We start from the raw sequence: 125,876 nt of genomic DNA on the forward strand, positions 1-125,876 counted from the left end.
TTTGAACTGTCTTATTTTCCCCCATTCTAATACTCCTCCTACGCCCTGTAAATACACAGCAAAGATCCAGAAGTATTTATTATAACTGTGCTGTCCCGCATATAAAACCTGAATATGGCTTCATACATCGTTCATTTCATACTACAGGAGTAGTAGAGTACTACTGAAGTGGCAGTTACTGTTGCAGATGCATTTTTAGGTTGTCTGTGTCTGTGGTCAATGGTCACAGTCACTTAACCTCAGAAAATGCTCTTTTTGGGGGGGCTTTGCTCAAGAATTGAAACAACAGCTATGACATTTGCGTTTGTGACATTTGCATTGGGGAAAACTGCCCCCCTTCTCAAAGCTGATAAATTTCAGATGTATTTTTCTAATTTAGCTTTAAAAGTTTCACTCCTGGTTTCACAGTAGATGTCGAGGCCATCCACGTGAGTTTGTGACTAAATTTAAATCAGCAGATCTGCGCGCTGAGTTGTCACGGAGCTGCGTGGAGTTTACTGCTAACTCGAGGATTTGCAAACTGAGGGCATTTGAAGCGAGTGGTTTGGCCTTTGTGGTTAACTTCAGACTTAGCGAGCATAGCTTTAATCTTGATTACAAATATTTGTGTGCTGTGAGTTTAGATTTTCTTTTTTGTTTTTTTTTAAAAATAGCAATAACAGTGCCTCTGCTCCTACAAGAGGCACAAATTGAAATGCGGGGGTAGCGTTGAGCAAGAACACTAAAGCTGCACAAACCGACTTTTGTCTCGGTCTTTGCTGTTGTTTGTCTCAAGGTGGTGGACTGTACAGGTGATAGAAAGTTTTAATCAATGTCATATTAAAGTGTACTTAAAATAAACTCTACGAACGAAGACGACAAAAACAGCGCTAGAAAATGATTTCTGTGTGAATACACCAAATAGTGAAATAACTGTTATCATAAGTAGTTGTGTTGATGAAGAATATAAAAAGAGTGATGCACTTTTAAAGTTTTGTTTTGGGGTTTTTTGTGTTTCATTATCATTGTTTACTCCATATGAACATAGTTTCATTTTCTGAATCGAGGGCACCGTGTTACAACATGTAGCTCTTTAGCAACCAAGTTAGCTTTCAGTTTCAGTCTTTATTTGTTTTCTGCCACCGTCATCTTCATCGAGGCTCTGCGAGCCATTTAAAAACACTTCTTTATAGAATAGGTTTACAGATTTGTGTCCTCTGTTGTTTTTATTACATGTAACATTTCTGTTTCTGTGTTCGTTTGAATTGTGTGGTTCTGTCATTTCATCTTTATGTTTCTAGATTTTTTTTTCTGTCAGTTTCCACCAGTTTCATCACTTTGTTCCAGCTAGTGTGTTTTTCCTCCCTTTTTTCTGACTGTCCCCATCTACAACTGTCCAAAGCTCCAGAAATCTGTGCTCTGACTGAATTCAGACTGAATTTTATTACTAAATGGTCAGATTTTGATGTTGGCTATTGAGATATTTGTGTGAGCTTGTTCTGGAAACTTTTCCTAAACCATGTTCAATAAAATATGAAATGAATTACAATTCTAAGGAAACTTTTCACCTTTTTCTGTCCTTTTGATGGAGTTTTTAAAAGGATTGTTTTAGAGATTTTGGCTGGATTAAAGTCTGAATTGAGATGAACTGCTTATCTTTGGTATTAATTTTATCAACTCTCAAAAAAGCGGTTTTACTAGTATAATGTATATGTGTAATTTCAAAGCAGATGACTACTTTTTATTTCAACCTGTTTGAACTGCTGTACCCCTTGAAAACAACATACCAACATTTAATAATGTAGTGTCTGTGTAAATAAGCTCCACGTCTAGTTAAAGGTGGAACTTGTGTCTTTTATAAACAAGTTATATACTCCTGGATGTGCGAAGGTTTAATTCATTTTAGAGATGAAACTATACTTTCAAATGTTCACACACTGGACACTATATTAGGGACACCTTACTGATACAGGGTTGGACCCCCTTTTGCCTTTAGAGGTGCATTAATTACTTGTGGCATAGATTCAGCAAGGTGCTGGAAACATTCCTTTAGAGGTGACATTGTGGACCATATTGACATGATAACATCACACAGTTGCTGCAGATGAGTTGGCTGCACATCCAGTGATTCAAATCTCCTGTTCCACTAAATTCCAAAGGTTCTTTCTTGGATTGGGCTCTCTGTAAGCCCTAAAGATGACTGCTTGGAAAAATCCCAGTAAGTCAGCAGTTTCTGAAATGTATTTGCAATATTTTCATTTAAAATGGGTCCACAAGAAAAAAAAACATTTTATATGAATTAACATAAAAAGATTTATTTCATAAATACGGGACAGCAAGCTACCAAAATGTTTCTGTAACTTTACACATTTATAATGTAAACCCCGAGAACTGTGCTGATAGATTTCTTTCTTTTCAGTTAGTAAAGATGAAAAACTTTGGCATAGAAAAACTAATTTGCACCGTAAATGTGTAGTTAAACGTTTTTACACTGATGGTGTGATTCAGTTTAGATCATAGTGGGCTGGATGTGGCCCACGATATAAAATGAGATTGACATCTCTGGTGTCTACGCTCGAATGCATCTGCCATGTGATTGGCTGATATTTATGTAAAATTGTAGTTGAATGGGTGTACTCAAGTAGCCAGTGAGTGTATTACACGAGTTAAAATAAAAATAAAATGTAAGAACCCGAATTAAATTATATTTCTGTTATTGTGAAACGCTTTGGGTCGATTGTTAGTTAAATTCAGTGATCAAACGTATGTTGCTTGCGTCTGGAGAACTCGTTTCGTGGATGTTTGTAGCTGTTCTCGTCTCGGCACGCCCCTGTACCTAAAACGAGCGCATCTCTGAGTGACATCAGCATCTTTTGTTTACCAGTCAGCAGAGAGTCCCTCAGGACCACACAGCAGCAGTAAAGGGACAACATCCGCTGCCAGAGCACGACTGGGCATTTTTGAGGCCTCCTCTTTGTCACATAGAGAGCGTGAATTTGTTTGGTTAGCGTTTAATTACTTGCCTGTGAAAAATGTCGGAAAACGGATCCGGACCTGGAGTGGACGATACAGACGCAAAGCCAGGCAATGGAAAACAGTGAGTCACTGCATTAAGCTAGTTAGCGATCTTTATGTGTTGCGATCTATTGTGTTCATATCCTGTTGAAGGTGCACGGTAAGAGTAAAACCGTTTGTCGTCCTTGACCTCAAAGATCACAGCCGCTCGTTTTGTCTTCTCCTTCTTCTTTTTTACTGCTGCATTAACGCCCTGCTGTGTTTTAACTTTCTTAACATTGCGCTATTTAATCGTTTGATATAACGGAGCTGCAACTGTAGTCCAATCTTTGCATGCTTCTTTCTTTATTTACATTAGCATTTCTCTGACGTACATTATTTGCTGAGTTTCTAATCACACATTAAACTTCTAAACTAAATGTTGGCTTATCTGTCAGATCAGCGGGCTCTTCGTCTGCTTCTGTCCCCATGGACGTGGATGCCAAGCCCCAGTCACACAGCTTCAGATACCGCCTCGATTTCCCCAGCATTGGCCAGTGTATCATCATCAACAACAAGAACTTTGACAGGAGTACAGGTGAGCATTTGGGCGGTTAGTTAGTTTCTGAAATTTAAACTCGAAACGAAACGGCTGTAAGTAACATCTAAAATTAATCTTCCTGATTCAGTTTCAGGCGCAAAGTGAAAGAGGTGATAAAATGTCACATATGTGAGAAGCTGTAGAGCTACACTTGGTATATACAGCAGGTCTGTGACATTTAACGTATGTAACATTAGACAAACTGGTGATCCATTTCTCTTTAGGTGAAATGATTTGACCAGCACTGCATAATATAGATGAGTTGGGTGAAGAAATTAAGGCTTTAATTTTGGAACTATACATGCAAAAGAGCTCATCAGGGTTCTGCTGCATGCATACAGTTCATAATTTAACTTTGATCTACTGAACTCCATTATGCACTTTAGACATAAAAATTGACCTAGAGCTCCCTTGTCACAAAGGGTGACTTTAGCAGGGAGCATGTCTGATTTGGCAGTTTTTACACTTGACGCAACCCCGAAGGGATTTGTGTCTTCGACTGGAATCAAACCAGTGACCTTTCCCTTCCTAAGAGAATGCATAAACCACTCCAGTATGGATGTACATTTGACATGAAGGTCTTAAAACGTGTTAAAGTGTTGGGATGTGTGTGCGGGATTTGTGCTGCTGGAGTTCAGGGCTTTAGCAATTTATATTATAACCAGTTCAGTGCAAGATATTTTATGGATCTGGACAAAAAAGCAACCACCATGTGGGTTACAGGTTATTTATTAGCTCAGTTTTGCTCTTGTTGCACTTTGTTGTTCAGCCAAGTTAGGGCCCTTACGTGAAGTAATAAACTAGTGATACAGAGACCAAAGCTGATAAAGAGGACAATGTTTGCACAACTGTTGAAACCAGTTGCTGTATTAACACATTAGAAAATGTATTTGCTTTGTTTTCTTCATGCTTAGTAAATAAAAACAGGTATGGGTGGTGCACCGAGTTAACTATTTACATAGGGAAATGAATCCAGACTAATGGTAAAGGTTAACTTTGGGTAATGGATCCATTGTCTCAAATTTTCTTTGTTAAAACTTTAATTAGGTGTCAAATGTGCCCATGTCATTCCCATACTAGTGTTTCTAATGACAATACATCCACCCCCCCATTTTTACTTGACGCCTTTGACACGGGGTGTGCATGGTAGAAAGCTGGAGGAGGGGACTTCTTTGAGTGTTAAATGTGAGGTGATGCCACCTTGTTGTATGAGTGTGTGTTGAGGCTAAAGGCTTATGTTTCATCTGCCTGTTGACAAGTGTTTGTTAGGGCTTATTTGCAATGCTAATCTCTCCCATGGTAACGTGTCACATCACTGCATTGAGGCTTGAACTGAACAGTAATGGCCCACGCTGTGGAGGCAGTGCTAAAGTGTGGCTTCTCTTCTCCTCTATTCTCTATGTAGGACAGAAACCAGGTGATTCATCTCACTTCTACACCTTTGAGAGTTTATAGGTGTGGAAGGTTTAACCTTAATGCTGTGGATTCCTATTTCCTCCATTCACTGCAGGTTTATTAGATGTTCTGGTTGGATCTGTTGCAGTTCACGTGTTAAGTATCCTTGCATTTGATGACAGTAGGTTTCGGGAGCTGCCAGCACATTTTACTGTCAGCGTACTGTCAGCTGGCTCATCAGCAAGTTCAGACACATGACTCAAAGTATGATCAGGCACGCAAGGCATGGGTGTGATCTATAAGATGACTGGCACCGCAAGAGAGTATGCTTCCTGTTCAGCATTTGCTGTGGAGTATTTTGTTTGAGAATATTCAAAATGTAGATTTTATTGGGAATGAAGTTGTTTTAAATAGTGTTGCTTTTGGGTCTTAAAGCTCAGATCATTATACTGGTTGCGTGATACTGGCTTTTTTTCCATTTACTTTCAGAGATTAACCTTTCCCTCTGGTTTGTGTTCTCTAACTTTTTCTTTTTTGTCTCTCCAAAAACCTGTTTGCTGTTTTACTGTTTGAGGTAATCAGAGGGCCTCCAGGCTTGGTGGTTGAGGGCTGTGTTGTCCTGTTTTCATGTTCTTGTTTTAAAAAAGAAAAAAGGTTTAACCTCATTTCAATGGGGTTGAAATGTAAATGACAGAGAAAGGAACAATACACTTTATTGCACTTTTAGCAAATATATCATTAATATACACAAATCGGCACATATTAAATAGTTTAAGAAATCAAACTTTTAGCTGATTATGTTCTCTGAAATTGTTCAGAGCCCTAAAACTGTAACGGATGGTTGGTGCCATCATTGCGCTCGAGTTCAGGCTCCTCAAAAGCTGGTGTGTCCTTCTCTGACCTTTCATCTTGTTCTAATATCTCATCCCTCACACTGCGATAAGTCTGAATCTCCTACAATTTTGAGCAAAAGTGAAGTACTCAGGAATTAGTAACTCCTACTGCCAACCATAGAGGACACTGAATCACTGAAGTTTTGCCCATCATTTTGAAAAGAAAGCCAGAAAGCCCAGGATGTACACCTGGCTATACAGATGGATATACAGGTCTCGGGTCCATGTCCCTTACATGATAGCAATGAATAAACATCAAATGGCAGCTTTTCATTTATCTTTGTCAGTATAGCCATGCGTTATTTGTATCTACTGAAATGGGAATATCTCAAATTTTTTTTGCCCTCTAAAAATCAGAAGTGCCCCCAAACCCCCAGTCTCAGTCAGCCTCTACATCTGTCTTTACAAACGTCCTGTAATGGTCTTAATATTCCATCAGATTTGTGTTTTTGAAAACTTGTCTGGCAGGACTAAAAGGTACACATGACTGTGTATTCAACATGCATCTCGATGTTCTCAGAGCAAACACGTCAAGTCAAGTAAACATCAGTAGTGGTTGATCCTGTACTTCCTCGTTTAGTTAGCGGAAAGGAGCAGGTGTTACCTGAACAATAACAAAGGTTCTTTTTCTGTTCATGTGCCTCATGACGAATAAGCCCTGACAGTGTGACTGTGAAGCAGTCTTTTTTTGTTTCTTTACACCTGTGTAGGTTTTGTTATTTTCTGGCTCATTGCTGCTCAGGATGGGTGGAGATCATGTGTTAGTAAGAATAGGTGCGCCTGTAAACACCAAAGTCATTGGGTAGATCCATGCAGACTCGCTCCTGCTTCGCTTGAGTCTAGCACACCGAACAGCACATGCTGCTAGTGCTGACCTGCCAGTTGTACCAACAGAATCCAATATAAAACAGACCAATAATGTGGTTTTGTACAACACTTAGAAGTGTGTTAAAAGAAGAAATTGAAGTTTACCACAACATCTCTACCATCTGCTGCTGTTTAGCTGCAGTACACCTCCCTCCTGCTACGTCCAGTCAGGTCTCTCATGCCCGGCTGTCGTGTGGAAAAGCTAAATTAAAATGCGCTCCATTTATATTGTTTGTTTGTTTGTACACTTAGAAGGAGGAAATGTTGATTTGTCTTGCACGTGGTTTTCATGTTGAAGTAACCAGAATTGTGGTTTTGTGTGTTCCAGGCATGAATCAGCGAAACGGTACTGACGTGGATGCAGGCAACGCCATGAGAGTATTTAAAAATTTAGGTTATAATGTGAAGCTGTACAATGACCAGACAGTTGATCAGATAATGAACGTTTTAACTGCTGGTGAGAATGATTTAAACCTCCCACTGCTACTCGTAAAATTAAAAATAAGCCTCATGCTATTGACTCTTTTCACATGTTTTTGTTATGTATCAGCTGAACGTGTATTCATTTATCCATCTCTTTGTTTTTTTAAGCATCCAAGGAAGATCACAGCAACTCAGCCTCTTTTGTCTGCATTCTTTTGAGTCACGGGGATGAAGACTTGTTCTTCGGCACGGACGGCTCAGTAGCACTCAAACACCTAACTTCACTTTTTCGAGGCGATCGCTGTAAATCACTGGCGGGAAAACCCAAGCTCTTCTTCATCCAGGTACCGTGGTGGTTTCTCTTCTAGTCCACTTCCTCTAACCTGCAAACCTGTAAACGAACACTGCTTCTTTTTTCGTGCATGTGTTGACATTGAATAGGCTTGCAGAGGTACAAATCTGGATCCAGGCATTGAAACAGACAGCGCAACTGATGGTGTTAAGATCCCTGTGGAAGCAGACTTCCTCTACGCCTTCTCCACTGCCCCAGGTTAAAATAAGGGCCTTTCCTTTTTCTTGTGTTTGTTTTTGCATGCTTGCATATTGTTTCCTTTAAGAAATATTGTATTTATACAAAGCGTATTCCATGACTCATCTACACACAGGTTACTACTCATGGAGGAATACTCTGACTGGGTCCTGGTTCATCCAGTCGGTGTGCGACATGATCAGCAAGTACGGAAAAGAACTAGAGATCCTGCACATCATGACCCGAGTGAACCACAAGGTGGCAGTAGAGTTTGAGTCTGCCTCCAATTCTCCAGGGTTTCATGCAAAGAAACAAATCCCCTGTATTGTGTCGATGCTGACCAAAGAGATGTATTTTTCTCGTTAATGTCAGAAAACTAGAAGAAAGGCTTTGGGAGTGCTAGAATTTTTTTTTATTTAAATGTACACTTTGTAACTCAATATCTCTTCTAACTTTCATATTGCTTGGAGGGCAGAAACGATGCAAATGTCAGTCATGCTTCACCACCTTGGCATTATTAAGTTTAGTCAGTGTTGAGTAGTTATTTAAGTATGGCATTCACTTTTATCCCAGCAGCAGGCCCTTTAACCAAAAGGAAGGTTATTTTTCACATACCAACACACATACATCCTACAGATGTCTACAAGTAATAACAGCTTGAATTTCCGGGCTGAGTGTGTTACACGTAGACGCCTTTTTGCTGTTTACACTGCACATTTCAGGGAACACTGTTGGGAGCCAGTTTGATAGGAACTTTGACCTTCTGCGTTTGTGTAATCATGAAACCATAGATGGGCTGATTGTCCACCAGCAACAATATCTCATACATGAGGAGTCTATTGTAACTTAAGTGTCTAAGCACGATGACGGTCTGTCTTTTTTGTTTTCGTTACATTTGTATTTGTCTCCATTGTTGTGTGAGTGATGTCGTTCACTGGATCGGTACCTGATGCGTTGTGCAAAGCCTGAATGAAAGCACCACCTGAACCTGGTGGGTAAATTATTATTTAGCAAATTCAAGAGCATCCTGTAAGTTAAATGTATGTGGGTTAGAAAGCTCAGAATTACATTTTTAATTTTCTGGCTTTTTTTTTTTTTCTTTTCTAAAGGTCGATTTCTTTCTCTTGCTTGTGAAAATCTTTGATGAGGAAACAGGTTTAATAGCCTGCATGGGAAGTGCTCAGCAATCCGCACAATGCTGTTTTTTGAGCCATATTTTAACACGTTAGACATACTTGAACTTTTTTTTATTTCACTAGTCTTTTCAAGGCTTCTTGACTGGGCCGATTAACCTCATAGGCAGTCCACGGTGCAAAGTGTTAGACATTTCAGGATGTGGTTAGTTTAATTTGCAAGACAACCGGAACTACAAAGATGGATTTGTTCAGACAGGTGATACTTTCACTTTGTTTTTTATCTTGTGTGACACAAAGCGTAGTACCATCCTTTCCCCGTAAACTTGAGAGGTTTGGTCAGACCAAACATGATCTATGAATATGTTCACTTTGGCTTCAGGGATCAGTGATGTGCCTTTTTCCACAAACAATGAGCCACTAAAAGAAATATTGAATATTGATGGGAAAAAGCTTTTGGTTGCAGCCTTAAAGAAACATTCATGGTGGCTTTTTTAAAAATAATAATTAACAAATGAAATGCAAATTTACTAAAGACATTTTGTACTTCAGTGATGCAATTTTCCTAATAACCACAAGCAAACTGAGTAAAAGTTCTTCTGCAAAACTCATGTCACCATGAATATCAACTAATTCATAAGAGATGAAGCACAGTTTGATTGCACATTGATCATGGGTTTACATGTGACAAATCATGAGAATGCAATTGTTTATGTACAGCAAGCCAGCTGTATGTGTCACTTACGTTGTTAAAATAATTCATCGTTGCATGTTTGACACGCACTTCTCAATTTGGCTTTGTTGTGAAATCATGATTTTGTAAGCAGCTGTGATGTAAGGTTGATGTACTGTCTTTCACGTAAAATAAAGACCACTTTGTATTCTGTGCGGTGGAATTGGTTTCATTGTTTAGTTTTGGCTCATCTGTTGCAAGAATATTAATAGCACCAAAGATTACCAAACCCATTTTGTGACACATTCTTGGCAAACTCGTTCCAGTTTTTTCAGAATATCATAACAAGAGCTAACCTGAAACAACAGGAAAAAATCCGCTTCTACGATGCCTTGAGTTTAAATATGCAGGATTTCTCCGGATTTGCCTGTAGGTGAGAAAAACTGAACCACCGGAACTTGAGACCCGGGGCCAGACAAAACTGTCTTGAGCACAAATGCACTTTACTGAAACTGCTCCCACAAACAAGTGAATTATACATTTACAATCGACAGTGATTAAAATGCTTTATCTTAACCTTGACACCTGAAACCAATAGTATAAATAAATATGGCATAACTGAACCTAAAAATGTAATCATTTCTAGCTGCAGTGATTAGATTCACTGTGTTGTATGATATAAAAAGTAATTTCCCTCCCCCAACATAGCCATTTAAGACTTTCAGCTTCCACTAAACCACGGTGAGATCATTTTCCACAAATGGAGAAAACTTGGAACAGTGGCGAGCCTTCCCAGGACCAAAATCACTCCAAGAGCGCATCAACAACTCTTCAGGTCACAAAAGAACCAGAACATCTAAAGAACTGCCGGCCTCACCTCAGTTCAGGTCAGAGTTCCTGATTCAACAATAAGAAAGAGAATAAACAAAAATGGCATCCATGTGATAGATCACCATTTACCAGAAAAACACCTTGATGATTCCCAAGACATTTGGGGAAATATTCTATGGACTACTTTTTTCTGTACTTTTTTGGGAGGCTTGAGTCCCGCTACATCTAATGTGAAACTAACACAGCATTTCATAAAAATAACACCACCCACAGTCAAACATGGTGATAGTGTGATGGTCTGGAGCTGCTTTGCTACTTAAGGACAAAGGGCTCCAGAAAACAAACAAACAAAAACCAAAACTCCTCAAAGTGTTCCCACTCCAAAACCTGTACTGGCATCTGTTTGAAATTCTTTTGCGCAACTTTATAAAAGGCCAGTACTGCTCATAACCCCCCCAATTTGGATGAATTAGAACAATTCTGCAAAGAAGATTCGGCCAAAATTCCTCCACAGTGGTGTGAAAGACTCGCTGTCAGTTATTGCAAATAGCTGATTGCAGTTCTTGCTACCAAAGGTAGCACAAACAGTTATTAAGGTTACAGGGCAATCACGTTTTTAGAAAGGGTCAGGTAGGTTTGGATAGCTTTTCTCCTTTAATAAATGAAATCATCATTTAAAAACTACATTTTCTTGTTTTGCATGTTATTTTCCTATAATATTAAAATTTGTTTGCTCTGAAAAATGTGACAGGTGCCAAAAAAAAAGTCAGGAATTGGGAAAACACTACTCAAAGAAAATTAAAGGAACACATTAAAAACTTCAGATCTCAATGGGGAAAAATCGTGCTGGATACCTATACTGATATGGACAGTGTAATGTGTTAGGAATAGGCTGAATTCTCAGGCAAACCAAAAATAAAAATGAAAAAGATTTGAGGCAGCCTCATCATTTTTGATGTAAATCCTTGCAGTAATTCAAGATAGTACTCAGTAGTTTCGCCCCCACCTGGTTCTATCCATGCCTGACAACATCAGGGCATTATGTCCTGGAGGATCCCGTCTATCAGCAGTCAGGTCATTAATAAACACGAGTGTTCCTTTATTTCTCCATACTTTTCTCTTCCAGTCATTCTGTTAAACGTTCATCTTGGTTTCATCTGGCCATAGATTTATTTCCACCCAGAACTGCAAAGCCTCTTTTAGATATTTTCAGACATCTGGCCTTCCTGGTGATAATTGTCACCAGTGGTTGTTGTAAACCCTCTTAATTTGTTGAGTTTTACAATCATATGCCTCAACTCCTTACAAGTGTTGTCTTGTGGTGAATTTTTTTTTAACTAAGGAAAGAATTCAGCACTCCTCCACTTTAATTGTCTTCTGTGGTCTTTCAGGCCTTTCGGTGTTGCTGAGCAGGCCGGTGCATTCCTTCTTTTTAAGAATGTACCCGATTGTTTATTTGGCCACTCCTGGAGCTTTTGCAGTCTCTCTGATTGTTTTATTTTGTTTTTCAGCCTAATGATGTCCTCCTCCAGTTGCATCAGCATCTCTTTGGATTTCATATTGAGCTACCAAACACAAATTCAACACTTCGAATCATATCCACATTTTTTATCTGCTTGGTTTGTAAAGAAATCACAAGGAAACATGAAACAAATATAAATCTACTTGACAGTCAACTGTCCAATTTGTGTCTATAAAAATTCCCAAGCAGTTACTTCAGATTTTTTTGTTAAACATCTTCATTTAAATCTGCCCTTCAGTCACACCTTAATTGTTTGGTTTAAAATTCACACAGGCAAACCTGTGCAAGACTTGCTTTGTCCAAAAACTTATAGACCTGGCTACCTAATAGCTTAATGTTCAGCAAGTGCATGACATATGGTACATTTTGATAGTTTATTTTATGGTACTGTTGTATTGCATAATAATAAGGCATTTGTAACACTATATAGAGAAAACTCGTCTCTGCAGTGGTCCACTTTGTTAACATAAAGACAGATATATATCTGGAGTCTAACTGTAATCATTATTGTTTCAGTCCGGTGCACACTACGTTTTCTGTGGCAGTGATAAACGGCACTGATGACCATTTATGTTTTACATATTGTGTTGTGTGTTTTATCTGTTTTTTAATGTTTTATGTGAAAGTCTATGTGTGTTCTGTATAGTTATAAAAAATTAAACCATGTGTAAATTGTAAATATCAACAGAAAGTAATGAGTTGCAAATCTGTTAAACACATATTTATTTTCACAATAGAACATAGAAAAGAAATCAAACGTTTACACTGAGAAAATATAACTTTAGACAAATATTGTCTCATTTATAATTTTTTAATTTGGCAGTAGCCAAGTAACATGACTGGGTGGAAAAAGAGCATCTTAGAGAGGCAGAGTTTCTCAGAAGTAGCGATGAGCTGAAAATTGAGCATCTACAGATTGTGAAACAATTTCAGAGTGACGTTTAACAACATAAAATTGCAACGATTTTTCTACCATACATAATTTCATTACAGAATTCCAGGTATGTGGACAAATGTCTGTGTGCAAGGGACAATATACAAAAACTCAGTGTGATCTTGTGGTGATCTTCAGGCCCCCAGGTGGCACTACATTAAAAACAGGTGTGATTCTGTCATCGAAAACACTGCATGGGCTCAGGAACACATCCAGAGACTACTGTCTGTGAACACAGTTCATTGTGCCATCTGCAGGTTAAAGCTCTATGATGCAAACAAGAAGACAATCCAGAAACACTACCATCATCTCTGCTCATTTGAAATGCAGTGATGCAATCAGGAAACTGTTCTGTGGACAGATGAATCAAATTCTGAAATTATTTTTGGAAAACATGGATGCCGAATCCTTCAGAGTAAAGAGGAGAGAGACCATAGTTCAACTTGTTATTAATTCAAAGGCCTGCATGTCTTATACTATAGGGTTGTGTTAGTACCTATTAAATTGGCTGCTTACTCCAAGATACCATCAGTGCTAAAAGGTATATGCAGTTTTTGGAGAATCACGTGGTCTCATCCAGATATAATCTTTTTCATCAGGACAACATTTCAGCAATGCTAAACCTCACATTGCAGCTATTACAACACATAACGTTATCAGTACAAGAGTCCAGGTGTGGAACTGGCCTGACTGTAGTTCAGGTCTTACACCAACTCAAAACACAGCATGAAAGGGAAAATACAACAACTAAGACCCAGGACTGTTCAGTAACCAGAATCCTATTTTATAAGAGAACACGATGATATTGAGCAGCTTCCCCTGTTCAGTTTCCAAACGTTTACTTGACTGTTTTTAGAAGAAGAGGTGATGATACACAGTGGTAAACATGGCTGTGTCCTACTTTTTTGGGGTGAAATCTTGCTGCCATCAAATTCAAAATGACCTTTGCAATATCCTTTTTTATTTTTGAATGTAATTAGATTTTTTTTAATTAAATTAACTTTCATTTAGGCTCCTGTGTGTGTGTGTGTGTGTGTGTGTGTGTGTGTGTGTGTGTGTGTGTTTAAAAACTTTATTACTAGTTTTAGTTTTTACTAGTTATATCTGGGTATTTAAAATAGAAATGAAAGAAACTGAACTTGATTCTTGTGTTTACAAATGTGGCGAATACCGAAATCATTACTTTTTGTTATTATTACTTTAAGTATTGGCTAGTTTTCATTTTTCATTGTAGCTGTCTACGATCACTTTGGTTGTGTAAAGCAGGCTGTTACACATTTGCTTTCCATTCAAGCATCGCGAAAGCTTGAATTTTTCTCACATTAGAGTGCTCCTTTGGTGTTTTAAGACACTGATGACATTAAATTGTCTTAGACGGTTAAGTAAGGATTAGACCAGATACGGATTTCTATCAAAAACGTGGATTTTGACCGTCTAAAGTGAAATGTGGTAGTTTACAGGGAGTGCTTGAACGCATCACAAGTGCTCGCCTTTTTTGTCGCTGAAAGTAGGACCTAAACGTCTTTGACAGTTTGGGAGAGGTGGCTGCAGGGGACGGGTATCAGGTTGCTGATTTCCCTGGTTTTACATGGAGCACCTGTGTTTGAAACATTTAAAACTCTTTTTTCTGGGAAGTCTGGAGCTTTCAGAGGGATCTGTTTCTTGAAAATGCCCAAACAAACAAAAACTCTCAGTTTGGAGATAGAACCGCGATGGAGACCTGCACTGTCCGAACCATGCCGTGCAGGGAACAGATTGTAGTTTCCGTTTGAGTCCCAAATTTTGACCGGAGCGACTATGGACAAGTTCCTCCAGATCGCTCCGCACTCCCTGGCGCTGGTGCTGTCGCGCCTTTGCAGAGTAGATGGAGAGGACTCACCGTCGCCACCGGCCTTGCTCTCAGTAAACTTAAAGCATCACTCTGGCTATGAGGTCTTCGCTAATTTCAAAGCCGTCAACATGCAGCATTTCTGGAACAAGGCGCTGACACACGCGCTGACAGAGATCTTCTTCCTGGGCTGGATAGATGAGCATGTGCTGCTGATCCAAGGGAAAGAGGTGCACCTTCAGGTCCTCAGGAACGGATGGACGAGACGGACCTTGCAACCTCCCGAGGGCTTTGACATCAAATACATAGGTGGGTAAATTGTCTAGACATGCGTGATAACAACTACAAAACATCATAGAAAGTTAAATGTAGCCTCAGGGTTTTCTTGTCTTCCCAGATGGATGTGTTCTAATATGGGTTGTTTGGGTTATAGAAACAAAGTACTGAGTCCTTTAGAAGTTTAAATAAAATTCATAGTTGGAGACAGTATTCAGCAGTAAAATAGACAAATCTTATCTCAAAGTTAACAATGTGTGTTATTCATCAGAGTGAAAAGAACTTGCTCAGATGTCTTTATAATAATAGCTGAAGGAAGAAGAAGAAACAAAAATGTTCCCCATGTTCACTTTCTAGTGCTAGACTTCAGACTAGGCCTTTGAACTAACTGAAACATTTCTTCTAAAACATTTGTGATGATTAAATTCTGACCCATGAAGTTCAGGTGCAAACAACAACAACATTAAGCCGTACATATGTTTTTATTATAGTTTCATATGAATTCAAAGCACTCATTAAAAGAATGATCAGCTTCATTAAAAACAAAAAAACATTATAATTACTAATTATCTAGTAATGATTACTATAATTACTAGTTATCTCTGGCTGTCTTCCACAGCCTGTCTTTGTCCTGTCTTCCTCCTCTAACCCCAACTATTTGTGGCAAATCAATGGTCGCCCCTCCCTGAGCCTGGTTCTGTCAGAGCTTTCTTCCTGTTAAAGGGGAGTTTTATCTTCCCACTGTCATCAAAGCGCTTGCTCATATAGGTTCATATGATTGTTGGGGTTTCTCTGTTTTCTTTGTGTGATTGTTGGTCTTTACTTTACAATATAAAACGCCTTGAGGCAACAATTGTTGTGATATGGCGCTATATATATAAATAAATCTGAATTGAATTGAAAGCTTGATCGCTCTTTTAAAATGCTGTCCACTTTATAAACTCCCTTTTTGGTGTGTCGTGTGAATCCGTTCTCATCAGCAGATCTTCTCGTCTTTTCTGACTCTTCAGAGCTCTTCTGTGTTTTTGTTTTTCACGCTGACGTCCACACCTCTTTTTTTACGAGCTGGCAGAAACTACTGATTGGCATTTTTAGAGGTGAGAGCTCAAATATGTTCTCCTGCAGTTGAATAATTGAATAATGTGAGTCTGTGAGTAACGTTTCGACTGGCTAGTCTCAGTGAAAAAAAGGGAGTGTAGGCATCATATCACCTTTTAACCTCAGCTGCTTCATGTCATGAGGCTTACTCATCCAGATAGCACAGACAGGATTGGAGCCCAGTTTGACTCCAGTTCAGCATTCCCACACTCTGATTCCGATTCTTCTGACAAGGCCATAACTCATATATGTGCTGAGACAGGTTGGGACGACTTGAAGTGTTGTCTAACCACTGCACCATCATACTGAGAGTTCATCATACTGGGTTTGCTCTGTGTGTGCATACGTGTGTGTTCAAATGAGACAGAGAGGCGTGCAGCTTGTCAGAGATCATCTTATTTATGTTTATTTCACAATAGAGCCAGGGTTTGAATCATCTTGTTTTATCGGTGAGCAGCATCAACCTGCAGCAGGGCAAATGCAAACAGAAAAGTCAGCAGGGTTGGGTGTGTGAAAGAAGTGAAGACTAAAAGTTTTAGTACTTGTCTTTTACTGCATAGGCTGATATCAAGAGTCTGCAATTTGAAGAATATGAGCAAAAGCATGGTTTCCAGGATTGTTTGCCGTGGACGTGGATCCTAAAAACCTAAATGTGGAGGAAATTATTGTGATTCAAATGATTGCAGCCATGACAGTTAATAACTTTGATAATTCTGACAACATTAGTGGCCATTTGAGAATAAAGTCCTCTAGCTTATCTGGGGGAACACCAAGGCGTTCCCAGGCCAGCCGAGAGATATAATCTCTCCAGCGTGTCCTGGGTCTGCCCCGGGACCTCCTCCCGGTGGGACATGCCTGGAACACCTCACCTAGGAGGCATCCTTGTCAGATGCCCAAACCACCTCAGCTGTCTCCTTTCGATGTGGAGGAGCAGCGGCTCTACTCTGAGCCCCTCCCGGATGGCTGAACCTCTCACCCTATCTCTAAGGGAGAGGCCAGCCACTCTTCGGAGGGAGCTCATTTCCGCCGCTTGTATTCGCGTTATCTCTTGTTATCTCGTTCTTTCGGTCACTACCCACAGCTCGTGGCCATAGGTGAGGGTATGGACGTAGATCAACCGGTAAATTGAGAGCTTCGCTTTTACACTCAGCTCTCTCTTCACCACGACGGCCCAGTGCAGCTTCCGCATCACTGCGGCCGCAGCACCAATCCGTCTGTCGATCTCCGGCTCCCTTCTCCCATCACTCATGAACAAGACCCCGAGATACTTGAACTCCTCCACTTGGGGCAGGAACTCATCCCCGACCTGGAGTGGGCACTCCACCCTTTTCCTTAAAAACTTAAATTGATTTCCTTAAAGTTGAGAGCCGTTTGACTGCACAGTGGTATGTTTGCCATTACAACATTAAATTGACTTCACACACTCACCTACCACACTTTCACTGCTTGTTAATATGAGTACCTACTCAATCAATCACATGGCTGCAGCTCAATTCATTTAGGCATGTAGACATGGTCAAGACGACGACCTGAGGTTCAAACCGAGCATCAGAATGTGGGAGAGAGGTGATTTAACTGACTGGTTTTTGGTTCCAGACGGACTGGTCTGACTGTTTCATTAACTGTTGATATTCTGGGATTTCCCCCCACAACCATGTCTTGAGTTTATAGAGAATGGTCTGGAAAAAAAGAAAATATCCAGTGAGCGGCACATCTCTGGATAGAAATTCCTTGTTGATGTCAAAGGTCAGACGAGAATGGCCAGAGCTGATATGAAGGCAACAGTAACTCATGCTTGTTACAACCAAGCTATGTAGACGAGCATATTCATCAAAGCAGATGAGCTACACACCAGCTGCTGGTCCTGTAAGCTAAGAACAGGAAGCTGAGGCTGGTCTGATGGGGGTCAGAATTTAGTGCAAACAAAAAGAAAGCACAGATTCATCCTTCCTGGTATAAACGGTTCAGGCTGCTGGTGGTGTAACGATGCAGAGAAAATTTTCTTGGCACACTTCTGTTCCTTCAGCACCAACTAAGCATTGTTTAAATGCCACAACGTACCTGTTACCTGAGTACTCACCATGTCCATCCCTTTATTAGCACAGTGTACCTATCTTATAATGGCTGCTTCTAGCAGAATAACACACCATGTTACAAAGCTCTGTTCATCTCAGCTGATTCTTGAACATTGCAGTGAGTATATTGTACACAAATAGCCTCCAGAGTCACCATCTCTCAATCCAAAAGACTACACCTGGGATGCGGTGGAATAGGAGATTAACAGCTGACAAATCTGGAGCGTTATTGCTGAAGCAGCGTTATGTTATCATGTTAAAATGAAATTTTGTAAATTGTTGCTAGACCTTTTTCTTAGGTGAATCTCTGGATTGGGTTCTTCATATCATCAAATAGCTCAGCAGATATTTTCCAGGTAGACTTTCAGGGTTATTCACTTCATCTTGCTGTTTAAACAGTTGTAGTAACACAGACCATCAAACCAAACTCTTCACTGTTAAATTTAATAAATAAATATTTTTTTTCCTCTTGAGTGACTTTACAGTGAGTGTTATCTTAACTCTGTCTTTGAGCTGCTTGAAATCAGCTCTGCTGAGCTGAAAAGCTACCAGTTCTGTTACAAAAGATGTGATAGATTGGGATTGTGTTGTTCTGTGAGAAAAGGTGGCATAGCTTGATTGATACCGGTGAAGCAAACACAGATAAGCTCTGGAATGTTTGTCTTATAGCTAATAACTCACCAGACGTTATAAATCCTGAACCAGCTGGCTTTGTATGCTGTGAATCCAGATGCAAATGACTTTCTCATGTATGTAAGCTGTGTGTAGGATACATATTTTTTAAAACTGAACCCCAAAAAAGACAGACTGACATCATTTAGAAATCATCAGTTAGTTGAAGGCTGTTTTTTGTTGTTCTGTTGTAGTACAGTTTAAGGGGTTGTGTTTTTGCACTTACCACCACATTACTGGGAAACCTATTCAGTCTCTGGTTTTGTGGTGTTGTGTTGAACTTGAACCATTTTGCCTCTTTTTGCCTGATTTCAGTTTATTTTTTCCAGATTGAAACACTCAATATGTGTTTCTTTACTTCTTTGTGAAGTAACAAAATGAACTATAATTGTGATATCTCAATGAAATCATGTGATTTTCAAAAGTGAGCTGTAAGTTTCACTGACTCATTTTCCCAGCTGTGGTGTCAGGATGTTACTTTTTGGTAGACAAGTTCTAACAAAGATCAGACAAATTTCCACCATAGGGTACTCATTAACTAGAGGTAAGTGTTGGGGGGTAATGCATACACACACACACACACTGATATGATATTTCATTAGCATTGCTATGGAAAAAAAATTCTTCAGAAAAAAAGCTTCAGGACTTAAACTATGCAGTGAATTTAAAAAAAGGACTGTACTTGCACATAGTCCAGATTATCAACCAAACAGTCTGAGAATGTTTGATTGGGGCTGTGAGCCAAATAGCAGCCGGATTAATATATTTAGAGAAAAGTTGTGGATTTTCAGCTATGTGGAAACAAAGTGTTTTTTAATAGGCGACTCAGTCTGATTAACAGAGGGACTTTGTATCCTTTAGCACCCTACAAACAATAGACAGGGGACGGGGTGTACCCCTTAGGAAGGAAAAGTCGAGTATTTGTTCCACAAAAAAAAATTCTACTCAGCTGCATTCCCAGCCACAGCACAGATCTCCACTGGAAGGAAAGGGAGGGTTTTAGGAGAGAATTGAGGGAAATGTTTGACGCAGCGGAGAGATGGGATGCTATATATCTTAATGTCAGATCAGGATGTGTTGTGGTGGCTGTTGTGTCAAAAAAACCAAACAAAATATTAGTGTCTTAATTCGAGAGTTTGAGGGAACAAAAACATGCAATGCTATGAATGTGCCGCAGGAGGGCAGACTGCTGGGAAAAATGCTTCTGTTTCTGTTTGTGAGGAAGTTGGATGTGAGTGTGTGTTGAGTGGAATCTCTCCAGGAGCATCACTGTTAGTCAGTCGACCAGTTTAGTCCAGTATGGTGGACTAATACTATGGTGTTTGGTGCAGTGTCCCTTTGGGTTTTTTTTTTTATTATCAGGTGACTATTTTTTTTTGCAATATTTTTGTTAATGACCAACTAGTAGCAAAATTTAAAAGTAGTAGATTTGAATTTATATACAACCAAGTACAAAAAAAATTAAAAAGGCAGCTGATAGTGGTTTAAAATTTAACCAAGACATCCAGTTTTCCTTACTACCTTTCTTTCCCATCTTCACCACATCAGGCTTGAGATGATCTATAAACAAATGCGTTTAAAGTACAAAAATTAGTTGGCAGCATGCGTGATGATAGCGTAGATGCACCATATCGCCAAAAGTATTCGCTTATCTGCCTTCACACACATATAAACTTGTGTGAGATCCCATTCTTAATCTATAGCAGTTAATGATGTATGCCCAACCTTTTGCAGCTGTAACAGCTTCAACTGTTCTGGAACAGTTTTCCAAAAGACATAAGAGTGTGTTTATGGGAATTTTTGATTTTTGATCATTCTTCTAGAAGAGCATTTGTGAGGTCAGACGCTGATGCCGGACAAGAAGGCCTGGTTCATAGTCTCCTCTCTAATTCATCCCAAAGGTATTCTGTCAGGTTGAGGCCAGTCAAGTTCTTCCTCACCAAACTCTCTCATCCATGTCTTTATGGACCATGCTTTGCACACTGGTGCTCAGTCATGTTAGAACAGGAAGGGATCATCCCCAAACTCTTACCACATGAAGCATTAAGAGTTCCTTTCACTGGAACTAAGAAGAACTCCTGAAGAATAACCCCACATCATAATCCACCAGAATTTACACTTGTCACAGTACAGTCAGACAAATACCATTCCCAAACCCAGACTCATCCATTGGATTGCCTCAGTGTGATTTTTCACTGCAGAGAAGATGTCTCCACTGCTCTAGAATCCAGTGGCGATGTGCTTTAAACCAGCGGTCCCCAACCTTTTTTGCGCCACGGACCGGTTTATGCCCGACAATATTTTCATGGACCGGCCTTTAAGGTGTCGTGGATAAATACAACAAAATAAAACTAGTACCGGTACCGAAAAAAAGAATTATTCATAACACACGTGAAAAGACCCAGGAAAACCGAGTTAACGATAAAAACGATAACAAAATAACGCTGAAAACCGCTGAAAACCGATAAAAACCTGGAAAACCATACATTTCACACCTGAGCCTCAACTCTCGTGGCCCGGTACCAAACGACTCACGGACCGGTACCAGTCCGAGGCCCCGGGGTTGGGGACCGCTGCTTTAAACCATTGCCTCCAATGCTTTGCATTACGCTTGGTGAAAATATGTAGTCTATCTTTAAAAAGTAGGTGAACTAGCAGAAGGCAACAAACTGTGATCAGGAATGGGTCACCATCAGTCAGGATGTGTCCCAGAAGTCAAAGAATTATGATAAGTCAACGTTATGATGAGGAATGGTCTTTATAAGTACTGACTCTTAATTAAGATTAAATTGCCACTAAAAGTCTTCAAAGCATATTGTTCTTCACAAAAACTTTCGAAGATCTATTCCTGCCCTCTCAGTGCTCTAAGGTGATCACAACTTGTCAACTTCTGCTCGTCGACCTGCTTCTTAGCGATTGAGCACAGATTTTTAGTCAGATAAAGATCCGATCATTGATCCAAATTGTAATTTGACAGTTTCTTGCCTCATGGTTGGGCCTTTTTCCTTATGACATGCATAGTTCCACTATGGAACATGAAACTAATGTGCTGCGCATAGAGTTTATAGCTCTGGTATTTTTCAACCTTTCCCTTGTTGGGCTTTTACCAATTCATTTTCAGTTGACTGGCCAGTCAAGTGTCTTAGTTTGTGCTAACTTTGTCTTAGTAGTCTCATCTTTACATTTCCTGAGGATATCTTACAAGTATTGAAATAATCAATAAAACAGTAGATTCACAAATTTATGTGAATTTTTACATCATTACTACTTTCTCATGTGTGCTCCAGCCTCAAACCTTTCTAGAATTACCCTCAGGAGATGCAAGCTTAAAGGCAAACAGCTCACTTACGACAAAGTCCATGTCATGTCTGATAAGGACAGCAGCTGATGCACACTACCTACTTTGGTGTTCTGTATTAAAAAAAGGAAAACTTTAATTATTCTCTCGAGTCCAAGTCACCAATTTCAGGAGAAATTTGTGAAAACAGCTCATGATGCACGTTTTTTTCTCAGTATATGTACCTGTGTCTTATAGACAAAGTTGAAGGATCTCCATTTATCAGCATCACTGCAGGAGCATTGTGTGTCCGTAGAACAGGCAGTCCTTGTGCGTGCGTGTGTGTGGAGCCTGTCTGCTTTCTATTTTGAGTCGCTGGCTCTTTAAGAGAACAGCATTCAAAGGTAACAGCTATGAGATCATCGGCTTGCGTCGTCATGGCAACAAAGGCTGTTGCAGCACTACTGAGAAATAAAATGGCTGGCATGGTGGTGTCGCTCTCCCTCCTCCTCCTCCTCCTCACCACCCCTCCTTTGCTCTCCTCTTTCTTTTTGGTATCAGTGAACTGGAGCAGATTGGTTGTGACACCGTCCACCCCTCTGCCTGCACCCCATCCTGCCCTCACACTTTTTTGCTCCTTATTCTATCCCCCCACCTCAACCGTCCATTCACACTCCACGCATGTGAGTCAGCACGAGCCGGCTTCGAGCGGAGGAGCTGTCGCTTTTGGACGTTATTAGGGTGATGCTTTTGGGGGTTTTCGATGCTACACACAGTTAAGTTACTGAATCAACTGGTGGAAAGCGCTGATGAGAAAGACACAAATCAGCAGGTTTAAAATGACTTCCACACTAGGTTGTGGCTTCACAGTCAGCTGAGAGACAAAAAAAAGAAAAAAAGAGGGAGGCTGATTGTTTAAGGGGCCCCTCATCCTTCAAGAGTACAGCCAGTAATACTGAGAGGGTTGGAGAACAAGAGTAGGAAGGGAGGATGTAGAGACAGAGTTTTTGCAGTTCCCCTGGCTATCATCTGGATGCTGACATTTATTTATTTTTTTTCTTGTATCTATTTTTCGAGCTGTTAATATTTGCTCTCCTTTCTGCCTTCTCTACGTCCCCTCTCTCTCTCTCTCTTGCTCTCTCTTGCATCCTCTCCTCTCCCCTCCCCTCAGCCTCAATCACCCAGACACAGACGCATGCATGCTCACGCAGAATCGCGCGCAGCAGGCGGATGCGCGCATACACTCTCTCACACACACATACACACACACACACACACACACACACACACTCACACACTCTCTCACACACACACACACACACACATACTCACACACCCTTCCTGGAGGTGCTGGGAGCAGCTGCAGCATTAGCGTTGAAAGAGATTTGCCGTTGACTGGAGTTTGCATCCCCCCCGTTAATGAATGGATGCTACGGCGATCAGCTCAGGAGCTTCTTCCGTCGGATTGCGGGATATGGTGGATATCTATTCTTGAATTTATTTATTTATTTCTATGCTCTCCATTTTTTTCTCCCCACCCTCTGCTGGTGTGCTGTTGTCGAAAGGACGATGGGGTCTTGTGCTTGATCGGATAAAGATGGAGGTGAACGTGGCGTCTCCGCTGCTTGGCATACTATTGAGGTTTCACTGCCCATTAGGGTGAATGGAGCTTTTATTTCTGTGTTTTTTGAAGCGGGCTCTTTTGTTTTACGGGGATCGGCCGAGCACTCCTGTGGTGAATTGAGCTATTGTCGAAGACTGGGCCTCTCTTAAGCTTTGAATCTTTGACCATCCATCCGTCCCCTGCCTCTCTCCCCCTGCTACCTTCTACTCGAAAGGAACAAGCAGATCCCAAAAACCTCCGCTGAAATCTTCCCTCACCGTCCTCCTTCTTTCCAATGCCCCATTTCCCTCATCTCTACCCCTGCCCCCCCACCTCTCTCCTGCTCCCTCCTCCCACATCAGAGTGGCTACGTAATGTGCCTCCCTACGCATGCAAATGGGGATGCTACGAATGGTGGCTGGGACTGATGTCGATGAAAGGGTGATGCCTCGCGCAGTCACCTGCACCTCTGCTGCCACTGCCATCAATCCAGATCAGCCTGGGAGAGCCCAGCAGCCGATGACAACCACCCACAGTGCGAACACGGTCGTTTGTAGCTTGCTCGTGGATGTAAATGAGACATGTGTATGTGTGTGAAGGAGCACACTGGTTCCTGCCATGTCTGGTGTGTGATCGCTCTAGCGGGACGTTCTTACTAATGCGGGGGAGGCACTGAGCCCGAGGTTTGTCGACCTCCCCCTGCACACACCCCCCTTCCCCCTTTCCCCTTCTCCCTCCTTCCCTCCCCCCCTTCCCTCCCACCCCATTCCACCCCCCTCCCTCCAACCTTATCCCGAGAAGCCCAAGGGGGGTGAAGACCACCTGGTTTAAAAAAAGAAAAAAAAATAAGATTTTAAAAAAAGGGGGTCACGATGAAGAAGAACCGCAGCAGCAATCTGCGGCGGGCCTGGCCCAGCTCGGAGCTCGCCGAACGCCCGCTGGAGCACAACCTCTCTCGTAGTGAGAAAGACATCCGTGTGCAGAAGCAGCATCTTCCTCCGCCTCCTCCCCCTCATTTCTCTCCATCCCCGCCAAGTTATCGTGCGCCAGGTGAGTCAGACCCTCCCACTCTCAGAAGCTCCACCCTCTCTACTCACGACTGCTCAGTCAGTAAAGTTTGGTCGCTCTGAAGTAGGAGGTGTTAACAGCTCCCTTTTTTCTTTTTTTTAGTTTTCCAGGGTGTTATCATAGAATCAAAGACTTTATTTGCACTTTAGCGAGTCCTGCTTTCTTTCTTAAGGTTTAGGGCTTCTTGTTTTTCCATTGAGGGTTAATTTCATATTCTGAATTAATATTGTAGTGTTTTAGTAGATTTATACGGTGTGTCTGAATAGTCTCAGTACAAGAACGAGTTGTGCATTCTGTGGCAGATTTGTATTTTGTGTTAGATAAGATTATGTAAAGGCTTGTGGCTATCCCAGTATCAGGAATGCAATTACCGGGAATTTTTTGATCCTTTCAATACTTCTGTTACAAACATTAGCTTGTTTCTCTGTTCTCTTTCTTTTTTTTCTTTTTTTTCTTCTTTGCTATAAGACATTATAAAAGCAAACTAGGAGGGGATTTACTTTTGTGCCGATCTTGAGCATACGTGGCTTTTCTTATGTTTACTAGAATACGCGTAAAGCCTTGTACAGCCACATAAAGCTTAATAGGGACTGTGATACTGAGTAGAGATAACGTCATTGTGTTGCTTAACTGACCATTCAGCTGAGCAGGCTGAGGAGGCAGAGCTCTGCACACATTTCAGCCTAGGCAGAGGAACCATGGGTAGCACCAGATCTGTTTTCAAGTTGCTTAAGATGAGGAAGCACAATGCTTAATGAAAGATTAAATATAGAAGCTCTGATGATGCAGTTTCTGCACCTTGTCATATGATTGTCAATCACCTGATGCAGGTCAGAGGACAGGGTCACTACAGCAGATGCCGCAGCAGTGGATTCAGTGTGTCGCTTTGCAACCTTTCAGCAGAACCAGTGTTTGCTCTTTAAAGGGCTTGAAGCTCGGGCGCCTGGTTGTAAAGATGATTTCACTACTCACTACAGCTGACGGTAAAGCTAGCTTATGGAGAATTTATCTGGGGTAGGTCTTCTAAAATAGCTTTTCATTTAAATTTCAGATATGCTGATTGTCCAAGCTCTCGTTTCTGTTCGTAAAACGATGTTAATCAGATAGCTGCGCTGTGGAGATTCAGGTGATCTCATACTCCGGTCGCCGCAGCAGCAGCTGCCTCGCTTTGCTAAGCTACGAGAAACGGGAGGAGCAAGAGGCTGAGGAAGCAGAGAGGAGGGGTGGAGCCGTTACAGGCAGGCGGCATACACACTGCTGCTGTTTGACCATTACATCATAGCTTCACACGCTGCGCCTGCTGTTCATTCATGATCTAACAGTTGTGCTTTTGCCTCCTCCTCCTCCTCCTCCTGCAGGTGACGTGTCTCCGATCAGTATGTCACCTATCAGCCAGTCACAGTTCATCCCGCTGGGAGAGATCTTGTGCTTGGCCATCTCTGCTATGAACTCTGCCCACAAGCCTGTCAACCAGGAGGCACTGGTGGAGCACCTCACTGCCAGCTTCCCAGGTATGCCCTCGCACCTGCGTCTTAACATGGTACTGCACTCAAACATGAAGGAAAAATTGTAGAAAAAATGTTAAAAATCAAAGCCTAAAAATCTAGATTTTTTTATTAATTTATCAGATATGCATGTTGTTTATTTACCATTTATTTGTCATATCTTGGTTTTTTGTATTTAGATGTTTTACATTTAACTAAATTCTTCAAGCAGAAGAGTCATGCTCTTTATGTTTCACATTTTATGCACGTCAAATGCAGACGCTTTGTTCAAAGAGCAACTTAAACATGCTGATGTACAGTTCCTGCTATCTCACGAGTGGTTGATATCACTGAATGGCTTCTCATCAAACTCCAGACACTTTGTGTTGATTTGTTTATCATTAGACACTGAACTGGAAAGCATTTAGAAAATTATCTCATTTCAGTTTTTCACAAATTTTGGTTCCTGCCTTTATTTATTTATTTTAAATAAGACAACCTGTTGCTTTTCTGCTTTTCGGTGGGCTTTCTTTTGTTTTCTGACATTTTCTGTGAGCTAGCTGAAAACCTGACGGAAAATATAAAATCCATCTTTGCACTTAAATGATGACCCAAGTCTAAAATATATTAAAATATAGTAAATATAGATATATGTGACACTGAATGATGGTTCTGTATTTGTGGACTGTTTTCCCAGTTTTCAGCTTTACAAATACAATCATATTTAACATTAATAGCTGGACTTCTATCTAGAATCAATATTCTACTATATTTACTACTGACGAATATCACTTGCATGTTTTTACAGTTAATATTTATCTGTATCTCCTGAGACACCAACAGGTTCTAAGACTGATACAACTCTGTAATTGCATCCATACAGTATTAAAATAAAGTGGATCAGTTTTCGTATAAATATGATCAGTTTAACACAAAATCATCCTCCATTTGGATTTATTCAATATAATTAATACACAGTTTGAACAGTATTGGCCAGTCAGTTTGTCCTGTTACATTTAAATCCTCTGAAAATGGGAAACTGTGTATAAAAATGGCTATAAATCTTGAACAGTTAAAAATTTTAAACTCAAAGCCTGCACTTTGATAACATCCTGGTTATTTGATTTGGAATCCACTATAGTGGTGTACAGAAGAAAAAATGACAACAAACGTATGATTTTCCGAAACATTATGGCCCTAGCAGCATCTTACTTTCATATTTAACATTGTAAAACTTGTGCAAGAGAATTCAATTTTATGAAACTAGAGTGTTTATTGAACAAGTACAAATTCAAAACAAAAAAGAAAAGTCATTAAATCAGTAATATCAGTTTGCATATGTGAGTTTTAAATTTAGCTATATCCAGCCGTTTCCTCACAATAGCTCTGCATGTGGTAGAGGTCTCAAACTGTGATCATTGTGTTGCCTGTTGTCATTCACAGATATACTTGCATATGTTTCCTTGCTGTAAAGCAGTTAAAATAAATAGTTGCATCATTTCTGTGTTAAAAACTATAACTGATATAATGTCAATACATTATATGAATGTCTATATAAAGGTTATGAGTGAAGTGAACAGCTTTTGATGATAACTGGGTATTTATTAAAGGGTCAGTCCATGTCAGATCATCACATGCCGCCCAGCTGAATATGTCAGATTTGCCTGAAAATGTCACACAATGCTTATATTTTACAAGGTGATATAAGATGTGAGTGATTATCCCAATCACTTGATGCATGTGGATGTGATATTAACAGAAACTTACTCTTTCTGAAAAAGGTGTTCATATCTGGAGGATATGAGACTAAAGGTTGATGAAAATGAATTTTTCCCATATTTAAGTTGGAACTATTCACCTGTTTTGGACTGTTTTAAAGAATATAATGTGCCTTGCGTTTAATAAGGTTTAAACAAAATATTGCTCCTTTCCTGCAAAATTGTGGATTCTGCAGGTCTCCAAATATGCTGTCAAAGATTACACATCCAAATTATTAGCGACATCAGACATCGATCATGTTCAGAGCCATATTACCAGATATTTAACTTACGTAGACGTAGATCAAGCAGTTTTGTAGTTAATGGAATTTTCAAAAGGTCCCTCAAAAAAAAAAACCCAAAAAAACTGGACAAACATCTAAACTAAAATAAAATAAAATAAATATTGTTTATTTTTTTAGGGAATTAACTACATTAGGGCTCTGAAATTTTAATCCCCATTAAGTGTGTACCTTGCCCATTTAAATTAGGGTAAATCTGTGCTGATCAGGTGGTGTTTTGTTTGTTTGTTTTTTAAATTAGGAATTGAATGGAATAGCCCAAAAAACAAATCTTTTTGGAAACTAAACGTGTATTGAATCCAGACTAGAAATTCTCACAGTTTATCTGGAGTCTGTATGGAGACACTGGCACACATGGCAACAATAATTTGCACATTTGTGAAGGCAACATTAAAACCTGAACAACATTTCCAGGTTTTGGGGGCAGCATGTGCTGCTATCCAGATGGCTTCTAATGGAGGGCTTTGCTTATTTCAGCAAGATAATACCAAAGAACATTCTGTACGTATTACAACAACATGGCTCAGGAGTAATAGAGTCTAAGTGCTAACTTGGCCTGCATGTTGGCTCAGACCTGTCATCCATTAAAACCATGTACTGTATTATGAAAAAAAGCATACTGCAAAACATGCCTCAAGTTTCTGAACAGCAAGAATGGGAAATGCAAGCTAAACACCAATTAGCTGTAAAACACTCTTTTTATTTAAAGTGAAAACCCCTTCATTCTCACCGCATGGTCATGTTTAACCTAGAAAACACAAATTTATTTGTGATTACCAGGGAATTAAATAGATTACATTTAAAATTAAAATACTGGATCTGTTTTTGTGGTAAACTTTCACCTGTGGTGCACCATCAACAAATCAGAATCCAAAAAAATCCTGGACTACATTCACCAAACATAAGAAGCACACTAAAGATGGCATATGAGTAAAAAGTGAGACTACTACCACATTGTCCTTTAAGACAGGGTATTTAATAGCCTGGAGTTGATTACAGTTGCAGCTGGAAAAAAAAAATCCCTTGGTTAAGACTGTTCAATTGGGTAACTTTTTGCATATAAAGAGGGAAATTCACTTTGAGCAGCGTGTCATGAAAAGGTGAGGCAATGCAACACGTGTTAAATAAAAGTTTAAAAAAAAAGTTTAAAAAATTCAAGACATTGCTGATATCATCCCCTTTTCCACTTCTTTCTAAGTCTTAGTCTCTAAGTTTTTTACATTCCACTTTCTTTGCCTGCAACAAATGTTACCTACATGCCTGTATTTGAAGTGAACTTCAGGAATTTGAAGCTTTTGAAATAAAGCTGTGACTCAAATAATTTTTCATCTGTTTTCTGCAGGTGTGCCTACACCCAGCTCAGAGGTTTTGCGACATACCCTAAACATGCTGGTGCGAGAGAGGAAGATCTACCCAACTCCAGAGGGCTACTTCATTGTCACTCCCCAGACCTACTTTATCACTCCTTCTCTCATCAGAACAAACAACAAGTGGTATCACCTGGATGATCGACTGCAAGAGCGTCCACAGCCGCAGCAGCAGCAGCAACAACAGCAGCAGCAACAACAACAACAACAACAACAGCCACAGCAACAACCTCAGCATTGTGCTACACCTCAGTCTGGCAATGCCACACCATCCACGCCTGGCTGTCTGAGGGAGAGGCCTCCTCGCAAGAATAACAATGATTCGTACAATTCCTATCGCGAAGACCCGTCCAAACATCACCCCCCTGCACTCCCGAGCAAGTCACCAAAGGAGCACAGGGGAGATTCCTATCAAAGTAAGCCACCCAAGGATCACAGCGGCGGGGATCCTCCGCCGAGTGCGTCAGCCAAGGAGCACCGAGGTGAGCCGCCATCGTACCCCCATCCCCCGGCTCCCACCTCTCCCCCTGCCCAGCAATCGCCGTCTCAAGATCCAGCTGATAAGGGCAAAAGCATCACTTCTTTCCCCTATAAAACTGACACTCTGACCAAAAAGAAAGAAGGAAGTGGTGGTGGTGGCGGAAGCGGCGAGAAGCAATCCAAAAGGTTCGGACTCAGGCTCTTTAGGCTGAGTTTTAAGAAGGACAAAATGAGGCAGCTGGCAACCTTCTCAGCCCAGTTCCCTCCGGAGGAGTGGCCGCTTCGTGACGAGGATGTGCCAACCACACCCATCCCCCGCGAAGTGGAGATGGAGATCATTCGCAGAATCAACCCCGACCTAACGGTGGAGAATGTTGCGAGGCACACGGCTGTGATGAAGAGGTTAGAGGAAGAGCGCACGCAGAAGAACAAAGCGGGGTCTTCAGCCCAGCACAGCGCACGCAGCAGGAGGGGCAGAGGCCACCGGAGGGCTCCTCATGGTAAGTCCCGTTCTCATAGCAAACCGCGGACCTCCAGGGGAGACCCATCTGAGGGTTCAAACTGGGATCTTGTGTTCATGGAAAGGGATTACCGCTTCTTTAGCCACTCGTTAGTTCGCTCACCCCGAGAGGCTATGTACACCTTGGAGCGCAGGCGAAGTGGCGGAGCGACATACCTGGTCCACAGCAACCCCAACATCACTGAGTCATACTGCCCTGTTACCCCTGAGTGGGATGTGTCTGGGGAGCTAGCTAAGAGACGGACAGAGATGCCCTTCCCCGAGCCTTCACGTGGAACATGCCAGTCCAGAGTGCAAAGGAGTCACAGTCACAATCAGGACAGGAAGTCTCGTCACGAGAGGTCAGATCAGGCGAAAGAACGATCTCGGTCCATGGACAACTCTCTAAAAGGCCCGTCACTGGGTGCACCAGAAGACTTTGAACCAAGTCTGGAGGAGCGTAGTCATTACTACACTGATGATGGCACCCTGCGGGCCACGCAGAAGTCCTCCCATTACTCAAGGATCATGTTCTCTGCTGCTAAGTTCCACTCTGATTTCAATGTGCCTGATTTGGGGAAAGGGAGTTTGGATGAGTCAAGGATCCGGAGTACAATGGAGAGGAACAAAAGCAGAGACAGCCTGCCAACGTACAATGAGCTAATGGGACTTTCTTCTAAGCCCTCAACAGATGAGTACTTCCAGTGCAATACGTCAAATGAAACAATCTTAACTGCCCCTTCGCCTCAGGCAAAATCAGAATATGACACATTAACCTCATCAGGGGGACTCCGAAAGGGCTCTCCGGCTGACCGCCAAACGCCTCACCTCACCTCTCCTCACACGATGGAGTACAAAGAGGACTTGTCGGCAGCAAAAGGACAGAACGGCTCAACGCGACTGACGCCAAGCCAGACGCCGGAGCCGGCGCAAAATGCCCGTTTGACGCCACACCAACACAATGTCGATCCTGGAGGGGGAGGAGGTGGTATGGTGATCAAGAGGAAAGAAATCTTCAGCAAGGACACTTTGTTCAAACCTCCACACAATGCCTTGTCCAGCGGCTACGTGGACAGCAGCTACACCAAGTCTGGCACATTGCGGAAAGCCTCACATGCCAAATCAACAGAGGCCCTAGACAATCCTGAGCCCCAGCAGCCTTCCAATTCAGCGACTTCCTCAGCGTCACCTGCAGTTTTACAGGGCTGCTTAGAGCCAACAGTCCCCTCCGCCTCCTTTGACTATTATAATGTATCCGACGACGAGGAAGAGCCAGAGGAGGACTCGCACAAAGAGTTGGCTTCGGCAGAGGACAACAAAGACCACGGGGAAGGGGGTGGTAATGGTGGAGGCAGTGGTGGTGGTGGGGAGGGAACCATGCAGTGGCTCCTGGAACGGGAGAAGGACCACGATCTGCAGCGAAAACTGGAGACCAATCTGACTTTACTCAGCCCCAAGGAGACAGAGAATAGCAGCAGCCAGAAGTCAGCCCACTCTGCCCGTTTGGACAGCATGGACAGCAGCAGTGTCACGGTGGACAGTGGATTCAACTCCCCCAGGTATGTGCTAAAGTAAACTGTGTATGACATAAAAGTGCAACTTAGAGTGCGGTTAGGATGCTGAGGTAGAGCACATGAGGGCCTGAATATTTCCTCTAAAACAGATGTCGTGGTTATGTGTGGTTTGTTGAAATAAATAAAGCTTCTTGCACCCAGACCTTAGTGAAAGATGTCATGGGTCAATGTGAAGGCTCCAAGACCAAAGAATACTTAATTATAATTGATATTTTATCCCGTCGTCAACCTTCCTGGTTATGAATCTATTCACTGTAGCTGGCTAACAATCAACTCATCTGAGACTACTCATATCAGTGTCGTGTTACACTGTTTGCTTATCACTAGGCTGAAGAAATATGAGCTTTCAGCTTTGGCAATAGTGCTGTAAAGGTTCTGTATGTATGTCAAAGTCCATCCATTGAAGATGCTGGTTTGTGCTCATCCACCGATGTGCTTATTTAGCTGCTGACTGCTTTGTTTAAAGCAACAATGAGGTTTGTGCATGTGTAAATAGGGTGTGAACATCCTCACAGTTATTCTTTTCAATAAATAGATGAAAGTGTGCAAAATGGCACGCATTAACATCAGATTCTTGATGGTGAGCAATAAACCAGTCTCTGCCTATCAAACTTCTATTTTTTGGTCTTACAGGATCTGCACAGTTTTCAGTTTAAACACACGCGTACTCGGTGGATGACACTGAGTTGTAAGAGGGTTGTGTCATCATACACAGTATGAGCTTAGATGGGTGTAACTACTGTGATGTCACTGTCGGCATCTGGCATGGTGGGAAAAGACAAAAACAAATGTGAAGAGGATGAGCGGGTCTGACTGTGAAACTGCACACTCATTGATTTATGCCTTGTGATTGACAGTTTATTTGCTAATGACTGTGTGGTTTCATACCATGGGAAATCTTACCACAGATGATCAGGATTTATAGCAGGAAATATACCTTATTTTTTCTTTTTTTTTAAATTCAGTATAACCCAAAATGAGTGATCAAGCCCATACAATCAGACTTCTACAGCACCAGTCTTTTTGACACCACAGCCCTCTGCTGGCCTTCAGACAGAATGCAGGGTTAAGCTCTGCTTTGGCTTTATTGTTCAAACCTGGAAGCTACAGCCATGTTTGCAGCGGTCATTACTTTTTCGGAGAAGGTAATCTAAAAAGGACTGTATAATATACCATATGGACAAAAGCACTGAGCCGTTTACATAGTGCATTTTGCGAAGCTCCTGGTGTACATTTTTTGCGCTGATGTTAATGCCAGAGGAGGTTTGGAGCTCTGCAGCTATTCAGTCAACTGAGTATTGGCAACATTTAAGCGCTACTGATTTGGTTCTTTATAGCGAAGTTGCTTTAGTTCCTAAACGCTTCCACTTTCCAATATTGCCACTTACATCTGATTGCAGAATGTCTGGGAGGGCGGAAACTCCACAAACTGACTTGATGCAGCATAGCATCCCATTACAGTACCACGCGCAAACTCACTGAGAAACATTTCTGAAAGAACAAGCCTTTCTTTCAGAAATGTTTGTAAAGTCAGACTGCATGGCTAGGTGCTTGATTTTATGCACATGTAGCAATAATAATCATGGATTGCATTTATATAGCGCTTTTCAAGGCACCCAAAGTGCTTTACAATGCCACTATCCATTCACTCTCACATTCACACACTGGTGGAGGCAAGCTACGGTTGTAGCCACAGCTGCCCTGGGGCAGACTGACAGAAGCAAGGCTGCCATATTGCGCCTTTGGGCAACACCAGTAGGGTAAAGTGTCTTGCCCAAGGACACAACGACCAGGACAGAGAGCCCGGGGATCGAATCGGCGACCTTCCGGTTATAGATATGCTTCCCAACCCCCTGAGCCACGGTCGCCCAATGGGACTAAAAACACTTGCATTCAAAGATTAAACAGCGTATCCCAATACTTTTGTCCATCATGTAACCAGAGATGGGCGTTGCTGTAATCTGATTACTTTTTTCAAGTAACGAGTAAAGTAAGAGATTAATTTTGCAAAAAAAGTCGTTTGATTACTGCTACTTTCCCGTGTCTCGTGTCAATGGTGTAAGCGCGTGCGACATCCGTGGCAGCAACAGACGTGTGCAGATCAACATTGGATAACATGGAGGGCGGGAGAGAGTACGACCATGCAGCATTTAAAGCTTGGAAGTACTTACATTACTTTTGAGTTTGATTCCATAAAAAGTGACAAAAACATTAGCATCTGCTGTAAACTGCGTGGAAAAAAAACGTCTTTCTACAGCGAAAACTTAAACTTCAAATCGGAGTAAGTACCTAGCATGCTGCCACGGGAATGTGAAATTCACAGAGAAACCCCCGGATCCTTCCACTGACATGACCGCTGTGGCAACGGGCAAACCTCCGCCTGCACCACTCGTGCTTAACAGGTGAAAATAGACTTATGAGTGACAGGACTTCAGTGCCGCTGAATCTTTGATTTTCTTTATTTTCTGCTGTGTTTTACTTGAATCTATCTGAAAGAGTGAGTGCAAACATAAAAAAATATTTTATTTTATATGCTGGAATATACAGAAAATAGGTTTAAATGTTAAACAAATTTCTTCCAGTCAGAGAATGTTGCTTATAATTTCATTTTTGCTTGGTGCAATGTGCATAAAGTTAAAAGATTAAAAATAATAAAACAAGTTTTAAAAATAGACTTTTTCATTTGATTTAATTTTCTGGGCTGAAAGGTCTATTGCTTTATTACCTATTCAGGTTGTGTAACTAGTTACTTTTGAAAATAAGTAATCAGTAAAATAACTGGATTACTTTTTGGGAGAAATCGTCAGTAATTAGTAACAATTACTATTTTCAAGTAACTTGACCAACACTGGTTTTAACTGTAACAAACTTAACTTTCAAAAATACCCAAAAGTAAACAGCGGTACATAAAGGCATCATACAAAGCTATTCCAACTCCAGATTTTACTGGTTGCAAGCATCTGTTTTACAAGCCATTTCTGTTTCTTTGAGTGAAATATGAAGCCAGTTTAATGTGTGAGAATCATGTGTGAACCAGTTCTGGATAAACTGACAGACAGTACAGGGGTGTATATCTTCCAGAAGCTTCTAGAAGGCATGCATGCTCTGATTTAATATTATCAAAAAGTAAAAATTCAAACCTAATGCAATCGATGCTGGGCAAGCTCCAAAAAATGTTGGATGCTACACTTGGTAAAATAGAACATCTGCCATTAAACCTGCCTTACTATTATAAATCTTTGCTTTTCAAACTCACTTGCGCTTACAGTACTACTTCGCATTTTGTAAATGTCTCTAGTTGGTAAAAGAGAATATAGCCTTGATGGTAGATGTTTTCACACACTGATGATCATGTGTAAAATGGAATAGCCACTGTAATACATATTTTAATTTTGCTGTGTATATAGCGTTGATACAAAAACTAATATTTATTTATAAACTAATAAATATCCTGTATTTTGGAACTTAACATTGGGCTTAAAGATACAAGAAAGTAATTCGCATAATCGACATGTGGCAGATCTAATTGTTAACACTTGATTCACATTACCTTTTTGTTTAATAGCATGATAATTTTGTCAATAACCTATCATCTTTTTTCCCCTCAGCATTCGAAGTCTGCTTTAAAATGGTATCAAAAGTATTTCAGTGGGTTTCCAATATGTTTTTTTTAAATCAACCTCAATTTTCGTAACAAAAAAACTGCATGTCATGTTGTCTTTGTCGTGCAGGACACGTGAAAGCCTTGCATCCAACACATCCAGCATAGTGGAAAGCAATAGACGGCAAAATCCAGCGCTGAGCCCCGGCCACATTGGCACCAGTAGTATCGGACTGCCATTCAGCTTTCGCACCATCCCAGAGCCCCCCACCACACAGCCTGAGAAACTCCAGAAGTCATCGAACTGCCTGGCCTCCATCACCAGCGTCTGACAGGCAGCACAGACTGAGACCATAACGGTGGTGGAGGAGAGAGGAAAGTGGGGTGCTTCACCAGTTTTTTCCACCCACGCTTTCCTCAACCAATACACACACATAAACACTCACATGCGTACATCTTCAGACTCCTGAGAATCCATTTACTGGGACTGTTATAAAAACAGGCATGGCTTCAATAGACTGTTCCCACAGCTTCAAGAACTTAACTGCAAAAAACAGAAGAAAAACTACAGAATATCCAGACAACTGTAGGTGAAGGAACCTACCTGAAGTACTTTGATTTTGGTGACATGGACTCTAGTTTGGCTTATATCAAGATTCTTGACTATTGGTATTGGAAAGTAGTAGACTATAGGATTCAAGTTACATTTGGAAATATCAAGGAAAAAAACAACTTTTTATATTGCTTAACAATACATGTCCAATTAAATGTTCTCCTTCCTGAAATAGTTCTTCAGGACGATTTAATGTATCAGCACAATGTCAAGATAATAAAAGTTGATCCTGAGAACAACAAATGAAAGATATTAACACATAAATCAGCTCAGATTTGTGTACCGCAATGCAAATTATGTATGTATACTCGATACTTTTGATATCCTAATTATTATAATGGTGGTATTAAAGATGCTATGTGACCAAAAATGATGTTTGGGTAAAATTAGCTGCACCTCACCGCCCACACAAGCATTGCAGAAGATCAAACGGCTCTTGCAGCGCAGCGCGGTTTTGTGTCTGATTTTTGGAGCTCTTCTTTATATCTCATGTGATGTTCAGGAAAAAGCAGATGTTTAAATTTCATTTTTGCCTCAGGACCTGAGTGTTGGCCTAAAAGCTGAAGTCATAGGTAACGGCACACTTTCAACGCTCATGCTGAAGTTGTTTTGGAGCGCTCAGTAGTCTAATCATAATATTCCCAAGCAGATGGAGTGTGTTACCTGTGTTTTATCTGCTTAATGAAAGGTAAAAATGTGGTGCATTTTGGGGAAAAATTGGGCAGATTTGCAATAGCTGAATCAGTTGTGGATTTTTGTGAAGATTTTTGTTTTATTCTTTTTTTAAATTTCAGTAAGTAGGCCGTTCTTGTGGCTTACACGTTAGCCTGCCAAGCAAAAGATCCATGGCGTGATTCCACAAGGAGATGCACATCGTTTTGGGGTTGCATCTGGTGTAAATATCAAACGTGCTGTGGCCTGCAAATAGTAGCTGACAGTCACTTAGTACATAAAAGTTCCTGTTAAAAGTCTCAAACTGACCAGAGGTGATTAATCAGTTAACTAAAAATCAACCTTTCTGATGAAAGTTTTGGTTGATTTTTGACCAAAAAATTCTAAAAACTTGTTTCTGCTCTCACCATGTTTTTTCGAGAGGGCTTCTCATAGTCCATTATTAGTCTCACAAAACGACTCACTGTGGGCTTTGAGTGGACTTTGAGGACTTTTGATGATCAGATGGTAAAAAATAGAATATTAATTGGATCAATCAATAATGAAATTCATTATTAGGTTTACACATGGTGCACTAAGGCAGAGTACATAAACTGTATGAGTACAGCTACAGTAACTCAGCAGTTGTTGATGTTTGTTTAGAGAAAAAAAGGCACGGGGATTTTCACTTTTTTTTTTTTGACCACAAAATCAGTCATTTATAACTCTATTACACAAAAGGTGTCTTGCAAAGCTGAAATTGTACGCCCAGCACTACTGCCTTAAAGGGCATAAAGTCTTCCAACCAAGTGGGAGGAGCTGTAGTCTCTATGGTATTCATTTAAAAAGCCTTTCCTTCAATTCAAAACAAAAATGTTTCAGATCTCTATCAGGCTTCAAAGCCTTTTAATAAACAGATCTATCTTTTAAATAATAAATTGTACAATATTTTGGACCAGTGTACAAGAGAACGTGATGTTTGCTCGTTTTTTCGCCCTAAAACGTTGAGAGATGGTTACATCAGTCTGGCTGCAGTTCTCTGGGTGAACTGTAGGTGGAAACAAACACAGGTCTAACACACTGCTGCAGCAATATTGGGAAACAAGCATGAAGGGACGCTTTAAGGTGACTCTGTCCAGACGTTTATGGTTTCATTTCCTCATTTTAATGACTAAAAAGTGTAAAAAGTGTTGTACAGCATGTACATGAAAGTTTTCCCCATGATGAAAGTTTAAATTAACAGCCTTGTATGCCTTTAAAAGATTATTCAAGAGTTTTAAATATTTCTAATCAGTGTTGTGTTCATCTGGGAGAATACCAGAAAAACAGATTTCTAATAAAAAAAATGATTTCTTTTATTTTTGGGGGCTCTGACCTTTAAAAGGCTCATTAAGGGCGCACTCTAGTGGTTGTCTCCTGGTAAAGCAGCGGCATCAAACTGTTGGGAGTTTGTTGCGCCGAATGAGAGACAAGTGAAGCTCATTAAACTGATCTTATAAAGGTAAGATGAGTTAAGATCTTCTCATGCTGGAAAGCTGTGGTTTTTTGATGTTTACAGGAGTCCCACAAAGAAAAAACTCATTCACAAGAGAGAGTGGACTGCTGTTTGCTGTGGCTGTGTGGTTTTATGCGGAGTGTGCGCCACTTGAATACTTATAGATTTTTTTTTACGAGTTTATTTAAAAGTATACAATTATTTAGTAGTATAAAGTCCAAAATCTCATTGGACGACTGTTACTTAGCTCTGTGATGACGTTCCTGTGTGATCAGCAACTGTCCAATCACGTCTCCCGCTCTGGCACGTTGTGTAAGCATCGTTAAATCTACAAATAGCAGTGTTTGAATTAAGAGTTGAAGCCAGAGAATAAAGAATGAAAGACTATAAGATAACACAAATCAGGAATTCATCTCGAAATGCCGAAAGGTAGAAAGTAGGCATTCGAGCTGTACGTGCATACTGCATCCAAAGGTCAAGAACAAGGTGTTAGGGTCTTTATCAATTTAATAATTGATAATTTGTGCAATTCCCTGTTAGAGGACAATGAGGAATTCATATTTTCAGCATGACAAATAGACCTGAAGATCCACAATGTTGTTTTTTCTTTTATATATATAAACAAGTATTGAACAATGAAACTTAAATTTAATACAGTAACAAAGATAGAGTTAATCTGTACTGCCAGTGTGGGTTTGCACCCAGAGTCCAAAGAGATGCTTGTTAGGTAAAATGGTGGTTTTAAATTCTGAGTGTGATTGTTTTTCTGTCTGTGTGTTAGCTCTGTGATGCACTGCCCTATACGCATACCTTAAATAGGTTTCTGCCCTTCTGAAAGATGAAAGTCACAGAGCTTTATGTTTTACTTGGTTCCCAAAAGCATTCTCTGAAGTTTCTCTGAAAACTTTTTAAAAATGATCACTAAAAGTGATCGTGTTGATAAAACACAATGCTGTAACATCATTAAAACATTGTTGGTGGCAGGTTATTTAAATGAATGCAGACTGACCCCTGCTGACAGCACAGAAAGAACCCAGCTTCCCAACCGTCTCAGACCCAGTCAACAAGTCAAGTCTTAAATTGAGGTTTTATAAAATACAATATGTGTCACTGGATAAGTGATGAGGTCACAAAAACTGACTGGGTTCATTGTCTGGTGACTATACATTTGATCACCAAATTCAGTGAAAATCCATACGGAAGCTTGTTTCTGACACTGAATCTTGATGTATTTACTTAAAGAAGTCCAAATTATGGGTTATAATCTCAAAAATGGATTTAGGGTCAGGTTTGGTCTTAGACTTACTCATCTGAAATGTCTCAGAAAATGTTCTGCCATTCCCAAAAAAGTGGGAAAGTAATGCTGTGAGAAGGTTTCAGATATCAGATATCATGCTGTCACATGATAACCATCTCAAGTTAAATGCTAGGATTTTATGAACAGATTAATATTTCCTTTAAAAACAAAAGACAAAGAGAACACGAGTGTGGCTTTAGCCTGTGTGTATTTTAATGACCGATGCAGAAGACGTCATGTCAGACCCAGAGGTGGAACGATAAAGCAAAAACTACAGTTAACAGTGGGATCAGGGTCACCTGGAGCTTGGCACATACAGCAATGAGAGATTCAACTTAAAAACACACAACTTAAAAGACACACACGCACATTTGCTCTAGAATCACCTACAACACACTAAGAGAAACAACGCAGCCCATTTGCAACACATATCCTTCGAATTGTCCTTTTTTTCCCCTAAATGCACAAAAAACACGTGTATGTGTGCATGTAACCACAAAAGTGACACAAACACACATGCACTGCGGATATCGTCTTACACCCAGACTTCACGTTTCATGTTTTTTTTTGTTGTTGCTAGTTTTTTTTACAATTAAACCAATCTCACCAAACAAATCAAAACATGGCGCCGACACGAGACGTAAGAGCGACGTCCGATAGCATACATTTGGTTCTAAGGCAATATTGTAGTTCCATAGGACTAGTGCTGTTGATTGCAGAGTGCTGTTTGCACGCTGTCTCCATTTGAAAGCCTTCATTCAGTCTTTCAGTGTATTCTTTATTTTTAGCACCATGGGAATCTCTCCTTCAGTCACTGACTTTCAAGAGACAGCTGTGTAAAATATTCCCTTCTGCTATCCACTGGGGAAGAAGAAGAAAAAAAGAAAATCACATGTTCACTGTGGAGGAAGGGCAACTGGACACACCCACAACTTACAGTGAGGCTTAACATTAACATCACACATCGTTTTGGAAGTCTTTATTTGCATTTAATATTCTTTATTTTCTTTTTATTCCACAATCTGCATAAGCTGTAAGCAAGAAAAACAACAAAAAGGGCAAAGGGCAGACTCGAGCCTCTTTGTTCCCCCCCCCCCACACACACACACACACGCACACACACAGTAAACACAATGAGTTTTACAATACAAAGACATGGAATAAAATAATCTGCAGCCGTTCTGAGCTGGGCTGAAGAGACCAGTTCCCAGGCCTCAAAGGCAATAAAAATGTTTGTCAGCAGTTTGTCGTGGGTTACTGTGGATGGTAAGCAGCCGTCTGATCACAGTACGTCGCACGGTCCCAGACTCTGGACTCCCTCCTCGGATGCATTTTTAAGGTCTTTAGTTTCTTTGGCATCCGCGGTTTATATCTCCAAATATGAAACTAGTGTTTGTGCTTTTTATTTGCATTTGTTCAGCTCCGGGTATCTCAGTGAATCTATATGGATCTCCTGCAACCCTGTCGTCCTGTACTGATCACATAGCTTTGATGTGCGGTAACAAAACCATCTCCTCCGTGAAAACGGCTCGCGCGGTCATCAGCGCAATCCCCCAAGTGTTTGCTGATAAGTCTCGATGTTTTTCCTCGTCTCATCTCGGAGTGCAGTGACCTGTGTGGAGCCACAGAGGGAGACAGATATCCACAGAAGAGTCATCTTCTTCTCATAGCTGGCCAAGAGGGGACGAGCTGTACTTTTCTCATTGCCGTGGTGAAGGTCAGGGTAACAGTGGCTGGGGCTGCACAGAGGTCAGAGGTTACGGGCTACGACTGTAGTCATTTCCTGGTGTGAAGGTTCTCCTGGAACTTGGTGCTCGTGTAGAGGATGTGGAAGCCCTTCTTGCTTATTGTGTCGTCGCTATGGAAACGGATCAGCATAGCATCTCCAGGTGAGTAAATCCCCTCTCTAGGCTGAGGAAGGGACAACAGACACACAGTGAAGAGGTTGCTTTTATATATTTCAGGATACAGTACTATGCAAAAGTTTTGATTCACGTCTTGACTAATTTCTATATATTTTGCTTCCAAGCAGCCAGACTTTCTTCTACTTTTCTAAAGTGCTTTTAAGCAACACTTCTCCAGCAATGTTCCCTCTGAGCTGTGCGCATGCGCAATTGCGCACTGCTGGCACGGTCTCCGCGTTGCGCACAAAAAAAAAAATCTAACCTGAATTGAAATTAAAGTAAATATGTTAACAATTCTGTTTTGCAGTGTTAGTCAGTAAGTGACTGGCTGCTCCCGTATGGGATTAGAACGATGCCACCTTATCCCATAGTCCTGCGATTCACATTCGTATATACACAGCTAATCGACGTCGTTGACAGGCTATGACAGCGTCCTTATGTGCAGACACCGGTGTTTTAGCTAGCAAAGCGGCGTTGCTGATGTGGAGTGAAGCCGCGTTGATGTGAGCAGGACAGACGGAACAATGGACTATGTGCACGTTAGCATATGCTACTTCCGGTGCGGAAACTCCTGTGGGGACGTTTGTTTCCGGTATCCTATTCGCGCCCTGTTTACGGTCCAAAACAAGTTAAGCAAATAAATAAATAAAGCGGCGATTCACATTTCTATAGATGTCTCGGGCATTTACCCAATATATCTGTAAATGATGTTCATCGACTTGTCGATATTTTCCCCCCACGCCTCAGGGGAAAAGAGAAAATGGATTCAAACGTTATATTTCTCAGCTGTCCGTCGTTTATCGCGGGTGTTATGTTCTAAAAATAACCAGCAATATGTGAAATCAAGTAGCCAATTTTATTTTTTGACGGTGCAAAACGTTTCGTGTACATCGTGGACATACAGCACTGCACTTCAGAGTCACACTGCTAGCGATAGATGCAGCGATTCTGTACTGTACAGGAGAGACGGAGGAGATCGTCTGCAGCGATCAGGACGCAGGACGTAAATAAGCATGCAAACTTGCACTAAAAATCTGCGAAACAGCGAGGTGAAAGGTGAACCGCGTTATAGCGAGGGACCGCTGTAATTTTGAAGGTAAGTCACAACATACCCTTCGTAAATACTAATATATAGAAACCGTTACCAGCAATCATTAATTTTTTGTGTGGCTTTTTTTCACGGTTTGTTAACATGCTGTGTAGGTGTGTACTTGACTAGCTGATATCGACATAACGGGGAAAACACCTGGTTTGACTATTGTTCACCTGTAGTTTGAATGCTGAACATTTGCCTGTTTAAATCATAAGACCAGTCACTATACAGAGATGTGCTTCTGAATGTGGACGATGTGTCTTCTGCTGCAGTTCTGCTTGTGTTTAGTGATGTAAACAACCGATCGATCTAAACTCTTTAAACGTCAAAATTGATCATTAGATTTTTATGACACAACAGTGGTGAGTGTTCCCACCTTCTGCTCTTTGTAACTTAACGTGATCGTTCCGTTTTCGAGTTTTGGACATCAATTTTGGAGTATATCTTCGCAGTAGCGATTGACCGCAAAGTAAAGCTACCGGAAATGTACAACCCCACATCCGGTCTCAAACCAGGAAGTTAGCATTTTCTCGTGCACAGGGTCCATTGACGGAAAAAGTGTGGACTTTATACCAGTTTTTAAATTGTGTTGATAGGCCACGAAAACCAGAGTTATGATAAAAAATATTTGCAATGTTTGGTTTTCTTCCTGAATACTATTGTTGTTTATATTTACTGCAGGAAGAAACGGTAAAAACGGCGTTTTATAAGGAAAACGCTCGAAAACACTCTCCGCCTGTGAGCAAAAACAAAACCAAAAATCCCCACCCTTTCCTATTGGTGGAAAAATGTACCATGTCGACCAATCAAAACATGGCATTTGTTGTTTAGGGAGGGGGGAAGTTTTAGGAGTGACAAAAAAAAAGTTCTCTTTCATAGCATTCGTTTCATGTCTCACTATGGGAACGCCTCCTGCGTGACCTCATCAGAAGCTCAAATACCATTACGCCAGCCCTCACAGGCTGGCTAGGTGACGCCCATGTCAGGAGGGGCCAGTGCCTCCCTATATAATAGGCTGACATAGCGTCAGATGTCATTCAAAACAAGCCCACCTCTTCCTCGCTTCCATAGCAAGGAGGGCGGTCTGGTGAGACACTCACTCATGCTACTCAGAGAACCGGGGTTATATACATAACCTTAAGTTTTAGGAGTGACGGCGGTGTTTTGAGATGTGAGAGATTTGCCACGTTTAGCGCAAATTTTGTGCAGTTAGTGTGTAGTGTAGTCAATAGTTTTGTTGTGTGTGTCAGAACAATGGGGCGACTGCTGAGTACTACAGGTGTTACAGGAGTGATACATCTGCTGTTGTCAGGCCTGCAGGTATCAGGCTGTTGTTCTTCTTTATCTCATAGTGGACAGAAATTATTTTTTGGAGTGACACAAATAATTTGTGCGGCATCAAATTTGATGCAGAACAGCTGATTGTTCTGTAAATAGTTTGAAATGTTTATTTAAAAAAACCCTTGGCTGCATTTTTAGGTAAACAGCTGCAAAAAAACGTTGTTGTTTGCAAAACTCAGTTACTTTTTTGAAGAAGTAACTATATAATTTATTGCCCAACATTGGTCATTATATACTATATTTTGCAGAGAGAGTTACAGGACAGACCACAGACTCATAATACAAGTCAGAGCTTTATATTAAAAAAAAGAAAGTTGTGTTTTCAAAATTGGAGTTCAAGTTATTGTTACTACACAGGTCATGAACAAGATTTTTTTTTAAATTTTCATTGTAAGTGGGCTAAAGCAGTTAATTAAAAGTAGTCTGACATAAACGTAAATGCTGTAATTTGATTCTTTTAATAAACCATGTAACTTGGATGGATTCGATGCTGGCGTGACCACAGTGCACACGTCTGCTGTCGCTCACAGTGGTCCAAGGGACCGCTCAGGGAGTTGGTGTGTTTGCTCAGACACATGAAAAATTAGAGGGAACATTGTTCTCCAGGCTTTCTGAAGGTCTTTTAAAGTTTTGGGGTTTTTTTTTTTTTTTGGACATTGGCTGCTTTTTCACAAATTTTCAGTCCTTGTACCTGAACATTTTCATGATGATGTTGTTTTTGTTTGTTAAGCCACTAACACTGACCTATGAATCATCCAAGCATTAAAAAATACCTTCTCAATAGATGAAAAAGTGTTGTATATACACAAAACAGATAACTTAGCAAAGAAAAATTCTTAAATCGTAAATTTAGGCAATTTATTATGAGCAACCTGTTTGTTGAATTTATAAAATATGGCACAGATAAGACAGTTTGACATATATAAAAGAGTATTTTTGCACCAACAAGGGCTGTTTGCTGAAAACGTGGCATATCTTGGCATTATGTACAGAAAGCCATGCCCTTAAGATCTAGCTGCTATTCACTGAAGCTTCATCAAAAATGGTGTGGGTCTTTCTTAAACAAGGGAAACAGAAGTAAAAGGCTGAGGTATATGAAACATCCAAAGAACTGGACTGAGAATCAGTGAATCCAAATTAAAATGTTTGGTTCAAATTGTTGTTAATACGTGTGGAGGTGATTAAAATAGAGGTACCACACAGTGAATGTCTGCTATAATGGTTTGTGGTAACATGTCAGCCAGTGGTGTTGGGGATGGTGTCAAAATTGATGAAATTATGAATGCAGTAATGTATCATCACACTTGGATCCACCATGCAATATCATCTGGACATTGTCTGATTGGTAGACAGCTTCCTTTTTAGCATGACAATGATCTCAAACACACTGCCAGTAAAAGCATATCTGAAAAACACACAATGTAACACTATCATGGACTGGCTTCCCCACCATTACTGAAGCAGCGTGGGATCATCCAAAGAGGAGCTTTGACTGTCCTTCAAGAAGCCTGGAGAATTATTCCTGAAGACTACTTAAAGAAATGACAAGAAAGCTGCCGTTCAGGCTATGTTGAAGAATAAAAGTGGACTTTCAAGCTCATTAAAACTGCCTTATATACTGCCTTTCCTATGTATGTTTGCACATTTCAATAAATTGCGAATGCTGCAAAAGTTAACATTGCAAAGTAATACAATGCATATTTATAAAACTAGTTAAAGCTTCACTGACTCAAAGTGCCAAAGCAAACTCATGTCTAACCTATAGTGTTTCATTGTCGACCACTAAAACATGTGGCGAGTCCTCCACAAGTCTTTCAAGTTTACAGACGTCCCTGAAAATAACGGTGACTCACCCCTGAACCGCAGAAGCGTCCCAGTCGGTGTGAGTTGGCATCATACCCATTATAGAGCTCGATGTAGTCATAACCACAGTCGGCCTCCTCCTCCACCTCAAATGTAATGAAGCTGAGCTCGATGCCGTAGCCCTGTTCTGCCGTCAGCAGCCACTCGCAGTCAGTGTGACCCGGATAATTGTTGTCTCCGAACTGGGAGTGGGAGTAAAGGTTCTTCTGATGAGCTTCTGCTTTCAGCCGACCTCCACACTCTAAAGAGGCACAAAGAAAGAAAAAAAGTATGAAAAAAATGTTTTTTGGGGCACTTTTTGTTCTTCCCAGCAGTGAAGAACTAAAGTCAGATTTCATGACGGGTTATTTCAGCATGCACGTGCTGTTAAAGACCACTAGAGGGGGACATTGCTCCTAACTTCAATTAATTACGCTGATGACTTTGAGTGATGTTCTCGACAGATATGGTCTTTGCACAGTGTTCCAAGAACAGACTTAAAAAATCTACTTTATTTACTACATAAGGATATTTATATGACCACAGACCTGTTGAGTGTGAAGCTTGGAAACCCTTCCTTTGCACTGAGGCGTCAGAAATGAAGCGTAGGTACATCTTGTTGCCAGTGGACACCAGCGACTCCGGGATCTTACTGCCACACAGACGACCCAAGATGGTGGCTGTGTCACTGTCCCCGTCAAACGCCTCCAGATGGTCATAGGCACATTCCTGATGCTGCTCGATCTCAAACTCATTAAAGGTCTGAAAAGAAGGAAGCGGGGAGAATGGCAGAGACGGAGAATGAATGAATGAGTGGGTGTTAAGACAAGAACCTTTTAGGAGCTACCAGAGATACTCAAAAGGATACTTCCGATATTCACAAAAGTGCTAAGAGTGACCTTTATACAAGTTGGCGTCGACACAGTTCTCTATTGATGAAATCACGAACTTACGTATCTGCATGATTGGCTGGCAGGTGACAAGCAATTCAAGTTTTTAATTCTAAAAAACATGTAAGTTGTCACTCTGAGAATTCAGTCTTAGGGTTTTACAGTTCTGAGTGATGGTAGCATGGTTATGGTGTCATATGCTAGATCACGGATGTCCAACTCGTTTTACATCATGGGCCGTTTTGATCTCATGTGGGCCAGACCAGTGAAAATCCTCTTTTGCCTGGTGTGTAGAAGTTTTTCTATATGATAAAGACAAGCTATTAAGATATCTTTATCTTAATATCTTCCTTCAACCCTACCTAACTTGGCATTTGTGTATGGACAGCAAAGGAAGAATTTCATTGCACAGAGAAATGCTATTTCTTCTTTACACATGACAATAAACACTTTGAATCTTGAAAGAAATGCTGCTGTGATAAAAGAAAGAAATCTGTCAGCACATCTCTTAAACTGTAAGAAATTAATGTGTAAATCTTTAGATAAAGTTCTGGTCATTGCCCAGACTGTTACAGAACATTTTTGTTAATGCACAGATTATGTCCTATTTTTTTCACCGTGGATCTACTTTTCTGTCATTTGATTCTTTATCTACTACTTAATTACTTTGGTAGAGTATGAATGGGGCATTTGGGAGTTCTTTATCAATAGAAAAAGCTGTTAAAGTAAAAAGTCCAAAATGTATGTGCTTCTTCATGTTTTCCAAAGCTGCTCAGTGCACTTGACTGGAGTCTGTGTTAGGCTGATTCTGCCGCTGGGCCTTATGTTTGTCACCCTATTTGGTCAAGAAAACTACATCTAAAGCTGAGTTCTTGATTTAACTACATCTTTGCTGAATTTCATTTTGCTGCTTTCGCTCTCTCTCTTTTCCCTTTGTTTTCAATCTGTTTCTGCTATCCAGTGAAGGCAGCATGCTCCGAAAAATCTATAAATATGCAAGAACCCTTTCGTAAAGATGCTGCACTACTAATCTAATCTCGCTTTTCCTGAATTTGTATCATCCGGGCAACAGGCAGGCATTCTGAGGTCCCTCACCGGTCTCTCTCGAGCGACATTAGTTGGAGAACGGCACGAATAAAATCCCTAAAGTTGTTCAAGTCACTTTTCCATCTCACTTCTTCATCCAGGTGCTGTTGAAGGAAAGGGCTTAACTTTATCTGCTTGCTTGGCTCCGTAAAGCAGATTAAATTTGTCCATGTGAGGCACGAAGAGCAGAACTCGGAGATCAACAAGCTTGTAGGTACGAAAAATATTTCTGTAGTGTTTACAAAGTCTGAAAATGTGAGGGCTTTATTATTTTAAAGAATTATTTATAGAACTCAGGAATGTAGACAACATGTGCGAGCTGAAGGAAAAAATAAACACAAAGAAGAGCAGACTGAAGGAAGAGAATGGATTATTTCCAAATGTATTGTGTGTTTTTATGAAGAAATATCTTCACGGTAAGTCTTTCATTAAGCATCAAATCATTTTTTAAACAAAGAGAGGTAAACATGAGTTAATGTAGCTGCAATGGAAATGCATTACTCCACTGTTATTGGGTTCTAATTAAGCATTAGATACCCAAATTCCATCCCCAATGAGCTAACTGACTGCCTGTCAGGGGCATGCTTAAAGCTTCCCAAACATCCCTGGTCAATAGTACTGTCAGTCTAAGAAATCCCAAAGCAAAGTGAAGTTATTAGAGAGTAATTAAAATTAGCCGAGGCCACAATACAAAAGAAAATACACACTGTCTCCTCAACCCCATATTTATTTCTGATTTCATTTTCTTTCTCCCATTTGTGGCAGATTAAAAATAATTCCTGTCATTGTCCGTGCTGCATGATATATTACACTGGGTTGTTTTTTTTAATGAAAGATGCAGGATGCTGCATATCACGTTTAGGCTGTTAATCTATCGGTCTGTCGGCTATCTTTCCAAACATTCCTTCATCAAACGTCAATCACTGATACGATCTCGTTTTAGAAAACAAACGTTATTTTCTTTCTGAGCATCAGAGAAGAAACCCCCGGCCCATGCAATGCCTCCACGCGGACAAGCATGTACACAGTGTCACGATTTATAATCCAACCATGTCACCGTGAGCTGAGTCATAACACCTTGCAGGCCTCGCTCCCACACAGTCACACACTTGATTGGCTCTGTCACGTCACCATAACCATCACAACACTCAGATTTTTTTCTTTCTTCTTTTTTTCCATAAACCAACTGACTTGAAGCAGAGAGGAGGGTGAAGGTGGGCTGATGCGTGGATTTCATTACACAGATGGGAAGTGTTTGATTCTGAGGTCGTGATGGCTTCCAGATGTTTCTAACCATACCTCAAGCGAGACACTGGTTTGATGGTCTGACTTGAGCTGTGTACTACATCCAAGCAAGTTGTGTGTGTGTGTGTGTGTGTGTGTGCCAGACAGAGTGAGGAATAATTAAATTATCCTAATGCCATGTTCAGATTTCTGGCATTTTATATGTCCTTCTTTGATGTCATTACTGTGGAGAAAGAGAGCACCCCTATTTATTATATGCACACATTTGTACTCTTTGTGCATACTCACTGAAATGCATATATCTTTATTGAAAAGAGAGTTTACTAACATCCAACTACAAAAAAACTCTTTAAAATCTAGCATAAGGGAAATACATCGGTTTGATTTTGGTGTGATCTCTCTCTTTACCCATGCATAACCTTAGCCCTTACCCTGCTTCTAAGCTGACTGTAACACTAAATCAAATGAATTTTAATACCTGACCTAATTCACCCCCCCTCCTAAAAAAAACAAAAACAAAAGTGCCCTCACTCCTCAAGTCTAAAATTTAAAACTGATATACACAGATATATGTAAAGCTAAAGTGCACAAAACAACAAGTAATATTAAAAACTTAAAGACAAAGGAGTGTGTATTTAGTATCGTTTGAATCACACAAAGTTACAAAGTTACATTCAAAACGGGAGCAAAACCTCGTAACTGTGCTATCGCAGATGATGATGTAATGTGTTTTGGTTACATAAGCGGTCATTAGAGATTATCAAAAACTAAATGACGATGGATGACAGTTTTGATAACAAGCCCATATTGTGGCTGCAGAGTGGAAGTAAGGTGAAGAGCCAAACGTATAATGCATCCTTTCAACAGTGTGTGTGTGTGTTGGATAGAGAGAGACACATGCATGGGAACATGACTTTAGGAGGATTATCTAAAGCATCCTGTGTAAATGTGAGCATGTGAGTGATTTCATTCTTCTGTATTTTTTTTATTATTATTTTTTCCTTTGAAACCAACCTCTGGAGCTGAAACATGAAGCCAACACAAGGATTGTTTGAAAAGTTAGTCAATCCACACAGACCTTCCGATAAAAAGCCCAACATCTACATTACATCTGAAATAAACAGTTTTATCCCCCATTTAAATTGCATTAAGACTTCAAATTATCCATGATTAAAAGAGTGGCTGTTTTGGTGAGGGCGGCTGACATAGATGGTTGTACTGTAGCTGGCAGAGGTCTGCTAGTCACAGAACTGGACTATTGCTGTAGCAGGTTCCTGTGTCTGTTTTGTGCACCCATGCAGTGGATGAGCCTTGCTAGACAAGCTTGCTAGCATTAGCTGATAACACAGGTACTCTACCCTGTTGTTTAAATATGCTCACGGCAGTGTTTTTATACAAGAATATCGGTGACGCAGTAGCTCATAATGGCTCATAATCAATCACAATTCACAGGTTATTGCCTCGAAAATAACAAATTTGACCGTGACCTTGAGCACAGACTGCGTGAATACCTGTTAGGACAGGTGTAATAAACTCATTTGCATTACATTTTACATTGTAGGTGTCGTGCTTTGATCTCTGGTGGGCCGGCCAGTGAAACTCCCCTTTCTGTCAGTTCAATGAAATTTTACTACACATTTAATATCTAATATCTCTTATATCATAAGATCTTAAAATATAAGATAAAGAAGTGCAATTTCAACAATGCATCCATTCTCTTCCTCTCATCCTTGGAGCGTTGGAGGGCCCTGGAGATGGGATACACCCTGGACAGGTCTTCGGTCTGATGCAGGGCTAACACAGAGACAGACAACCATTCACATCTATGGGCTAATTTAGAATCACCAATTAATCTAACCCCAATAACCACATGTCTTTGGACATGGAAGGAAGCCAGACTTCCCGCAGGGAACCCATGCAAACATGGGGAGAACATGCAAGCTTCTTGTAAAACAAGAAAGACTCTTCAGATGGGAGAGTCAAACTGAGGAACTTCTTGCTGGAAGGCAACAGTGCTAACCACACCACCATGCTGCCTCACAATGTCAACAATTTATCTCTGTTTTTTTTTCTACATAAGAACACAACGTCAGATTAAACTGTGAAAAATAAAGGTGTAAAATTATAGAGAAAAATTCCTGCAGCTCATAGTACGTATAAAACAAAGTTTTTGTTATTTTACAGAAAATGTCTCTTTTGCACCGTAGACTCATAGTAGTTCTAGAGCAGATGGTGAAAAAAGAAGAACTTTTCTGTAATCTAATTGTTTTATTTGGTGTAGTATGAATGGCCATGGAGGATGACTTTATCAGTAGTAAAAGCTGTAAAACTACAATAAAAAGTCCAACATGTATGCCGGCATTCACATTTTCAGTCATTCAGTTGGCCAGATTGGAGTCTAGTGTCAGTCCGATTCTGGCCACTGAACCTTATCTTTGACACCCCTGTGTTAGGTGGTTATTTTGTATAAATATGATTAAATTCTGACCAGTACTGTAGAAGTACTGATTCAGAACACAACTCCACAAACCAATTAGAGGCCAGGTTGCTCCCCCTGTTATTTAGTCCCTTGTGAGAACAAATGTGAGCTCTGCACTTATGACGTTCATACCTTTAGAAAGTAAAAGTAGTAGTCTAACAGTCAACTAACAGAAAGTTACTTGAAGGCTGCAATAATTCACAGATTAAAGCCATTCTTTAATCTTAAATGCCACTAAAACTCAAACCAATTTTGGCTTCATAATTGAGAAGTCTTACTAATACTCGTAACAAGTGACAATACATATTATAGTTTATCTTTGGTGGACTGTGCAATTTTCTGAACTTTCTGAAATGTATAAACTAAATTATTAATATATTTAAGAGACAGTTACAAGTAATCATCTTTTTGCAACACTTCTTGGACAAACAGTGGAAGCAGTCATGATGTAAAATAAGGTTATGTCTTGTTCACAGCATCATCTCAACATGTTTTAGTTTACCTGTGTTGTGCTTTATTACGTTCTTAAATAAAATGTTTGGTCAAGATGAACATTTTTAGAAGCTGAAGACAAACATCAGCTGTCATTTTATCCTCTGAAGTGAAAAAAAAAAACTACCCCAAAGATTGTATGTCATCACTGGTTTTCTGTTTTGTTGTTCTGACATGTCTCCATCTCTATCCATCCATTCTCTTCCACTTATCCAATTCAGGGGGGTGGAAAGGGGGGGGGGGGGTACACCCTGGATAGGTAGCAGGTCTGTTGCGTGGCTAATGCAGAAAGACAGACAACCAATCACACCTATGGGCAATTAAGAATCATCAGTTGACCCCACAAACTGCATGTCTGTGGACCGTGGGAGAAAGCCAGAGTACCCAGAGGGAAACGCAAACTCCACACAGAAAGACCATTATCATTGCCCCTGTCATCACCTCCATCAAGCAACAGTTCAGAGTTAGATATTCTCCCTTTAAATGACTTCCTAAACTGCCAAGGACCAAATAACCATTCAGATTTGTCTTGGAGCTAAAACTATGCTTAGCTTGCAATTCTCACATCATCTTCTCTAGAGAGGCAACACTGAAATGTCTGAGTTTCTGCAGTAGAAACAAACACTTCACTAAATGGTACTGGAGCTCAATTTTAATGGTGTCTTATAAATACATACATGTGCACCAAATTAGAAAATACGCAAAAGACTTTGTGTGTGTGTGTGTGTGTGTGTGTAGGCAGCACACACGCATACACAGGCGTAGAAAGGCACACTGACACAGATGGCCACTGCCCAAGGCCTTTCTCTAATGCATGAGCACTCACTCACAGTTAGCCCAAATATACAAACACGCACTTTCTCCCTCATTCACATTTGGGTTTCATAAGTGGAACACGAAAGGAGAAGACATGCCAAGGCTTTACCATACAAGATGACGCCACAGACAGAACGGTGCGTCATTACAGTGGGGTGGCATTCCTGTGATTTCCAGGAAAAACACACAGAGAAAGAAAAGCCTGACAATGTTGAACCCGCTTTTACGTGATGCACACTTACAATTTTGACTCTGTGTCCCGGTGTGGCTGTGATGTCCCAGGTGCACTCTTTCCGGCTGGGGTACTTGTCTGGCCAGTTTGGGCTGCTCAGGGTCCCACTGGGACTGTGGATCTTATGCTCACACTCGGCTGGAGACACACACACACACACACAAAAACGCAAGAGCACACACAGAGAGGAAGTTTAAAAATCATGGCTGCACAGGAAAAGGTCAGAGGAAATGGAAAAGGAACAGGAAGGAGAGAAACACGAGAACTAAATGAGAGAAGAAGATTTCAAAGAAGCACATCCTGGTGACAAGTTCACAGTGGGTTTCACTTGAAATTGGCAGCAAGCTTTGCACAAACACTGCAGTGGGACCTTTGCACTTTCTATACTGTATCGGCATACAGAACTGCTTAAAGAACTGAAAAGCTTACACCTAAACAGCAACATGATAGAGCATGTCTCTTTAAAACTGTAGTGGTAACAGAATAGCTGAGTACATATATATATATATATGTACACTATTTATTTGTATACAGTAATTAAAGTAAGAACCATATCATTATTTTAGATTTAGGAGAGGAGGTGGGCCTGAATGCTTTCTATATGCATTCAGTGAGTTTAGACTGACAAATAGTGTACATTTGTGTAACCGTACCTGCACATGTAACATTCAGAGTCTGTTAAAGATTGAATGCTTTTCTAAACACCATTGCATTCATTCATTCAAGTATCAAACTCAGTGGTTTTTGTTTTTATTCCTGACGACTACTCTGTCATTTGACCCACTTTCTTTGATTTTAAGGCTTTGTCAGCTCCACCTACTCATTACATTATAGAAAATCTTACTCAGCATTCAGCTCTTTGTTGCCACAGAATCTCAGAAAGCGCACTGAAAAATATCAGCTGCACTTCATTTGTCACTGATGGACGAGTCTGGAAACACACAGGAGCTGTTTGTTAACACTGACTACTTTCCTCCTGGAGTCTGTCTCAGGTTAAAGCTGTCCAGAGCAGCCCACACACAGTCACACATGGCATTTTCATGCATTCGATTTTAATGAGAAAAATGCTATGGCTTTATGAAGGTGCGGGGAGGCAAAAGGCACGCACACGACAAAGACGATGTGTTTGAAGGTGATGGCTTTTATTTCTCAGGAAGACCAAACTCATGTACAGCATGAAATGGCATCCACAAGAACAACACGTGAGTCTGAAAAAGCTTTTTTTTATAGCATGCAAAGTATTACATACAGATGTCAAAATCTCCACACAGTTTTGTTTTTACAGAAGAGTGTAACATCTCATGTTACAGATAGAGCCATGGGTACAATCTGATCGAGTTGCTGGTAAAAACTAACAGTTTCAAAGTCATTGCAAGAGTTTAAAATGAGATCCCTGAGACTTTAAAGGATGCTGTGTGTCATTTTTTTATATTTCCCACTGGTGTGAAAAGCCATAAAGGTGAGTAACAATTATGCTTAATGATGAATCCAGGGTGTAACAACAATTGCTGAAATCTTCTCAAACAAGCCGAAGCTCATGTATGTATATAAACAGGGGCACAGGCCGTGTGACGGGAATATGAATTAGTGTGACACGGCAAGGCTCGCTTACACTGGTGTTGTGCACATATAAACACACATGTACACACAGGAAGACAACGCTACACGCAAAGCTTTCAAGGTCCCAGATGTTTGAAACACAAGTCTTTTTATGAGCATCACGGGGAGTCTTTAGTGAGGTGTGTATGTCAGTGCTGATGTTGTGAGTGTGTGTGTGTGTACGTGTTCAAAAGTTCAACTTCAAAGAGCTGTGTATAATATGTCCATTCAGCAGGGTGTGTGTGTGTGTGTGAAAGTGCAAATAACTTTTAATAAATAATGTTTTCTGTCAAACTAAAACTTTTTTCCACCCTTTGTCCGTTTCTCACACACATCAGAGTGAACGGAGTTTTAGAGACTGCCAACTGGTTTTTAGGTCATCTGAGAAGAGTTCAAGAGTATCAAGTCGTTTAGAGTGGAGCATCTCCTGAAGTTAATCCCCTACATATAACTTATAATGTCACAGTTTTGTGGGACATTTCTGTGGTAATTAATTTGGACTTGGTGTGTTTCTGTTTCAGGAATGTCCTTTAAGAACAGTCCAAGTTAGGTCTGATGACTTTCAGTGTAAGCCAACTGCCCTTCAGGGCCAGTAAATGTCAATGTGAAAGCTGTTTCTTTTTTAGTCTCACTACACAAAATAAATACTCTTAATATATAATTAAGTTTTTAATTTTTGCTGATGTTGTCCTAAAACTCCCTGGTAGAGGGGTGTGTTTATTGTTCCAGGATCGGACATATCAAGTCAATCAGTTGAACACTTGACACTTTCTGATTTAAAAGCTGAGACTTGTAAACCTAAAGAAAGACTGTGTGCAACTTAAAGAAGCAGTTCACCCCCAAACTGAATGCACAGTCGCATTAAAATAGTTCTACAGTTTTACATATCAGGACATTTTAAAAATTACATTTAAAATAAGAATTTTAAAAAGTTATCTTGACTTTAGCAGCTCTTAGAATGAGGTAAATACAACCTGAGATGAACAACAATGCATGGCATATGAGACCATTTATTTAACAGAAACAGTGTGTAAAAGACAAAGAGCACCCCGTCATTCCTTAGCTAGGAGAACCACCTTAGCTGGTGGTAACTTTATCAGTCTCTCACATCATCTCATATCATGTGATGACTCCTTCTGCATTTTGTCTCAGTTTTTGTTAAAGAAATAGTAACATTGTGTAATATGTCATGTTTTGAAGTTCACCTGAGGTTGTATTTACCTTTATTTAGACCTGTTGAGGACTAATTTATTCTTAATATGTCCTGATATATAAAACCTTAAACTTGTGTTCCATTTTGCCTGTAGTGCTATTTATTTGTCTGCATTGTTTTGGTCTGAGCAGGTTCACCCAGCACCTATTTTCTTTCTGTCTGCCAAGCTTTTCACTACCCAAGAGGAAGAATGCCTCTACCTGTCCCGAGGCTCATGCGAGTGATAGCGTGACAGGATGTAAGTACTGATGGTGTCTGAGCTTTAACGTTAGCTAGCTGCATGCCTTCTTTGGTTGGTGGGTGTAGTTTGACAGAAAGAAAGCAAGGTCATGATTTCAGGAAAAAGACATTCCTGCTGAGTTTTTCAATTTCCTTTTTCACTGGGGTGCACTCCAAGGCAAATGCCATAAGATTTTATTATATTCAGGATATGGCAGACATTTCTACAGTGGACATCCCAGAAATTGGACAACTCTCACTTGAACAATTTAGATGAATAAATAGCGCCAAAGGCCAGATGATTTTGGGGTGAACTGTCCCTTTAATCTATGTGAAAAAATATAAGCCAAAGAAAAAAAACTCCCTCAAATGTCAAGCCTGCTATAGTGTGGATGTGTGTGGACAGCGTGTGATGGATGATGGCTATTCTTATGAATGAGCACATGCTTGTGTTGATGCGCGACAGCATGCACGTGTGCTCCGGTGCTTTTATGCCAGTGTGTGTGTGGGTGTGAATGCACATGAAACCCACCTTCCTTACAGTCATGTTTGTTCTCATGCAACACGAAGCCATGGCGACAATGACACACGTAGGAGCCCACCGTGTTGATGCACTCGTGTTGGCAGCCGCCGTTGTCCTTGCTGCACTCGTCTTTGTCTATGAGGGACACACATGCAACACGTCAGTGATGTGGAAACATCAGAGAGATGAGATGGTGGGAAGGGAGAGAAACAAAAGAGGACAGTAATGAGGTGCGGGTGCAGTTGAAAAGGAGAAAATGAAGACAAGTTAAACATTTTATTGCAAGGCTGAGAGTTAAAGCCCAGCAGGATGATCAAGTGAGCCATCCCGGCTTTGAACGCTCTCTGCAGCTTACTTTTTTTTTTTTAATACAGTAACAGCTGGAGATCAATAAAGGAGAAGTTACTCAAAAAGGCAAAAGTTTGCATTGATTGCCACGGAGAAGAATATCTAACGAAAGAAAACAAAAAAACCTTTCTGAAGTTTGTTAGTTTGTGTAAGTCTGTTGTTGTGTTGCAATCATCTACGTTCAGGTCACAGCAGCTGTCTTATTTAGGTTTACTGAATTTTGATTATTCTTTGTGTTTATTTTGAAAGCATTACTTCCCTTGTGTGTCCCAATGTGTTGTTTTGCTTCCTTAGTTGTCCCTACTTTGTGATCCATTAACTTGTCCCTGATTAGTTTACATACCCTGCTTGTGTATCTTGTTTGTGTACTTGTTTTAGTCTGGGGCCCAGTTGCAGTCCAGCCCCTGTAACCCCTCTCTTTGTTATGAGTGTAACACAGACTGAAAGCACGCGTGGCTGCTTAAGGGTCTCTTAATTAATGGGTAGGGTAGAACCACAGGAGTAAGCTTTGGGATGCACTTGGCTTTCTCTAATGATGGAAGGAACTTCAAACCATCTGCAGTGATTTATACAGCTATCAGATGGAAGTAATAACATCATGTCCATAACTTTCAACATGCATAAACTCTAATGAACAGTCTCTGTTTATGTTATTCGTATTTTAGTGTAGAGAGACAGAATATCATCCAAAAATCCAGAAAAAAACACATTACATAAAATGTATAAATTGATTTGCATGTCATTGAGTAAAATAAGTATTTGAATCAAAACAGTCTGAATTCTGGCTCCCACAAATTGGCTGTGTGTCCATGTGGCACACAAATTACAAGATTGTAGACCTGCACAAGGCATAGTGAGCTACAAGGCCATCCGCAAGACGCTTGGTGAGAAGTTGACAACTACTAGTGTGAATATTAGGAAATGGAAGAAACATAAAATGACCATCAATTGCACTTGGTCTGGTGCTCAAGGCAAGATCTTGAATCACAGGGTTAGGATGATCATGAAAAAGGTGGTAGATTTGGTAATGACCTGAAGACAGTTGGGACCAAAGTCACCAAGAACACCACTATTAACACACTATACCGTGCAGCACCAATGGGGTCTCCCAACTCAAGAATGCATATGTAGAGGTCTGTCTTAAGTTTGCCCGTGAACATCTAGTGATTCAGAAAAGGCTTGGGGGGAAAGTGTTGTCGTCAAATGAAATCAAAATCATACTCTTTGATGTCAACTTCATCTGCCAAGTCGGAAAGAGGAGAAATGCTGAGTATGACCTAAAGAACACCGTCCCCACAGTCAAGCATGGAGGTGGAAACATTATGGTTTTGTTTTTTTGCTAAGGGTACAGCAGGATTTCACTGCCTTGAGGGAACAATGAATGAACCTCCTTCCCTCAGCCAGAACACTGAAGATGGGTCGCGGATGTGTCATGACAGCATGACAACGACCCAAAAAATATCACCAAGGCAACAAAGGAGTGGCTAAAGAAGAAGCAAATGAATGTCATTCAGTGGTCTAGCAAGTCTCTTTTATGTAATGTGTTGTAATGTGTTTTTTCTCCATTTTCAGCTGATATATCTCTCGCTGCATTAAATTGAAACTATAGTAAAAGTGAGAGAGAGTTCATTTCTTTGGAAGTGAGCAAACTTGCAAATCCAGTGGGTGATCAAATAATTATTTGCCCAACTGCATATCATAAACTGTATGATTTTTTTCAATTCATCATTCATTTTCGCTATGTGCTGATACATAAAAGATTTCATCATTCATCAACTGTATACGGAATTGGTCAGAATCCAATAAAAACTTCTGTCTTAGTCACTTTTGGAACCTTTGAGCCTCTGTATTTATGTTTATACCCCACCATGGTACTTTACAATCCCATCATATACTACATAATTATGTTAGATTATTATTGGAGCTACACATTTGTTGCACTGAGTAAAAGACTCCATTAAATATGCAAAATATAAAAAAATATTCACAATGTTAATATAAATTAAAAAGTTTGTTTTATCATTCAATACACATTACCTCAAAATTCAGAGTGCACATGTGGTGTCTTGCGAATGTTTTGGGAATCTGCTAGAATTTTAAAATAAGATTTGAACACCAAGTAAATGCGCATGCTACAGTATTGTTTGGTCTGTTCATCTTTTAGTCCATTGTTATGCAGTTGCTAGGTAACATGATGATGTTGATGAATATATCAAGCATCAATCAATTTGTTGCTATAAATTAGAAATTAGTTATTGTTGTGAAATGTCAATGATACAGTACCTTTAGGTGTTATAGATGCATAAAAGCTGCAAATGGATTATTTTATCCTCTTGGTAACTGGCAACATGATGACATCATAATGTCTGATATAGATGAGAACCTTCAGGGCTTAAGATGTACTTGTGTACCAATGTTGTTTGCACCACTCCCGATCATGTAAGAGGAGTTTTTAGGTAAACAGATGCAGATTGTTTGTGTTATAGTAAAATGTTTGGTTTGGCACAGAGTTTGATCAAATTGATCCGGTTGCAGGTTAAAGGTGGAAACGTTTTAAAGTCCAAAAACAAACTCACTTCCCAATCATTTTCTCTCCCTCATACTCAATTTGTGGTGTCCTCTAACCACCTGGATTCACCACAGGATGGGCTGGGTGAGAACAAAGACTTTGGTGAGGCTGAATCCCGGGTGGAGGCGGAAGAAGCAACGGAAGGTTCGCTCTGCTCGGGGTTGCCACGTTAAGCGCGGAGACAGAAAGAGGCAGAGGAGGTGAGGATGGATTGCAGACCACACAGGAAGACAGAGGATGTATGGGGAGAGTGTGGGAGCACAGTGTGTTTGTGACTGAGAGAGAAACAGATTCCTATAAAGAGATGTGAGATTAGACACAGACGCCGAGTCTCACTTCAACTTTGGAGCTTGTGAATTAAACTAGATCTGCTTTTAATGAAACCACTAAATCCTCTCTCTCTCCCTCTCTCTTCCTCCGTGTGTGTTTGTCTGTGTCTGCTGTGGTATTACAGTGCTATTGTGGGCTCAGTCTCACCCTATCACAGGCTAAGAAGCTTTGCGGTCGATGCTACACAGTGTTCATTGTAGCTGTCTTCAGGTCAAGCACAAAATGTCCACATGCACGCACGAGCAAACACACACACACGCACACGGATTAGTAGTATGTGGGAGGCTGAGGGGACCTCCCTAAAGCTGCTGGCTGTTCACCAACCAAAAGCTATCCCTAAAAGCTTCTGACAGTAACTGAGCTACACAGCAGCTTTTAACACACAAGTACTCACATTATTCTTATCTGAGTAATTTCCTTTTGTTTAGCTGTGTGTTAAAGGTGTGCTGCAGGTTAGTTGAATGCAGTTAACAGCTTTTCTTCCTCTGAAGTTTAAACTGTACTGTTTGAGTAAAAAAGAGAAATCTGTATCATAACATCCAACAAATTTCTCCCTGAAACAGCAAGCGGGGAACATTTGTTGTATTTTTAGTTGAAAACCGGGCTGTGTCCCAATTTCATACTGTTTAAGACTGTCTTTGAGATTGCAGTTTAAAAAAAAATCAACTTACATATATTTGCATACGATAATCACGGCCTGGATTTATGAAAATACATGATGGTGACAATACTTAAACATTTTGGATAATAAAAAGCTTTTTTCACATCATGCATGCTATATTTCTTTTTTGATGGCACAGATTTGAGGGGTGTTGTTTCAGTTTGCACTGTGACCACATTCATTTCCATCTAGACTTGGATTTTTTTCTCCTGTATTGATGATGGGAGAGTCTTTTCCAGCGCATCCCAAACATTCTTAATGGGATTAAGGTCTGGACTCTGTGATTACCAAGCCAAAGAGTGATGTGTCATGCTTCCCAAACCGCTCTTTTACTCTTAGAGCCTGATGAATCCTGGCATTGTCATCTTGGAACCACCAACAAGGAAGTAAAAATCTGCTGATGGAAAAAGCTGACCACTCAGTGTATTCAGGTACTCAACTAACCTCATTTTTTTGCAGGGCCACATTACGCTGCTGAATCAAGACCTGACCAACTGAACCAAACCCAGATCATAGGACTGTAGCCAGAGGCTGGTACAGTAGGCAGTAGGGAGTATTGCTTCATTTGCCTCTCCTCTTACTCGCATCACTGTCCTACTTTCATTGTTCCAGAGTCCAGTCATTATGGTCTTCAGCAAACTGGAGCCACACTTCTTTGGTGAAGATGATGGTTCTCCATTATACTTCAAGGTCTTTAATAATGTGTAAACCTAATGCTACTTGGTTCAGCAGTCAATCAGCAAATCAATAACCCTTTCAATCCTTCTGAAAAACAGTAACATGTTTTTCACAACCACAGGATATGTCTTCTAACATGGTTGGTTAAGCTCCTCACAGCATCAGTTATGGTTAAATAACCTGTTACCATCCAAAACATAGTAATCACTGCAGTAATTATCTAGTGTAAGTCTTAGGCTACATCCACACGTACCCGGGTATTTTTGAAAACACAGATTTTTCTATGCGTTTACACCTTTCGTCCACACGTAAACGGCGTTTTCGGTCACTGAAAACAGAGATTTTTAAAAACTCCGGCCAGGGTGGATATTTTTGAAAACTCAGTTTTTGCATTTACGTGTGGACGAGAAAAACGGAGAAAACACAGCGTCAAAGGTGTGCGCCTTTTTTTGACGTCACACTGTGCGCCACGTTATTGTTTCGGTGAAATGAATTTCTACAATACTATTACTGTTAATTGTACTCTCTGCAGCGTTTAAATGCTTACATACACACACACAGTTACTGTCCGTCCACACATACGACTCGGTTCTGTTTCTATGCCCCATCCTTGTTTACTATTTCCCACCGAGGCTTCTAGACTTCTGATTGGCCAACATTTCTACACGGTTAGGAATATATCGCCACCTGTTGCTTTGGCATGTTACTTGCAGCGTTTTCCTTCATTTCTGCGTTTACGTGTGGACGGGATTAGTTTTTTAAACGAAAACAAAAAATCTCAGTTTTCAAAAATACCCGTGTACATGTGGACGTAGCCTTAGTTTGCTTAGTTAACCAGGTGATGACTTGTTTTTGGACAGGTAGTGTATATTACTTTTCATTCAGTAAACAGTAAGTAGCCATATAGTACATTTATTTGCTGAACATTTTAGAACCTGTAAATTGATCAAACTCACCACTTTCTTCATTACTATTTTTCCATATTAGCTATCATGCAAACACTGTGTGACATAAAACAATAACTACACATTCATTATGGGTAATTCCACTATTTACTTTACTTACTAATTTTTTAAGGGTTTTCATTTAAGGCCTAATTGGGAGCTTTAATTTGGATGACAGAAAGCTGTAGAATAACATCTCATAACTCCATATTATCACAATTTTAGTCCACCGAATCATAGATTTTATCAATAATTCGTACAATACTGGGACACAGAACGTTTCCTTCTGGAGCAGAATGGATAAAGAAAGGATCCACATCAATAAAGTAGGATCTATCCATTCCCTTAATTGACCAGAGCCAATCAGAGATCAATCCCGATTGTGAGGTCATGTTACCTCTGACCTTTGATGAGATTGCCAGCCTGGTGCCGACATGACCATGAGTTGAACTGACGCGCGATACGTCCTGGCACGACTCAAACACAAACATACGCTCCTGACACTGTGCCAGTCTGTCTGAGGGAGAGAGGGCAGAGAGCAGGGTGAGTGGAGGAAGCCAGAGAGCAGGTGGAGGCAGGATGAAAAAAAACAAACAAACAAATATGCAAACAGCTCTGCATACACATGAACATTTCACCTAATACTAAACCATGCAAACAACCTCAAATGAATTCACAGCAGAGGGAGATGGGGACACAAAATGAGGCATGTAGATGCTCAAACAAGAGTGTTTATAAAAGTGCTAATGCCTCCTAAAGCCACTTCTGCTCTGGACATTACACGGTTACCTAAATCTCTGCGGCACAGTCAGTGATGGCTTAGATATCAGTAGCAGTGTGATTACTATTCTCTAAACAAGTATTTTACTTACCTAATCTAAACAATCTAAGCAATCCAGATTTTTTGGTGAGTGCAACATAAATGGAAAACTTTAACACAACACATGGCTAATTCTGACTAATCTCTCTTATTTCTCCTGTGTGCATCTCACCTTAAGACTGATATGTTTCGTTAGTCTAAACACTGAAATGGCTGCCAGCTTCAAAGGTTAAAATGTTTGCAGAAGGGGAGGATTAGTGTTCGGCATGAGTTTCTGGCAGTGTGACTGAATTCCAGTGGTGCCGAGCATGAAATACCAGAAACCGCCCCTGCACCATAATCCACTTCTCCTGTGTCCATCTTATTTGAAGACTCCTGACATTCCAGTAAAAAACAGGCCTGACACACACAGTCTCACACACGCTGAGTCACACGTGTGTTTTACCTGAGAAGAAGTGAGCTTTAAAGCCTTTCTTAGAAACGGTGTTGTCCGACTTGAACTCAATCCTCATGTTGTTGTACTGAGAGGTGATGACCTCCGGGACCTCGGTACCACAGTATTTACCATGCAGCTTAGAGTCGGATGAGAGGCCGCTCCGCACTTCTACGTAGTCGTATTTACACACCTAAACAAACAGGCAAGGCTCTTGTAACAAACAATCACGAGGTGGCTGCTGCTTCCTTTCTCTCTCACTGAAATGTTGCATACAAATACATGGACGCACTCACCTCGTTGCCTTCAAGCTCGAACGCTTCAAACTGCATGGAGATGCGATACTGAGTGGGCGCCACCACCTGCCACACGCAGTTTTTGTTGGGTGGGTACTCTTTAGGCCAGCCAGGTGTGCTAATGGTCCCATTTAACTTTGATAGAAGACCACCACATGCCGCTGGAAACACAAAGGTGTAATCAGTTCAGAAAAGACACAAATTCAGCTTTTTTTGCCTTCATTTGACAGTTGAAATGAACAGAAAAAACTGATACTGTGTAAAGTAAGTTTTTTTCATTATTATAAAAACTTTGGGATGCACCTTCTCATTGAATTTAGTTTGAAATGCTGCTTGAAAAAAAGACAACAGAGAGTATCTGAAAAGAGTTGAATCACTACATTTACAGTTGTAGTCAGAAGTTTGCATCCACTCATCATGATCAACTGAAGTTTGCAGCTGCCCAAGCTAAATGCCTTGTGGAGAACAGTTTTATAGTCAGACCAGACAAAGGCTGAGATATTTGTCTATTCACATCAATGTGAATAGATGTATGTTTGAGGGACTTTCAAATCTAAGACCTCTGTACTAACTGTGAAGCACGGTAGTGGCACCATCATTGTCTGGGGCTGTTTTGCTGCCAGTGGTACTGGGATATTGCAAAAAAGCGGATGAAATAATGAAGAAGCAGGACTACCTCCAAACTCTTCAATGTTACCTACAATCAGGATGTAGACAATTGAAACTTGAGTACAACTGGGTGTTTCAACAGGAAAATGATCCCAAACACACCTGGGATCATTCCACAGGTTTTGGAATGAAGAAAGCAGGCTAATATTAAGCTTCTGGAACAGCTTTCCCAAACCAACCAACCAATTTAAAGGAAATCTATCAATTTTGCCAAAAAGAGTGATCATCTATCTAACCAGAATCATGCCAGAAGCTTGTTGATGGCTACTAAAAGTGTTTGGTCAAGGTGCAGCTTGCAAAGAGATATTTAACCAATTATATATTTGATCCCGTATGTTTGCTTTTGTGGACTGAAGTCCACTGAAGAAACTCCAAAATAAATTCAAACGTATACACCCTGTATTTTTAAAAGGAAAAGAAAAAGAGAACAGAAAGAAATAATTAAAAGCCATTAAAGTTCATTCTTAGATCTATTTGTCGTGGTATTTATGCCCATGATGAGTGTAAGTAAACTTCTAAGCACAACTGTATATGTTTTATTATGAAGCACCAGGAATCTCCAGCGCCAAGCAGAAGTGAAATGATGTTTTGGTCACTGTTACAACTACTACAACATGACATGATTTCACTTCCTTCAACAGCAGGATTTTTTTTTAAATGACAGGTTAACCTTTTTAAAAAAAAAAAAAAAAGGTCAGTTACTATTAGAGGAAATATGGTATTGATGTAACTAATTGTAAGGCAACAGCAACGCTGTTATGCTATTATCAAAAATCTTATATTAAGAATGCTATAGCTAGCTAGCCCAAGGTGAGCATAGATCAGGTGTAAGACAGATATGTTACCATTTGATTTTACTCTAACAGTTTAACCTTCCACATTTTTGAAATGCTCCATAAATTAAAAGGATGTTTCATTACCTTTTCATCTTTGCTGGTTAACACAGACTAGAGAAAAAAACTGATCAAATTCACTTTGCTTCTCTATGGCAATCGAGTAGCAATTTTTAAGGGGGATCGTTTTCATGCATGCTAATCACTGTATAAATTACCAATGAGTCATCTAGGTACCTTAAATATAAAAATATTTTATTATTCTCTCTCTTTTATGACAGCTACTTTCAAGCACCTGTAGTCCAAAACCTAAGCTAAAGAGGCGTAAACTTCAGCTGCATGTCTCTGCCCCGGAGAGTCACTGCACTACAAACACCTGCAGTTCCACAAATTCTGGTCGGTCCCCACCCAAAACCTTTACCACAGAAATATCCAGGTTTACGCCCTGATACAAATAACAGCTTCAGTCTCTAAAGCTATTTTTCTTCTTAATCAAAACTGTGCTTTAGTTTAACTCACTGCTTTTCGTGTTATGAGGGGCAGGGTCTGTTTGAGGCTTCACTGTTTTTAATTTAAAACTCTGAAATGCCTCTTAGCTGTGTTTGTGGTGTTGGAAGCTGTCGGAATACTCTCGAGGGAATTATCAGATAAATAATATTCCTTGTTGTGTGAATCACTGTGCTAACAGCCTGACCAAGAAGTCCAGTTTCTTTCACTGAGTGTAATCTAGTAGTATTTTAATTTAATTTATATGTTAGCACTAATTAGCGGGCATCTTTATCTGTGCATGTTGTGTAACAACATGTGTGACTTTATAGGCTACTCACAAAACACCTGCCCTCATCTAAGACTCTCCTGACTGTCTTTTGACCACCAGATGTGTACAAAAATGTGGCTACTTCTCTGAAGAAATACTGAAAGGCATCAATTTAAGTTAATTTCACTAGAATAGCTTTAATTTCCTTCACTCTCAGAAGTGGTTTGGTTATTTGTTTCAATATGTGGCTCATTACAGAGTAATCTTGAGGGATTACAGGGCAAAGCATGTGGCCATGAGTCAGAAAGATGTTTTTTTCCTGTTGACGGCGACCATTCGGATGTTTTTTAGTTTATTTTGCCAAGTAACATTCACATCCTACAGAAACACAATACAGAGGAATGCACATAGAAGCAGGAATGCAGCGTGCCAGGCACACATACTAAACGTTACCTTCACAGCTCTTCTTGTCAGGGGCTAGTTCATAACCTGGGTCACAGGCACACTTGAAGCTGCCGAGAGTGTTTACACACCTCTGTTCACATCCACCATTGTCTGGCTTGGCACACTCATCATCCTCTGAAAACACACATACACGTCAGAGTGCATATACACGTCACATGCTTTGTGAAAACACAATCAACTGACGCACAGCTTCTCTTTTTCTCATAGTCACACACACACCTTTGAAAAAGTTAGCAGCAAAGCCGGCCTTGTTTACAGTCCCATCTGAGACAAACTTCATCCACAGCGTATGTGAGGTAGAGCGCACGTCCTCGGGTTTGTCGTAGCCACAGAATCGCCCAATCAGAGGGCTCGTTTCGAGCGGGCCGTCCCGAACTTCCAGGTAATCGTAAGCGCAGCTGTCGTGCCTCTCGATCTGCACCAGAGGTATGCACAACCAAAACAGTGAGATACAAGAAACATCGAATCACGGCTCGTGCTTAATCGTCTCCCTGCATCGTAGCTCATTTTTCCCTCTTGATCTAAGCTTCACTGAAAACACGACCTTTGACCTTACCCATGTGGAGTCAGATTGAGTCGTTTAGCAACCTGACATTTCAACAGCATTCAAACTACAAAACTAATCCTCCGCTGCCTGCTGTGTGTCCCTGCACACTCACACAGACACACACATGCATGCACCACTACATTTATTAACTTCTTAGCAGCTCTACAAGCGTGAAATTTGACCCAGACATTCCTAAGCACAAGCACGGGATACACATAAATGCATGCACAGAAAGGCACACACACACAAAAGGAGTGAGTCACCTCGAAGGCCTGGAAGCTGAGCCCAACGTTGTATCCCTCAGATACAGCGATCCTCCACACACACTCTTTGGAGGGTCTGTAGTCATCAGGATAATTGGGAGACTGAATCTGCCCCGAGTCCTTGGTGATTTCCCCTCCACAGATCGCTGCACCGGGGAAGACGAGAGGAGAGAGAAAGGTTGGGTGTGCATCAGCTGCAATGACTAAAGACACCTGAAACACAGTCTGTGTACACTATGAATAATGAAAGCCCCGAGATAACTCACAGAGCACACAAGGTCATCAAATTCACAGGCTGGAATTATTATTCACAGTAATTATTTAAGGTCTCTGGATTCGAGTGTACGAATGCTTTTATTTGTTAGTTTGTTTGAATGAAGGCGTTTACCTTCGTAAATGGCAGCGAAGCCTTTTCCTACCCAGTTGCTGCTGCTGCGGAACTCAATCCACATCCTGCTATCAGTTGAAATCAAGACGTCGGGAACTTTATCTCCGCAAAACCTGCCTGTGAAACACACACGCAAAAGCAAACCCTTTAAGTCGTGTCATTCAGTGACTGCTGGGGCAATGCAACTCACAGCTGACAACATGACACTGTTACAGCCTCCTCGTTCATTTCAGTGCGATCGCTGCTGCTGGCAGAAAAAAACAAAGTCATCAGCCACTTAGAATGTACAGGCATTCACACTGTGTAAGTAGAGTGCACTATAGTGTGTCTGCACGTGTGTGTGTTGTAATACAACAGCATACTGTGGAAGCATGAAGACAAGAAGAGAAAACTATATTGCTGCTGCAATACTTTTGCCTCAGAGGAGTTTAAACAGCTGTGAAGCATCTTGTTATCTCATCAACTTTCACCTGTATTTCCTGGCATGGATTTCTCGCTCGTATCCCTAACACCATTATGTGTGTTAGTGCAGATTGTGTTGATGTATACAATTAGCGCAGTTGTCAATCCTAACACAGCCTTAAGAGCAATTAAATGAGTCAAGAGGAGTTAAAAAGCCTGTTATCTATTTTAGAAAATTGCTCCTGCTTCTTAATCTCGGAGTTTTAAAAGCCAAGTGGAGTGGAGGAAAAGTGAGCTGCCACAAGCTAAAAATAGGAGTGAAGTTACTCATTAACTCAGTCAGGGAGTAATAGAGTAATTAATTTTAAGGCAGTCAGCCTGCTTCCTGCCTCTTACCAAGCAGCGGAGCTTTCCTCCAGTATCCATCTCGAACTTCAATGTAGTCATACCAGCACAGACTGCTTTTGTACAGATCCATGGTGGTGAAGTTCAGAACAATCTGGCAGAGCAAAAATATGGAAAAACAACAACAACAGCAAAAATGTGTTTAGTAAGTTTAGTACAGATCTGTTCATTGAAGATAAGGAGAGTGAGAGGACAGGGAGAGTGGCCTACCTGCAGTGTTAAGACTTAATCAATATCCAGTCACTCTGGCAGAGGTTGCTTATTTTTTATTGGCTTTGCATGCACATTCACTACACTCTAGGGTGCTACTGAGTGTGTGCACATGCATGTGTGTATGTGCGCACCTTTTCTCCGGGTGTGACAGATATTCTCCAGACACAGTGTGTGTATGAAGGGTATCCATTGGGGTAACCAGGAGATGAGAAGTTGCCTGTTGACTCTTGGAGCGTCTCCCCACATGCTGCAACACACACACACACACACACACACAAATGGAGTTACATTTTTGTGGCAAAGCCTGCCATCGTGTGCAGTCCTTTCAGCTTTGTACTGATGGTTTACAATCGGTACATTACTAAAGAACACATGGCTCTCATATTTATTATTACTCTCAACCTGCACAAAATGTTTTAATTGTCATTTTAAGTAAATATATTTCAGGCTATTTATTCAAAACAATAGCATCAGACATGCTCTGTTTGTGAGCCATTTATGTGTATATTATCTGATGCATCCATATGGAAACTGTTAGACATTATTTCTGACGTAGAAACAAACTCGCGTTCCGTGTTGCTTTTGGCTTCTTTCAGTTTTGCATGTAGGAGGCTACATTTTTTTGTCCTTGTGTGCATCCGTGTTCATGTGAGGTCCAACCTCAGTCATGAAGCCCTTTCACCATTTAGCAGAATTAAACATTCCTCAGTAGTAAAGTCACTGACTGTAAGTGAATAGAAGTGGCAAACTTTTAATTCATCACATAGGAAAAGAACAACAGGGCTGAATGGAAAAAACAAACCCGCTGCTTTTCTCTCTTTATCCGTCATCTTGAGTTCAGTGCTGTCACTCTCTTTCAAAAGGAGGTTAGCCAAATGTGCCCCTCCAATCCCATGCTTGCATGCTGTTTTCCCCCCACAATGCCCTGGGGCTCTGTTCATCTGTCAGTGAATATGGTATCACTCAAATATGACCTTATAAGGCTGAAGTTGTATCTGTTTGCAGCTGAGACCCACTAACACAGACTCGCTCACTATAGACAATCAAAATTATTAATGGTATGTATGCATATAGTACTGAGCCACTCATCATTTCTTCATATTTTGCTAGGAAAATAGGAAATAGGTGCTTGGTGTGTACTGTTATAATGAGGTTAAATGTCAGTATTTAGTGTGACCAGTTTTTTCTTCAACACAGCCTGAACCCTCTTAGGCAGCTTTCTAGTGATTTTATAGGTAGTTTTCAGGAATAGTTCTCCAGCATTCTTGCAGGACATTCAAAGCTTTGGATGTTGGCTGCCTTTTGTTCTGTTCTCTGTCAGAATGATGCTGCTTCAGTAATGTTGAGCTCCCGGCTCTGGGGAGGCCGATCCATGACTGAAAGTGTTCTGTTGTGGATTTTGCTTTCAGATCAACTTTGCCTTCTATGTTGATCTTTAGAGTTATATTAAGTTAGTTTGATGTCTTTTAAACTGTAATATATGTGTGTGTTCAGGTGTAACAGCAAATGAGACTACATTTACATGTAGGTATGGCTCTGAATCTTGTGAAGTGTGTGCACCGGTCCTTTAAATTTGTGAGAACACGCTTACATCAAATGACCACCGCCATCCATTGTGGTTCTGTGTAAACTGCTGGCATGCACACATGTCAGATCTCACACGTCTTAAGTAGGCCCGAGTGACAAATTTCACATTAGTTGGCTGAATTGTCTGGCACGTCATAGACTTGGGGATGAAACACATTTGAATTCATCACTCCATAAGACCTGTTACCACTGACTTTCATTCCAGTTCTTGTGTAATTTGGCAAACATCAGCCTTTTCTCTCCATTTTCCTTCCTTAAGAATGGCTTCCTGACAGCCATCCTTCAACTGAGAGCATTTCTGGTGAGACTGGGTAGATGGATCAACTGAAGGTCCAGCTGCAGGTCCCGTGTCAGCTCTTTGCTGGATTGTTTATATAATATTTAGTGAATCCATGAGTTTCAGATACTTTTTTTTTCATTTTCTTTGTCTGTCCTCTACTTATTCAGTTTCCTCAAATTATTTAGGGACACACTGCACAGCAAGTTTTCAGCTTGTGTTTTTAATTAGCACGTTATTAGTGCAAAAATACTATTTTATGCTTTAAAACACAATCTGAACTCAAACTGTGTTGTCATTGGATTTCTTCATAGATTGAAATAAAGACATACGACATTTGTAAAGGCACATTTTTATGCTTAAATGATTAATAGATCAGTTTTAAGTGAATTAACCAACACGATTCCTCTGAAAATGGTCAGGTACACAGACTGGACTAAAAATGAGTTGTTAAAAAGCAGCTAATGTCCAATAAAATAAATCTTTGAAAGAAATTAAAAATAATTTTAAATTATTTTTTAAATAAAAAAATATTTCTAATTTCTCCTTAAACTATAATAAAATAAATTAAAATAAATTAATAAAATAAAACTGTGGTTTTATTTAAATATGTTATTTATTGTGTCCCACACTCCGTAGATCAATAAACACAGAGCTTATTGTGTTCAGTGTTCAGTTATTCAGCCAACTACTCCACAGTACCTTCATCACATATCTGCTATAGCTGAAGTTTGCCTGCATATATGGCTGGACTCTGGTGTGCTGTTGCAAATCGCACAATAACACACTGCACTTAACAGTTTAATAGATATCCAGGTGCAAGTGCAGAAATAGGATCATTAAAGGATCAGTAAATTTTACTGTGTTTCTACAATGAAACCAGAGCAGCTCTTCTGTCTGTAATGCTGACTCTTTTGCTTTAGAGATACGCATTGATTTTGCTGCTGTCAATTTGTGTCAATTTGTGAGAACGGTACACGTAATTAAAATGACCAACACCATGTCAACATCATGTTTGGCATGCATACTCGTCAGACCTCACATGCAGGTCCGGGTTTTCATATGTGGTCAAAAGTAATGGCATCATTTGCAATTAAAAAACCTTTGCGACATCGCTGCACTTCATTGTGAGAACAGATCCAGATCACATTAGAACGACTCACTGGGGATCAGAGGAACGCCAGACAAGCACGGGCGTGCACTTGAAATGTGTGTGTGTGAGAAAAAGACGCTGAAAAAATGGAGGGAAGCACATGAAAAAACAAAACATATTACTCAATTTCATGTCCAGACCCTGGAGAATGGAGGGCCGGGCCGGTCTTACGTCAAAGACGTAAGCAGATAAACAGAAGTAATTTTTTTGTGTACGCGCTATGACGACAGCACTCGCATTCCCTGACGCACACAAACATGCACAGACACACTGCAGACTGAAAGTAAAAGCATCTGTACCTGGACATCTATACAGCTTTCTTGCCTGTGCAATGTCTCCTTTACTGAGCCTGGTCCGCTGACCAATTGCAGGCCGGACCCCATTTTCATCTCTGGATGGAAGGATGGTGTCGAGGAACATCCCGCTTCAGCGAAGAGAAAAGAGACAACATGTAATATGTCGTTGCAACACATCAGTAAAATTAAACAACAATCTAACAGTATGGACAAGCAAATAATTACCACCCAACCATTGCAAATTGGAACTGACTGGGGAATGGGAGGGCTTATATAAGCGGGTATGGCGCAGATTAAAAAGCATCCTCAGTCTGAAAAAATGTAAAGTAAACCCATGACACTTTCTGCTGCCAAATCCAAACTTTTTTCACCAATTTTAATGGTGCAGATGTATAAAAAAATTGGAAAAGATTTCTTAATTCTGAAAGGCTTCCATCAGCTTCACTGCATCATGTAAACACATCTGATTTCAGATGAAGTAAATGTGCTATAGTTGTCAAAGCACAGCTCAGTAGGGCACAAATATGCTTCAAATGCAAAGTAAATCATAAAATCATAAAAGTTGCAAAGCAAAAACAAATAGTATGAAATACATGACATGGTAATGACAGGTGAAAATAGTTTGTGTTACAATGAAGTTTGCCATTTTCACTCATGCACTTTTCTAGACGCCCCTCTGAGCTTCATTTGACATTATAAACTTGCACAGCTATCAGACTGGACATTAAACGAGCTTTAGCCTGCCAGCTACCTAGTGTAAGCAATGTATGAAGCCCAGCTGAACAGATGTAAGAAATGTGCAATCAGGGAGTTTTAAAGCTAGAGCTCTGTGTCCTGCTGCCTCCAGCAGCAGCATCTCCTGAATCAAATGGAGCATTTATGGTAGTGGGAACTACTTCCTGCTGTGTACTGCATGTGAAAAAGATCAACTTTGTACAGGGTCCCAACCTGATTCTCCTGACGTTATGTAGCGATCATGTGAGAAAGAAGCTTTTGACGTGTGGGTAGGACACCTAAAAATCGTTAATTGGCAATTATACCAACGCTGGTTCACAGTGTTTCTTGTTGTGTTACTATGTGAGTCAGGTGTTTAATTTATGCATAGCTGATGTTTGCGCACGGAAAGACAGACTGGAGCAAACATAATAAAACCAAACAAAACAACAACAGCACAACACAGAAAAAGCCCAGACTTGTTAATAACAAAATCAATCTTGGCATATAATAATCTTTGAAATTCAAACCACTGCTTACCGTGAGAAGGTGTTCCTGGCGTAGTGCATGATGCTATCAAAATCATATGGCTCCCCAAGAGAGTTCACCTCCCCTGGCTCCATCTTGAGGAAGTTATATTCCTGGCCTGGGAACCAGAAATTCCACGCACGCCGTACAAACACACACACACGCACAAATATTTGCACACATGCAGATGTAGCAGCATGAGGAGGTTTTAGTTTGATCAACAGTCAGACTGTAACTACTTAGTTTGCTTTCATAAGTGCAAAAGCAAACAGCCTGCGCAACACATCTATAAAAAATAAATAAAATGACTAAATGTGAACAGAAAGGGTATCTTGGGGCTTTTATTCAAATACTTAAAGTCCAGCAGAGCAAAATTGGTGAAAGCTCTGATTTGCTTCTAAATAAAGCCATGGGTCAGGTGTGAGATACTGCTGTGTGATTTGATTTCACACCTGTCAGATTACACTGTGGTGCAGAGAGGTGTGTTTGAGCAGAAGTGACAGACTGCGGTGAGAGCGGTCCAGGTGACTTCACAGTCATTAAAAGGCTCATTCACACTCACTCAGCTTCTAGACTGAGTGTGAATTTGGAAACACACACACTCGGTCTAGAAGCGTTGCTGTTTGTCTGTGTCTAGAAACAACCTGATTGATCCCAGCAGAGACCACAGGTGTCTAATAATAGGTCTCACCTGGTTGGATGTTATCCCGGATGATGGTCACGTGATCGTCACGGTCGGGCCGCGTGTGTTCGTGCCAGAAGCCAATGACGTGGCCCAGTTCATGCACCACAATGCCAAACTTGTCACAGTTCTTTCCTATGGAGATGGCCTGGGGCCCGTTTCCACGACGACCCACATAGGAACAACACCTAATGAGGATTAGTAGGAAGTTGATAGCAGAGAGATAGGTAATTTACTACACAGTTGGCAGTGGAAATAAGAATCTGCAGTGTTATGTTCTAGTAACAATAAACGCACACACACACACACACAAACACACACACATCTTTTCAGGATTTCCTGGCCTCCACTACATCCACAAGAGGAAAAGCGGCAGGATTTAGGTACATAAAACACTCTGATAATGCTGCGGTTTCATAACCCAACGCTGTGAGAATTCACATATCGCTGTTCAGAACGCACGCATGCACATAGACACACACACACACGCTTTCCTTCTCTTTTGCTGGGTAGCAGAGACATTCGTGCCAGGCTAACAAATCTGATTAAAGTTATCCAGTGAGCTGATTGCATGGTAAGGATCAGGAGTCACTGGAGTAGATACAGTCTCACTCTCTGCTTTTTTGCTTTTTTTTTACCGTCAGTAAATTCATACAAACACACAACAGATGTACATGTACTGTGGTTATGTGTGCATTTTTATTTTATGTTTCCTTGTTTGTCTGATTTACACACATCCACACTGCACATCCAACCTGCAGGGTACTTAGACGTCAGCTTAAAGTGCCTAATGCAGCCAACCAATCACAGAACACGAGGCAAGTGACATCACCAGTTAACACATAGATATTTTCCTCACCTGCTGGTTTTTACATTTAAAAGCAAACTCATTTGGACTCATCCATGTATAACTTTTTGAGCTTCATCAGGCAACAAATATTATGGTTTGAAGTATTTTGGATGCTTGTGGCTGCACGGCTGGAGATATCAAAAATGCAATTTCTTTTTAAGCACTTTATTGGAAAATTATAAAGATGTCTTTCACGATTTCAGAAAAAGAAAAGTTAAATTCCTTCTTTATACAAAAACACTGTCCAAAAGCTTCACATATAAATTACAATTGCTCTAAAATCGGAGACGTTTATTGTCTCCCGTTAACTTTTCCTTTAAATGTGCTTCAGTACTTCATGATGCCATGGGCACATTTTAGTCTACGAGGTTTGATACCACAGTCTGTTAACATGTTTGCAAGAAAATTTCCAAAGGTACCGAGAGTCTGCAAGCAAGCATGTGATTGTATTTAATTCTCCAGCCATAAAAAAAAAGTGTTTCAAGATGTGACTTTGCCACAGTCAACAAGGGTATTATAACTAACTCAAACCAAAAGAGAAACCAAATTAAAACTACAAAAAAATATTACAAGAGACACTAAAAGAATCCTAATGATGATCTTCCTTTTAAATTTGGTCAAATTTTTGTGCGCTGCTATAGAGATTGAAAATGTGACGTCATTCAGGGGTAAAACCGCAAAGATTTCTGGGAACTCGTGGCAAGAGGTACTAGCACACGCAGGCTTTCAATTGAAATCAGTTACACAGCGATAAAAAGAAACACAAAAAACTGTCAAGAAGCGGTTGTATTATTAACTGCAATAGCCGGTCGCATGACAGCCACAGGAAGCTGACGGGTAAAGAGATCGTTTTTTTTATCGGATTATGTCGTTGAAGAGAAATTGTTCGAGCCATGTTTCTGAAGTAACAAAGAGCCGACGGATGGCCTGGATTGCAGCCATTCAAAGACCAAATATAACGTCCCAGAACACTCCAGCTCACAGGTTAGTCTGCTCCAAACATTTCCACAAAGGTCAGTCTTCTGTTGTAGTTTATACGTCATTTTTCTTAACATAATTGGTGATATAGGTTACAAGCAAGTCTGGCGCTGAACAGAAATTGTCGCACTATGCTCCTTTGTTTATTGTGCATAAATAGTAAATTGTCCTGACAGATTATTGCGTTTCGCTTCTGTTATTACCATGGTACATTGACAAAAACATATACTTTTATTCACAGGATAAAACTGTTTTTTTTGTATCACTAATTGCCCAGTACGATTACAGCATACAATATTATTGTCACTGCTACATTTCTGTAATGCGTACCAGAAATGCTTTCCACTACTAATTAATTACCGTTAAGCTCAAAGGTCCTATTAATAAACGGTTAACGAATGTGTATTTATGAAGACGATTTGTGAGACTGGTAAACTTATGATACATACGATGGTCTTTCGTTCTACACGGTGCATTTCATGGTCCTGCACCCATCCGTCGATAAACTGTACCTGGGCTTGTTGCAGTGACCTGAAGTTACTAAACTCCATGAGTGTATGCACTCACTCCAAGAACCGTATAATTATAAATATGAGTGTGGTGAAAGTTGGGCAGCATGCTAACGTCTTTTGTCCACTCTGTGTGCTCGTAAGGGTATAAACCTTTCACTCCTTTGATTTTTTTCCTCGTATCTTTTCTTTGACTTTTCATCAAGTCTGTCTTTGTACGGACCGGCATTGTTCTCCTTCGTTTTGTACATAACAAAGAAAAAGCAAGAAGGTATTGGAACCGGAGAATGAACATTTTGCGGTGTTGCAAATGCTTGCATTTGATGCGGTACTAGGATTGTTTTGCCACGAGTTCCCGGCATGCAATGCGCGAAAGTCACTTGGTCTGTCAATCTCTATTGCAGCGAGAGTTATGGGATGTTGTGTCTGTGACCCAGCTAGGCTGTGATTGTAAATCTTGGTTCAATTTTAATAATAAAAACCGCTATAAACTATATTAAACGTGGGTGTTGATTTACCTCACTGGGTTGGGCAGGTAACCCAAGACTAATGCAAAGGCACTGGTTTCTTTCGTATTGCAATAAAAACTAAAAAAGCCCCAAATACGTAAATATGTTTAAAATACATTAAATTGTATTTATACAGCACCAAATCACAACAACAGTCACTGCAAGGTACTTTATATTGGTAAAGACCCTGCACTAATGGAGAGAAAACCCCAACAATCAGACGACTCCCTATCAATAATACTTGGTGACAGTGGGAAGGAAAAACTCCCATTTAACAGTTAGAAACGAATAAAAGAAAAAAGAAAATCAAATAAAAGAAAATGGAACTATAATAACACTGACAATGATGCAGTGAAACCAGCAGGTACTGGATATTTGGTCTTGAATATAAAGTTTTGAATGTGTCTGTTCTGTTAACCACAATAACCAGATAATGAGCGTTAATAATAATCTATGTACACATACTGTATTAACTACACAGTCTCTTAATGTAAACTTTTGTGGTGCTAGCAGAACATTGGATAAAAAAAAATCTATACATTGTGAAAATCCTTGTTTCAAAAACATGATTTAAAATTTTTGTTACTCCAAGTCAAAAGCTCCAATTTTGCATCTATAAAACACACATATAAGCAAAAGCTGGAACGAGTGAGGATTCTGCATTTTTACATTATTAATACTTGTTAAATAAGAATTGTTTCTGAGTCATTTTTACACCAACTCTGTAAAGTCACAGTTGGAGCTGGATATCCTACTCTTTCAACCATGTGCACAACACTGTCTCAGAGCGATAAATGCCCTGATCTCAGGCACCCTAAAACCTCCCATCCAGTCAGTTGAAGTGTCACCACTGTACAAACACACTCTGACCCACCGTGCTGCCACTCGACAGAACAATGCACTTCTGCAGAATATGAACAAAAAAACTGCACGAACATACAAACACTTAAGCCAAGTGCCGTGATTGGTGGGATGGGGAAACAGGAGCAGGACAGGAAGGAAAGTAGAGCTATTGTTGAGTGACCACATCGTCTCTCTGTGTGACAAGGTCACTTGTGAACTCTAGGTACACACACAATCACAAACAGACACACATTTCCAAACCAACCCGCAGGGTCTGTAGGTGAAGACTATGTAGCTTTCTTCATCTGTCTTCTCAATGAAAGTCACGCATGTCTGTTTCTCCCAGTGGCGCATGGCCTGCTTGAACATGGCCCTCTGACTGCCTGAAACACACAAATTTTACATCCTCCTTTTACACAATCACTCATGAGTGTGTGTTTTACTGCTGATCGGGCTGCCGTCCAGCGGAGTTGCTTACCAGTGAAGTTTCCTCCTATGACGTAGGGAATGACTCCTCCAGGCCATATCCTCTCAGCTCGGGAAGTGGCTGCTCGAGGAATACGAGTTTTCACAAACTTTCCATTCTTTCCAGCTTTCCTACTTTGGCTCTTTGGACTAGCAGCTCCCTTGCTGTCATTTTTGGGGAGATAATCTAACAGAATGGTGAGAGGAAAAGCCACAATTAATTAAGTGTTGTGTACAAACCTAATAAATGTTATAAATATGAGGTCATAAATGTGCTTCCACAGTATTGGATAATGATGCTTCTTGTTATATTTGACCTTTCACAGTTTGTTTTAAAGGCCCACAGTAATAAAACTCAAACAGACATAATGTAGTTATGCTAATGCAATGCAGCTTTTTACATTTACATTGAGTCAAGTTCTAAAAAATAAAAGTATAGCAAACTTTCAGTGGTGCCAGATATCAGTGTGTAGACCAGAGGTTGTGTTGCAGCTTTGTCAGGTCTATCAACACTTGGAAGAACTGAAAACAAGTAAACTTGTAATGGATTCAGTCTCTAGATCTGCTTCTGGTGTCTCTATTTCCTCATTGTGAAGCACTTCATTTGCCTAAACAGCAAAACAGGCTTTTAGGGTTTGATGAAATTTCAATTTAAAATAATCCCAGAAAGATGAGCAAGTTGTCTGAGGATTCTTGGAAGGAAAAGGCACTTTTCTAACAAGCTACCATGGTTGTTACTTTCTACGATGTGATTATTTGGTGCTTCTTCTAGAAAAATCAGTCACTGATTTGTGGTATGACTTTGGTTTTCATGAGTGGGCCCTCATAAAAGTTTATGGTGTAGTTACAGCCATGTGAAAAAGAGAGCTTTCACAGCAATCTGTGAAACATGACATATTTCACTGTGTCACAAAGCAAAACTAAACTGCAGAAGCAGAGGGTGAAAAACGTAGTACAGCCTTACTGCTTCTATTGGAGTTAAGGGTTGAAATAGCAGCCAGGTGCTGCTAATTAAATGCACTTAAGTAACTGATCATGAGCAAGTGTGAGCACCTCCATAAAACCAGAACTTTCGGCAGTCTGGAGCATTCAGCTGTGTATTAACGCAGTGCCACAACCTGGATGACCCCACAATGCTTGGACTGCAAAAAACCCAAGAGCTACATCTGAGACTCTACAGGCCCCAACGTGTTAAACGTTAAAGTTCATGACAGTTACACTTAGAAAGAGAACAAGTATGGCTTGTTTAGAAGGCTCTCAGGGGAAACCCCAAAACTTATAGAACAATGTCTTTTGCACAGATGAAATTAAAATGAAGATGGTTACCCATAATGCAGAGCACTACATTTGGAGAAAACCAAATACAGCATATCACCAAAAAACACCTCACAGCAGCTGTCACCACTGTGATGGAGCAGTGATGATTTGGGCTTGTTTTGCAGCCACACAGCCTGGACACCTTGCAGTCACTTAGTAGACCACGAACTCCAGTATACAAAAGTATTCTAGAGTCAAATGTGGGGCCATCTGTTTGACAGCTAAAGCTCGACCCAAATTAGGTCATGCAATAGGATAATGATCTCATGCACCACATGAAATCTACAAAAGAATGACTGAAAAAGAAAAGAATCAAGGCGTTGTAATGATGCTGTCAAAGTCCAGACCTCAACCCGATTGAAATATCTATGGTGGGACCTTAAAAGAGCTTGCATAAGCAAAATGCCCACAAACCTCAAAGAAGTGAAAGAGACATTGTTATGAAGAGTGGGCCAAAATTCCTCCCCAACAATGCAAAGGACTGATAAAGTCATACAGATAATGATTACTCCAAATTATTGCTGCTAAAGGTGGTTCTCCTAGCTAAGGAATCATGGGGTGTGCTTAGTTGTTTGCAGGACTGTATAATGTCCTGTGAAAATTTCTTTCACATAACACAGCATATCACCATGATTCCTATTAAATTGAAAGAAAAAAAGTTTATCTCACTGGGACTGTAGCCTAATTTGTGTATCTTAAATGCTTTACTGTGTCTTTATTGTTTTTTTCTTGGTTGCAGTTTCAAGGGGAAAAGAAATTTTGCTTGAAAAGAAAACCAATAGGCTGTCTTGGTCATCCAGTTCCATAAACATTAATGACTCCATCATCCAGACTCAGCAGGTTTCATGAAGATACTTAAAGTTTGAAAAACAGCATGTGATGAATTTTAGTTTGCTTACCAAAACCAAACCTACGTATTCTTTCTAGCAGAAGGTATAAAGACCCTCTCTTCTTCAGAGTTTCATGTTCCTCGATTCCACCTGGCAAACAAAAAAAAGCAAAGAAAAATTAGACAATGACAGATCCTGTTGTCCTCAGGTGACCTCCTGTTTACTTCCTTCCTTTTCAAGCTACTCTACTCTGCAACTGATGGGTGATGAGAGAGTTTCAAAGAAAACACAAAACAGTCACAGTTAGAGTGAGTCCACTTACCAGACGTGTGCCCCTGTCGAGAGTGTGTGTGCATGTGTGTGTGTTGTGTCAGGTCTATCGTCCTGTCAATCTGGAACATGCGCAGGTCTTCCTCATCTAATGCGATGTCACCCCAAAATACAGCTGGAAGTAAGAGAACAGTTTCCAGTTATTATCAAATCCTAATACTGTTATAAAAAGTGAAAATGATTGCATTTCTGTTGACCATCTTAGTGCATACTTGTAAAGTTCAAACACAAAGCCAAACCATGACTAGAATCACAATGTGCTGAAGTGTAACAAATGTGTTTTTCAGTTTGAGACCAACAGGAGCCAAAGAGTGTGATGTTGTACCGGCTAATTTAACAGCACAGCAATCTAACTAAGAACAAAACAATGTTTCTGAAGTTTGTGAACTTCAGTTTTGATGCCTCAACTTGAGAGACGGTGACCACGTCGCAAGTGAGAGGCTGAGGGACACTGCACACATAGACAGTAGTAACTTACCAATCACAGGTTTGCCCCTTCCCAGAGTCTACACTGCTGTAATTCAGTTTACGTCAGTCATATCTATATAGCAACAAACCATAACCATAGTTGCATTAAAGTGGTTTATGCTGGAAGGTAAGGGCAATATTGGTGAGAGGAACCCAGCAATCAGATGATCCTTTATGAGCAGCACTGAGCGACAGTGGGGGGGAAGAACTCCCTTTTAACAGTAAGGAACCTCCAGGAGAACCAAGATGAAGTACAAGCAGCCACCTGCGCGACCAGGTCAAGCTGAGACTATTGCAATCACGATCATGATTTATGAATTCATTTTGTATTTAAAAAAGATGCTAAACTTGTAATTGAGCCCATAAACTCACAAGAAAAAATGTTTCTACAGGTAATCAATGTAGTGAACAGTGAGATAATTTTCTCAGAGACTTTTACATAGTTAGACTTCTTTTGAAACCACAGGAGTCGCCCCCTGCTGGCCATGAGATACAATGTTGGTTTAAGCTAGTTTGTATTGACCTTTCAGACTCTGAGGTCACCTTTTTCTAAATAGCAGTTTTAATAATGGTTCATATGTATGAGGTGTTTTTCCAGAAGCACTGTAGTTAATAAATTCTTGATGTTCAATGTCATGTTATATATCAGGGGTAGGCAACTCCAGGCCTCAAGTGTCGGTGTCCTGCAGGTTTTAGATCGCACCCTGGGTTAACACACCTGAATCAAATGATTAGTTCATTACCAGTCTTCTGGAGAACTTCAAGAAATGCTGAGGAGTCATTTAGCCCTTTAAATCAGCTGTGATGGATCATGGACACATCTAAAACCTCCAGGACACCGGCACTCGAGGCCTGGAGTTGCCTCCCCCTGTTATATATAATGTCTTTGTAATGTGCAGCCATATATGATAAATGTCACTACTCAAAGTAGTGTCATTTATCATATATGGCTGCATAAAAAAAAACCTAAAAAAAAAAAACAAAGAATAATGAAAAATAAAAGTTAATTACAAGTTAAACGGAATATTGTGTTTCAAACACCACATGTACAACAGTGAGAGTGGAAATGGAAATGTTTGTTTCATTCTACTTTTATTTAACACATGGGAACAGAAAGAACTTAAATGTACCTGTAGTCCTATTGTAAACTAACATTTGAAGGTTGTTACAGCAGGGATTTATTTGTTCTGAAGTCTGATTCATGTTCAAAGTATTTGACCTATTACAACCTCCAGTTCAGTGGTCGTGGTTTCTCGGATTAGGAAAATACAAATATCCTTTTGTTACAGTCTGGGCAGCTGCTAAGGTAGATGTCACACATACCAGGAAATTACTCAGTGACATCTATTACTTTTGAAGTTATGACTTAATTTAACCTTCTGGCAATCAACTGTCTAACTTCCTGCACAGCTATACAATCAATTGCCAGAACCTCTGCTCTAATATACAGAAATGTGTATCTGATATAAACTCAGAGATCAAAGCAGCTGTGTATTGCTACACACACACACACACACACACACACACACACACACACACACACACGGCTATCTTCAGTGTTGGGTGTAAACATGTAAATCAGTAACACAATAATGTAACACATTGCTGCACTAAATTCAGTAATCAGATTACAGTTACAATTACATAATCACTTTCTATACAAAGGTTCTTCAGTTGCATGCCGGGCAAATGGAAAGAAAAACATATGAAAGGTGTCCTTTTCTTGCAAATACAACATCAGCTTTCCACAAGCAGCTGCACAGACAGCACGTTAACACAAACTAGTCAAGAATCAAGAATGGCCTTAAAGTTGAGTGCATGCTGACCCCTCCAAGCAGCCAGAGCCTGAATTTGAACAGGTAACAAAGACAATGAAGGGCAGTCAGGCTTAAAGCCTCCTTTACACCTGTACATGTTTCTACAGTATAATCACTGTGGCAATTACTTTGAAGTCTCTTTGCTCTGGTTTCAAACTTCGTTTTATGTTCAAATTTAAACACTGTTAAAAAAAAGTGTGTGTCCTCATTAAGAGATTGGTGTGTTAGCATGTGGGGCTATGGTTTATATGCATTTCAGGTCGTCTTATGAAGTAATGTATAAGTAATGTAACAAGTAGTGTAACAAATTACTTTCTCCAGGGAGTAATTAAGTAACCTCAACACTGGTAACAGTGGCTGTTACAGTGGCCTGAAATCAGGACACTCACTGCTCTGCTGTTTACTCTCTCTACTCCTGCCCTTGCACCACTGACATCCTCTCTTTTTCCTGGACAAATGAGATATAATCTATCAAGCCTGTTCTGGGGCTACCTCGTGATCTTCTACCAGTTACTTTTAATGAAAGTGGAAACATCCGATCGGATGCTCAGACCACTTCAGTGGGTTCCTCTAAATGCAAAATAGGAGTGGCTCCAGTCTGTGCTTCCTTAGGAGCTTCAAGCTTCAAGCACTCCATTTTGTTGTTTACATTTCAACAAAAGACAACCACAACATATTAGCCAAGAAAACACAAGGAAAACTCCTAAATCTCTAGATCTCTAAAAGCTCCATGAATAAAATGCAGGATTTCTGAAAAAAGGACCTGAATGTGGCTGTGCACCTTCACACCCCATTCATTCTCCTTTCAACCATCCTGCTGAGAAGAACAGGTTGATGTTGATGATGCTGACATTAAAAAGCAGTCCAAAAACCTGTTTTTGCTTCATTTTTTGATATATTAATGAGATTAATGAGAAAACATAAAGTGTAGTCATTTCAGGGTAACCCTGAAAACAGATAAAAATGTGCATGCTTAAAAAAATCATCATTTATCTATGTTTGTACATGAAAAGGACAAATCAAAAACTTAAACAGAACTTTTGGTCCAGCATCACCATCAGGGAGCACGCTGCTTCGATTTTTCAAATGTCAGGTCTACAGGCGAGCTGCAGTGATACCTTGATACCTTTGAGAAGCTACACGGCGGCAAAAACAGCTGCAGTGCACGTACTGTAATAGACCTTCCCTCCTCAGTCTCTTCATCACCTCAGTCCAACACACACACATACACATAGACACACACGTAAACACAATTACCCCGCTAGCTTGTAACAATGGACAACTGAACGATAGTCATCTCTGAGTGATTAGCTGAGCTAAGTTATTGGCCTCCACAGGGATTCAAGACACTAATATACTAACAATGGCACGGGAGAAGATTGTCACTTAGCTAATCGGGATTGCCGCTAAAGGAAAAGGGGTCAGGGTGCCATTGTGCTCAACTCGGCACTATTGTTACAGAGAAGAGCAAACCACAGCGTCCATAGATTTATGAATAACAACATCAGATGCAGTCTGGGAGTGTGTGTAGCTCAGTGGTGTTTTATATTTTGCTTAGATTGGAAGGATAGCAATCTAAATTAGAGCTGGATGTGAAGCAATGTGTTTATTTGTATATATTATGTAAAAAGTCACCTTTAAAACCAGAAAGAGCCAGCATCTGATCAGGCTGCCTTAGTATAAACAGTGGAGGTAGCTTGAAACAGTAAAAGAAGTAGATGTGCGAAGATATGCATTTATTAAACATCATAGTAATCCCTGCTTTTATTACAGAATTTACCAAATGCACATTGTACAATCGAGAGAGAGCAACGATACTGCAAATGACCAGCAGCTGGCTTTGTTCGCACAATAGTCCAAAGTAGTCTACAGCAACAAAAAGCATCAGAATTTAACTTCTGAAGTCTGAAAAATTTCTTTAATTAATCTTTCATGATTCACTAAATCTGACTCTGAGCTACAGGTGGTGGTTGCTACTGGGTTCATGCTGAGCTCCACAGAGATGACCAACCAGTTTTTGGTATTTTAATGAGGGTAGTACGTCACACAGCTTGTGCACAGTTCAGCTTGGAAAGAGATTTGTTTAGGAAAACCCATTTTTCATTTGTCATGAATGGTACTAATCAAACTTTTTGCTGTCATTTTTCGAGTATTTGCAGCTCTGTTATTTATGCAAGAGTGAATGCAAAACAGACTCTGCAATCCCTTTAAATATATTTTTTCCCTGGGCATTTTATAACAAGAGTCTGGATTGGATTAATCCCTGGTTGAAAGGACAACCATTTAAAAACATAACATAACACAACATAAAAAGAGGTTTAATACTATGTTAAAAGGCTGATCTGGGTGCGACTTTGACACATAAAGTCGCAAAAACAGCACAATTACACCAGCACGTTTTTTAAGATGTGGTCTGGATAGGCCTATTAGAATTGTTATTTCTGACGCCAAATTGCTGTGGGTGACAAAGTTTTCCTCTAGTATGTTCTCTGCTGTCATAGTGAGCCACAGAAGGGTGAAAAAACAAAAAAACTGAACAAACAATCGACTTAAATCTGCTACTTCAACAGCAAAAGGACAATGTGACAATCCTCGTACAAACACAGTCTGCATCACCTTGCATGTGCATTGGAAAAAGACTTTCCCTTCATTTGTGCTCCTATTTGTGGGGCAGCGTGAATGTGACAGTGTCCTGAGATTACACTTCTCTTGGCTCTGAACATTTCAGGACAACAAGGGAAAAATATAAGGACTAAAAGTTTTCCAGAGAAAAGGAGCTGACACAAGCAGAGATACAAAGTGAGAAGTGGAGGGGGAGTACAGTGATAGTAAGTTTGGCCCATTGATTGTTGGGGTCTTGTTAATCCATAGAGATACCATAAATAGCCCAAAGTCAAGCCACGGGGTGAGGAGGGATGAGAACAGTGATGCAGGGAGATGCAGGAGGAAAGGTATTGATCCAAAAACCCCAGGACGTCCCAGGAGGTCTACATCATGCTGACCAGGGCCTTACTGTTCGCCCTTCAGCAGGGGCACTGCAGCAAACACACACAGAAGCACACACACAACAGTAATGCACCAAACACAGTCTGAGAGGTAGAGGCATCACTACTCACACGTATTCACCCCACCAGCCCACCATGTTGCCAGCTAGCAGCTAGACTGCTTTGTGTCTTATTGATCAAGTTCTCAAGCAGACACAGCTGAAGTCAGCTTTCTGCAAGTAATTCTGCAGCCTGACAGCAAATGTCCAACAGATGCGAGCGTCACTCATTGTCATCTGAACAAAGCACGCACACACTGATGCAAAAGAGCAATCGAACATGAGCTTTTAATACAATGATAACACAATGCGATTCAATTAGGATTTAAATAAAAAATAATGGCTGCCCTATTTTAGTCATGTATTATATTTCCCTGCCTGAACTTTTATGGTTGTTTATGATTTTTTTGTGATCACTAGATGAAAAAGATTTTTGTTTTTGCTTGGGTTTCTCTTAAACTAGTTTAAACACTCACTGAAGCAGTCGTTGCCATGTTCATTTGAGTGCTGCCACAGATATGTTTCAATGCATTATCTTTCCCAGTAGAGTTTGTGATAACAGCATTCAAACTGGAATGATAATACTAATCCTAATGCTATCAGTGAAATGCATATTTAATGTTGATTGATGTATGATTTGTCTCTTTTTTGCAAAACAAACTACGCTCAAAATGCGAGTGCAAAGAGGTGGCGAACGAGCCCATCACTATAACTGATGAAGTTATAGATCGAAGTGATTATTTCCTGTGTAGTAATGTTTGTCTGGCTTCAGCTTTGTAACGTACCATCTGTTTTCAGAACAACCAGGTTTTAGTTAAAAAATAGCCTGAATAATAAGTATGTATATCTATGAATGCTCAACACACCCTGAGCACACAGCTTACAATGTTATAGACACGTGTAAAGGAGAATGTACATATTATTCATTGCATCTATGCTGATTTATTCATTATGCTTTCACTACCCTGAAAGTGCACGTCTATAGAGAATGAGGTCAATCTGCTGTTATTCCATGCAATGAGTTGCAACTCAGATGTCCAGTTAGCCCTTTTAATTACTTGGCAGGTTTGTAGCACAGCCACTGATGGCCATGTTCCAACCAAACAAGGCATCATGGGATTGCTAAAAGCTACGCTAACAACAACAGGGGCGTTTCAGGCATTGAAAATTGCATATGTGACCAGAGAACACCTTCATTACCGCATCTGTCGGTATGGATTTATTGTGCAAAGTTTCCAAAAAGACAAAGAGACTCGAGGCTTCATTAAAGCTTTTAAAAGGGGTTTTGATCACATCAGAGCCCTCGTTTAAAGGAGATGCCAGCAGCTTTCAAGGGAAGAAAGTAAACTACTTAGTTCTCAAGATATTTAATCTGTCACATAAGACATTGTCAAACTAAGATGGTGAAAATGCAGCTAGATTAACAGATTTTTTTAAACAAATTTGTTTAATGTTAAATGTTATTTGTGATAAATGTAGCAGGTGTTTTTCTGTACATTGTGACTGCACTACAGTACAGTATACAATTATGCACTACTGCATTCTGCACTCATGCTGTACTCACTGGGGTGTATCTACCACAGACACACATACACAATGACCGCACACACACACACACCTCACTAAGCTCCTCATTAAGCAAATATAAGGTCACAGTGTAGGTGGGCTAAGATGTGGGCATCCATGTGTGTGAACGTGCATGTATATGAGCCCGTTCACTCGTGTGATATTATTATGCTATATATAAATGTGGCTGCAAACGTGCCGTTATATTAAAAAAGAGATTATCTCGGCCCCGTTTGAGGATTTTCTCCAAAACTAATCATTGTGCAAGCTGCTTTATCTACTTTAACCCTTCGCGACCAACAGCAGGTGCTGCAGTTCAACACTGATGGTGCCGGAAAAGGTCACGATGAGGCAAAGTACCAAAAATGCAGGCCTCAAAGAGTTACAATACGGCATGCTTTTGAGCTGAGAGCTTATGAAGTGGATTTATTAAATTGGTGCTCCACCCAAATATCTGTTCACTATTGAAACCTCAGCTTTGTTAAGAAGAAAATCTGTGTTTATACTGTAAAGAACCTGTTTTGTGCATTTTTAAAAAATATATATACTGTGTGTATGCTCTGTTGTGTAGTGATTACCACATTTGCCTTACACGTGAAAGATTCCCAGTTCTAGACCAGGAGAAGACATGAACCCAGCCTCAGGGGTCGCAAGCTGGTGTAATCCTAGTGCCGGATAAACAGGAGGGTTGCATCAGGAAAGGCAGCCAGCGTAAAATTTGTGCCAAATGAAATATGTGGATCCATCCGCAGTGGTAACCCCTTGGGAAATAAGGGAGCAGCTGAAGATAGTTCCTTTGCATTGGTCAGAACTGGATTATCACACTTTGATTTACCCATTGGCGCTCCTGATATTTTGAAGCATTACTTCACTCTCTGGCTTCAAATTCTTTTACTTCTTTAGGCTCAGCCGCGATTTAAACTCGACTCTGCTATAAATGATTCTGTTTTAAAAGAAGTCCCGGATGAGCAAGCAGCCTGTGTGATGAATTTATGCACAAGACTAAAGCGATTGTGCATAAATACTCAAATGGAAGCCAATCGTATTGGCTTGTTTTTCAAAGGCTTTAACTGAAACATGTAGTAGAGCAAACCAGTGGCAAAGTGAGGGGAAATACCAATGAGCCTGGAAGCTAACATGATCTTTTAAGTGTAAAAAATATCCATCCATCCATCCATTCACTTCCGCTTATCCTTTTTCAGGGTCGCGGGGGGCGCTGGAGCCTATCCCAGCTGTCATAGGGCGAGAGGCGGGGTACACCCTGGACAGGTCGCCAGTCTGTCGCAGGGCCAACACACAGGGACAGACAACCATTCGCACTCACTTTCACTCGCACATTCACACCTAGTGGCAATTTGGATTATCCAATTAACCTGTCCCCACAAGTTGCATGTCTTTGGACGGTGGGAGGAAGCCGGAGTACCCGGAGGGAACCCACGCAAACACGGGGAGAACATGCAAACTCCACACAGAAAGACCCCGGCCTGATGGTGGAATTGAACTCAGGACCTTCTTGCTGTGCGGCAACAGTGCTAACTATCGTGCCACCGTGCTGCCTTGTAAAAAATATGATTACATTAAAAAGCCTAACATGGATTCAAGGTTTCCATGTTCCCTTGTAAGAGACAACGGTGATACCAAAGATTAAAAAATGGATATAGATGCCTCCACTGGTTTGTCAACTAATATTCTGAAACCTCAGCTTGGGCATTTTGCCCATCACCATCTCGGTCTTTTAAAGTTAGGCACGACAAGTGGAACTGACTGAAAGACTTGGACACTGCTCAAGATCTTTAAAATCAGCTCCATGATTTTTTTTTTACCAAGCTGACAAAAAGCTTTATGACTAAGAAACTATGAATCTTACAAGTTCAGTATGTATTGTCAATATGTATAAAGTACCATATAAAGAGTTAAAATATCATGTTGACCTCTGACCTCTCCTTCAACATCAACAGATTGATCTGAAAGTCAAAATTTCTTACTGCCATTGTTTGTATCAAAAACATATTGGCATATAGAAAATCATATCTACATGTATCAAGTTATTCATGTCAGATTGTTTACAAATCAATACCTGTAATCCCTTATCTGACTTTTACTGCACTACAAACTTCTTGAATTTAAAAACCCAAATAAATTTATACAAAATACAATATTTCCTTTAAAGGTAAATATTGGAGAGTGAGCTGCCTTGGTGAGTTTGCTTCTTATTATCTATTTTACTCCTAATTTACAAAATTTGCAAATAAAAAAACCCATATTCAATAAGTTTTGAAACTGGTGATTGAAACCATAGATCTCCCCAGGTTAATATCGGCAGAGGCCATAAATAAATAAATAGTAAAACCAACCATAGCCAACCAAAGGAGTCAGGCGCCAATGACCATTCCAAAAATTACAAGTTTAAAGCACTTTCAAGTTGGCCTTCCTTTACAGAGTACACAGAGGGGGTTTGTGTCAAAGCCTATGTGTAACACAAGCCCACGTACCAACCTTCATAACGTTCACAACACTCTGATCAAACATTAGATTCAAACACAAATTGTAAAGTGTTGAAATTCCTGGAGATGCTACATGGATTGTCTCTATGGATTTTTTTTATCCCGAAACCCAAAATAACTGCTGTGAAACCAAACTGCCCAAAGCCCCCATTGTCCATTGTGAAGCAAAGTATGACTTTGAGTAGCACTTGAAACTGAAACGGCCGTTTCTATTCTTCTTAGAGTGTAAGATGGAATAATGATGAGCTACTGCACTTACGCCAAGGTGCTGGAATGTAAAGAGATGCTGCAGTTTTTCTATCACTGGTAAAAAAAAAATGTGAAAAATGTAGCTGCTTATTCCAAGTCCAAAAATGTTCATACCCACACCCTGCTGCAAGTAGATTTGAAAGAGAGAGACACAGAGGCAAGAGACAAGAGTGACATGCAATAGAAAAAAATCCTGAATAAAACAGGGTACTTACAGTATGTTGGTGAGTATTCACTGAATTGAAGCCATAATTAGAAACTTTAAAATCACCAGTCGCACTGAGGTCTGACTCCATACAAAACACGCAAACTCTAATTATATATTTTTACAGACGTAAATATAGTCCCAGACACTGACAAAGACCCAGTTACACACTTGTACACTGACACATCACTGTGTTTACCTGCGCCACAGTGTGCGTGTGTGTTTGTCTAGAGATTAGAATAAGCACAGTTTCTTCATCCGTGAACACAGCTGAAAACAGATGGCAGGGCCGTGAGGCACACACCTGGACATTTGAAATGACCCGGAATGAGGTCCAGACTGATCATAAACAAATCCAGTTAAGAGGAGCTTTTGTCCAAGTGGAGCTATTTTTAGTTTTTTCAGTAAATATTGCTAGTAGTCTATGCCAAGAGATCAAAAGGAAAAGAAGAAAATGTTATAAAATGCTATGGATGGAAGGTAAAGTGTAGAAGAGCACAAATATGTTGAGTAAAAATCCCCTTATCTCCACTGTTCATTGCTCAAAGGGGGTTTTCTCTTTTTCTAAGGTCTTGACCTTAAATGTGCTGTGACCTGACTGCGAACTGGCTGCTGTATCTGAATCTGAAATGAATGAAAAGATTTTAAAGGCCTCGCTCACTTAGAACTCTGAACTATAAATTGACAGCGAGATCGCACAAAGACATGTTTGGTATGAGACAGAATAACATGATATCATATGACGCATGCACTTACAGAGCTGGTGTAACCCCCTAATCACTTTACTGTGACACTGGGATTCCTCTCTAGCGGGTCATGGGTTTGGCCAGACATTGTGACGGGACGTGATTACGGCTCGGTTTCTCGTCGGCGTGCCCCGGGTCTGCACCCAGGGAACGAGCAGCCAACTGGCCTTTAAATGCACAAATGAAAGTCATAGAACAGAGAACAATGTTGTTCTTGTTGAGATCGCAGATAGCTGAACCCAGGTGTGACTACATAGTTTCAATTACCGGATGAGTAACTTCATTTGAAGTTGGATTTCAGTTAGATTACAGTGCATAAATCAAGTGAAGGCATGAAATCTTTCCAGTGGAGCAGCGTTCACATGAGACTCAGGCGGAATTGATTGACTCACATCAGAGGAATTTTTAAAATAATCAACTTGTAGCTGTTGTTCGTCCATCAGCTGTGCTTCAAATTTCCCTAAGCAGTATGATATTGAGAGGGAAATGGAGACATCGTTTGGTGAACTCTTTACAAAGGAGAAGCAGCACCACAAGGAGTCGTACAGCAGCAGAAGACCAAAGAAGAGGAAAGAAGAGGTACGATGAACTGCCCTCCACAGTCACCTGATCTCAACAGTGCTGATTATCTATGGGGGCAATTAAAGACCAGAATTTATGACATCATAAGGATCCTAATGAGATCTTTGTCAGAGATCTGAACTCAAAAAGATATTTCTCTTTACCTGGTTTGGTTAAACGTATCTAGGCTAGCTCAGCTATATGGTCATCACTTTTTTCCTGTAGCGTTAGCTTGCTTAGGCATCAAAGATCGCAACTGGAGCAGGTGGAGTGTAGGGAGGAGTTTGCTGCTACAATAGTTAGACAACAAAACAAGTTTGACTGCCAGGAGAAAGAGGCTTTTCTTTAGACATTAATGTGTGAATGGGTCTGATTTTGTATTTTTTATTTTTTTGCTTCTATAAATACCATCAGGGAAAGCTGGGTGACATAAAAGCACCCAGACATTTAATAATTGAACGGTGCATGGCAGGTGGGCGATGTGAAGGCGATGCTGACTCATGGCTTCTGCTGCTCCGGAACAATGACGCTCCAGAACAAACAGTCGGCCCTGGGCATGGCCGCAGAGTTTGTGCTGAGGCGGGAATCCTGAGGAAGACTTCGGAAGCTCAGTGGCAGGAGCACTCTGCTCGGGAAAATCCTGTTTAATATAATATGAGTGAGACCACTTGCTCTCTCGCTAACACACACAGATGCAAGGCAGCCGCGGTGCCAAATGTACACATACACATGTTGCTCTAGTTTCCTTCCTACTGATGAATGGGGGAAGGGATGAACAGTAGCTGCAGCTCATGTCACGACTTGGTGGGCTGCACGTACAGTACACAGCGAACATATACGTGCACAGGCGTTCAAATCCCAGGATCTGAGGTACACTTGGGACACTTCTAGAAAATTTAAGTTTGAGTTAAACTCGTCCTAATCAGCTGTATTGGTTATCATTACTAATTTCTTTCTCTCTGTGCCACAGTGGTTTTTAAATCAAACAATAAAGATGTGATTGAAGCGCAGACTTGCAGGTTTAATACAAGGGTTTCAACAAAAGCTTTGCATTAACTGTTGAGGAATTACAGCCATTTCATTATACACTCTCAACATTTTCAAAGGCTCAAAATTAAATCAAAAATTGATTGACAAACAGCTCTTTTATAACTCCTGTTCCTTTCTATGAATAATTAAGCAGATAAAAGATCTGTATAATTAGCCCAGTGCATTGTTTAAAAAAAGGAAGCCTGAAACACCATAGATGATAACTAAAGTGAACAACCATAGAATTATTCCCATTGTTAAGAAAAACAACAACAACAAAAGTACGGAGAAGGGGGGAAACAGTTCATTATTAAAGTATGCCACGTCATGTATAAACCATGTTGGAGGTAACGTTATGGCGTTGACATGTATTCCTGTTTGTGCAACCAGGCTACTTGTGTTTTTTATTTATCATGCAACTGCTGATAGAAGTAGCAGGATAGATTTTGAAGTGTACAGGGTTATGTTCTCTGCTCAGACTTAGCCAAATGCTTCAAAACTGATCAGACAGTGCTTTACGGTGCAAATGGATAATGACCTAAAGTTTATAGCAAAAACAACACAATAGCTTCTCCAGCCAAATAAAGGCCATATTCTTGATTGGCCAAGTCGGTCTTCCGATCTCATCCCAACAGAGCAGCTTCTATGTTATGGAAATGATGACAAAGAGAGCCACAAACAAGCAGCACCTAAAGGTGATTGCAGTAAAGGCCTAGCAGAACATCGGAAGGTAGAAAATGTACACACGCATAACACTTTGCGTGGATATATTTATGTACAATGTATATCAACATCAGATTTTTTTCCCCAAAAATTGATAACAGCACCTGCTGTGCATCTGCAAGCCACTTTGCAACCTCCACCACAGTTCCTCCTTTTCATGCTACAGTATGTCTGACTTAATCCGTGTCCTGTTTATTTTGGATTTGTTTTGTTTGATGCTCTTTCTGCTGTTCTTCTTGACTAAAACAAACCTATCCACCAGACTTTCAAGCAAGCACACCCTGCATCTTGTTCTGTGGTGAACAACATAACGCAATTGCCTCAGACTGTGGCGTACACTTTAAATGGTTCTTTAAATCCCATGTGCCAGTATCTTTTATCTGCATATAAAATGAGAAACTGATAGAACAGATCCCAGTTATTTTACAGTAAAGTACAGTGTAGTATGGTACCTTATATATTCTACCATCACATCTGAATCAGCTTCAGCCAATGTGAAACAGTTTATGAGGTGATCCCTCCAATGAAAGGTTGAATTGAAGACTGTGATGTAACTAGCCATATTACCTGACTATGTGCAGTGACAATCTCCTTTAGGTGCACATGATGCAGAGAATAAACAACTTTGTTTCATTCATTAATTTCATTCATCTATTCTCCGAACTGCTTATTCACTTTAGCATTGTGGGAGGCCTGAGGCTATTTCAGCTTTCAAAGGGCAAGAGGTGAAGTACACCCTGGACAGGGTGGCGTGGTTAACGCAGAAATATAGACGTTGGCAACTGTGGCAGAGTTTTAGACTCACTGATTAATCTGACATGCATGACTTTGGGAGGAAGTTGGAGCACCAGAGAGAACCCACACAGGCACAGGAAGAATATGCAAATTCCACACAGATGTGCCTGTGCCAGCCAGTGGATTCAAAGCTAGGACTTTCTTGCTGTCAAGCAACAATTCTTAACTATTTTGCCACTGTGCCACCCCTCAAACAAATTTTGCTTTAAAAAATTCTTAAATCTTTTAAGTCTTGTGTTGTAACACCTGATCTCAGTGATGTGTCCATAAAAAAACAACACACTGTGCCCACACACACTCCTACGATGCCCGACTATTGTGTTTAAAGTAGAGAAAAGGTAGTAATGTCTCTGATTCCTCCTGAAGAAAAGACCCACAGCCTTTAGATACCGAGGCTTGTTTAGCTTTCACTCGATGTGTGTGAGGATTTTATGAGAACAGTGATTTGGAAGGAAGCATGAATGACTCTTGAGTGAGCGTAGGGGCACATACGTGTGCGCATTTGTGTGTGTGGGCGTGCGCGTATGTGTGTCATCTCCAGCTGAGTAGCAGGATGCAGACAACCAGGAAGAGATAAGCGCGGGTGAATGGAGGGAGCTTAGCATGTGTGTGTGTACCGTGTGTGTGTGTGCATGTGTGTTCGCGTAGGGAAATCACTTCACAAAGGCATGGAAGTGTGTGTTCCCCTGTCTACCAGCGCGGGACTCGGAGGAGATAAGCAGACAGCCAAATATTCCCCTTGTGTTTTCCCAGCAAAAACAGGAGGCGGAATACCAACCACTCAGACCGATGCCATGGGGTCAGGCGTGGAATGAGTCGCGCTTCCACTTCTTACAAGCTGCACATAGCTGCCAAGTCAGTGCATTAATTGCAACACGATTACTCCAGAAAATCTCAGGAGACAGTCAGATGTGTGCGTGCGAGTGGGTTTAAATTCAGCTGCACATCAGCAGACACTCATGTGTGTCTGTCAGAGGCTCTGCAGGCTCACACTGAAACATTTGTGCGTCCGTATCTGTGGCTGGATTAGCATATTGAAAGCTTGTATTTCAGAATGTGCAGGTAGATATTAAATAACATGCTCCCACACAGTATTAAGTGGAACAGTTACAGACATCAGGTGGTGAGGATGCAGGCATAAAACAAAAAACAGAATCATTTACTCGTTTGTATTTACAGTAGTGTTATTTTTTTAGCCCAAGACTTGTGCATCTAAACAATAAACTGACACCATAAAATGACGAAAACTTTGCAAACTTTGAGCCAGATGAGAGGATAAGCAAACTGAATCTGCTGATGAGCATCATGCAAAACAGGCCAAAGCTCCAGAGCACCCTCCACACCAGTGGCTCTAAAAAAAAGTTCCGCCTTCAGAAGCCGTAAAAACAGTTCATTGACCCCACTACACACACATGCACAGCTTTTAGCAATTATTAACAATAAAAAATGACCCAAATTGAATTTTAGAGAAGTAAAGGTCATCAACATTGCATCACCAGACTCATATTTATTATCTCTGCACAAATCCATCCATCCTCTTCCACTTATCCGATCCTGCACAAATCATTCAAGTTAATTACATTTTTTTTTAACCTTGGTCGTCCACACCCCACCCACAGCAGTTTCATACCTCACCAGTGGGGCTGGATTCACAGTTTAAAAAACCTACACTGACTCTGAGATGAGATGGTTTTGTCATTTTCTTATTATAAACCATATCATCAGAGGAGAAAATAAAAGGAGAATGAAATTTGGGGACTCAGTATTTAATATAAATGAGCTATACATGTTCAAATGATGTAAAAAGGTGCCAACTGTCAAATGTCCAATAAAACAGAAATGCCTGAAAACAAATGGCACTTGTAAAATTATAAGGCTTATTATTAGGAGTGTGTGTGCCCGTGTGTGCTTATGCAATTTGCTGCAAGAAACCTCAGCGGCTGAGTATAGAAGGCTCTTTATGTTCATCGATATTTTCAGAAAATAAATACATTCGCTGTGTTTTTTCTCTCAGTTATTTTAACCTTAAAGACTTGCTCGGTCTCACAAACATGCATAGACTTACTGACTCCCTTTAACCTGCCAGGCTCCCATCAAAACACACACAAACGAATGAACGGTAAGTTCTTTGCATAGCTAAAAAGCCACAGAGACATGGGATTGCAGAGTCAACATAAAAATCACCCACATAGAGATCAGTGTGACATGCACATGAGCAAACACACATGCAGGCACACACACACACACACTGGCCAATGTCCACGGTTGTCAGGTTTGTGTATTTGGTATGGGAAGAATGTGTGTTGGTCAGCGTGCGGACGCTTAGCGCTCTGGGGTGGAGTTCTTATCAGTCCAATGTGTCATCGCAGACAACATTAAGTACCACTAAAACACACATGGACACGCATGTACACATACACACACGGAGAAAGACACACAAAGTCAGGAGGGTGTAACCCCAAACAAGGATCCAGATTTTAAAAGATGCTTATTTATTTTACACCATCCCAACATCCCTCTTATAGAAAGAGGAGAGGAGAGGGTCAGAAAAACCTTAAAAAATATATCAAAAAGATATTAAGTTACCCTATGAAATTCGTTGTTCTAGGCTTAAAAGCAAGAAGATCAACACACATATGTCCTGTTGTTGGCGTTTTCTCTCTCATTTTGGAGCAAACTCGAGCACCTTGAGCCTACTGTGATTATGAATTGCTGCTCTGTATATGAAACTGAACTGCATTTTCCCTTTTACCTAAGACACAATTTCTAGGTGCCAAATTTTTCTTATTAATGGTTTGTGCACTTCAGGGATCATTAGGGGAGGAGCCAAGTAGTGGCCAAGAATGGCCAGGGCCACCACACAGTTAATTGTGGTCATCCAACACAACACAGGATGGAGCTCCACAGGGCACTGTGCATATACTCATGAGCCCTGAGGTACATGTATTCTTCTGTTTTACAGGAACACCTTTTTGCAGAACAATGATGGAGAAATTGAACAAAAACATAAAACCTAGGGAAAAAAGTAATAATTTCATAGCTCATCAATATTTAAAAATTAATAACTTGAGCAACAGCACAAGCTTGTTTTCATAAAGTGAAGGTAAAAAAAAAAAGAAGCATAAGGTGTATAGTCTGTATAAGATAATAAGAAGAGTGAGGATTGAAGGATTTAATCTAATTATTCTTTGGTACAGTAATTTACACAGTGGCTGGTGGTAAACACCATTACCTCACAGCAAGAACGTCCTGAGTTGAATCCACTGGCCTGTTGGGCCTTTTCTGTGTGTTTGCATGATCTCCTAGTGACTCCGTGGGTTGTCTGCCGCATATTAGGTTATTAGTGATTCTTAATTGATTGTAGGTAGTGTGTCTGTCTGTTTCTCTGTCAGCCATATGACAGGCTGGTGACATGTCCAGGGTGTCCCCTTCTTCTAGCGCTAGGACAGCTGGAAGAGGCTTTCACAAAAATTGTAACCCTTAATTGGATAAGCAGAAGAACATGGATGATTCACACCGCTGAAAACGTAATAATACCAGTTTCTATCTGGTGTATCTTATCTGGTGCTGCCACTGGTCATCACTACACTAGTAACAGTCTAAAACATTTGCCATCATAGCCAGCCTTAATAAAATGGGGATATGTAAATGGTCACCAACAAATACTGCATTTAAAGGTTATGGTCCAGGCGCTAACAGAGGAGAATAACTAGGAGGGGAGGGACTGGTTAAGAGAGCGACTATATAAAATCCAAAATGAACCCCCCCCCCCCCCCCCCCCCCCCCCAGCCAATAAAAGACCTATTTTTTTTTTTTTAATACACTTTTTATGTATAAAACTTTAAAACTTTAAAAACTGGCAACCACTCGCTGACACAACAGACACATTTATTTTCGATTCAGTGAAAGATTTTCTCTCTTTTATTTTTTACACACAAGAAACTCGTTCATAGCGATTAAGCCACATCAGGGTGTAACTCCACAACAACTACACAAATGTTAAATGTTTATCACGTGTGCACGCGCATGTGTGTGAGAGACAGAACGTGAATCCGCGCCTGTGTAAATCCAGCTGTTATTTTTATCCCTGTTATTAGTTGACTTGACATCTGCACACGCGCGCAAACCTACACATCCATGCGATCCATGCGCGCCACCAATATTTGGACTCTGGGGGATGCTTGAGCTGAATGTGAGCATGTTTGTGTGTTTGCGTGCATTGAAAAGTGCATCAGACTTAACGTGACCGTCACCGTGGCATGCACGTGGCATGCATCTGCGAGATCGCCACAGACACCGACACCGGTTATGCGGTTATTGGCAGAAGCGCGCTGTCATCCCTCATACACACATGCACGTGCCGCCTCGGAGCCAGCTGTAGGAGGGCAGGATCACCGTGACCAGAGTAATAAATATAGTTCTTGTGTTACTTTTAAAATTTAAAAGCTAAAATAAAGTAAAATGACTCACCAGCTTTGCAGGGGTCCTTGTAGTCAATGGTCTCCGCTCTCTCTTCCTCATAATATTCATAGTCTGGCTCCTCGTAGTCGAAACAGTTACAAATAGTAACTTTGCCCCAGAAAGTCAAGCCGGCAAGCACCAGTGTGATCCAGCGCATCTTACCAGCAAGTGCGGATGGCACACGGTCCATCTGAAGACTGAAATAACCAAATAACGGCCTCTCTGCTCGTCTCGTGCGCTACTGAGAGATGGACAATCCAATCTCCGAAGCACGGTGTTAAGAATTTATCGGGCCATCTTGAAGATTGGCGTCCTTTGTGACAGTCTGCTTGTGGATGGTGTAGGTTGTAGTAAGTTACCCTACTCCGACTGACTCTCCTCCATGGTTAAAGTACGCTGAGGTTTCTGTGCGTCCGTCTCTCAGTCAGCAAAGTGTCCGCTGAGAAGCTCCGCTGTCCTCCGCTGTGGCTTCGCAGGTGAAGCTGCTGCTAGACAAGCAAGAAAGAGGAGAGGTTAGGAGATCAGGGCTGGGTGATCTCTGAGCGTAAAGACGCACGGTGGTGTGTCTGCTGCTGCTGCTGCACGCACGAGAATCATCCACCTTGTGTGTTTCCAACCAACACTCTCGTCCCTCGCCTAGCGCAATCTCTCTCTCTCTCTCTCTCTCTCTCTCTCTCTCTCTCTGTGTGTGTGTGTCTCTCTCTCTCTCGTGTCCGGTGGTGGTACTGTCTCTCTCTCTCAACCCAAGTCAGCGCACCGCCCATTCACACACACACACACACACACACACACACACACACACATACACACACACACACACACACACACACACACACACACACACACACACAACCGCACTGTTCGTCCCAAGTGGTGCAGAACCACAACGTCTCTGTCTTCTTTTGTCTCCATTCAATGGACCGTTCGCAGTCTTCTTCGTTCGTTTTTTTTTTCATGCGCAAAACTCCTGAGCCTTCTCTCTGATCTCAGCGCGCTGACCGCGGAGGAAGCCGCTCACTAATCATCACCGGCTTAATTGGACCTTTATTCACATTGACCCGCAAAATAAAGTGAACTGGCAGTAAAGAACCGGTAGCGGTAAAAGTAACACGGTGGCCACAAATTTGCCTGTGACTCTAAGTAGGTGTTATCTGGTTATTCTGAGGCAGGTGCCAAGTAGGTGAGAACCAAACCATAAACGCCCAGAGGCAGGTAAGTTTTACAGTCATGACGTGACAAGTGGTCTTTTATTCTGGCCCCCTTCTGAGTTGCTGTCATAGAGAGAGGGAGAGGGACATCAGTTTTAAACCTTTGAAACTTAAATAGTGAATTTCAATAAATAAATAAATCCCTACTGAACAATGGCCTTTAGAGTGGGGGACAGGTAGAGACAAGAAAAATCTTTAATATGTAGAGCATAATCACATCAAGCAAAACACTAAACCAGACTAGACAGATAGATAGACCAGTCTGCCATTCACCTATGATGTCTTCTCTAATCTCTCATAAATACCCTTGGCAGCAGTAGGTCGGTCAACAACCGAGTTCGTGATCCTCCCCTGCATCCCTGACATCCACAGGTCCAGCGCAGCAGCCTGAGCGTGTTAGTTCATGAAAAGAACGCTAAGAGCATTTAGGCAAGAGGGAGAAGAAAAAAATCCTTTACAGTCAATTTCATTTGACGTATTTTACTCTAATTTCGCACGGACTGCAAAGTTGTCAGGAACCACCCATAATCCCCCCCAGTGCTGCCTATACACGTGCACATGCACACACGGAAGACTCCAGCAGTAAAAATAAAACCCCAGCAGTTGTTGACAGACAGTGAACACCTTGCCAGTGTAAATCCTCCTGAGACAAGCTCACCCATACGTCTCCACAGCTTACCTGCTGCGTTTACCTGCCCGGGGCGCGTTGGTTTGCTGCGGAGCCACATAGCGACCCATCGTGCTGCAAGTGTGGGGACTTTCTCCGGAGTCTCAGGGGGCCTCGGGGTGTCACTCGGTACCGGCAGTTTCAAACGTGCCTGACTCCCCCCATTTATTACCGGGAGATTACCGGAGCGCTGTCTCTGCCGCTCCCGACTAATCCTGCCCTCTGGGAGAGGTAGCGGCGCGCTGACGTCACGCCATCAATCCAGCCGCAAGCTGTCCACTATCCACGGGTTGGACACAAATCCCTTAGAGGCAGCACACACACACACACACACACACACAGGTCGACACATTCCTGTGTTTTTTTGTCCCAAAATTAACCTGCTGGACAACCTGAAAGTTTGTGGGATAGAAAAAAGGAGCAACAACCAACACTGACAGGATGAATCTGTGTCAGTCTGATTCCTCATACTAAGATCAGGGTTCTGATATTATCAACGAGTCTTAATGGCAAGAATTGCACTAACAAGGATAATAAAAATAAATAGGTAGATAAAGAAAAACTTTGGGGAGAGCAAGCAAACTGCCATCACCAGCAGGGTGTGCTGAAGCACTACTGCTTAGCTCAGCAAAAGGTTTGGCAGGTAAATGCCACGAGCCACTACTCTAAGCCAAAACGAGCTCTTGCCCTCCCACTCCACATTTTCAACCATTGTACAAAAACAAAAGACAAATGAAATTTTAATGAAATAAAAGTCAGCACAGCAGCACTGGCTGACACTTGCTTGTGTATGTTTTCCAACCAAGTCACCTTCACTCAGCTTCATTTCACTTCACAAGTTTCTACTGGTCATCCATGCCTAGGGGTATCTTATAGTTTGTGACTCACTGCACTAATCGGTGTGTTTAAGTGTGCAGTTTGTTGTCAACCGCAGGTCAAATACATTCTTTCTACATCCATGTTATGCCGATGCGTGTTGATTTGCATAGACGTTTGGGTGAAGCTGGTGGGCATGTTGTTGTTTTGGGAGTGCATGTCACAAGACTCGTACTTACCACAAGTACAGTGTTAAAGTTATTTTAAAAAGCCTCCACACTTTACTTAGTGTGTGTGTGTGTGTGTGTGTGTGTGTGTGTGTGTGTGTGTGTGCGTGCGTGTGTGTGTGCATGTGTGTGTGTTTAGTGCTTATTTGTGGTCTGGTTTTCCCTCTCGAACACCTGCAAATTAACACCAGGGAAGGCATTTAATGGCATTTTTGGCCTTTCAAGCCACTTACAGTCCATCTGTGTGGTTACTACCCACCAAATCTATTCAGCAAAAACGCTTCCTTCTTAAATCGGCTCCAGCTATTGAAATTAATGCTGTGTTCAGGTATTTGTGTCCCTATTTAAAGCACTTATCGATCAGTGAAACTCTGTGAAAGTACCTCGCCAGCATTCTGACCCAGCGCACTGACCACCACCCCTCCCTGAAGCCACACTCTCTCATATCCAAACACACACATACACCCGCACACAAATATCAAGAGGAACCCTCAAACAAAGCAGCAGCCCCTCGAGACTCCTCCAAGTGCTGTGGTCTGCAGGTATTGGAGCACTAATATTAGCTTTGTTTCTAGATGCAGTAGAATTGAACTGCACCAGGTTTGCTGCACTTTACTCTGACTTCAAAGATATGCATTATCTGAATCAGGCATCTGAGTGATCCACTCTGGTTATAACAGACTGTTTAAGCTATCTTTGTCACTCATAGAGTCCCCAGTTACCTTGAATTAATTCTGCTGTAATCCATAGAAACATATCAAATCCACAGCAACATTTCCTACACTGCCGTTCATCTATATGAGGACAACAGCCACGTTTTCATGATATTCATGTCAAAATATTACATTCAGCTTTGATGTGCAACATATTCATAAACGTGATGAAATACTGCTAAAAAGAGATTTTGACCCAAAATGTGACTTGAATGAGATTTAAAGCATGACTTATCAAGCTGAAAGAAATTTGTAATGTAAAAAATGTATGCCATAATATAAGCATACAGCTGTTTTTACTTAAATAAATAAAAACAGCTGCATGCCCTGGAAGGCGGACACAGTGGTGGTGGTGGAGCATTTAGCTGAAGAAGCAGATGTTTCCCTCAGGAACATGTTATGTATGTTATGTATATTTAGCAGGTTTCCAAAAACATAAATAATACATGTACACTACAAATGCCCCTAAATCAATGCATACAGCCCTAAATGAGATCTTAAATCTGAAGAAATTGATCATTGCATGAGAATCTTATTTCTGATGACCTGGTGTATCTCTTTGTTTACTGCTACAGCAGTATAAGTAACACAACGTGTAGTGGTACACTGTGACGCCATGTTACTGTAAGCATTGTTCAAGGAAATATCACGTATATTCAGGTAAGCTTTTGTTGCGATGCAACCTACTGAGAACATGTACTGTGTCTAGTACTCATAGCTGGTGGATATATCATACAAACAACACAACTCTCTTTTCCTCGTTTTTCTACCATTTATTCCATTTGCATTTATTTTTGTTGTTGTCGTTTTCCACTTGATGCAGGATCAGCAGATCATTTCATCATTTCATTCAAATTTCTGACTTTTCTTCATAATTTAGTTTCAGTCCTTTTTTGGTTAAAATATTTTTAAAATGGCTCATTTGTGACGTAGCACAGTGCTTTGTAACGGAAAGCATGGCTAAACATCGGTCAGTCATTCGTCCAAAATAAACTCCTTGACTGGACTTTAAGGCCAAAGACTTCAAGGGTCAAGTTTTAACCACAATAACAAGTTTTTAAACAAGCCTGGGTACTTGACTCTGTGGTAGGACTTGACTTAAGCGGTCAAAGAAGTGGAGGAGACTGATGCTGTCCAGTGTAGCAACCGATTTATTCACCATTTTGTGACCCAAACAATACTTACAAAGAAACAAATAAGAAACTCAACTCCAAATTAACTCAGTTCAAATAAACATAACTGAACTTAAATCAATGGAAATTAAGGTCAAACTGCACACAGCTACACTGACCTGAACCTTTCTCTTCAAACACCTGAGTTCTTCTGCTTAAATAGTCCACTTAACCAAACAAGTTCTCCTCTGGACTATTCCATTCAGTATGTAGGTAAGATGAACATGATTATATTCAAACCTCTACTGCCACTCTTTACTAGCAACATAAACTCTGTGGTGTAATCAATACATCGTACAACAATAAATCTATTTCTCCATAAACCCTCTAAAATCAACTTTATTAAATTACAAGAATTCTTCCCCTTCTGCACTTGGTCACTTCCTGTGACCTCAGATGAACCCAGAAGCTATAAAGCAGGAAGTAAAACTACATTTCCTCCTTTTGTTTCTGGAAGACAGGTAGGTAAGGTAAGTTCTAAACAATACAAATTAACAGCTGAAATAAATAACATGTTAACTTAACAAACTTGTAGGGATTGATTTAAACCAAGATGTTATATTATATAATCTGTAAAAGTGCAAAACATAAACAAACCCGGGATAGATGTTTGCCTGTTGCAGACTACATATGAAATATGGTTAAATCAAAACAAGAATGTTAACTAAGAATATGGACAAATGGTCTTCTCACCGACTTTGTCACAGACTCCATAAAACGGTAGTATTTTTCAACACTGGTAACCTACGTGATTTCAAAGACATTTCCTGTATACATTTTTTGCTCACTAATCCCTCATTTATTATATCTGTAACTTTGTTCATCCCCTGCTGTCCTCTAGTTGTTGTTTTTTCGCTGTTTTTTTGTTGAAGGCCTCCTAATTCAATATCCTATGTTCCTATTTTTTAAAAATGTATATAATAATTACATCTCTGTATTTATAAATAGATATAATAATTTATTTACAGCACTTTGGTCAGTGAAATCTGTGTGTAAAAATGTGTTTATAATATGTGCCTTATAAATAAAGTTTTACTAACTTACTTGCCTACTTATTTAGTTACTTTTTTGTACGAGTTTATCCCCACAAACTGCACTGTGGGAGCAAGAACCCCCAAAGAGCAACTAATGCTGACCGCCTTTGATCGAGCCGGAGAAACTTCACCTTTCTGTATCTTTCTTTATCCTCAGGGCTTACAAAGCTATGACCGTTAGTTAGCTAATAAACTAAAGTCAACTATATAGAGGGAACTACCTAGTCACATGAGGCAAGGTGTGAAAACAGGTGTAGGTTGTGATCCTCCCCTGGATCCCAGGATCCCTGGAAGTCTATTTTAAACCTGTTGTTACTGACCTTGGTTTTAAGTTGGACAGTGATTTTAAATTGGACAACCAAATCAGAGCAGTGGTGAAGTCCAGTTTTTATCATTTAAGGCGACTGGCAAGAGTAAAATCTTTTCTCTCGAGGCAGCATTTCGAAACAGTGATCCATGCTTTTATTTCTTCCCGCCTGGACTACTGTAACTCACTTTATGTGGGGGTCAGTCAGTCATTGCTCTCACGTCTGCAGCTGGTTCAAAATGCGGCTGCACGACTCCTAACAGGAACTCGAAAAAGAGAGCATATAACCCCCGTGCTAGCCTCTCTGCACTGGTTGCCTGTGTCTTTTAGAGTTAATTTTAAACTTCTTATGTTTGTTTTTAAATGTCTTCATAGTCTTGCCCCGCCTTACCTCTCTGAGCTTCTTCATCCCCACATACCCTGTCGGTCTCTCAGGTCAGCTGACCAGCTGCTCCTGGAGGTACCGAGATCCAGGAGGAAGCTCAGAGGGGACAGGGCCTTCTCTATCGTGGCTCCTAAATTATGGAATAATTTGCCCATGCACGTTAGAGAGGCCCCTTCACTGTCCACTTTTAAATCACGTCTTAAAACCCACTTTTATTCCTTGGCTTTTAACCTCAGCGAGACTTAGTTTCTCTTTTAATTGAAGTAGTTATGATTTTACTCTTATTTTATTTGGTTTTTACTTATATCTTATGTAATTTTATTTTATAGTTCAAATGTACAGCACTTTGTGTCAGCTGTGGTTGTTTTTAAAGTGCTCTATAAATAAATAAAGTTGAAGTTGAAATAAAGTAGATGGAGTTATATTAGTCCCGGTGTTAGAGTCAGACCTTCCTTAGAGTCTTTACCTGACAGTGTGCTTGCTTTCTTAGGCATATCAAAACTGTTATATAAAAATAATTACCTACTCTTTTATAAAATAAAAGATAAACAAGAGTCCTTGGTTTCACCACTGAGACGATAACCTCTACTACAGCATGAACATCGTACTCTTGACCGACCTCTGTAACTTTCACTGAAGTAAATTAGTGAAAAATAAGTTTAGGATAGCGGATAAAAGAGGGGGACAGGTTAGAGGGGAAAATGAAGACAAAGCTAAAACGATAACAATACCTTAGGTAAGAAAAAAGAAAATATTATGTGTTCTCCTAGGTCTGCTGACTGTGAAAGTGTCCTAAGAGGTTTATGAAATTCATCAAGAGGAAGCAAAGAGGTGGCTAGAGACATCCATCACGTTTTGGCTAAAAGACAGTCTGCTGACACCACAACAGAGCCCAGCAGAGGATGATGATAATGCCTGGATATTGCTCGGTGGCTTCAAATACACGTCGAGGCAGTTTAATTTTCTCAAAACTTTCACTGCTGAAAAAGAAAAACAAAACAAACAAAAAAATTTTCGAAACAATGTGAAACTTGAGGTTTTTATTTTTAAGTTCAGCAGCAAAAGAAATGAAGGCGCCCATGTATGCTCTCTGTCCGTGTTACTGGAAAGTACATATATATGCAGCACTCACATACAAGACACACATGGCAGCTATGTGAAGTGGCTCCTTATGTAAACAGAGCGAGCGGAGGGAAGACGAGGTGTGGAGAGGAAATCCTCTGCATAAATGCCAAGCTGTGCGTGCCATTCGCTCTCCCTTGTTCTTATTTCCTCTTTTCTGCACCTCTCATGGCTCTGATTCTGCTCCTTCATCTCTCCTCCGCCGCCTCTCGTGTGTCCGTGCGCGACTGTGCGGGTGTGCGCGTGCCAGTTTGCAGCTCACGTTCACAATCCTGGAAAGATGACAAAGACCTGCTTTTTGTCTTTGTGCCACCAGAATTTGCCGACACGGGAGAAGAAGAATGAAAGCAGGATGCACACTGGTGTCAAAAGATGGCCGCAGCTGCAAGGAGGTAGAGACGGAAAAACATATGCTGGAAAAGGAGGAAGGGAAGATCTCCCAGTAAATGCCTTACTGTAAAAGGGTCAAAGGGGCTGTTGAACCTTTACACTCTTATATACAGTGTCTTAGATTCTTCCTTAGCTGTGTCCTGTAGAGTTCATGGATATGTTATTTTTTGATCTCAAATCATTTGCTGGTGCTGAAATGTATTTAGAGCCTAGTGATAATATATTTATCAATGAGAATATAAAAGTGACATCTTCTATTGGTTTTGGACTTTGAACTGTTTTTTAGAACCAGAAGTTACCACATTTAGATTGAAGGGTGGGGCGCCAAGGTACTATATCATCAGTGAATTGTGCAGGTACACAGACACACGTATCAGCTCATTTATATAGGCTGCAGACTAATAAAACACTGGAATTTCACCATAGCCCCATAACCGAAGCCCAACCTTCTCAGATGGTCTGTACTACACAGCAAGCCAAAATAGAAATCTGATAATCCATTAAAAATGCCCCAGAAGGCACCGATGACTGACCCACAGGTCCAGTTCAATGATTTAAAGTAGGAGGACAGGTGACTGGCTCTAGGACTATCAGTCATCCCTAACTCAGTTATCCAGATGCAAAAGTTATTAACAGGAAAAACCCTCCTGGAGCATAATGTGTCCCTGATCAGGACACATTATGCTTCACATTTTTATCGACTGGGTTAAGGTTTATTATTTTGTTTTTTGTTTGTTTTTTATCTACAATATGAAATTAAATGAAGAATATCCAGACACAAGATTATTGTCTGAATTTTGTTCAGATTGTGATTTTCTATCATCGTCCTCACCTTATGACACTCACTTGGACTTATTGAACTAATATCTAAGATTTATTTTTTTTTAAAACAACTTTTTGTTGAAATGGTAATTTTGTCATTACTGAACAAGGAGGAGTTGAATGCCGAGTTAGAATTTGGGGAACAGTAACAGACAGCACCACGCACTGAGTGAGACCGCCTTAACAGACCAACCACCTTGCTTCTCTGAAAGCTGAAGATGTTGAAAGAGTGTGTGTGTGTGTGTGTACAGTAGCCATTTGCTGACATTGCACTTCTTCTGGAACTTGGTATTGGGTGTGCACTTGTATTACTCGTGTTATGGGGACATAAATCTATTTATACTGTCATAACGTGGAGGCTCAGCTTTGTTTTGGAGGGCAAAAAAGCAAGTTTTCATAACATGATTTACCAAATTTTAGAAGAATTGATTTAAGGTAATGTAAGACTACACTAGGGTAAAGCTCCAGGAACTTAATATAAGTCAATGCAATGTCCTCAGAGATATGGTAACACAGCTGTATGATCAACGTGTGTGTGCTCTGGCCTCTGCTTACTGCAGATATGCTTCTTTTCAGAAAGGCTATAGAAATGTGCAGTGTGTGTGTGTGTGTGTGAGAGAGAGAGAGAGAGAGAGAGAGAAGAGAGTGAGTGAGTGAGTGAGGGTTGATTTGCTGTACAAAGACCTTTCAGCTGCAAAATCACCTTTGGCACATTGTGAGAACCAATGTTTTCCTCAAAACTGAGAAAGGAATTGCACATCCTGTTAACTGAAGTCAAGCGACAGACCATAGACTGTGTAAGAAGTTAAACAAAGATCACATTTTAAACCCTATCTTGAGACACTTTATTGATAGCAGCCTGTTGAAAAAAAACACATCATTTATTCACATTTCTTTATTTGAATCTATTAAAAATGCAAAAGATAACACAGTGTGAGAGGCACATTTTACATTTTTATTCATATTGTCACCAGTAGGTCAGGAAAGGGGTACAGCAGTGCAACCAAAATGTTGGAGGCACTGTTAGGATTTGGGCCTTGATTTTGGACAGTAGTGTTGGAGATCAAATTTGATGGAATTATAGACAGAAAAAGTGTAATTTTGAAGATTTTGATCCAACATTTGGAAAGCATCTAATTGGCTTCTTTTTTGTTCAGCATGCCAATGATCCCAAACTGCTATTACAGTAAGTTGGATAGAAAAACACACAATAAAACACTATTGGCCTCACCAGAGCACGCACCTCAACATTACTGAAGCAGTGTGGGATCATCCTGACAGAGAACAGAAGGGAGAAATCATATCAAAGATCAAACCCAGTTTCAGCTCAGAGTTAATACTTGTTGAGTGGAGCTTTTAAAGTTCAGAAAATGTTGTTGCTGCGTCTCAAATCATTTTAACTGAGTCAGCATGAACTCAGCTGAAGACAGGTTTTAAAATTTTGACAAAAAAATAAGTTACCGAATAAAAAAAATTGGGCGTGTGAAAGAAATGTATGTACTGAACCTCTGAGCCCGCTCTCCTTCTCTCACAGCTTATTTACCATCTTATTCACCAGTAGGCTGATATAAATCAACAAGTCGATATAGATCATTGCAACTCTAGTAATCAAGGAGTTATTTTAGATTACATATATACAGGTTCTGGGGTGTGATTTATCGTTACCACTCCTTACACATGTATCACAAAAGAAGGAGCAGAGACAGATCAATTACTCCTCCACCATTTGTCTGAACACAAGGCTGCATTACATACTTTCAGTGAACCTGAGAATAAAACAGGTCTATATTTTTTCATTTTTACTTACCAAATCATTCTTGGGTCATTTTTAAAACAAACAGTCTAACTTTGTTAAAATAAGCCAAACATTTTAACAACAAATGCAAACAGGCTGCACCTGCAAAACATGTTCTAGCTTTTATATTTGTGACTTAATGGTTTAATGACTGAGAGTTTGATGGTGAACCTTTACAGAGGGTTCAGAAACCTTTAGAGTTTGTAGTCTTCATGTGCAAACACTTCTTCTCTCTGTGATTTGTCAGGTCGTCAGCACACTACTGTCATCTGCAGGATTTAAGAAGTAATGACAAAGATGTGCTGTGGCTGCAGGAGTGTAAAATTACACATGCAACCAAACAAACGCATTCTTAAAAGTCCTGGTTTTCTAAGTGTGTGTGTACAGAAAGAACATTTCATCCTGAAATGCAGTAAAATTGAATCTGTTTTCAAATAAATCAATAATAATAATAATAAACACCTCCATGCTGTTTTCTCTAGTCAAACATCAACATTGGAACCTCATAAATGATAAACAAGAAGCTGACCCCTTATTTTTGCTATAAATCGCTCCAACACTTATCAAAATATTTGCTGATTACTTCAGTCCAATAATGAACTAATTACTAGCACAGTGTCATCACATTTTATTGGCCCCAGTGCCAAAACAAATAGGTCTTCCTGCATTATTGATGAGGGAGGAGCTGTCTAATATCACGTTTGACTGATCAGATTAATGTCCTCTTCCCTCTCTCTCTCTCTCTCAGCAGGTCCCCTCTGTGTCCCGCTCTGCCCTGAAGTCAGAGCAGCTTGATCAATGGTATTGATGACAAGATGCTAATAGCAGATGCTAATAGGGTCGGTATGAGTAATAGACCGAGGTTGCCATTGATCTGCAGAGTTAGCATCTAATGCTAAAACAGCTGATTCAACCGCATAGTTGGACTAAAAGTGCCACCCTTGCTAGGTGTGTGTGTGTGTGTGTGTGTGTGTGTGTGTGTGTGTGTGTGTGTGTGTGTGTGTGTGTGACTGCAGGGAGTGAAAGTTAGATAACAATGCTTAAGGCCATTTTTTTCTACCAATACGAAGGCACAATATGTACGAGCAAGATTTATATCTAAACACAAAGCTGAAGTCAAACACTGGCACTGATTTGTCTATCTCACGTAAATTATGTCCTCCCTTATTCAAGATTCATAACTTATTAGACTAGGCAAGCAATTTCAATCCAAGAACTTGGAAGTGAAGGGGTCTTTTGACAGCAGGTTTTAGTCCTAATATGAAGCACAGATGCTTTTAATGACATTATTGATGGCTCTGATCTTTTCAGAAATCCTTGTAAGTTAGGAAAGAAGGAGAGCGAGCCAGCAGAGACCAGAACCGTGAAACTTGGTGGAATTCATCCATCTGTAATTTTAGCACTGGACAGCGTTTTTCCTGCTGTGAGATATCAGATGTCCTTCTGTGAAAACAGACTTCTGAGTCAGTGAACACAGGCTGCTTTAAATCAAATCAGATCTGCCCTTTGTGGAGGTAAATATATGGTATAGAATAAATAAGCTGTAATATCAAAGCAAAGTTACACTGAGCTAAGTATCTCCAGACAGGTGTTCAGGTAAGTTTCAAAAAGGCTTTTACCACAGGACCAACATCCCAACCTCCTTTAGCTACAGCACAGGCACGTTTCTGGGAGTGTTGGTGTGAGAGTGGTTCAGTCAGATTTACAGGTAAGTACAAGGCTGGCACACTAGCTGGATTTGTTACAGGAAGGAATCTCATGTTCAAGAAACACTGTGAGCTAACAAAGGGGTCAGGAAAGCAGTTCAAAGATGCCTGAGCTATACAGCCTGAATGTGAGTAGAGCCATAATATAAAAGTGTCAGAGTCAGGTTTAAGTGCTGTCACTGAAAGACGAAAAGCTGCCATGCCAACAACAGGTGTGTCCTCTCTGGACCACACCCACCTCCGTACAGGCACACAGAGGACAGGGAGAGACAAACAGATCTTTCAATCTGAGCATCAGGATGGGGAATAAAGATGAATGTGACGTAGTCATTTGTGCCGGTTTCAGTTAATGAGTATTTTAAAAATTACTGATCTGCCAGGCATTATTTAAACGTCACTCCTCACCAGATGCGCAGTCAAAGTGAAGTGGTTAAGTGAACAAATCCATGAAAACACAAGCTCACTGTTTCTTACTTGTGAGTTCTCATTGCTGTTTGTTAAAGGTCAGTCACACCCACACATCTGTTTTCACTTATTCTGCCTGATTAAACCTCAGTTTGGAGCTGCTAAAATTGCATGAATCCACTGCACTATGCATTAATGTGCAAGGGGGAAAAAACTATATGTGTACCCAACAAAGTGATTAGAAGAGTCAAACTGACATCAGAAATTGAGTCCATGCCAACACAATTTAGAGATGATGTGCACTGTAACCAACCTTAACATTAATAAAATATTTACAAAAAAATTCTGAATGTAACAAAATAATTTTCTTTTGAATGAAACATTGATTTGTTGGAGATCCACTTTTTTATTATCCTGATTTATAAAAGACAAAACGGGGGGAAAAATGAATATTTATAGACAGAGCCATGTGGCAATCATGTAAACAGATCTTTTACATACATTATTACTCAGTCAGTCATTCATTGGATGTGCCATGGTTACCAATCACGTGTACAATAGAGAACACAATACCGCGGAAGTCAAGACCAATCTCACTGCCAGCAAGCTGCCTGCAAATTCCTCCTTTTGTCTTTCACTGCGCGCGCAGGATATTCAAACAATCTACAGGAGTGTGAGGCAAACTCTTACATTAATAAACAACAAAATTAATTAAAGTAAGAATGGAGAGAACACAATCAAAAGAAAGAAGTAGAAGAAGAGACAATATATTCTTTTTCAGAGCGGACGGGCACACAGAACGTTGACTATATTACATCGAATTGTGGACGCTCCGATCGTCAGCGAGACAAACGTGTTAGAAGTTCAGTGTCTCTGACATCATCTTCCACCAATCCATCAGCTCCTCCCGCTCCTCCTCCTTCCTCTCCATCAGGGACTCCAGCTCAAAATCCACCTGAGACACACAAGATACAGCAGCTGAGAACCAAGGAGGATCCAACGGACTTTGGAGATAAAATGTTGGTTTTGTAAGTTGTTCTTTAACTAGAAACTTTTCTATTCATTCATTCAAATGTTGCTTTTTTTTTCCGATTTTCTCTATCCATATATTGATAGTATCGATAGGCAGGCATTAGGATGGAATCAATACTGGCTCAATAGGATGGATATTTTGTTGCTATTCTTTAATTCCAATATGTAAAATATGTATTACTTTTTTGGAAATGAAAAAAATATATCTCAAACCTGCTCTATAAAAATAGCAGAACCTTTTTGTGTTTATTGTCACGTCTACAGACGGAACAGAAGACAATCCAAAGGGTTTTAGAAACAGGCACATTTACACTCCAGGTGTCCAAAAAAACCAATTTCAAAATACTTGAAAACCTGAAAGGTGTGTTTTATTGTGGAAACTTATTATTGTGGAAAGTAAAAATCACAGTGATTTATTGGTCACTAAAATGTTCAGAATTTGCTAAGTCATGACACATTGCTCTCCTGCTCATACCTCTAGGTTAAAAGGAATACTGGAGCTGTATTTACTGGAATCCCACCAAACGTTTCAGTATGACACACGAGTAGTTTATATGTTGAAGTTTAACATATAAACTATGATAGGTGTATTTGGTCTATATGATAGGTGTTCTGCACTTCTTGAGCTCAGTTGGTGTCATCGCACTTAATTCACAGTTACAGCTGGCCACATGTAGATGAATATCACTCTTTGATCTTTGATCTCTCTCCAGGCTTTTACTGACTCAGAACAGATCCCAGCATCGAACAGCACAGGGCCGGTTGGAAGACAATTCTATTAAACTACAACTGACACCAGATCTTATCTTAAAACACTAACAGGGTTATCATGACCCCCCATATGAGACCATATCAACATAATAATAATATCTTTACTGTCACTGCACATATGCAATAAAATTGGATGCAATCTATAAGCGCAGACATCTGAAAAAAGGATAAAAATGTGTTGTAAAATATATATGTATGTCAAAAAGAAATCTATGAAGGTCTCTAAAAGTAGCCATTTTCCTGTGCCTTCAGTGCACAATTCATTCTCTTTTAAAATTTGCACAGTTCCAGCAGTGTTTAGTGCAGTTATTACTTCAGCTTTTTCATCTGTTTGTTCTTGTTTTTAACGTCCTGAAAAGTCTGGGCAGAAGTTCAAAATATCAGAACTGATTCCATCTGATAATAAAGACTCTGTGATGCAACTGGAAGCTTTGAAAATAATTTTCTAGCTATTAGTTGATAAACTAAAGCATCCTCCATGACAGAAAATCAACTGGTTCTCTAGAAATTAATCTGGGCAATCTTAAGATTGTTAACAGGGCTGGTAAGAAGAAAAAAAGAGAGACTCATATCGTTTATCAAGAATATGCAATCCAGACGGATTTTGAATAGAATTCAGTTTAAATACTCATAATCATTTTTCTGCTGCAGAATCACTTGGTAGCTTGCAGACTTTAAAAATTCTGCTCTACAAATTCCATCCTATGCAGCTTGACATGAGGGCTTCTGAATGAGCAAACTCTCCTCCCTTTGTTACACATACTAAGCACTTAACATCTGTTAAACGTTTAGTGGCTTATTGTGAACAGACACTTCAACCGAGACCTTACATTATTACGTAAGCGGTGCCAACATTAGTCAGACATCCAGCATCTGATGTGTTTGTGGTGTCTGCTGGAGGGACCAAGGTTCAGTGACTTATTCTGGATTGTATATTTTCATATAGGTGTAGGGCTTAGAGATCCAGAAAATATGGCTGGGAAACTTCCACTCAGGTTACCTTCTGCAAAGATAAAAGACCCCACAGGGAATGTGATGGGTCATTTGTTTGTGTGTCTTACCCTGGTTGCAGGGCTGTAGGGTACAGCCACCTTCTTGATGACAGTCAGGTATCCTGGGGCAGAGGCTGCCACTTTGTAGTTTCCTGGAGCCAGCAGGCGCCAATAGTCTCCATCTTTGGCTATAAAATACAGATTGTCTTATTAAAATGTGTTTAACCAACACACTGATGCTCAGAGCAGCTCCGAGTAACAACTGCAGTACCAACACTATCCACGAGATGGATGCATTGCACCATCTCTCCATTATATTTCTCACATGGAGCAAGCAAGAGCTGTGATAGCACTTGTGCTTTGTGAATTGTGTGAATTTACCTGTGGTGATGTCATGGTCAATACCCTCCACAGACACAGTGGCATTGAAAATGGGGTTGCCCTGAAGGTCACGGATAAAGCCCTTAACGCCACGGTGAACCTGCACACAACGTGCACATTGACACGTGAAGAACATGTTCCCTCTAGGACTGATGGCAGCATTTTTAGAGTCAGGTGTAAAAGATTTGTTAGTTTTTGGTGGAGAAGATGTACTGTAACAGTCTCCTCAGCAGAGCATTGAGCATTTAATAAATATAGAGCTTTTTCTAGTTGAGCAACCTCTTGTGAGCAAACAAAGGCAGAAGTGGAATCACCACAAATTAGTGTCTGACGTCTGGATGGGCAGTTGCAACTCTGACGCCGTGAGGCTGCATTACTCGTCCGATTATGTGGTTCCTTTTTACCATCAAAGTTACGATTCTTTCACCTCCATTAGCAGAATTAGTCACATAAATCCTGCCAGATCCAACCTATGATCTGAAAATATGTTGTGACTGCTGTGTTGTGAAGGTCAATTTTGCTCTTATAGATGACACATTTTGCAGTTTATTTCAAGCATTAGCACTTATAGACTTGAGATTGCAAGCATTGGTATTGTCTCTGGGTCAGCTGTGCAAATGGAAGAGACTGCAAACCGTGATTTATGGCATCTGTATTTAGAGTCCTGCCTACCTGCTCAATGTAATTGACGAGCGAGTTGCGGTTCTGTTCCCAGTAGCTCTTCAGCGTTTCCTCATTGGGGAACTTGTCACAGCTGAGCTCCAGGGTGATCTCGAAACTGTTGCTGCTGAGATAGTTGAAATCCTGCATTCCTGTAAACCGCAGAGAGAAAGAAAGCAAAACCGAAAAAGTCAACAGAATTCAGGATTATATATTTGAAACTGGGTTAACCATTTACCTGAAAACAATATACATAGTTACATACAGTGACTTGAGAAAGTCTTCACACCCACTTCACCTTGTTCAATTTTGTGATGTTGCAGCATGATGCCATCAATTCTTTTTTTCTCATTAATCTACACACACTACCCCATACAGACAAACTAAAAACATAATTTTTGTAACACCCATCCATTCTCTTTGGCTTTTCAGGGTTGCGAGCGCGCTGGAGCCTATCCCAGCAGTCTTAGGTTGAGAGCCAGGGTACACCCTGGGCAGGTCACCAGTCTGTCGCAGGGCTAACTCATACAGACAGACATTCATACCTATGGGCAATTTAGAATAACCAGTTAACCTAACCCTGATAACTGCATGTCTTTGGACTGTGGGAGGAAGGTAGAGTACCTCAAGAGAACCAACACAAGCACAGGGAGAACATGGAAACTGCACACAGAATGAAAGAAAGACCTGATGGTGCAATTGAACTCAGGACCTTCTTGCTGTGAGGCAACAGTGCTAACCACTGTGCCACCATACTGCCCACTTTTGGTAACATCTACATAAGAATTCAAGCCTATTGCAAAAAAACATATTAGCTCAAACCCTCCAGTTTCTCTTGACCGTTGCTGAGACATTTCTACGCCTTGACTGAAGTCCGCCTGTGGTAAATTAAATTGCCTCTCTATAGAAGGCCTCGTGGCTGACAATGCATATCACAGCAAAAACTGTGAGCTCAAATTAACTGCCTACAGAGCTCAGAGACAGGGTTGTTGCAAAACCCAGATCTGGGGAAGCCTACAAAAACGTTTCTGCTGCATCAGAGTTCCCATGAGCACAGACGCCTCAGATGGAAGAGGTTTGGCGCAACCAGGACTCTTCTGAGAGCTGGTGGCTCGGCCACACTGAGCAATCAAGGGAGAAAGTCCTTATTGAGAGGTATGCTTTAGTTGCCTCTTACCTCCAGGCACACTGTACCAGGCCCCGCCATTAGTGATGCCGTCTTTGAAGCTGTAGTCATCGGTCTTGCGACACGGGGCTCGGTGAGGATCGGACATGACGGGGTTATACATGGCGTAGGCTCTAGCCAAAGACTTGAACATCACATCATCCGGACTGGCGCTGTACTCATTGGTGGATCCTTAATGAGAGGAAAGAGAACAAACAAGCGCTCGCCATTTAGAGAGCGGCTATGATGAAGTGTTAGCAGAAAACGTGTGCCTGCTCAACACATTTTGTTTGCTTTGAGCGATGACGCAGAGGAACCGGCCGGTGGAAAGATTTTCCATCTGATTTAAATCAAATTTACGACATTCTAAAGAAAAGGGACTAAAATGTTTGCTGTTACATAAATGGTTCAAATATTTATCTTGATAAACATCCTCACATGAAAGAAAGGAACAGTTTACATACAGTTTAACAACCCAAACAGGAAAAACAGGTGTGGGAGTGATCTCTTCTACTAAAGGCGAAGCAAAAACTTCACTTGCTCTGTTTGGGAAGTTTTAAATGTGGATATTTGGGTCGCATCATCAGGAATCATATCTGCGATGATGATGATGAAGAGCAGCGCCAGTGTTTTATAATGTTTCTTTCTTTTCAGTGGAGGGAATAGGCTTCAATAAAACTCAAATGGACTCTAACATGTGATATAAATGTTCTTATACTGTGTGTTTATGTGTGTGTGTGTGTGTGTGTGTGTGTGTGTGTGTGTGTGTGTGTGTGTGTGTGTGTGTGTGTGTGTGTGTACCAGTGCGGGTTTCATCATATGGATAGCTGGCCACAACGTCTCCTCCATGCAGGTTTGCCGAGAGGACGAAGGGGATGTCCATGATCCAGTGGATCACAGCCTTGGTCTCTGGAGCCAGCTGCAAATGTAAAACATTAAAAAATTACAATTACAATAATGTTTAGATAACAAATGTCTAAAGCAATATCACCTTCAACCTACACAAACTCAAAAAAATGATTCTTGACCCTCAATAAACATGGTACAATAATTTTGAATAAAATGCAGTTGAAATATATCTAATCAAAGTTGTATTTATTCAACTATTATTATTATTATTAATCATTAAGGAAAATATGCTTGGTATAAACTGAATGCATGCCAGCCAAGTCTGAAATTTACAAGTAATCAAATTACTTAATATTCAAAGGATTTCCCATCAAATTTGGTTACTTTTGATGAATGAACATGACAGGGCTAATAATAAATGAAAATGCCATTTTTGAATTGCTAGTTATCAATTCATCATTTCTGCGCATGCACACACAAAAAATGCCACCCACATACACACACACACACACACACACACACACACACACACGCACACACGGTGGACACCCCACAATACCAAGGGTCAATTTTGGGGGGCTTTTGATTCCCCACTGAGCTGGCAACCCTTCATTTAGCCATTCATTTACTAGCTTTGTTATAATATACACTTTTGATTATAGCAGCTTTGGTTCAACCTCACATTTTCCATCCTTCTGCTGTAAATGTACCGTAGATACCCACAGATGTTCAGCAATCCACACATGAAAACAGACCAGAGCAAATGGACTATTTATTCCTTTCTGTGCAACATTTCTTAAAAATATTTAAAATAAAGTTCTCAATGTTAATATCCTTTATTAATGAACTAATATAAGCATATTTAATACATAGTTTGAATTAGCTTGTTTTTGAGTGACACAGAAAGGGTGAATAAGACTCAAAGATTTGAGTCTTAGCATTATTATTGCTACTTCAGTCTTTTCGTGGTAAGTAAGAAATAACGGCCACCTTATCCTGTGATCAGTAAGTCAGTTTGTTTTACCTTGGTGTTTTCATCCACAGCCTTCTTCATGTTCTGCAGCAGGTGGTTGTTGGCTCCGCCTTCCCGCTCGTTGATGTAGATGATGCGGTCCAGATCAGGGAAGTTACGATTTAGATCCACCCCCTGCGCATTACTGCGGCCCACCAACCAGTCCTTAATCTCTCCGGGCTGCACAGCAAACAGAAATGAGATGGGGACAGATTAAAAGACAGTGTCTGGAGCTTTAATAGATGCTGCTCTTGCTGTGTAGGTGTAATTTAAAGACTTGTGGTTCCTAAATGACTGTTTGCAGGGCTGCAAGCTTAAACTGTCCAGACATAAAGTTCAAAAAGTGATTTTTACGTGCTGTTTCTTCACCTGTGAGGCGGCCTTCTCAAAGCCGTCGGGGTTCATTGACGGCATGAGGTGGATGCGGGTGTTGTGGATGAGATCGATGATGGTCTCGTTGCCCTGCTGGTACTGGTTGCACAGGTACTGAGCCAGATAGATGAGCAGCTCTCTGCCCACCACCTCGTTGCCATGCATGTTGGCGATGTATTTAAACTCAGGCTCACCTGCAAGAAACCAGAAGGCTCCTGTTGAGTCACTGTCACACAGAAGTAACTGTGACGGGACATAATGTAACCGTCCCTGTTGTGAAGAGCAGGTTTTTGGCTGAGAGGCAGAACTGAACACACATCTCACAAAGGAGGATTTGACAAAGCTGACAATGAATCAGCATAAACCACTCTCATGTAATCTCACAAAAAGAAAAAATACACACATACAGCTGGCCACGTCGACACTATAGCGGGAAACCATCATGGAAACAATCTGTTATCTCCTCGGGACCAAACAGGTCACATTATGATTTGTTATGGAAGTTATCGTGGACACAGAGGACGTCCACGCTCGAGGAGTGACGAACACACTGACTCATCAACAGAAAGGTTACATCGTATCGAACGTCGAGCCCAGTGCTCCTCTGGACAATAATGAGAGAGACACAGTGGATTAAGCAGCGACTGTGTCACACACTGTTCTGTCAGACACGTGGCACCGAGGAGCCTGCTGATGACGGGTTTGAGAGAGAATTTAACTCAAAACACCAAAATTAATTCCCCAAATCACTGATTAACAGTCACCAACTATGATTACTGATGATTGATTAAAACCTACTAATTAACAAAGTTACTTAAAGTCATTCCAGTTCCCAAATTATCAGTGTATTTTACACTTGGGGATAGTATTTTATTATTACGTCTTTTACGTCTATTAAATATGAAGGTGTTTGTCTTAAATGAAGCAGGAGGCCGTACATGGCAGGTTCATATGCCAATCTAATTTTGGATTTTTTTTCAAAAGCTTTTAAAGGTTTATAAGCCAATCTTCACCACAGTGAGCTCTTCAGATCACCAGAAAAGTGGGTAAATGGCAAATGGACTGCTTCTTATTTCCACTTTTCCACTCAAAGCACTTTAAACAACAAGTCTCGTTCACACACACACAATCATACGACCACTTTTTTCCTTCTTTGTAACATTCACATGCATTCACAATCTGATGAGGACAGTTTGGCATGCAGACTGTAACAGCCAAGGATCAAACCACCAACCCTGGTGATTATTAGATGACCTGCTTACCTCCAGAGCCGCAGCCACCCCATTGTTATCAGTTACATTTCAGATTTTTAAAACATTTATGTTTTGCAAATAATGGATTTGTCAACAGTAAAAACTGTGTACTGGTCACTTGTAGTTGTCATGGAAACTTGCCACCTTGTCTGCAAACACTCACCAACAACTCATTAAGCAGTATTTAAAAAAAGTTGTGCTTACCACTGAGACCAAAAAGATGCAACTTTAACGGTGAAGGTGGACGGCTTATGCTTCTGCTTTGTGTCAGTTTTTCTAATTTTTCCCTACAGCTCGAAAAGTAAATGCTGAGTGTTTGCAGGCAACATTCCCTCAACGCAAGATGATTTTTGGTAGAGCAATTTCACCCCTCACCAAATGATCAGAGGATACACATTTGTCCTCAGTGAACAGTTACCAGTCAGCATCTAGACCTGTGTGACTGGATGACAAATCTTTAAGAAATGTACTTTTATCCTTGCTCACTGAACGTCTGTGTTTAATACACATATTACTCTATTGCGCCAGGGTTGTAGTCTGATATCCTGATTATGTTTTGCACATTTCAACATCCTGTCCTGTTTTTGAGAACCTTGGATCTGATTTGATTCTAAATTTGGTTCCTTTCTTTGTATTTATCTAAAAATACACACTGTACCATTTGGTGGATTTACTGTTATTGGCCACGTCAGTGCGTGGGTAGAAAAACGGCATCTGCTTTTCTTTACCAAAGGTGATCTTGCTTTCATATCTAAAAGCTATTTCTGTCTTGAGCAGGAGCGATTTTAGCCCAGTTTTGAAGGTGCTTCAGCACCCCCAAAATGAATCAAAGCACCCCCAAAGATGTCTTACTTTTTTTTTAAAATAATTGCTGTTTGTGGGACACACTACTAAAAGTATAAAAAGCATACAGTACTTAATTGAGATGGAACATTTTAACAACAAAAGTATAGATAACCCCTCCCCCCTCCCAAAATGGTTTGTTCCAGCTCGGCTCTCTCCTACTCGCTTTAGCGCCGTTGGTGCCAGAGCTATGGTGGCTGAGACACAGCGGAGCAGAGGTGGAAGTGCCTGGCTTAAAACAGGACATATTAGCTGCATTTAACTTTCAGTTACTCTTTATATAGTTAGGTAGGAGTCAGACCATGTTTCTTTTTAACTGAAAAACATTACACCAGGTAACTTGCTGTGTTGAAAATAGGGCTGCCACGATTAGTCGACTAGTCACGATTCCGTCGACTATCAAAATCATCGACGACTGATTTAATAGTCGAGGCGTCGTTTGAAGCTTTGTAAGATCACAAAAGACACAGGAACAAGTAGTAGAATTTAAGAGTGTAATAACAGACTGAAACAGAAGATGGCAGCACGGCATGTACAAGGATGCCAGCTGCCGTTAAACCCAGAAGAAGAAGAAGGAGCTGTGTCCCAGAATTCATAGCGCAGCCCAGCTCAGTTTCCAACAATGGCGGCAGCTAGTTAGTTTTAATATTACTCTTATTATTCTTTCTGGGTCACATAATAAACGTTTAGCATATTTTCAGGCGAGAATGTAGCTGTGTAAACCTCAAATATCTGCTCAGTTTATCAAGACACCACATTTTTTCAAAAGCGCTCCGACGTTTTCGGAGACGTCTGTTACCCACTAGCTTGATAGCTAGCCGGGGGCAAGGCTCACTAGAGCCGTGAGAACACCGGACTCCGGCAAATCGTTTTCAAACCCACTGCGGTCTTTCGCTACTCAGGTTAAACATATATAAGTCACTTAGATAACTTAAAAATGTTATTGTTTGGCTTTTTTTAGTATTTTATTTGTTCCTGAGTAAATCGGTTAGGCTGAGATTAAAGTTATAGTTTTTACACAGCTGAATAAACGTCAGGCAGACAACTGATTATCAGAAGTGTGAGATGCTCGAGAATATACTCCGGTGTCCCGTTATATTTTAGATAACAATGAGTTTATTAAACTTCACCGAAACAATCTGCAAATTTCATTCAAATTTAATAAACTATCATCTTGTCTTTCTTTTTAGTTAGCACATACCTTAAACACTTAAAGCTGTAAGCTAATGATAGTTATATGAGAGCAGATGCATGCTGGTGCAATAAGCTGTACGCTGTACATCCAATGGATGCATGATCTGATTAGTCGACTAATAGCAAAAATAATCTGTGACTAGTCGACTATCAAAATAATCGTTTGTGGCAGCCCTAGTTGAAAACGTGTTTTCTGACGATGTTTGCTCTGTAGTAAAATTAGCGATATTTGACTGCCCTGTTGATCTCATTGAAATGTATACAGCCTATTTAAAATCTAAAACTTAACATTGTCCGTAGCCTGCTGTTGTTACCACTGTCCTGTTTGAAATGTAATGAGAGAAACTGGTTATTTAGCCATATGTGCATGTGCCAATATTGAACCCAAGGTACTAACTAGCTAACTGACTGGATGCCCATTAACCTTATAACTCCTGTTGTGTGTGTGTGTGTGTGTGTGTACAGATTGTCAGTCCAAAGAGGGAGAGAGGAAAGAGGGGAACATGAGTTCAAAGTGCGAGATCAGGAAGTACCAGGTAAGAAAACAGACAGGGAGTACTAACAGGCAAAACAGTAACTGTTTAACTGGCAAAGAAAAAGAAAGACAAACAACTCATATGTCACACAGTGGAAAATTGTGTTTTTATATTTTGTTTTGGGATTAGACTGTGTTGGTACATAGTGTCGATTTTATTTGCATGTTTTTATTGTAATAGTGATATTGCATGTTTTTTTTTATTGATATTCCTATTGCATGATTTTATCCCCATATTTATAGTGTGTGTTTGGTGTTGTATAGTATTTTTATTCCACTGTGTATTAAGCGGACAATTGTAGGCACCTGTGAGGTGGGGGCGTTCCTCGAGGTGGCCTATCAGCCGCCAAACGGACTTAAGGGAGATAGTGAGCACAAAGACGGCAGAGGAGAGACACACGAGAAGCGAGGAGCAGGAAACAAAACGTGTGCAGCCCAGCACCTGTAAGGAAAGACCGGCCTGCCTGTGGGACGTCACGAGATATCCGACGATTGGCCAGCAGAACCCGGCGATCCAGTCCAGACGGATAAAATAGCAACAGTGGGAGGCGACGCGTGAAATCCACAGTAGGGCAGGGGGACGCCTCTGCCTGCATTTGTGAGTATCGCTTTCCCACTGTTGGGCGCTAGGCGTAGCTTTGCCGGGGGAGGATAACAGAAGCTGCGCCGACAACGTTGCTGGCCCGTGTCTGTTGTTTCAGGGCGGGGCTGCGAGGGAGGCCGCGTGCAGGTGCGGAGAGTGGCTGGACTGCACGGCCGCGTACTGTCAGGCGGAGATAGGAGCCTCCTCCCTGGTCTGCTGCTGGCAAGTTTTACCATCCCGGAAGAGGAGTTCCTCTCCTGTCTCTTCTCCAGCTAAGGAACATTTGCCCGCATGTGTGTGGCTGGACAAGAGGGAATATAGGACTCTGGGGGGAAGTTTTTATTATACGAAAAAAAACATTCATTTAGTTTTGGTTTTTAGTGTATAGTTATTCCTGCCAGCAGGGCTTTTAGCAGGTTGGGAACATTATTTTTATTGTGTAGCGGGGATTTTAGCCTGTATTTGGGGGTTCTGACTGTGTTTTACCCTAAAAATAAATGGTGTGTTTAAAGCTGGCTTAGCTTCTGTTCTCCGAGCGCTGACCCACTCACTCCCTTTCCGCTTGTATATATACGGACGTGGTGGTTAAGATTTAGTTCCACCAGTTTAGCGGCTACACATACAATCTGGAAGTTGTGTTCTCCCTATATTAAAGCTGCTATACAGAATCTGCAAAACAAACTGAGTTGTCAGCCCTGGCACTGCATTACCATATTGAGCTTCAGTCAGAGGAAGTCACGGTTGCCAAAGACTTTATAAAGCTCAAGAGTGAGGCTGGTGCCATTCCAGATATGTTAACATTGTACAATCTTCTGGATAATCAGATCTTCCCCAAACTGAAAACTGTTATTCAGGTTGCCCTAACAAACCCAGTTAGCAGCTGTAGCTGTGAAAGGTCTTTTAGTGTCTTGAGTCAGCTCCATACCTGGCTGAGAAGGACCATGGGTCAAAGCAGACTCCAGCACCTGGCTGTGATGTCAGTTGAGAAAGAGATGCGTGAGAGACTTGACCACCAAAATGTGATAGACAGATTTACCAACCTCAAGGTGAGGCGACATAGGTTAAAAGAAAAGAAAAAATCTGCAGAGCCATAGTAGTATCTGCAGTAAAGATCTTTTCATACATTGTATACATTGTACCAAAGGCCAAGTGTCTCCATTTTCTAATAATATTTTGTATATTTCAAGGACTCTTCTATTTTTGGAGTGTATTTTTTATGTATCTGTATTGTATTATACATACACTTTAGAAGTGAATCTCTGTCCAAAAAATACTCAGTTTACTTTTTACTCACTATGAGCATCATTTATCATTTTCCCCCAGTAATTAAGGTTAGGATATGTGTTTTTTTTTTTTTTTTATTCCAATCCATTCTTCTTTGGCAGCATTTTAATAACCTTGATCAGATTTGATGGTTTTGTTACAGACTTTTCAAAAAAGTGTTTTGCTATTCTTTCAAAAATGTGGGGATTAAATGTCAATGTTAAAAGTGATGTCATGTTTTGTGACGAGGACCCAGGCACAGAGAGACTTGATGAATTTAAGAAACTTATGATTTAATAAAGAAATTTGCAGACTTGCACAGAGAGGGTAAAATTATGATGACTGATAATGGAGATGAAGACAACAGACGATGAGGACAGGGAGGAACAGGGGTTTAAATGCACCAAGGAGGCAATCAGAGAGAACTCGGGACAACTGGAGGTATTTAGGGATGCAGGGACTGACAGAGACGGGGAAGAAGTCTCATTGTGATGAGTAAAGTTTACCTTGCCTGGATGGGCAGCTCTCTGGGTGCTCAGCACCCCCAAAGCTCTGATCCTAGAATCGCCCCTGGGTCACAGCCAAACTGCTGCTATGTGCAATAGTGCATAATGTATTTGTGTTATCCCAGCGGGTGGTAATGGATTTCTATTAGTTCATACCGCGACAGAAAGCGGGGACAAAGGGAGTGGGGATGGTGATGGTCCCGCGCGTTCGGTGTGAAACAGACTTTGTGTGTCCGTAAAACTGACCAGGTTCGTGCGTCCCCGGATTGTCGGACATCTCTAGCACCAGCAGCTCGCGGCCTTCGAAGCTCTCCCCGATGGTATAGATGCGGGTGACGGTCGGACATTGCAGCCACACCGACACCAGCGCTTTCCGCAGCTCCTCATAGCGGTGGTACTCGAAGGAGATCACCCCGTCGGTACCGGCCGCGCTGACCAGGGTGACTACCGCAGCCCCGAGTATAACAACCGTAAGGAAGTGTTTCATTTTGACGCGTCCTCGTTTTCCTAAGCCTGTCTCCCTGCCTGCCGGCGGCTTGGCTCCGAGCCATGTCGCTGCGCTGCAGCCTCGCTTCAGGCTATAAATTCCCTCCCCTCTGCCTCTCTCTCTCTTCTCTCTGAGTGTGATGCGCTGTACCTGAGCTCAGGCTCCCCGTCAACATACTGCGTAAAGCCAGCCACAACCAACCCCACATCCGGTCATAATTTTCAAAATAAACTGAAAAAGCCAAGATTTATTTAAATTGCTTATACACAAGGAAAACTCATTATTGATAATACAAGGAATAAAAAGGGAGGAGGATGGAATAAGAACGAAAAGTAAGCAAGACAACCCGCAGGTAGCAGCATGGACGTAATAAGTCAGTAGAAGAGTA

The 125,876-nt window shown here is 40.7% G+C and overlaps 4 protein-coding genes across 5 annotated transcripts; 2 read left to right on the top strand and 2 right to left on the bottom strand.

Moving 5' to 3' along the window:
- The first annotated feature begins 2,855 nt into the window (after positions 1-2,855).
- On the top strand, positions 2,856-9,696 carry casp3a (caspase 3, apoptosis-related cysteine peptidase a). The gene is made up of 6 exons (XM_006796092.3): positions 2,856-3,076; positions 3,432-3,571; positions 7,058-7,186; positions 7,321-7,496; positions 7,594-7,702; positions 7,818-9,696. The coding sequence occupies exons 1-6, from the start codon at positions 3,012-3,014 to the stop codon at positions 8,045-8,047; spliced, it is 849 nt and encodes a 282-aa protein (XP_006796155.1). The 5' UTR covers positions 2,856-3,011; the 3' UTR covers positions 8,048-9,696.
- A 4,620-nt stretch (positions 9,697-14,316) lies between these two features.
- Positions 14,317-36,718, top strand: stox2a (storkhead box 2a). 2 transcript variants are annotated; one of them, XM_006796090.3, is made up of 4 exons: positions 14,317-14,911; positions 26,030-26,182; positions 29,557-32,119; positions 35,866-36,718. In XM_006796090.3, exons 1-4 carry the CDS (start codon positions 14,572-14,574, stop codon positions 36,065-36,067), a joined length of 3,258 nt encoding a protein of 1,085 aa, XP_006796153.1. In that variant the 5' UTR covers positions 14,317-14,571; the 3' UTR covers positions 36,068-36,718. The 2 variants fall into 2 exon arrangements, with proteins under 2 accessions (XP_006796153.1, XP_006796154.1); XM_006796091.3 differs by lacking the exon at positions 14,317-14,911 and adding an exon at positions 22,871-24,653.
- Positions 36,719-40,006: 3,288 nt separating this feature from the next.
- Positions 40,007-99,413, bottom strand: tll1 (tolloid-like 1). The gene is made up of 21 exons (XM_006796089.3): positions 98,831-99,413; positions 80,647-80,769; positions 80,394-80,474; positions 78,191-78,364; positions 77,978-78,095; positions 74,033-74,211; positions 73,354-73,459; positions 72,103-72,227; positions 68,918-69,033; positions 68,565-68,667; positions 67,767-67,883; positions 67,379-67,524; positions 66,788-66,983; positions 66,557-66,682; positions 63,845-64,005; positions 63,561-63,741; positions 56,775-56,900; positions 53,222-53,349; positions 46,520-46,733; positions 45,983-46,233; positions 40,007-41,702 (listed from the first exon to the last, which is right to left on the bottom strand). Exons 1-21 carry the CDS (start codon positions 99,009-99,011, stop codon positions 41,568-41,570), a joined length of 3,087 nt encoding a protein of 1,028 aa, XP_006796152.2. The 5' UTR covers positions 99,012-99,413; the 3' UTR covers positions 40,007-41,567.
- Positions 99,414-111,976: 12,563 nt separating this feature from the next.
- On the bottom strand, positions 111,977-125,665 carry LOC148102493 (carboxypeptidase E-like). The gene is made up of 9 exons (XM_087841677.1): positions 125,248-125,665; positions 118,822-119,018; positions 118,465-118,632; positions 117,393-117,510; positions 116,604-116,783; positions 115,439-115,578; positions 114,767-114,866; positions 114,455-114,573; positions 111,977-112,545 (listed from the first exon to the last, which is right to left on the bottom strand). The coding sequence occupies exons 1-9, from the start codon at positions 125,486-125,488 to the stop codon at positions 112,447-112,449; spliced, it is 1,362 nt and encodes a 453-aa protein (XP_087697803.1). The 5' UTR covers positions 125,489-125,665; the 3' UTR covers positions 111,977-112,446.
- Between the last annotated feature and the right edge of the window lie 211 nt (positions 125,666-125,876).

Source organism: Neolamprologus brichardi, chromosome 6 (genome assembly GCF_056152115.1).
Source record: "Neolamprologus brichardi isolate AB-2024 chromosome 6, ASM5615211v1, whole genome shotgun sequence".
Taxonomy (NCBI): Eukaryota; Metazoa; Chordata; class Actinopteri; order Cichliformes; family Cichlidae; genus Neolamprologus; species Neolamprologus brichardi.

Bases quoted from the DNA above. Each gene is read 5' to 3' on its own strand.
- casp3a (XM_006796092.3), top strand. From the start codon at position 3,012: ATGTCGGAAAACGGATCCGGACCTGGAGTGGACGATACAGACGCAAAG. The intron at 3,572-7,057 runs GTGAGCATTTGG...TGTGTGTTCCAG, and splicing joins GAACTTTGACAGGAGTACAG to GCATGAATCAGCGAAACGGT. The intron at 7,497-7,593 runs GTACCGTGGTGG...GACATTGAATAG, and splicing joins CCAAGCTCTTCTTCATCCAG to GCTTGCAGAGGTACAAATCT.
- stox2a (XM_006796090.3), top strand. From the start codon at position 14,572: ATGGACAAGTTCCTCCAGATCGCTCCGCACTCCCTGGCGCTGGTGCTG. The intron at 14,912-26,029 runs GTGGGTAAATTG...CTCCTCCTGCAG, and splicing joins CTTTGACATCAAATACATAG to GTGACGTGTCTCCGATCAGT. The intron at 32,120-35,865 runs GTATGTGCTAAA...TTTGTCGTGCAG, and splicing joins AGTGGATTCAACTCCCCCAG to GACACGTGAAAGCCTTGCAT.
- LOC148102493 (XM_087841677.1), bottom strand. From the start codon at position 125,488: ATGAAACACTTCCTTACGGTTGTTATACTCGGGGCTGCGGTAGTCACC. The intron at 118,633-118,821 runs GTGAAGAAACAG...TTTGCTGTGCAG, and splicing joins TTGAGAAGGCCGCCTCACAG to CCCGGAGAGATTAAGGACTG. The intron at 112,546-114,454 runs GTAAGACACACA...TGTGTGTCTCAG, and splicing joins CCTACAGCCCTGCAACCAGG to GTGGATTTTGAGCTGGAGTC.
- tll1 (XM_006796089.3), bottom strand. From the start codon at position 99,011: ATGGACCGTGTGCCATCCGCACTTGCTGGTAAGATGCGCTGGATCACA. The intron at 80,475-80,646 runs GTAAGTGGACTC...TTTGTTTGCCAG, and splicing joins TCGACAGGGGCACACGTCTG to GTGGAATCGAGGAACATGAA. The intron at 78,096-78,190 runs GTAAGCAACTCC...TGTGTGTTTCAG, and splicing joins CATAGGAGGAAACTTCACTG to GCAGTCAGAGGGCCATGTTC.